The 144,179-nt window shown below is 46.6% G+C and overlaps 1 protein-coding gene, 1 long non-coding RNA gene and 1 pseudogene across 3 annotated transcripts; 2 read left to right on the top strand and 1 right to left on the bottom strand.

Annotated features, from left to right (window-relative positions):
- The first annotated feature begins 81,049 nt into the window (after positions 1-81,049).
- LOC134961250 (5S ribosomal RNA) lies at positions 81,050-81,168 on the top strand (annotated as a pseudogene).
- Positions 81,169-95,068: 13,900 nt separating this feature from the next.
- Positions 95,069-111,795, bottom strand: LOC134958124 (uncharacterized). Its single transcript, XR_010186883.1, has 3 exons — positions 111,645-111,795; positions 95,888-95,972; positions 95,069-95,231 (listed from the first exon to the last, which is right to left on the bottom strand). It is a non-coding gene; the product is annotated as an uncharacterized LOC134958124 (long non-coding RNA).
- PDGFB (platelet derived growth factor subunit B) lies at positions 110,834-136,311 on the top strand. Of its 2 annotated transcripts, none has more exons than XM_063940495.1 (7): positions 110,834-111,232; positions 121,628-121,724; positions 128,074-128,166; positions 129,424-129,617; positions 131,145-131,292; positions 131,404-131,579; positions 135,345-136,311. In XM_063940495.1, exons 1-6 carry the CDS (start codon positions 111,176-111,178, stop codon positions 131,538-131,540), a joined length of 726 nt encoding a protein of 241 aa, XP_063796565.1. In that variant the 5' UTR covers positions 110,834-111,175; the 3' UTR covers positions 131,541-131,579; positions 135,345-136,311. The 2 variants fall into 2 exon arrangements, with proteins under 2 accessions (XP_063796565.1, XP_063796566.1); XM_063940496.1 differs by lacking the exon at positions 110,834-111,232 and adding an exon at positions 111,774-111,984.
- Positions 136,312-144,179: the final 7,868 nt, after the last annotated feature.

Below are 144,179 nucleotides of genomic sequence, written 5' to 3'. Positions count from 1 at the left end.
AAATGGCCCAGTCAGTAGATAAAAGGGGCAAAACTTTTTTTTAAGTATATAAATGAAAGGAGAAAATCAAATGGAGGAATAATAAGACTTAAGACAAGAGAGTGAGAATTTGGTGGAGGGAGACAAGGCAATAGCAGATCACCTAAATAATTATTTTTACTCAGTATTTACTACAGAAGGAGAAGTGAAGGGGCCACAGTTAAGTTGCAAGGACATTCGTAAAAATAAGGTAGATGAAACTACATTTACAGAGGAGAAGGTCCTAACAGAACTTTCAAAACAAAAAGTGGATAAATCAATAGGCCCAGATGGGATACACCCAAGGATACTAAAAGAGCTAAAAGATGTGCTGGTGGCACCATTAACAGAATTATGTAACTAGTCACTAAATACAGGTGCCATTCCAGAGGACTAGAAAAGAGTGAATGTAGTTCCACTGTACAAAAGTGGAAGCAAGGAAGAAGCAAGTAACTACAGACCAGTAAGCCTTACATCAGTAGTAAGGAAAGTAATAGAAAAACTATTAAAAGAAAGAGTTGTGGAATATCTTAAATCAAACAACTTACAGGATCCAAAACAGCATGGATTTACTGGTGGGAGATCATGCCAGACAAATCTTACTGACTTTTGTGACTCTGTGATGAAAATAATAGATCAAGGGGGAGCTGTAGATGTAGCATATCTAGACTTTAGTAAGGCATTTGACACTGTTCCACATTGCAGACTGCTAAATAAACTTGAAAGTGTGGGGGTGGATTATAAAACAGTTAAATAGATAAGAACTTGGTTGCAGGATAGGAAAGAGACAGTCATAGTAAATGGAGTGCAATCTTTGGAGGGAAATGTTACCAGTGGAGTACCTCAGGGATCTGTACTTGGACCAGTTCTCTTTAATATCTTTGTTGGTGACATTGCAAATGGTATTGAAGGGAAAGTATGCCTTTTTGCAGATGATACAAAGATTTGCAACAGGGTAGACATACCGGGAGGGGTAAAACAAATGATTGATGACCTAGCTAGGCTTGAGAAATGGTCAAGAATGTGGCAACTACAGTTTAATACTAAAAAATGCAAAATCATGCACTTGGGTCACAAAAACCCAAAGGCTAAATATAGTATCAAGGGTACTATAATGGAAACTACAGAGGAAGAAAGGGATTTAGGAGTCACTATTTCAAGTGACTTAAAGGCAGGAAAGCAATGCAACAAAGCAATGAGAAAGGCAAGTCAGATGCTTGGTTGCATAGCGAGAGGAATCAGTAGCAGGAAAAAAGAAGTAATAATGCCACTGTATAGGTCATTAGTACGGCCTTATCTGGAATACTGTGTCCAGTTCTGGAGACCATATCTTCAGAAGGATATAAATACATTAGAGAGTGTACAAAGAAGGGCAACTAAAATGGTGCATGGCCTACATCACAAAACTTACCCGGAAAGGCTAAAAGATCTTAACATGTATAGTATGGAGGAGAGAAGGGAAAGAGGGGACATGATAGAAATTTTCAAATATACCAAGGGCTTTAACAAAGTTCAGGAGGGAAACATCCCTCAAAGGAAGAGAAGTATTAGAACTCGGGGACATACACTGAAACTGGAGGGAGGCAGGTTCAGGGGAAATGTAGGGGAAAATTACTTCACAGAAAGGGTAGAGAATAAGTGGAATAGCCTCCCATCAGAGGTGGTAGAGGCTAAGACTGTAGAGCAATTTAAACATGCTTGAGCTAGGCATATGAATATCCTTACAAAGAATTAAGGTGCAAAAAGGGTTGAGATTACCTAAAGGATAAAAAAGGGGCAGACTAGATGGGCCAAGTGGTTCTTATTTGTCGACAAATTCTATGTTTCCATGTTTCTATGATATTGAGACAGATTGAATGTAGGGAACAAAGGACAGTTCAGAGTCAAAAATTATACCTAGGCAGCTTGTGGAATAGGGTTGATTGTTGAGTTATCAGCAGTGATAGAGATATCAGTTTGGGAACTATTATTGCCCAGTGGAAATAAAATTAATTCTGTTTTGGATATATTAAGTTTGAGGTGGCGAGATGACATCCAAGATGAAATGGAAGAAAAGCATTCAGTGACACAGCCCAATAGACGTGGTGACAAATCTGGGGAGGATAGGTAGAATCGACTATCATCTGCACTCAGATGATACTGAAATCAGAAAGAGCTGATTAGTTTGCCAGGAGATGTGGTATAGATTGAGAAAAACAGAGGACCTAAGACTGAGCCTTGCGGTACTCCAACTAATAGAGGTAGCGAAAAGGAGGTGAATTCAGAGAAATGAACACTGAAAGATTAGATAGGTAGGTTTTGAACCAAGAAAAGGCTGTGCCTGACTGAATTGTGTCCAATAATTTGCGTGAGTTAAGAAAGTGTGTGAGGCAAGTGTAGACAAGTCTCTCAAGTAGCTTTGAGGGGCATGGGAACTGAGAAATGGGACGGTAATTTGTGAGAGAGGGTCAGAATTTAGTTTTTTCAGAATGGGAGTAAAATCACTGCATATTTAAACAAGGATGGAAAGATATCAGTAGATAGAGATTACAAATTTTAGTTAAGGTTGGGATGATCACAGGAGACAGAGCTTTACTTATTTGTGAGGGTATAGGATCAAGAGGAGAGGAAGTAGATTATACAGATGGGAAGACCATAGATACTTCATCTTCATTTGTGGGTTCAAATGAAGAGAAGGTGTCAGAGGGTTCAGGAAGTGAATTCAGTAGGTCCCTGGCTGTGGAAGAGCATACCATTTAATTTCGTATTTTATCAATCTTGTCCTTGAAATAGGAAGTTAGATCTTGTGCACTGATAGTAGCTGGTGGGATTGGTGAGGGAAGGTTGAGAAGTTATTTAAATGGTTTAAAAAGTTGTTTGGGGTTAGAAGCTTGAGCAGAGATGAGAGATTAGAAATGTGATTGTTTGGCAGTGTCCAGAGCATTACAATAAAAGTGGTAAATTGTCTTATTTGTGAGGAGGTCACTTGAACTACAAGATTTATGCCACTGACATTCTACTTTACATGAAAGTTTTTCTAGGTGTCTTGTAAATTTAGAGTGTCATGGTTCACATCTAAGTCTATGTGGAGTGTGATAGGTATCCGGATTCACAGCATTGAGTGCTATTTGCAAAGTTTGGTTCAGGTGTGATACATCAATCTCAGGAGAAGTGAGGCCCTCATTCCGAGTTGTTCGCTCGTTCTTTTTCATCGCATCGCAGTGAAAATCCGCTTAGTACGCATGCGCAAAGTTCGCACTGCGACTGCGCCAAGTAACTTTACTATGAAGAAAGTATTTTTACTCACGGCTTTTTCATCGCTCCGGCGATCGTAATGTGATTGACAGGAAATGGGTGTTACTGGGCGGAAACACGGCGTTTCAGGGGCGTGTGGCTGAAAACGCTACCGTTTCCGGGAAAAACGCAGGAGTGGCCGGAGAAACGGTGGGAGTGCCTGGGCGAACGCTGGGTGTGTTTGTGACGTCAACCAGGAACGACAAGCACTGAACTGATCGCACAGGCAGAGTAAGTCTGAAGCTACTCTGAAACTGCTAAGTAGTTAGTAATCGCAATATTGCGAATACATCGGTCGCAATTTTAAGAAGCTAAGATTCACTCCCAGTAGGCGGCGGCTTAGCGTGTGTAACTCTGCTAAATTCGCCTTGCGACCGATCAACTCGGAATGAGGGCCTGAATGTAGAAATTGGTGAGAATGGTTGTTGCAGAGAGGTGAATAGTTGTTGAAAAAGAATATTTCTGTGGGTTTGAGGAGGTTTGGTAGACTTTAGTGACATGAGCCTGAAGTAATGGAGAAGAGCATGCATGTGATAAGATTTTGATCTGAGAGAGGGAAAGCAGTGTTGGTGAATTCAGAAACTAAGCATATTCTGGTGAATACTAGATAAAGGCAGTGACCCTCCTGATGAGTAGAAGAGTCAGTCCAATTGGAGAGGCCAAGAGAGGAGGTTAGAGAGAGTAGTTTGGAGGCATGGGGAAGATGTGGACTGTCAATAGTGATAATAATGGCGGAGATGTCAGAGGATAAGAAGCGAAGGAGTCAATCAGAAAAATCTTCCAGAAATTGTTTGGGTTGCCCAGGTAGATAATAGATAGCAGCAACATGGAGAGAGAAAGGAATGAAAATTCTAATAGAATGTATTTCAAATGATGTGAATGTGAGTGATGCAAACAGTGGTAGAACTGTGTATTTGAAAAATTGGGACAGTAATATACCAACCCCACCTCCTTTTATGTTTCCAGGTCTGGAGGTGTGTGTCAAGTGGAGCCCACTATGTGACAGTGCTGCAGGCAGGGGCGTCGGAATGGGGGGGGGGCAAGGGGGCAGCTCGCCCCCCCGCAAAAATGAGAGAGGCGCCTATCAACTAGAGGAGCGGAAATACCGCTGCTGCACTTTACAGCTGAGGTGCGTGCAGCAGCAGCAGCAGCACCTCCTGATTCCTCATCTGACTGTGTCTGTGTGGTCCTGGACTCCTCCATGGCGCCACCTCCTCCCCCGTAGTGGCTCCGCCCCCTCCCGCAGTGGCTCCACTTCCTCCTCCCAGCCAGGAAACCACCCTGCAGTAAACGGAGGATGTAGCAGGAGGTGGGATATATCAAGCCTGGCTCGGCCTGCTCTGCTCCTACCCTGCTTGACCTGGCCGGCTCCCGGTGAAAGTGCTGCGATTTTCGGTTATTTAGGGGGCGGGGCCAAATGCCGTGAAGTGCCCGCCCCCATAAAATACCTCTGCTCTGTTGTACTATGGAAGTGTGTTTCCGGCTGGCTTAATCTCTCCCTCTCTCTCTCCCCTGTCTACCTCCAGGCCCTGTGAGAGGGAGGGGGCAACTATATCAGACCTCAGGGGCGTATCTACCTATTGGCCAGGATGGCACTCGCCAGGGGCGCCAGCTGTGGAGGGGCACCGCCCGGCGGTGCCACCCATGGCCAGGGGGTAGATTCACTGTGTCCCCAGACCCCCACCCACAGGGATGCCCGGCAACGACCACAGAAGGCAGCAGCGGCAACCACTGTTCTTGTCTCCAGGGTCCGGCACCGCTCCGCAGTGCGCACTACAATCAAGTAATTCTGCAAAACTACAGCTCCCAGCAGCCATTGCTGCTGAGAGCTCACAGCAGCAATGGCTGCTGGGAGCTGTAGTTTTGCAGAATTACTTGATTATAGTGCGGACTGCGGAGCGTTGCCGGACCCTGGAGACAAGATCAGTGGTTGCCGCTGCTGCCTTCTGTGGTCGTTGTCGGGCATCCACGCTGGGATGCCGGGTTGGTCCCTGTTTGGCCGGCTCCGAGGTCCCCTCAGTGGCAACTTGGCACCCCAATACTAGGCCGGCAATCAATCGGAGATGCACAGTGACGCGGCCGCCTGCTGTCCCGCGAGGCTCCGTGACTCGGAAGTCTTGCACAATACGGAGGACTGAAGACCTGCGCCGAATACTGTTAAGCATGCCGCCCTGGATGAAGAAGCAAGCCACCAGGGTTATGCGCTTGCTCTTCCGCCACCACGCTGCACTACCAACACGGGATTTGTGTATGCTAGGTGATGCATGCAGCTGCTGAGGGAACGCGGCGGATGGTGCTCAAAGCCGGGGAAAGGAGCAGCAGGCGGCTCCCAGGAGCAGGTAACCCGAGGGTAGAGCTCGGACTGTGCATGTGTGGTGGCGGGTGGGGGTCTGGGTCACTATTATACCCGGAATACAGAAAAGATGCACTGAGGAGAGGGCCACTAGAGAGTTAACAAGGGACTAGTGGCACTACATTCCTAAGCATGTCTTCTGTGTGACAGACATCTGGGTACCTGCCCTGTAGGCACTGTACTGTTCTCACAGGTAACCACACTATAATATAGGGTTAGTTTCCTGCTTTGTATGCTAGTGTGTTATTACATACCTGTAGGAGATAAGTACGAGATCCAGGCGGTCAGGAGACCGACGCCGGGAGCCCGACAGCCGGGATTCCAGCGGCGAGCGCAGCGTGTCCCCTCGTGGGCTCGCAGTGTTTGCCACGCTTTAGGCCCGATGGCGTTCTTTGGTCGCCACAGGTTTCTATTCCCCTCCAGGTGGTGGCGTGAACCACCACCCAAGAGGGGTAACCAGCCGGCGGTCAGAACTCCAAACGCTGGTATTTCAGGTGCTGTCGGGATTCCGGCGTTGGGATCCTGACCGCCGGGATCCCGGCAGGCGGTCAATTGACTGCCTCCCACCTGTAGCTCTAGATGAATTGGAGATATATATTGAATACTATAACCGTGAGTAGTATAATTGTGTTTGGGTTCAGTATGTAATGCCGAGGTACGGGATGCCGATGGCCAGAATACCGACATCGGCATCCCGTCCTTTAAAATCCCGACAGACCCGTAGTTAGCACCCTAAACTACCCCTGTCCCCTACCCTAACCCTCCCCGCTTGGTGCCTAACCCGAATCCCCCCTCCTCAGTACCTAACCCTAAACTTCCCGTCCCTACACCCTAACGCCCTTCTCCTGCCTAAAGCTAACCTCCCTAATTGGGGTTACTATTGTGTGGTCATGCACCTTTTTGGCACACGTGACTTCCATATTTTAAATATGGGGGGAGGGAGGGGCGCCAGTCCCTTACTTTGCCAAGGGTGCTCGGACCCCTAAATACACCCCTGCCAGGCCCCACAGTTCAGAGGGGCCCTGAGGAATAGGGGCACAAAAAACGAGGGCCCGAGTGCTTAGTCCTTCTTTTTTATCTAAGCCAATTAAGTTTAACATAAAAAAAAACATTTAGTTGCGCCTCACTGGCCACTTCTTCCTCGTTACACTGTCACCTGGTCTGGTCCTGCTCCAGCCCTTCCATGCTGTTTCTTCTACACCACGCAGCAGATCATCCTTGAGCCCAGCAGGAAAATCACCTCCTGACATGACAGCAGTGTGTGTTGATGCTACCTGCATGAGAGGGCACATCACGTCAGGACACTTGCCGGCCACCGCAGCTCACCCAGCGGCAATGCAGAGGCCGGACAGTTTAAATCCACCGCACAAGAGCGATCTGTCTGCTTTCCCGCCACCCTCCCACTACAATTACAGAGATAGGGAGAAGAACAGGAGGAACCCATCCTCCTGCACCAAGGTATAGCCTCAAAGTCACGCTGCCCTGAGACATGACTGACAGCATCCAGCCCACAGGCAGCAAGCTGACAGCAGTGACCTTCCCCTACCACTACCACTTCACTAAAGGACTTGTCCATGTCTGCTCAACCTCTCATACCCCCACCCTTTTTTCTCTGTGTGTGGTCTCATGCTGATTGTTACACACAATGTCATCTAGTGCTCGAAGTGGGCCGGTATACACTGGTATGGCATACCGCCACATCAAGCACTGACCGAGACCACCGCCACCGCAGTATTTAAAATTCAGCGCTATTGAATCGGCCACGACCGGCAGCCAATCAGCCGCGGCCGCTCCTGATTGGCTGCCGGTTCGTGGCAGATTTGATTTAGCCCTCTGTCTGTTTCGCACTCATGACCACAGCCTCCTGCTCGGCACCGCTGCTTCCCACAGCACAGCCTCCTCCGCACCGCCGCCCACTGCTTCCACATCGCTGCCTACAGCCTCCGCACCGCTGACCACAGCCTCCTCATATGCCGCCAACCACAGCCAGCTCTGCACCGCTGCTGACCACAACCTCCTCATCCTCTACGCCGCAAATCACAGCCTCCTCCACACCGCCGCTGCTGATTAGGTAATTTTACACTGCTGCCTTTCTCCCTTCTGTATGTCATTGCTGTCCCTCTCTCTGTCACTCTCCGTGTCCCTATGTCCCTGCTGTATGTCTCCCTAGCCCCGTGTCCCTGCTGTCAATCACCCTGTCCCTGTGTCGCTGCTGTCAATCTCCCTGTCCCTGCTGTCACTCTCCCTGTCCCTATGTTCCTGCTGTCAATCTCCCTGTCCCTATGTCCATGCTGTCACTCTCCCTGTCCCTCGGTCACTCTCCCTGTCCCTTCTGTCACTCTTCCTGTCCCTATGTCCCTCGGTCACTCTCCCTGTCCCTAAATTGCAGCTCATACTGTGTGGCATAATGTGCATTTTGGCTCATTCCGTGTGAATTTTGGTTCATACTGTGTGGAAAAATGTGAATTTTGTCTCATTCCATGTGGCATAATGTGAATTTGGCTCATTCTGTGTGAATTTTGGCTCATTCTATGTTGCATAATGTGAATTTTGGCTCATTCTGTGTGAATTTCGCAGGGCCGTAACTACGTGTGTGCCAAGTGGGCTTGGCACACAGCGCAGTTGCCCTGAGGCGCACGGCCAGCGGCATGTAATGAGTCAAATTGACTCATTACATGCCGCCTCTGCTGTGTGCGCCGTGCTGTGGAGGGAGAAGAGGACCAGCGCCGGGCAGCGGAGAAGGAGGAGGAGGGAGTGGGAGCAGGGAGCCGCAGCAGCGCTATGTCATTGGTAGTAAGCGCCGCTGCAGCATCCCCCTCTCCTTCTGTATTGGCTGCCCGGCGCTGCTGTGGATGCTGGGATGCGGTTCCTCCATCCCAGCATCCACAGCAGCGCCAGGCAGCCAATACGGAAGGAGAGGGGGATGCTGCAGCGGCGCTTACTACCAATGACATAGCGCTGCTGCGGCTCCCTGCTCCCCCTCCCTCCTCCTCCTTCTCACCTCACTGCCTGCACCGAGGGAGCTGCACGAGGAGCCTGACTGCCAGCAGGGAGATGGTAAGTATATCTCTCTTTCTCTCTCTCTCTCTCTCAGGGGGTCACCATCTGCCGCAATGTATAAAAAGGGGGATGGCTGCCGCAATGTGTAAAAAGGGGGAGTGGCTGTAAAAAGGGGGATTGGCTGCCGCAATGTGTAAAAAGGGGCCTGGCTGCCGCAATGTGTAAAAAGGGGTCCTGGCTGCCGCAATGTGTCAAAAGGGGGACTGGCTGCCGCAATGTGTAAAAAGGGGGCCTGGCTGCCGCAATGTGTAAAAAGGGGGATGGCTGCCGCAATGTGTAAAAAGGGGGACTGGCTGTAAAAAGGGGGCCTGGCTGCCGCAATGTGTAAAAAGGGGGCCTGGCTGCCGCAATGTGTAAAAAGGGGTCCTGGCTGCCGCAATGTGTAAAAAGGGGGCCTGGCTGCCGCAATGTGTAAAAAGGGGTCCTGGCTGCCGCAATGTGTAAAAAGGGGGACTGGCTGCCGCAATGTGTAAAAAGGGGGCCTGGCTGCCGCAATGTGTAAAAAGGGGGATGGCTGCCGCAATGTGTAAAAAGGGGGACTGGCTGTAAAAAGGGGGCCTGGCTGCCGCAATGTGTAAAAAGGGGGCCTGGCTGCCGCAATGTGTTAAAAGGGGTCCTGGCTGCCGCAATGTGTAAAAAGGGGGCCTGGCTGCCGCAATGTGTAAAAAGGGGGCCTGGCTGCCGCAATGTGTAAAAAGGGGGACTGGCTGCCGCAATGTGTAAAAAGGGGGACTGGCTGCCGCAATGTGTAAAGAGGGGGCCTGGCTGCCGCAATGTGTAAAAAGGGGGACTGGCTGCCGCAATGTGTAAAAAGGGGTCCTGGCTGCCGCAATGTGTAAAAAGGGGGACTGGCTGCCGCAATGTGTAAAAAGGGGGCATGACTGCCGCAATGTGTGAAAAGGGGGATGGCTGCCGCAATGTGTAAAAAGGGGGATTGGCTGTAAAAAGGGGGACTGGCTGCCGCAATGTGTAAAAAGGGGGCCTGGCTGCCGCAATGTGTAAAAAGGGGTCCTGGCTGCCGCAATGTGTAAAAAGGGGGACTGGCTGCCGCAATGTGTAAAAAGGGGTCCTGGCTGCCGCAATGTGTAAAAAGGGGGACTGGCTGCCGCAATGTGTGAAAAGGGGGATGGCTGCCGCAATGTGTAAAAAGGGGGACTGGCTGTAAAAAGGGGGACTGGCTGCCGCAATGTGTAAAAAGGGGGACTGGCTGCCGCAATGTGTAAAGAGGGGGCCTGGCTGCCGCAATGTGTAAAAAGGAGGACTGGCTGCCGCAATGTGTAAAAAGGGGGCCTGGCTGCCGCAATGTGTAAAAAGGGGGACTGGCTGCCGCAATGTGTAAAAAGGGGGACTGTCTGCTGTAATGTGTAAAAAGGGGGACGCTGTCTGCTGTAATGTATAAAAGGGGCTCTACCTGGTGTAGTGGCGCTACTGTGCAGCGTAATTTGAATAATGTAGACTACTGTGCACCGTAGTATGAATTGCTATTATTTTGTGGCCACGCCCCTTCCCCGTGAAGCCACGCCCCTATAATTTTTTCACTCGCCTATGGCGCGCACTGCCCCTATCTTACAAGGGGGGGGCGCCACTGTCGTTTCTTGCACACAGCGCTAAAATGCCTCGTTACGGCACTGGAATTTCGTATTATTCCATGTGGCATAATGTGTATTTTGGCTCATTCCGTGTGAATTTTGGCTCTTTCCATGTGGCATAATGTGGATTTTGGCTCATTCCATGTGGCATAATGTGAATTTTGGCTCATTCCGTGTGAATTTTGACTCATTCCATGTGGCATAATGTGTAAGGAGCACCAGTACTAGTTAGTTTAAGGGGTCCTACTATTGTGGTGAATAATGTGTATAAGGAGTATATGGTGTGGTACACTACACTTAGGGCACACCCCCTTTTCAGGAGCGCGCGCTTAATAACAGTCTTCACTTTTCCATACCCACACTTCAAAATTTCCACTTCGACTACTGGTGTCATAAAGATTTAGTGCAGCTGCAGTTCTATCTTGCCCTGCTGGAAAATGTAGTGCACATAATTCTATCAGCAGAGACCAACTCTTAGGGGCCCATTTATCCTGTATTGCATGTTGAATGCGATCTGGGAGGGATCTTACATCCCTGAATGTATAATGCAGCATACGCAGGGACAGGGGCTCCGAAAGGAGTCCATGCATGCGATGTGCTATGGTGTCTGCCGAGACATCTGCGCATGCACGGTCAGCTTAGACCACACACGCACAGAGGTTACTTCGGGGGAGTGTTCCAGAGCCAGCAATACGATGTGTAGCCCATAGGCTACAATGGGCTGAATTGCAGTAGCTGTGGGGAATAATATCGGGAATGCTTTGCATTCCGGATATTGGTAAATCAGGCAGTATCACATCCCCCATAGAAACCTGTGAGGGATGCTGGTGCGGGCGACAATGGAGGGATAGCAGCAGGTATCACTGATACGTGCTGAGATCCCGCCTTCATACATTCAGTAGATCCCTAATATTTGCGGGCAACCCCCAAAAACGTGTGTGTGTGTGTATATGTATATGTATATATATATATATATATATATATGTGTGTATATATATATGTATATATATATATGTGTGTGTGTATGTATATATATATATATATATATATAGCTGTAAATATACTTTGATAAATAGGTCCTTTAACCCCATGCTACACATGGCCATGGACAACTTCCTAACAGATTTATATTTATTAAGTAAGCTAGCCCCTCTCCCCTAACCCTTCCTTCCCGCAGCCTAACCCTAAACTCCCCCTTAGTGCCTAACCCTTACCTCCCTCTGGTTTTCCCTAATCCTAACCCCCTGTCCCCACAGTCTAACCCTTCACCCTTAGAGCCCGGCTGGCTCTTAAACTAACCCGCCCGCTATACTTGTGTTCGGGATATCGGTGTCGGTATCCCATATAGTGTGTGTGTATATACACACACACTATATATATATTTGCGCAAGTGTATTGATACTGTTTCTCCCTCTCTCCCTTATGCTGTGTATATCTCTTTCCCTAACACTGTCTGTCTCTCTCCCCCTCTGTTTGACATTATCTCTTTCTCCCTCTCTCACTCCCTGACACTGTATCTCCCTCTCTCTCTCCCCCTAACAGTCTCTCTCGCTCTCTCTCTCCCTGACACCATCTCTCTTTTCCCCTGACATTGGCCCTCATTCCGAGTTGTTCGCTCGTTCTTTTTCATCGCATCGCAGTGAAAATCCGCTTAGTACGCATGCGCAAAGTTCGCACTGCGACTGCGCCAAGTAACTTTACTATGAAGAAAGTATTTTTACTCACGGCTTTTTCTTCGCTCCGGCGATCGTAATGTGATTGACAGGAAATGGGTGTTACTGGGCGGAAACACGGCGTTTCAGGGGCGTGTGGCTGAAAACGCTACCGTTTCCGGAAAAAACGCAGGAGTGGCCGGGGAAACGGTGGGAGTGCCTGGGCGAACGCTGGGTGTGTTTGTGACGTCAACCAGGAACGACAAGCACTGAACTGATCGCACAGGCAGAGTAAGTCTGGAGCTACTCTGAAACTGCTAAGTAGTTAGTAATCGCAATATTGCGAATACATCGGTCGCAATTTTAAGAAGCTAAGATTCACTCCCAGTAGGCGGCGGCTTAGCGTGTGTAACTCTGCTAAATTCGCCTTGCGACCGATCAACTCGGAATGAGGGCCATTGTCTCTATCTCTCTCTCTCTGATACTGTCTCTCCCTCACCCACTGACACTCACTCTCTCTCTCCCTGAATCTCTCTCTTTACCTGACATGCTGCCTCTCATCTTTCTCTCTCTCTCTCCCTGACCTCCCTCTCCCTCTCTTTCTTGCTTCTCTCTCTCTCTCTCTCTCTCTCTCTCTCTCTCTATCTCTCTCTCCCCCAGATACCTGCTTTGTCTTTCTCTCTCCTGCTTCCCTAAGGGGTATTGTAGTGACAACGGCGTGGGTAGGGGGGCCCTTTCAAGATCTTTTTACCACAAAGTTCTACTTACGCCCCTGCCTCACACCGTCCTGCATCAGCCACCTTGTCATTTCCTATCCTCCCATCCGTCTCCCAAACCTCCCCCACTCACCCCAATGGCCACAACATTTTTGCCGGACCACTGCCCACAGCCTGGGAGCCCACCAGAGCCCCTGCAGAACCTCTGCCTAGCCGGAGAAACAATACAGCCTCCTCCTGGAGACCTCCATGTAACTGCTCTCCTGGGCACCTCACTTTCTGCTGCTGATGATATACCCCCCTCTCTCTATGTCTCCATGTTGCTCTACATGTATCTCTCCTTGTCTCTCTCCATGTCTCTCTCTCTCCATCTGTCTTCTTGTCTCTCTCTCTCCATTTTTGTTATGAGGTATAACACAGAGGAGGCGAGATTTAGAGATATAGGGGCGCCAAACTGAAATTATATCTTGCCCCCCCACCACCAAAAAATGTTCTGACACCCCTGGCTGCAGGGGAGGCCGTGTAAGAGCTTTGTTTCTGTTATAGCCAGCAGGTTGAGTTTTTATAAAATAAAAAGATCAAGGATTGATGCTAATTTGTTGCAAACAGAGGGGGTCATTCCGAGTTGCTCGCTCGGTATTTTTCTTCGCATCGCATCGATTTTCCGCTAACTGCGCATGCACAATGTTCGCACTGCGACTGCGCCAAGTAAATTTGCTATGCAGTTAGGTATTTTACTCACGGCATTACGAGGTTTTTTCTTCGTTCTGGTGATCGTAATGTGATTGACAGGAAGTGGGTGTTTCTGGGTGGAAACAGGCCGTTTTATGGGAGTGTGTGAAAAAACGCTACCGTTTCTGGGAAAAACGCGGGAGTGGCTGGAGAAACGGAGGAGTGTCTGGGCGAACGCTGGGTGTGTTTATGACGTCAAACCAGGAACGACAAGCACTGAACTGATCGCAGATGCCGAGTAAGTGTGGAGCTACTCAGAAACTGCTAAGAAGTGTCTTTTCGCAATTTTGCTAATCTTTTGTTCGCAATTTTGATAAGCTAAGATTCACTCCCAGTAGGCGGCGGCTTAGCGTGTGCAAAGCTGCTAAAAGCAGCTTGCGAGCGAACAACTCGGAATGACCACCAGAGTGTGCATTCCAAAGGCACATCTTAGTGACTTGGAGAGAGATGGGAGACATGTGATGTTTATAAGGTTTGTTTGATTTACATTCCATTGTGAATCAACTGAATGTGAGAGGGGTATGTGGATGGGACCCATTTTGGGGATATGTCACCTGCTAGTAGAAGCAGAATGAGAGAGAGATAGGTATAGTTGTGGGAGGTGTGTAATAATTTTGTACCTTGACAGGTTGAGGATGTTACAGTGTATATAGATAAGAAAACAGCTCATGAATGTTAATAAGAGGGGAGTGGATTAATGAGGCTGCAATGTGCACAGAGAGATGAGTTGCAGTGAAACTGAAGCATGTTACCGCTTTAGAGAGAATACCATGAAGCGTTATTAGAAAAAGTAGTTTGTGGTACACAGAGTAGTGTTCTTTGAATAAAAGTCTAGATATTTAGGTTAGAACATAAGGTGAAATTACCTGGTTCAACTGTTAAGGCCCATACACACTTGACGATGCACACATCGTTAACGACCGTCGTTAACGACTTCCCTTGAACAGCTGAGCAAACGACATAAGCATACACACTACCAACGACCAAAGACGAAAGACGAAAGACCAAAGACCATAGACCATTCATCGTTGAAGCATCCAAGCTGAACAGTTTATTAAAATAATGAGCTGGGAACAGGGCTGGTGAACAGTGGCTTGGTCGTTGGTCGTTGGTCTTTCACACCATACACATTCAACGACGTCTCTGGTCGGTAACGACCATAGTGGAAATTGAGCATACATGCTCCACAGATAAGCGAGGGTCGTTAACGTCCCGCGGGGCCGCGCATCGGTGGTCGTCGGATGCATACACACTTGACGATATAATGAGCGACGTCGTTGATGAGGGCTGAAATGAACGACGTCGTTCATTTTATCGTCAAGTGTGTATGGGCCTTTAGTTTATCTGTTAAAAGTTTTTCACACTTTGTAATTTCCACACTTTGGATATTTCCCCCTCAGACAACTGCCTCTTTAACTGAATGCAGAGATATAGTAGATCTGATTAAAAAAGGTTACTGCTGAAGCCAAATGGACATCTAATCAAATTAAATTACCCTGTGTTAAATAAACACTAGGCCATGTATGCTCCATAAACTCCACTCCACTGAATATCTTCAAAACAGACAATACCAACTACAATTAAGTACTAATATTGGCCCTCATTCCGAGTTGATCGGTCGCAAGGCGAATTTAGCAGAGTTACACACGCTAAGCCTACGTCTACTGGGAGTGAATCTTAGCTTCTTAAAATTGCGACCGATGTATTCGCAATATTGCGATTACTAACTACTTAGCAGTTTCAGAGTAGCTTCAGACTTACTCTGCCTGTGCGATCAGTTCAGTGCTTGTCGTTCCCGTTTGACGTCACAAACACACCCAGCGTTCGCCCAGGCACTCCCACCGTTTCTCCGGCCACTCCTGCGTTTTTTCCGGAAACGGTAGCGTTTTCAGCCACACGCCCCTGAAACGCCGTGTTTCCGCCCAGTAACACCCATTTCCTGTCAATCACATTACGATCGCCGGAGCGATGAAAAAGCCGTGAGTAAAATTACTTTCTACATAGCAAAGTTACTTGGCGCAGTCGCAGTGCGAACATTGCGCATGCGTACTAAGCGGATTTTCATTGCGATGCGATGAAAAATACCGAGCGAACAACTCGGAATGAGGGCCATTATACACTACTTTAATTACGTAGCTGATCATGCATTAGTGTGAATAAAGATTAGTAGATGTAGTTGTTTGCAGGATGTAAATGAAAATCACGTACACTGGCTATACAGCTGGGGATGCTTGTGGGTTAATGCAGACTGAGACTTATAGTGAATAGCAATGAAAATCACATACCTGTGAGATGAAAAGATACAGAAAGATGATCAGTCCATATTCAGTGAGATTCATGCAGGATACGCTCCGCTTCATGCTCATCCTCTAACAGTGTAACAGTAAGTAGGGCTGAATACGCGCCATGCACATGCTCTGCTTCATGCTCTTCCTCTAACAGTGTAACAGTGAGTAAGGCTGAAAACACGCCATGCACATGCTCCACTTCAGTCTCTTCCTCTAACAGTGTAACAGTGAGTAGGGCTGAATGCGCGCCATGCATATGCTCCGCTTCATGCTCTTCCTCTAACAGTGTAACAGTGAGTAGGGCTGAATGTGCGCCATGCATATGCTCCGCTTCATGATCTTCCTCTAACAGTGAGTAGGGCTGAATGCACGCAATGCATATGCTCCGCTTCATGATCTTCCTCTAACAGTGAGTAGGGCTGAATGCACGCAATGCATATGCTCCGCTTCATGCTCTTCCTCTAACAGTGTAACAGTGAGTAGGGCTGAATGTGCGCCATGCATATGCTCCGCTTCATGATCTTCCTCTAACAGTGAGTAGGGCTGAATGCACGCAATGCATATGCTCCGCTTCATGATCTTCCTCTAACAGTGAGTAGGGCTGAATGCACGCAATGCATATGCTCCGCTTCATGCTCTTCCTCTAACAGTGTAACAGTGAGTAGGGCTGAATGTGCGCCATGCATATGCTCCGCTTCATGCTCTTCCTCTAACAGTGAGTAGGGCTGAATGCACGCAATGCATATGCTCCGCTTCATGCTCTTCCTCTAACAGTGTAACAGTGAGTAGGACTGAATGCGCGCCATGCATATGCTCCGCTTCATGATCTTCCTCTAACAGTGAGTAGGGCTGAATGCACGCAATGCATATGCTCCGCTTCATGCTCTTCCTCTAACAGTGTAACAGTGAGTAGGGCTGAATGTGCGCCATGCATATGCTCCGCTTCATGCTCTTCCTCTAACAGTGTAACAGTGAGTAGGGCTAAATGCGCGCCATGCATATGCTCCGCTTCATGCTCTTCCTCTAACAGTGTAACAGTGAGTAGGGCTGAATGTGCGCCATGCATAGGCTCCGCTTCATGCTCTTCCTCTAACAGTGTAACAGTGAGTAGGGCAAAATGCGCGCCATGCACATGCTCCGCTTTATGCTCATACTCTAACAGTGTAACAGTGAGTAGGGCTAAATGCGCGCCATGCATATGCTCCGCTTCATGCTCTTCCTCTAACAGTGTAACAGTGAGTAGGGCTGAATGTGCGCCATGCATATGCTCCGCTTCATGCTCTTCCTCTAACAGTGAGTAGGGCTGAATGCACGCCATGCATATGCTCCGCTTCATGCTCTTCCTCTAACAGTGTAACAGTGAGTAGGGCTAAATGCGCGCCATGCATATGCTCCGCTTCATGCTCTTCCTCTAACAGTGTAACAGTGAGTAGGGCTGAATGTGCGCCATGCATATGCTCCGCTTCATGCTCATACTCTAACAGTGTAACAGTGAGTTGGACTGAATGCATGCCATGCATATGCTCCGCTTCATGCTCTTCCTCCAGAGCTCCTGTCATCTTTCAAACATATTCTGTAAGATGTCAGTTAGAAGGTGATTGGTTGGTACTTTCTCTCTCTCCAAGCTTTGATAAATCTCCTCCTTTGTGAATGGTCATATCTGCACCTGTTCTATTTTTTTGGTTGTAAAATTCTAACTATTAGATCAATATTTAAACAAAACATTTCATTTAAATGATAACATAGTTACAGTATGAAGATGGCACATGGCTCACAAATGCTTTTATGCTGTATAGTCTACATACTGTACAACAGGGGTGGATTGGGACGCCGGGACACCAGGACAGTTCCTGATTGGACGGTCCCTTTGTCCCATCAGTGGTCCCCCCAATACCGGCCAGCTGCTGTGATCGGAGCACAGCTCTGATCGGGCAGCTTTAGCTGACAGAGCCTGCCAGCCATACTGAGCTGGACACTGCATGGAGCCGGACACTGCATATCCATTTCATAAGTGCCGGCTGGCGCCAGGACCGTTGCGGCTCTAATAACCATGCGGACTCGACATTCACTCTGTTGGGAGAGCAGGGTTGCCCATAAAACGTGGAGTAGACAATGCTGGGAACCTGCTCCAAAGTCATCCCCGGCTCCTTCAGTGAGGCCCTTCTGCTCCCCGCTCATTCCCTGCACTGACCTCTGCTGCAGGCAGCCTCCCCTGCTCCCATAATTTCCACACTCCACACTGAGTGAGAAGCTGTGGCAGCAGACACACCAGGTGAGTGTTGAGGCTGCATATGGGTTGATAGGGAGGGAGAGGGAGGCAGTGACAGGGCAATGACCTTACTACTGTGTGGCACAGTGGCAGTGCTGCTTATTGTGTATGGGGTGTTACTACTGTGTGGGCAATGTGTGTACGGGGTATTATTACTACTGTATGGGCAATATGTGTATGGGGATTATTACAACTGTGTGGGCAATATGTGTATGGTGCATTATTAATACTGTGTGGGCAATATTTGTACAGGGCACTACTACTGTGTGGGCAATACAGTGTGGTGTAATGTGAGCAAGGAGCAATACAGTGCAGTGTAATTTGAATAAGGAGCAACACGGTGCGGGGTAATGTGAATTATGGGGGGTAATTCAGATCTGATCACTGGGCAGTGATTTTTGAAGTCCTGCGATCCGATAGTCGCTGCCTACAGTGGGAGTGTTTTTTCACTGATTTTATGCAGTCTCTGCGCAGCCCAGGACTTACTCTTCTGGCTTGGAAGCCGGCCCCCTCATAGCCCAATGCTTTTCAGTCTTACCAGACTTGTCAGATTGAGACTGTTTGACATAACCCTTTCCTTTTCCTTGAGTCTGAAAAGCTGGAAATCTAGGCTTGGATTTGTGCGTGGAAGGAAACTTCTCGTTTTTGGAGTCTGCTTCTGAGTTCTGACTCCAAAATACTGTATAATTTGTTACCAAAAAGAATATCTCCAGTAAAAGGCAAAGACTACAGAACCTTCTTGGATTCTGAGTCAGCTTTACATGTACGTAGCCAACCCGCTCCGCGAGCTGCTACAACTTAGGCTGTTACTTGAGAGGCAACTGTACCCATATCCAAGGCTGCTTCTTCCATAAAAATAGCCGCCTGTTTGATATGTACAATATGGGATTTTTGCTCTCTAGATGCCAATGAAAGATCATCCTCTAATTCATCAGCCAAAGCTGCCAAAGCTTTTGCCATCCAGGCTGAAGCCATGTCTGGTCTTATGATTGCCCCAGACAAGGAGAAAATGTTTTTTTAAAAAACATCTATTTTCCTATCCGTGACATCATTTAATGATGTTTAAAGCAGAGGTAATGTAGATTTGCACACCAATCAAATGACATGCGTATCTACTTTGGGAGCCACCTCCCATTTTAAACAGTCCCCAGCCGGAAGAGGATAATGGGAATTCCATTTCTTTGGAATTTTAACATAGATCTAGATGGAGGGGTTGAGTACGGGATGCCAGCAATACCGACACTGCCATCCTGACCACAATAATCCCAACACTTTTATCTAACTTAACTAACCTTACTCCTTACCCTACACCTAACCTTCCCCTTCTGCAGCCTAACCCTCACCCTAGTGCCTTACCCTAACCGTCTCCACCCACAGCCTACACCTAGCCCTCCTTCCCGCAGCCTATCCCTCCCCCTAGTGCCTTACCCTAACCTCCCCTCCCGCAGTCTAACCCTAATCTCCCCTCCCGCAGCCTAACCCTAACCTCCCCTTCTTGCAGCCTAACCCACCCCCTACTGCCTAACCCTAACCCTTCTTCCCACAGCCATACCCTAACCTCCCCCCGCAGCCTAAGCTCCTCTTTTTGCAGCCTAACCTTCTTTCTCGCATCCTAACCCTAGTTCCTTACCCTAGCCATTCCCACCCACAGTCTAACCCTAACAATCCTTTCCGCAGCCTACCACTAACCCTCCCTCTAATGCCTTTATCTACCCTCCCCTTCCGCAGCCAAACCCTAACCTTCCCTTCCTGCAGCCTAATCCTCCCCCTAACCCTCCTCCCACAGCCTAACCCTAACCCCCCTCCCGCAGCCTAACGCTAACCTCCACCTGCAGCTTAACCCTGACCTTTCCTTCACGCAGACTAACTAGTAGAGATAGATGCATTGGTATGAGTGATAATGTGACCGAGCAATGTTTTTATTTTTTTCCCTGCCAAAGTGCATTATTATATAGTTTTTTGTCTGTACATGCCTCTGAGTTTCACCGTGCATGCGTCCTGATGGCGTTTGTGCAGAGTTGTAGTACAGATTCAGAAGCATGCAGTAGTGTAATACAAATGTGTGAGAATTCCTAAGTGGCTACAGAAGGTTGGCTAATAACAAGCAGATGTATCACAGTGCAGGTGTGATGCTAAACGTGGTTGCGTACAGAGATGACACTGGAGTCCATACTCAGACGGATGATCTGCACCTAGCATAGGGCTGATGAAAGATTCAATGGTGTGACTGATGGTGGCATCAAAAGATGCACAAAGCATGATTGGAGCATCTGTACACACTGACAGTGGGTGTGTCATTCCTTGCACATTTGGTACATGAATGTACACCAGGAAAGTGTATTATAGCTGCATTAGCGTGTTGCGGCAAAAGATGCAAGCAATGCCGCAACTGCGCCCAATTTAGAATCAGGGCCTATGAGGAGGGATCCCGCCCCCCTTGGAAGGACACACCCTTCAGCAGACCCTTCCCCCACTAGGGCTGCTTTTCATAAATTTGCCGAGCTGGTTCCCATCCCAATCTGTCCCTGCTGTACACCATCCTCTTAAACAAGAGACTTCCCTTAACATTTCATTCATTGGACAATTTACACTATTCACTTTTGCACTGAGCTACTGTCGCTTGTTATAACAATCCCCGCCCCAAAACATAACGCATTCATTCAATATACAGCCACATTTATTTATCACACTGTTGTAGGCCTTCCACTGATTATGGGGGTCATTCTGACCCGTTCGCACGCAGCAGTTCTTTGCTGCTGTGCGAACGGGTCGGAACTGCGCATGCGCGGCGTATGCATTGCGCACACGCATCGTTAGCTAGCGACGCCGGTCACCAGGCAACGACACGCACAATGAAAAAAGAAGACGCAGCGCCAATCACATGAAGATTGACAGCGGAGAGGCGTTCCGGGGCGGATACTCACCGTTGGATGCCGTTTTCGGGGTGTGGTCGTCCGAACGCAGGAGTGTCCAGGCAAACGGAGGGTGGATGTCTGACGTCAAAGCCGGGAGGAACGTCGCTGGATCCGTCGCACAGGGTAAGTAGCTCCAGCCTTGCTCCTAGGTTGCTGAAAACTTTTTTTTGCTTAGCAGAGCTGCACAAGCGTTCGCAGCCCTGCTAAGCAAAAATACACTCGCCCATAGGTGGGGATTAGTTGATCACACCAGCAGCAAAAAGTTGCTGGCTGCGATCAACTCGGAATCACTCCCTATGTGCCATGTTATTACAATGTGACTGACATAGTAACATCCACTTCTTCATGTGTTTGAACTTTACAAGTGCAGATGATCATTAAAAAAGTCTTTTTTTCCTAACACACACCTATGGGAGACTAGATATTTATCCTTTTTCACACTTAACTGCACCAAGAAAAGAAAATACATTTTGAAAAATGTAACTTTAAATAAATCCATTTGTTTTCTTACTATCTCATATTAACTTTTCACTCCTAACCTAGAAAAAATGACCTACGCTACTATATATACACATGTAGACTAAATTAAAGTGAACTAATGGAAAGGACACGCGAGAATTGCATTGTCTCTGAATTATCTGCATGCTGGTGACAGGAAACAAAGGCCTTTCCAAGCATAATTATAGAAAATGAACTAGACAGAGGCAGAGACATACATTAACCTCTCCGTGCCAAGTCTACTATCTGTGATTGTGCTACTGGGAGGCCTGCAGTGAGAGATACTTGGGAGAGACACTGACCAAACGGGAAGCAGTGACACCAATGTGTAATTTATATCCATAGGCACAATGTATATGGAATTCTTCTATTGTTTCTAGAGGTGAAAGGTCAGATGCTCTATTGTAGAGAGGCGCTCAGCTGACAGATGGTTCTGGTCATTTGCAGACAAGCTTTCAAGAGCAATTTCTGTCATTTTACTTCTCTTAACCCCTCATTCATACTGTGACATTTTGGTAACCTCACTTTTTCTTGAACAATGTATAGATTGATAGCCAATTGCTATGGCCAGAGTGCCCTACAGCCCCTTAGCCCAAAATATGTTCCACACCGGAGGCACAAAAAGTTGGCCTGATACGTGATGCACTGGTGAAGGGTCTAACACGCTACATCTTCTGCTCATGGAAGCTAATGCAAATGGACTACAAACTTGTTCCCTTGCTTACAGCCATGTGGCCAGAGTGAGCAAGGTCTAAGAACCCTGTTTTTAGCACCTATGCATGCTTTTATACCAATTGGTGTATACTTATACGCCGCCATCGGGCTATGGCAGGCGCAGTTTTCATATATGATAACGGTATGGGTGTAATTTTATACCAGGAGCCGTGAGGCGAGATAGTTGCCGGTGTCACCACCGCCATCCGCTTGCATTGATTTTCAACATCCCAATCCCAGCAGCACTAAGACGCACACTCCCCCTAACCTATATTCACTACCAACAAACACTACAGCAGCACGCAGTCACTCACCCTTACATTCACTTCCAACATGCCAGCAGCAACCAGACACACATTTTTCCCCCAATTAGCTGCACTACAGCACACAAACACTATCTATTGCTGATCATGGTCTTCTGTTCATGCTTTATGCCATACCTCACAACTCTCCAGTGTGGGACAACGGGACACCTGCCTGAAATTAAGGGCGTGGCCTGAAATTCTGAGCCCATGTGACATGCTCCTGTTTTTGTCACGTATTGGTCTGTCCAGCACACTAAGAATTAGTGGACATGCACCCAGTCCCCCTCTACTGTGAATAGATGCCATGCACATGTGCCTGCCATCTATTCAGTGCTTGCTTGCTTGCTAAGCAGATTAACCCCCAACCTAACCCCACCTCAGGAAACTGTGGCCTGTGCATGGGATGATGGGACGGTGCTTGAAAAAAAGCAGAGGCAGCAGGTCCCTCATGTGTGAGATGGAAGTGCCAACAAAGGAGGGAGGGACCATGCACTCCAATCTGTGCCTGTGCGGAGTTTGTATATTCTCCCCGTACTTCCGTGGGTTGGTTTTCTTCGGGTGCTCCGGTTTCCTCCCACAATCCAAAATTATACTGGTAAGTTAACTAGATTCCCCCCAAAAAATTAACCCTAGCATGAATGTGTGTGCATGTACATGTGATAGGGAATATAGATTGTAACACATCCTAGATCTGAATGAATTAAATATTCTTATTAAATACTTTGTTCTTTACATAATTGAATGTGCTGACAACAAAGTCACACAAAAATTATCAATGGAAATCAAATTTATTAACCCATGGAGGTCCGGATTTGGAGTCACACTCAAAATTAAAGTGAAAAACACACTACAGGCTGATCCAACTTTGATGTAATGTTTTTAAAACAAGTCAAAATGAGGCTCAGTAGTGTGTGTGGCCTCCACGTGCCTGTATGACCTCCCTACAATGCCTGGGCATGCTCCTGATGAGGTGGCGGATGGTCTCCTGAGGGATCTCCTCCCAGACCTGGACTAAAGCATCCGCCAACTCCTGGACAGTCTGTGGTGCAACGTGGCGTTGGTGGATGGAGCGAGACATGATGTCCCAGATGTGCTCAATTGGATTCAGGTCTGGGGAACGGGCGGGCCAGTCCATAGCATCAATGCCTTCGTCTTGCAGGAACAGCTGACACACTCCAGCCACATGAGGTCTAGCATTGTCTTGCATTAGGAGGAACCCAGAGCCAACCGCACCAGCATATGGTCTCACAAGGGGTCTGAGGATCTCATCTCGGTACCTAATGGCAGTCAGGCTACCTCTGGCGAGCACATGGAGGGCTGTGCGGCCCCCCAAAGAAATGCCACCCCACACCATTACTGACCCACTGCCAAACCGGTCATGCTGGAGGATGTTGCAGGCAGCAGAACGTTCTCCTTGGCGTCTCCAGACTCTGTCACGTCTGTCACATGTGCTCAGTGAGAACCTGCCTTCATCTGTAAAGAGCACAGGGCGCCAGTGGCGAATTTGCCAATCTTGGGTTCTCTGTCAAATGCCAAACATCCTGCACGGTGTTCGGCTGTAAGCACAACCCCCACCTGTGGACGTCGGACCCTCATACCACCCTCATGGAGTCTGTTTCTGATCGTTTGAGTAGACACATGCACATTTGTGGCTTGCTGGAGGTCATTTTGCAGGGCTCTGGGAGTGCTCCTCCTGTTCTTCCTTGCACAAAGGCGGAGGTAGCGGTCCTGCTGCTGGGTTGTTGCCCACCTACGGCCTCCTCCACGTCTCCTGATGTACTGGCCTGTCTCCTGGTAGCGCCTCCATGTTCTGGACACTACGCTGACAGACACAGCAAACCTTGTTGCCACAGCTCGCATTGATGTGCCATCCTGGATGAGCTGCACTACCTGAGCCACTTGTGTGGGTTGTAGACTCTGTCTCATGCTACCACTAGAGTGAAAGCACCGCCAGCTTTCAAAAGTGACCAAAACATCAGCCAGAAAGCATAGGAGCTGAGAAGTGGTCTGTGGTCACCACCTGCAGAAGAACTCCTTTATTGGGGGTGTCTTGCTAATTGCCTATAATTCCCACCTGTTGTCTATTCCATTTGCACAACAGCATGTGAAATTGATTGTCAATCAGTGTTGCTTCCTAAGTGGACAGTTTGATTTCACAGAACTGTGATTGACTTGGAGTTACATTGTGTTGTTTAAGTGTTCCCTTTATTTTTTTGAGCAGTGCATATATATCTGTATAGACAGTGATATACATACACACATACTGTGGGTGGGATGATGGGACAGTGCCCGAAAAACAGCAGAGGCAGCAGGTCCCTCATGTGTGAGATGGAAGTGCCAACAAAGGAGGAAGGGACCATGCACTCCAATCTCTGCCTGGCCCCTTTAGAATGTAAGCTATCACGAGCAGGGCTTTCAACCCTCATGTGCTTATCCTTCTGTTAAACATCCTCAACGGCACCTAATCCCACGGTTTCTGTCACCGTGATACTTATGTCAGTGTCATCTGCTGATGCAGCTATGTTTATTTACCCTGTACTTGTCCTATATTGTCTTCAACTGTAAGTCACTATTGTCCTGTTTTGATTTTTCATTTATGTACTCTGTAATTTGGCGCTGTGGATCCCTTGTGGTGCAATATAAATAAAGGATAATAATAATAATAATAATAATAATATATATATAGATATGTATATGTGTGTGTGTATATATATATATATATATATATATATAGCCTGACGACAGTCGCATCGACGACTGAAATGTTGCAAAGCACTTTTGGGAGTGCCAAACCATTTTGCATATATATATATATATATATATATATATATAGAGAGAGATTTATGGTATACTTACCATTGTTAAATCTTTCATCTAGGTACACTGGAATAACTTCGGGGTGTAGAGTTGGATCTTGACCCGTGGCACCAACAGGCTAAAAACTTTGACTGTTCCTAGGATGCACTGCACCGCCTCCTCTATATAACCCCTCCTCCGTGCACAGGAGCTCATTTTTGTTAACCAGTCCAATGCAGTAGCAGGTAAAGAGACAGTAGATGTTAGTCACATAGAACCTCGTTCTCACGACAGGAGAAGAAACCAGCGGCTAATGCCATACAAACCCAAATAAGCTAAGTGTGTCAGGGTGGGCGCCCTGTGGAATCCAGTGTACCTGGCAGAAAGAGATTTAACAATGGTAAGTCTACCATAAAGCTCCTTTTCTGCAGTGGGGTACACTGGTATTCCACAGGGAATAACATCAGGGATGTCCTAGAGCAGTTCCTCATGAGAGGGGACGCACTGTAGCGGCCACAAGAACTCGGCGTCCAAAGGAGGCATCCTGGGAGGTGGAAGTATCAAAGGCATAGAACCTGATGAACGTGTTCACAGAGGACCACGTAGCCGCCTTGTACAATTGTTCTGCGGACGCGCCACGGCGAGCCGCCCAAGAAGGTCCAACAGACCGAGTAGAATGGGCCTTGATAGCAGCAGGAGCTGGTAGACCAGCCTGCGTATAAGCTTGTGCAATCACCATTCTAATCCATCTGGCCAAAGTTTGCTTGTTTGCAGACCAGCCACGTTTGTGAAAACCAAACAGTACGAAGAGGGAATCAGACCTCCGAATGAAGACAGTCCTCTCCACATATATACGGAGAGCCCGTACCACATCCAAAGACCTTTCTTTGGAAGACAAACCAAAAAGAGATAAAGGCCGGAACCACATTCTCTTGGTGAAGGTGGAAAGAGGACACCACCTTAGGCAGTGTCACAACTGAGGGCTGGTGTTGGTAGCGGGAAGCCTCAGTTGTAGAGGCTGATGGGTACTTGAACTTAGGAGGTGAGATGAGACTCCTAGACATGCGCAGGAACTGCAACACCAATGCCCAAAGGCGGGACCACAACAACTGGAGGTGACTTAACGGTTTTTATTAAATAATAAAAGTCATAGAAGGTGCAACAAAACAATAACCATCAAAGAGAATCTCTGGATTCTTACTGGTTTGAGACCAGTAACTTAGGAATAAGTTCAAGGAGTGTTATGATGCTTGAGATCGTAGGTGAGGGGTTAAAGTGATGCTAGAGTTCGCAGGGACAGCACTTAGCTGTAATAGTAGATATTTGAGAATGGTGAGAACAGAATACCGCTGGAGAAAGGCTACTGGAACCCAAGGCATATACTCTGCCAACGCAGGGTGCAATAGCGAGAGAGTTCGACTACACCACAAGGGTTATTCACAGGAGAAGCAGGCTGTAACGCAGAGTATATCCTCAGGAGAATCAGGCTGCACTGCAGAGTATATTCACAGGAGAGTCAGGCTGCACTGCAGAGTATAGTCACAGCAGAGTCTCTAGTGAAGCTGAAGACTGGAATCACTGAAAAGACAATTGAAGCACTGACAATTTCCTGGGCGCTGGGACAGGATAGTTATACCTGCTGGTGAGCAGGCATTGGCTGACAATTAGACACAGGCACCAGCAGCACTGCAGATTGGTGAGAAGAATGACATGTGACTTTATCCAACATGGCTGTGCCCATGACAGAGTTTGAAGGGGAAAGAACCATGTGCCAAACAACAATGGCGGCGGAGGCCGCAGCAGCAGCAGACTCCATGCTCTCCCACATATGTACAGCGGCCACAGGGATGACGGTAGCGGCCACGGCACACAGAGGACGCCACACTCAGCTTCCATGCGGCAAGATCGCGGGTGCGGCTGTGACGGCTGCGATGGGGCTGAGAGCGCCACACTAAGCTAAGTGAAAACGCTACGAAGGCCGCTGAACCACCGCTGCTGATAACACAAAAATGAAATGTAAGATAAAATATAGTTGTGACCCGGCCCTGGCACGCTGAGCCAATCTCAGGAGACACCTAACTGGTAGAAAAAGTTACCCGGATTGTGACAGGTAGATAATCAGGGCGAGTATGGAGAACTGCCCGGTCCCAATGAAATATCAGGAAGGGTGGACGACAGGACAAAGCGCCTAAGTCCGACACTCTTCTAGCAGAGGCAATAGCCAACAGGAACAGGACCTTAATAGTAAGCCATTTCAGGTCCACCGAATCAAGAGGCTCAAAGGAAGACCCTTGCAGGGCATTAAGGACAACAGACAGATCCCATGGAGCCACAGGAGGGACATAGGGAGGTTGTATCCGGAAGACACCCTGAGTGAAGGTATGAACGTCAGGAATAGACGCAAGTTTCCTCTGAAACCACACCGACAAGGCCGAAATATGAACCTTGAGGGAGGCCAGATGAAGGCCTAAGTCCAGGCCTTTTTGCAGAAAAGCCAGAAGCCATGGGGTTCTGAACTTGTAAACATCGTAGTGCTTAGCAGCACACCAGGTGAAGTAAGAGTTCCAGACCCTGTAGTAAATCCGAGCCGAAGCCGGTTTACGGGTCTTCAACATAGTTTGGATGACCGCCTCAGAGAAACCTTTTGCCCTCAAGAGCCACGCCGTCAAAGCCAGTCTGGCCAGGTCTGGGTAGACACAAGGGCCCTGAACGAGGAGGTCTGGGCGTTGAGGAAGTAGTATAGGTCGTTCCATTGATAGACCCTGCAGGTCTGAGAACCAATGCCGTCTGGGCCACGCTGGAGCGACTAGAAGTAGCATTCCTCCTTCTGGTTTGAACTTCCACAGAACCCTGGGCAGGAGTGACACCGGAGGGAACACGTATGGCAGTCGAAATTTCCATGGAATTGCCAGTGCGTCCACGAACACTGCTTAAGGATCCCTTGCCCGTATCCGAAGACCGGAACTTTGTGATTGTGTCGAGACACCATCAGGTCTACGTCTGGTAGGCCTCACTTGTCCACTAGGAGTTGAAACACCTCTGGATGAAGGCTCCACTCTCCGGCGTGTACGTCCTGACGACTGGGGAAATCCGCTTCTCAGTTGAGGACACCGGGAAAGCACATTGCCGACATTGCTGGCAGTTGGCGTTCCGGCCATTGAAGAATTCTGGACACTTCCATCATTGCTTTTCGGCTTCGAGTGCTGCCTTGATGATTTATGTACACCACCATGGTGGTGTTGTCCGACTGTACTTGAACAGGCCTGTTCCTTAACAGAGGCAAGGCTAGTGTCAAGGCATTGAACACTGCCCGCAGTTCCAGAATGCTGATGGGGAGGAGAGACTCCTTCTTGGTCCAGCGACCCTGGAGAGTGTGTTGCTCGAACACCGCGCCCCATCCCCGCAGATTGGCATCCGTCATCAGGAGGACCCAGTGGGGAATCCAGAAGGGACGGCCTCTGCTCAAATATTGATCCTAGAGCCAGCCACCAGGACAGGGGTAAACAGACCTCCGGAGTCAGGACCATCATTTGAGACCTGAGCCGCTGAGGCAGACTGTCCCACTTGGATAGGATTAACTGTTGGAGAGGGCGAGAATGGAACTAAGCATTCTCCACCATGTCAAAAGTCGACACCATCAGGCCTAGTACTTGCATTGCCAAGTGAATAGACACTTTTGGGCGAGAAAGGAAGTATCTGATCCTGTCCTGAAGCCTCAGGACCTTCTCTGGAGATGGAAACAGCCTCTGGCTGTGCGTATCCAGCAGGGGCCTTAGGTGCACAATGCACCGCACAGGGACCAGGGAGGACTTTTTTCAACTGATCAGCCATCCGTGGGCTGTGAGGAATTGCACCGTCATCTCCAGCTGACTCAGGAGGACATCTTGGGGGCTTGTCAGGATCAGCAGGTCGTCCAGATACGGCAGGATCCTGATTCCCTGTTGACGGAGATGAGCTGTCCTCATGGCCATGACCTTGGTGAAAATGCGAGGGGCCGTAGTCAGTCCAAACGGCAGAGCCCTGAATTGATAATGGAGGTTGCCAATAGCAAACCGCAGATATTGCTGATCCGAAATGGCACTAGGTATATGCAGGTAAGCATCCTGTATATCCAGAGATACCATGTAGTCCCCAGGTTCCATGGCCAGTACAATGGAGCGCAGTGTTTCCATACGGAACTTGGAAACTCTCACAAACTTGTTCAGTGACTTGAGGTTGAGAATAGTCCGGAAAGACCCATTGGGTTTCGGTACTAGAAACAAGGTCGAGTAGTAGCCCCTCCCTGTTTGGGAGATAGGCACCGGCACCACCACTCCTGTCTCCAGGAGGGATTGGACAACCAAGTGTAAAGCTTGCGCCTTCAACGGGTCCAAGGGGATGACCGTTGCGCAGATCTGGCGAGGGGGACGGCTCTTGAAAAAGACAGCGTACCCGTGAGAGACAACATCCTGCACCCACGTGTCTGAAGTGGTCCTTAACCAGACCTGGGTGAACTGCAGTAGTCAGCCTCCCACCCTGGGGTCCCCCAGGGGGAGGCCCGCCCCGTCATGCTGCAGGCTTGTCCTGTTTGGAAGCAGGCTGACGAGCAGCCCAGGATTATTTAGATTTGGACTTACCGGTCTTGGAAGTACGAGGCTTGCTTGAGTACCCCTGACCCTTTGATTTACCTGAGGTCTGAAAGGAACGCAAAGTAGTACTTTTAGCTTTCGGAGCAGAAGGAGCAGTATTAGGAAGGCACGCAGTCTTAGCAGAGGCTAAGTCAGTCACAATCTTATTAAGATCTTCTCCAAAAAGGATGTCTCCCTTAAAAGGGAGCACCTCCAGAGTCTTCTTACAATCTAGGTCCACCTTCCAGGACCGCAACCATAGAATCAGGCGAGCCAAAATAGACGTAGTGGACGCTTTGGACGCCAGAATACCTGCCTCAGAGGACGCCTCTTCAATATAATGGTAGGTGGTGGTAAAATGAGACAGACACTGTTTGGCAATGTCAGAAATATCCTGAGGTAGCTCTTCCTCCAGTACCTGGACCCACGCATCAATAGCTTTTGCAGCCCAGGAGGCTGTAATAGTGGGCCTGTGAATTGCTCCAGTTAGGGAATAAATACATTTCAGGCATCCCTCCACACGCTTATCTGTCAGCTCCTTAAGGGAGGTGGTGACAGGCAGAGAAGAGGAAACCACGATCCGTGCGACATGCGAGTCGACCGGCGATGGAGTTTCCCACTTGTTAGTTAACTCCTCAGGGATAGGAAAATGAGCCAACATCTTCTTGGATAGGGCAAACTTCTTTCCTGGGGAGACCAAAGCCTCTTTACGTATGTCAATTAAAATGTCAGAGTGAGGAAAAACTACCTTTGCCACCTTCTGACGCTAGAATTTATCAGGCTTTTTTTGATGCAGTAGTGGGATCAGCTTCATCATCAATCTGGAGAACCATTTTGATAGCTTCCATAAATTCAGGGACATCAATCTGAGGTACATGCTCCCCATCAGAGTCCACTGAGTCAGAATCAGTCAGATCAGTATAGGCCCCATCTTCATCAGAGGTATCTGAAACATGAGTGGATTGAGAGGAGGAAATCAGACGCTTAGAGGACCCCTTAGCCCCAGAGGGCTGTTTAACCAAGGATTTATTCAAAACCTGTATCTGGTTAGATAGTGTGTCCGCCCAAGTCGGGTCAGCTACAGGGACAATTTGTGGCTGCAATGGCACAGGTAGTTCCACAGGGGGCATAAGATGTGTCACCAAAGTATTTAACATACAAGAAAAGGCGGCCCACGGTGTGCACAGGTGGAATGGGAGATGTAAGTGACCCAGTACCACATCCCCAGCAGCAGGTTCCCCTCTCTGTAAATCTGTGCAAGCAGCACTGCCTGATGCAGGAGCCTCCAAGGAATTCCCGCCCTGTGTGGCAGACATTATGAGGGATGTAGCCTTGGGGCCCACAGTACAATATAGCCAAACAATGGTAATACCGCAATCCCCTGATTTATGTGCTAATAAAAGCAGGACACAAACAGAGAAATGAATCGGTATGGGGTGACTGAAAATACACAGAAAAAATACACTGAGATGTATAGACTGTGTAGCACTGTGGGGGTAATTCCAAGTTGATCGCAGCACGAAATTTTTTAGCAGTTGGGCAAAACTATGGCCCTCATTCCGAGTTGTTCGCTCGCAAGCGGATTTTAGCAGATTTGCTCATGCTAAGCCGCCGCCTACTGGGAGTGAATCTTAGCATCTTAAAATTGCGAACGATGTATTCGCAATATTGCGATTACACACCTCGTAGCAGTTTCTGAGTAGCTCCAGACTTACTCGGCATCTGCGATCAGTTCAGTGCTTGTCGTTCCTGGTTTGACATCACAAACACACCCAGCGTTCGCCCAGACACTCCTCCGTTTCTCCAGCCACTCCTGCATTTTTTCCGGAAACGGTAGCGTTTTTACCCACACGCCCATAAAACGGCCTGTTTCCGCCCAGTAACACCCATTTCCTGTCAATCACATTACGATCTCCAGAACGATGAAAAAGCCGTGAGTAAAATTCCTAACTGCATAGCAAATTTACTTGGCGCAGTCGCAGTGCGAACATTGCGCATGCGCATTAAGCGGAAAATCGCTGCGATGCGAAGATTTTTACCGAGCGAACAACTCGGAATGAGGGCCTATGTGCACTGCAGGTGGGGCAGATGTAACATGTGCAGAGAGAGTTAGATTTGGGTGGGTTATTGTGTTTCTGTGCAGGGTAAATACTGGCTGCTTTATTTTTACACTGCAATTTAGATTGCAGATTGAACTCACCACACCCAAATATATCTCTCTCTGCACGTTATATCTGCCTCCCCTGCAGTCAGAGCCGGCCATAGGCATAGGCTAACTAGGCAATTGCCTGGGGCATTTGATATGCCTAGGGGCATCAGCAGCTTCTGCTGATTAAAATGATATGCGGCATGCCTATATTCTGTGTGTAGCATTTCATATGCAGATACAGCCAGTCTCACACAGTATATAGGCATGCTGCATATCATTTTAATCGGCAGAAGCTGCTTGTGCATCCTAGCCACATAGCAATGCAAATAAGATGCATTTTCATTTTTAAAAAAAGGTGCCCGTCGTTAGCATTGAGGCAAGATTTATGAGGACACATCTGTATCCAAGCAGAGGCAGAGGTTACAGTGTTAGTGGCAGTGTGATTGCTGTGTGCATGTGAGTGGGTTGGTTGTGCAGTAGTGTTTGGAATATGTGTAAGGAGCATTATGTGTGTAAAAATGCACTAATAATGTGCAGCAAATGTGTAGGGGCACTATGTGTGTCATTATGTGTATAAGGGCATTAATAATGTGCGGCATCTGTGTAAGGGACAATATGTGTAAAAGGGCATTTATAAAGGTTGTCATAATGTGTAAGGTGCATTTTGTTTATAAGGACATTAATAATGTGTGTCATATGTGTAAGGGGCATTACTGTGTGGATTTATGTGTATAAATGCATTACTAATGTGTGGCATTATGTGTAGAAGGTGCTCTACTATGTGACATTGCATATAGAAAGGGCACTACTGTGTCGTCTAATGTGAATAAAGAGCAATAGGGTGTGGTGTAATGTGAATAAGGAGCAATTCAGTGTGATGTAATGTGAATAAGGGGCTCTACTGTGAGGAGTAACGTTTATAAAGTAAAGTGATACTACTGTGGGATGTAATATGAATTATGGACACTATCACATGATCCAATGTGAATAAAGTTGCAGTACTGGTTGGCGTAATTGGAAATGGGGTTACTATTGTGTGGCCATGCCCCTTGCCAGCAAAAACACACCCATTTTTGGGCTGTGCGCCAAATGTGCGAACTGTTCCTTTTTAAAATATAGGGGGTACAAACACCAAAATAAGGACTGCTATGGGTGAGGGGTGATGGTGCTGGGAAAGAGGTGCAAGGTCAGAGGCAGAACCAGCTGTGGTGCTAGGGGGCACCAGCCAAAATCTTGCCTGGGGCATCATATTGGTTAGGGCCGGCTCTGCCTGCAGTGCACATGGTTTTGCCCAACTGCTAAAAAATTTCCTGCTGCGATCAACTTGGAATTACCCCCTATATATGTATATTTATATTCAAATAATTGTGGACCCTGAAAGACTTATCCTCACAGGGTTCAGAATATGGTGATAGCAAGGGTGTGATACACTTGAAAAGGAAAGCACACACAGTAGCTATATGGCACACTCAGTCACAAACACAATGCAGGAATAATGTACACAACAATAATACTGCACTGGACAGGCAATTTACATACAATAGCAGATATGTATAAGAAAAGAGATATAACAATGCATAACAGTACTGGATGTATATCACAGGATAATTGTACCACCTATTCTGTCAGCAGCACACTTATTTCTTAACTAACACAGTCAAATGACAGGTAGAATACTCAAGTGTCCTGTATAAGCACGGCACTGGAACAGGCGGCTATACAGAGGAGACAGCACCCAGCAATCCTATAGAGAGAGGCCCTTAGCTAAAAATGGCGCCAGGTCTCAACAGGGAGTGAGGGGAAAGTGAAAGCAGCTACAGGGCGGGAACATCTGCAGTAGATGGCGCCCGGAGCCGGGCAGAGGGGCTACAGGCAGCGCTCTATCCCCACAGTGCTGGACTTTACCACCGGTTCTTAGTGGAGCATAAAATATATGCCTGTGCTCCGTTTACTGCCCTGGTCGATATAGTGGGGTCCCTGAGCAGTACAGTGTCCAGGCCAGCCGCGCGGTCCATCTCCCATGGGCCGCGTGCAAATCGCGATTTGTACCCGGTGGGTCCCCCTGGGGGACCCTCTTACCTTCTCCCCAAGTCCTGCATCCATACGATCCTGGAGATGATGCAGTAGTGGAGTGCCAAAATACCGGTGCGTCTCCGCTGTAAGTACCCGGGAACCAGGCCGCGGGAGTATACAGCAGTGGCGTGCGGTGAGGTCACTGGCTGGGGAGGCACATTATATATATATATATATATATATATATATATATATACCCATTACATTTGCGAGCACCGTGGCAGATGTACAAATAAGAGTGCCAGACAGTCGCTATATATATATATATATATATATCTCCTCCCTGTCCCTGCCCTGCAGCCCAAGTGATCTGGGGTTGAGTTGCCCAGTCACTTCCCACCCAGCCCAACTGCCCCCCTCTCTCACCTTGGCCCTGGTCCGGGAAAGTATAAATGCCGGTGATGCTGCTGGCTAGGACAGGAGGACAGAGGAGAAGGAAGGAGCGGTAAGCGCTGGCCGCCGCTGCCACACGCTCTCCAGCTCAAGGGTTCCTCTGAAGCTGACGCTGCGCTAGTGACAGGCAGCTTCATTACTAATGCCGGCTCCCGCTGCCTCTTCATCCCGCCGCGCTACTGTAGTCACAGTTCCACAGTAGCGCCGGGACCCGCCGTTGTTTCACCCCGCTGCGTATGGGTGATTGGACAGCGGATCCAGCGCTGGATCCGCTGTCCAATCACATTTTCCTCGCTGACAGGGGCGGGTTTTCCCTGTCAACGAGGCACTTGTATAAGTGCCGCTTCCCCTGTGGTTTTTAATGGGCTTTTACAGCCCAGTGCTTGCCCCCCCTCTCCCCGCTTTAACCTGTTCCTATTGATAACGGGAGGCACTGCTAGCAGTGCCTCCCAAACTACAATACAGTATTAAAATGGTCAGAATAATATAAAGAAATTACTTATGACACATAATATGTGTCATAAGTGTCTTCTTTATATTATTTGAATCATTAATGACAGGGGAGGCACTGCCTCCCCTGCCTCCCCTGACTGCACGTCCCTGGTATACAGTGCCGCAAAGGGGCGGTGATGGAGCCGCAGCACGGCATGTCTCCCAGACATAGAAGTGCTGCGGCTCAGTCAGCATAGTAAAAGCTTTCTTCATTTTTCAAAGTCTTCAGGGCTGCCTCAGGCATAGGGAGAGTTGTGCTTTTGGTGTAGCTGCGCAAGGCCAAAGGGGAGGCACCATCGCTGCCACACAGTACCTGTATTTGGCAAGCAGGGTGCATAGAAAAGATTGAACCTTGCAGCTTGTGAACAACTGCAAATCCACCTGGAGCATCCTTAGGAGGCCCTGGTCCAGGTCGCCCCGCTCATTCATCGTAACATCGTTACTACAGGCTCAGCTACATCCCTGTCTGTAAGTGTAATAGATGTATGAGATTGTGGCTTTTTTAATAAATGCATATAGGGGCTGCTCCTCAGCTGGGAGCAAAGCGAAAAAAAGCGAGCAACTTTGATACTTGGCAAAAAAACATGTTGCACTGCAGGTGGGGTAGATTTAAAACGTGCAAAGACATTAAGGTATGAGAGGGGTGTGTCCAAACTCAATTCTAAATTGCAGTGTAAACATAAAGCTATCTAGTATTTGTGAGCTACATGCAAAAGCAGCCGGTATTTACACTGCATGCAAAAAATAAATGTATTTATATCACATTTATTGCAACATGGTGGTTGACCCAGATGCAAAGTTACTTGCTTCTTCTGCTTTGCTCCCACCAGAGGTGCAGAGAGGGGGGGGGGGGGCTACTTTGCAGTGGAAGTGGTCACACCTCTTGGATTTGACCACACCCCATCAGTATTAGCCGCCTCCTGCAGATGTCTTAATGCATACCTCCCAACTGTCCCGATTTTCGCGGGACAGTCCCGTTTTTTGGGGACTGTCCCGCTGTCCCACCCGCGGGCCACAGTGTCCCGCAGTGGGGGTGGGTCAGTTGGGAGGCTCTGTCAATCGCTGCTCTGCTTAGCAGAGCAGCGGTGAATAGACGCTGTGCGCATGCGCACAGCGTCTATTCAGTGGAGTCAGAGGGAGAGGGAGCATGCCAGCTGCTCACAGAGCGCTGGGCATGCCCCCTCAGTGACGAAAACGGGTGCGTGGCTCGCGACCGCGGGCCCTCCCGCGAAGCCACGCCCCCTTTTCTATAGGCCACGCCCCCTTTTCGGGAGTGTCCCGCTCCACAACAACAGAAAGTTGGGAGGTATGCTTAATGGCCCTTGCTCCCAACTCAGAATCTGACCCAAATACCAGGGATGTGCAGTTAGGGGAGGCAGTGCCTCCCCTGTGATTAATTATTAAAATCATACAAAGAAGATACTCATGACACATGGTCTGTGTCATAAGTAGTGATGTGCACCGGAAATTTTTCGGGTTTTGGTTTTGGGTTCGGTTCCGCGGCCGTGTTTTGGGTTCGGACGCGTTTTGGCAAAACCTCACCGGAAATTTTTTGTCGGATTCGGGTGTGTTTTGGATTCGGGTGTTTTTTTCAAAAAAACACTAAAAAACAGCTTAAATAATAGAATTTGGGGGTCATTTTGATCCCATAGTATTATTAACCTCAATAACCATAATTTACACTCATTTTCAGTCTATTCTGAACACCTCACAATATTATTTTTAGTCCTAAAATTTGCACCGAGGTCGCGGGATGGCTAAGCTAAGCGACACAAGTGGCCGACACAAACACCTGGCCCATCTAGGAGTGGCACTGCAGTGTCAGGCAGGATGGCACTTGAAAAAAATAGTCCCCAAACAGCACATGATGCAAAGAAAAAAAGAGGCGCAATGAGGTAGCTGTGTGACTAAGCTAAGCGACCCAAGTGGCCGACACAAACACCTGGCCCATCTAGGAGTGACACTGCAGTGTCAGGCAGCATGGCCCTTCAAAAAAATACTCCCCAAACAGCACATGATGCAAAGAAAAAAAGAGGCGCAATGAGGTAGCTGTGTGACTTAGCTAAGCGACCCAAGTGGCCGACACAAACACCTGGCCCATCTAGGAGTGGCACTGCAGTGTCAGACAGGATGGCACTTGAAAAAAATAGTCCCCAAACAGCACATGATGCAAAGAAAAAAAGAGGCGCAATGAGGTAGCTGTGTGACTAAGCTAAGCGACCCAAGTGGCCGACACAAACACCTGGCCCATCTAGGAGTGACACTGCAGTGTCAGGCAGGATGGCCCTTCAAAAAAATACTCCCCAAACAGCACATGATGCAAAGAAAAATGAAAGAAAAAAGAGGTGCAAGATGGAATTGTCCTTGGGCCCTCCCACCCACCCTTATGTTGTATAAACAGGACATGCACACTTTAACGAACCCATCATTTCAGCGACAGGGTCTGCCACACGACTGTGACTGAAATGACTGGTTGGTTTAGGCCCCCACCAAAAAAGAAGCAATCAATCTCTTCTTGCACAAACTGGCTCTACAGAGGCAAGATGTCCACCTCATCATCATCGTCCGATTCATCACCCCTTTCACTGTGTACATCCCCCTCCTCACAGATTATTAATTCGTCCCCACTGGAATCCACCATCTCAGGTCCCCGTGTACTTTCTGGAGGCAATTGCTGCTGGTGAATGTCTCCACGGAGGAATTGATTATAATTCATTTTAATGAACATCATCTTCTCCACATTTTCTGGAAGTAACCTCGTACGCCGATTGCTGACAAGGTGAGCGGCTGCACTAAACACTCTTTCGGAGTACACACTGGAGGGAGGGCAACTTAGGTAGAATAAAGCCAGTTTCTGCAAGGGCCTCCAAATTGCCTCTTTTTCCTGCCAGTATAAGTACGGACTGTCTGACGTGCCTACTTGGATGCGGTCACTCATATAATCCTCCACCATTCTTTCAATGGTGAGAGAATCATATGCAGTGACAGTAGACGACATGTCAGTAATCGTTGGCAGGTCCTACAGTCCGGACCAGATGTCAGCACTCGCTCCAGACTGCCCTGCATCACCGCCAGCGGGTGGGCTCGGAATTCTTAGCCTTTTCCTTGTACCCCCAGTTGCGGGAGAATGTGAAGGAGGAGCTGTTGACGGGTCACGTTCCGCTTGACTTGACAATTTTCTCACCAGCAGGTCTTTGAACCCCTGCAGACTTGTGTCTGCCGGAAAGAGAGATACAATGTAGGTTTTAAATCTAGGATCGAGCACGGTGGCCAAAATGTAGTGCTCTGATTTCAACAGATTGACCACCCGTGAATCCTGGTTAAGCGAATGAAGGGTTCCATCCACAAGTCCCACATGCCTAGCGGAATCGCTCTGTTTTAGATCCTCCTTCAATGTCTCCAGCTTCTTCTGCAAAAGCCTGATGAGGGGAATGACCTGACTCAGGCTGGCAGTGTCTGAACTGACTTCACGTGTGGCAAGTTCAAAGGGTTGCAGAACCTTGCACAACGTTGAAATCATTCTCCACTGCGCTTGAGACAGGTGCATTCCACCTCCTTTGCCTATATCGTGGCCAGATGTATAGGCTTGAATGGCCTTTTGCTGCTCCTCCATCCTCTGAAGCATATAGAGGGTTGAATTCCACCTCGTTACCACCTCTTGCTTCAGATGATGGCAGGGCAGGTTCAGGTATTTTTGGTGGTGCTCCAGTCTTCTGTACGCTGTGCCTGAACGCCGAAAGTGGCCCGCAATTCTTCTGGCCACCGACAGCATCTCTTGCACGCCCGTCGTTTTTTAAATAATTCTGCACCACCAAATTCAAGGTATGTGCAAAACATGGGACGTGCTGGAATTTGCCCAGATGTAATGCACGCACAATATTGCTGGCGTTGTCCGATGTCACAAATCCCCAGGAGAGTCCAATTGGGGTAAGCCATTCTGCGATGATCTTCCTCAGTTGCCGTAAGAGGTTTTCAGCTGTGTGCGTATTCTGGAAAGCGGTGATACAAAGCGTAGCCTGCCTAGGAACGAGTTGGCGTTTGCGAGATGCTGCTACTGGTGCCGCCACTGCTGTTCTTGCTGCGGGAGGCAATACATCTACCCAGTGGGCTGTCACAGTCATATAGTCCTGAGTCTGCCCTGCTCCACTTGTCCACATGTCCGTGGTTAAGTGGACATTGGGTACAACTGCATTTTTTAGGACACTGGTGAGTCTTTTTCTGAGGTCTGTGTACATTTTCGGTATCGCCTGCCTAGAGAAATGGAACCTAGATGGTATTTGGTACCAGGGACACAGTACCTCAATCAAGTCTCTAGTTGGCTCTGAATTAACGATGGATACCGGAACCACGTTTCTCACCGCCCAGGCTGCCAAGGCCTCAGTTATCCGCTTTGCAGCAGGATGACTGCTGTGATATTTCATCTTCCTCGCACAGGACTGTTGGACAGTCAATTGCTTACTGGAAATAGTACAAGTGGTCTTCCGACTTCCCCTCTGGGATGACGATTGACTCCCAGCAGCAACAACAGCAGCGCCAGCAGCAGTAGGCGTTACACTCAAGGATGCATCGGAGGAATCCCAGGCAGGAGAGGACTCGTCAGACTTGCCAGTGACATGGCCTGCAGGACTATTGGCTTTCCTGGGTAAGGAGGAAATTGACACTGAGGGAGTTGGTGGTGTGGTTTGCAGGAGCTTGGTTACAAGAGGAAGGGATTTAGTGGTCAGTGGACTGCTTCCGCTGTCACCCAAAGTTTTTGAACTTGTCACTGACTTATGATGAATGCGCTGCAGGTGACGTATAAGGGAGGATGTTCCGAGGTGGTTAACGTCCTTACCCCTACTTATTACAGCTTGACAAAGGCAACACACGGCTTGACACCTGTTGGCCGCATTTGTGTTGAAATAATTCCACACCGAAGAGGTGATTTTTTTTGTATTTTGACCAGGCATGTCAAGGGCCATATTCCTCCCACGGACAACAGGTGTCTCCCCGGGTGCCTGACTTAAACAAACCACCTCACCATCAGAATCCTCCTTGTCAATTTCCTCCCCAGCGCCAGCAACACCCATATCCTCATCCTGGTGTACTTCAACAGTGACATCGTCAATTTGACTATCAGGAACTGGACTGTGGGTGCTCCTTCCAGCACTTGCAGGGGGCGTGCAAATGGTGGAAGGCGCAAACTCTTCCCGTCCAGTGTCGGGAAGGTCAGGCATCGCAACCGACACAAGTGGACTCTCCTTGGGGATTTGTGATTTTGAAGAACGCACAGTTCTTTGCTGTGCTTTTGCCAGCTTAAGTCTTCTTTTTTCTAGCGAGAGGATGAGTGCTTCCATCCTCATGTGAAGCTGAACCACTAGCCATGAACATAGGCCAGGGCCTCAGCCGTTCCTTGCCACTCCGTGTCGTAAATGGCATATTGGCAAGTTTACGCTTCTCCTCCGACGCTTTTAATTTTGATTTTTGAGGCATTTTACTGATCTTTTGTGTTTTGGATTTTACATGCTCTGTACTGACATTGGGCATCGGCCTTGGCAGATGACAATGATGGCATTTCATCGTCTCGGCCATGACTAGTGGCAGCAGCTTCAGCACGAGGTGGAAGTGGATCTTGATCTTTCCCTATTTTTTTAACCTCCACATTTTTGTTCTCCATATTTTAATGCGCACAACTAAAAGCCACCACAGGTATACAATGTAGATGGATGGATAGTATACTTGATGGATGACGAGTGACGACACAGAGGTAGGTACAGCAGTGGCCTACCGTACTGCTATATACAGTATAATGGACCTGGTGGACACTGTCAGCAGACTGCTAAACTACTAGTATAAAAAAAAGCCACCACAGGTATACAATGTAGATGGATGGATAGTATACTATTACTTTATGGATGACGAGTGACGACACAGAGGTAGGTACAGCAGTGGCCTACCGTACTGCTATATACAGTATAATGGACCTGGTGGACACTGTCAGCAGACTGCTAAACTACTAGTATAAAAAAAAAAGCCACCACAGGTATACAATGTAGATGGATGGATAGTATACTTTATGGATGACGAGTGACGACACAGAGGTAGGTACAGCAGTGGCCTACTGTACTGCTATATACAGTATAATGGACCTGGTGGACACTGTCAGCAGACTGCTAAACTACTAGTATAAAAAAAAAGCCACCACAGGTATACAATGTAGATGGATGGATAGTATACTTTATGGATGACGAGTGATGACACAGAGGTAGGTACAGCAGTGGCCTACCGTACTGCTATATACAGTATAATGGACCTGGTGGACACTGTCAGCAGACTGCTAAACTACTAGTGTAAAAAAAAAGCCACCACAGGTATACAATGTAGATGGATGGATAGTATACTTTATGGATGACGAGTGACGACACAGAGGTAGGTACAGCAGTGGCCTACCGTACTGCTATATACAGTATAATGGACCTGGTGGACACTGTCAGCAGACTGCTAAACTACTAGTATAAAAAAAAAAGCCACCACAGGTATACAATGTAGATGGATGGATAGTATACTATTACTTTATGGATGACGAGTGACGACACAGAGGTAGATACAGCAGTGGCCTACCGTACTGCTATATACAGTATAATGGACCTGGTGGACACTGTCAGCAGACTGCTAAACTACTAGTATAAAAAAAAAAGCCACCACAGGTATACAATGTAGATGGATGGATAGTATACTTTATGGATGACGAGTGACGACACAGAGGTAGGTACAGCAGTGGCCTACCATACTGCTATATACAGTATAATGGACCTGGTGGACACTGTCAGCAAACTGCTAAACTACTAGTATAAAAAAAAAAGCCACAGGAGTGTTTTTCAGGCAGACAAACGTATACTGGTGGTCACTGTCAGCAAAACTCTGCACTGTACTCCTGCTATAGCTGCTCCCCAGTCCCCACAATTAAGCAATGTGAGCACTCAGCACAGATATATCATGCAGCACACTGAGCACAGATATGGTATGGAGCAGTTTTTTCAGGCAGAGAAGAGAACGGATAAAAAACTGGTGGTCACTATCAGTAGTCCGCTGGATCAGTAGACATATCGCTTAATGTGTACCCTCTTTAAGATTATCAAGACAATGTTGCTTTTATCCATAACCAAAGAATTACAGATTTTTTTAACGTAATTTTTTAAAATCCATATGAACTCAGTTTAATCTATGGGGTAATCCAATTGTCCGCGATGCTCAAGTCATGGCGGCAGCAGCTGCATTTTACGCCGGGCCGGATTCACTCAAAAGTGCTCCCCACCCAATAAAGGTCCAAGCAATTTTATGCAAATTCAGTTTGAAACCAGCCCGTGAAGGGTGCGAGATCGGGTGCCATTACCGGCATTGGAACACTGCGGCAACAACACATCGCACCTTTTGCGGCTAATTGAATAGACTCCTATGTTTGGGTTTACATGTATATGGAAAATGCTAGAAATACAAATCCAGTGTCCACACAAATTAGTCCCATCATATTTAAACAGGAATCTAATCTGTGACGCATACTGCCCAGTTCATTAAGATGCAGATTGTCGTGTTTTGAGTATTTGTCTGATCACTGTATATATTTGTCTGATTACTGTATTATTGTACAAGCTCTTGTTTGCCTTTAGTCTGATTCTTAACTCTACAGATATGTTATCTTTTAAGTAGAGATGAGCGGGTTCGGTTTCTTTGAATCCGAACCCGCACGAACTTCACTTTTTTTTTCACGGGTCCGAGCGACTCGGATCTTCCCGCCTTGCTCGGTTAACCCGAGCGCGCCCGAACGTCATCATGACGCTGTCGGATTCTCGCGAGGCTCGGATTCTATCGCGAGACTCGGATTCTATATAAGGAGCCGCGCGTCGCCGCCATTTTCACACGTGCATTGAGATTGATAGGGAGAGGACGTGGCTGGCGTCCTCTCCATTTAGATTAGATTTAGAAGAGAGAGAGAGAGAGATTGCTGTGATACTGTAGATTAGAAGAGAGTGCAGAGTGCAGACAGAGTTTAGTGACTGACGACCACAGTGACCAGTGACCACCAGAGACAGTGCAGTTGTTTGTTTTATTTAATATATCCGTTCTCTGCCTGAAAAAAACGATACACAGTCACACAGTGACTCAGTCTGTGTGCACTGCTCAGCCCAGTGTGCTGCACATCAATGTATTGTATATAAAGCTTATAATTGTGGGGGAGACTGGGGAGCACTGCAGGTTGTTATAGCAGGAGCCAGGAGTACATGATAAATAATATTATATTAAAATTAAACAGTGCACACTTTTGCTGCAGGAGTGCCACTGCCAGTGTGACTAGTGGTGACCAGTGCCTGACCACCAGTATATTAGTAGTATTGTATACTATCTCTTTATCAACCAGTCTATATTAGCAGCAGACACAGTACAGTGCGGTAGTTCACGGCTGTGGCTACCTCTGTGTCGGCACTCGGCAGGCAGTCCGTCCATCCATAATTGTATTATATACCACCTAACCGTGGTTTTTTTTTTCTTTCTTTATACCGTCGTCATAGTCATACTAGTTGTTACGAGTATACTACTATCTCTTTATCAACCAGTGTACAGTGCGGTAGTTCACGGCTGTGGCTACCTCTGTGTCGGAACTCGGCAGGCAGTCCGTCCATCCATAATTGTATTATAATATATACCACCTAACCGTGTTTTTTTTTTCGTTCTTTATACCGTCGTCATACTAGTTGTTACGAGTATACTACTATCTCTTTATCAACCAGTGTACAGTGCGGTAGTTCACGGCTGTGGCTACCTCTGTGTCGGAACTCGGCAGGCAGTCCGTCCATCCATAATTGTATTATAATATATACCACCTAACCGTGGTTTTTTTTTCGTTCTTTATACCGTCGTCATACTAGTTGTTACGAGTATACTACTATCTCTTTATCAACCAGTGTACAGTGCGGTAGTTCACGGCTGTGGCTACCTCTGTGTCGGCACTCGGCAGGCAGTCCGTCCAACCATAATTGTATTATATACCACCTAACCATGGTTTTTTTTTCATTCTTTATACCGTCGTCATACTAGTTGTTACGAGTATACTACTATCTCTTTATCAACCAGTGTACAGTGCGGTAGTTCACGGCTGTGGCTACCTCTGTGTCGGCACTCGGCAGGCAGTCCGTCCAACCATAATTGTATTATATACCACCTAACCGTGGTTTTTTTTTCATTCTTTATACCGTCGTCATACTAGTTGTTACGAGTATACTACTATCTCTTTATCAACCAGTGTACAGTGCGGTAGTTCACGGCTGTGGCTACCTCTGTGTCGGCACTCGGCAGCCCGTCCATAATTGTATATACCAGTGACCTAACCGTGGTTTTTTTTTCTTTCTTTATACATACATACTAGTTACGAGTATACTATCTCTTTATCAACCAGTCTATATATTAGCAGCAGACACAGTACAGTGCGGTAGTTCACGGCTGTGGCTACCTCTGTGTCGGCACTCGGCAGCCCGTCCATAATTGTATATACCACCTAACCGTGGTTTTTTTTTCTTTCTTTATACATACATACTAGTTACGAGTATACTATCTCTTTATCAACCAGTCTACATATTAGCAGCAGACACAGTACAGTGCGGTAGTTCACGGCTGTGGCTACCTCTGTGTCGGCACTCGGCAGCCCGTCCATAATTGTATATACCAGTGACCTAACCGTGGTTTTTTTTTCTTTCTTTATACATACACACTAGTTACGAGTATACTATCTCTTTATCAACCAGTCTATATATTAGCAGCAGACACAGTACAGTGCGGTAGTTCACGGCTGTGGCTACCTCTGTGTCGGCACTCGGCAGCCCGTCCATAATTGTATATACCAGTGACCTAACCGTGGTTTTTTTTTCTTTCTTTATACATACATACTAGTTACGAGTATACTATCTCTTTATCAACCAGTCTATATATTAGCAGCAGACACAGTACAGTGCGGTAGTTCACGGCTGTGGCTACCTCTGTGTCGGCACTCGGCAGCCCGTCCATAATTGTATATACCAGTGACCTAACCGTGGTTTTTTTTTCTTTCTTTATACATACATACTAGTTACGAGTATACTATCTCTTTATCAACCAGTCTATATATTAGCAGCAGACACAGTACAGTGCGGTAGTTCACGGCTGTGGCTACCTCTGTGTCGGCACTCGGCAGCCCGTCCATAATTGTATACTAGTATCCAATCCATCCATCTGCATTGTTTACCTGAGGTGCCTTTTAGTTGTGCCTATTAAAATATGGAGAACAAAAATGTTGAGGTTCCAAAATTAGGGAAAGATCAAGATCCACTTCCACCTCGTGCTGAAGCTGCTGCCACTAGTCATGGCCGAGACGATGAAATGCCAGCAACGTCGTCTGCCAAGGCCGATGCCCAATGTCATAGTACAGAGCATGTCAAATCCAAAACACCAAATATCAGTAAAAAGCCTCTTTTTTTCTTTGCGTCATGTGCTGTTTGGGGAGGGTTTTTTGGAAGGGACATCCTGCGTGACACTGCAGTGCCACTCCTAGATGGGCCCGGTGTTTGTGTCGGCCACTAGGGTCGCTTATCTTACTCACACAGCGACCTCGGTGCAAATTTTAGGACTAAAAATAATATTGTGAGGTGTGAGGTATTCAGAATAGACTGAAAATGAGTGTAAATTATGGTTTTTGAGGTTAATAATACTTTGGGATCAAAATGACCCCCAAATTCTATGATTTAAGCTGTTTTTTAGTGTTTTTGGAAAAAAACACCCGAATCCAAAACACACCCGAATCCGACAAAAATAATTCGGTGAGGTTTTGCCAAAACGCGTTCGAACCCAAAACACGGCCGCGGAACCGAACCCAAAACCAAAACACAAAACCCGAAAAATTTCAGGCGCTCATCTCTACTTTTAAGATGAATCAAGTCTGCTGTTTTCACACTATGAAATTAATTGACTTAAAAATTGGCAATAATACCGAGACGTGAGAATCTGGGAAGGGCACTGAACGTGTTGGCGGTAGCTGCAGTCTGACTGAGAATCCCAGGAGCAGCTGCTTGCAGAGGTAGCCCTTTTCCAAAGAATCCTGTGGCATTTGCAGTGAAAGTGATGATAGACTTACAAGTCCTGGGAATGCAGACCCCCCACTGTGTGTGTGCTGTCCCCACGCCTAGAGGGATGAGGGGAATTCCTTGTTATTGCTGCATTTTTCAGATACCTGGAGAAGTACCAGACAGTGATTAATAGGGCAGAGAAGTCAGACATTAACACAGCACAGCCGGCACTTGAGGGCAGATCCTGAACACAGAAGGTCACAATGTAACATGGAAAGGGAGGTGAGCAAAATTCTGTGGGAGGGTTATGGCAAAAAGCACAAGAAAAAAAAACTAAGGGGGGAAGAGGGATAAAACGTAAAGAAAGGGAAAGGGAAACAGAGCTGTAAAGAGGAGAAAAAGAGATAATTGGAAAAAGATTAAGAAAAGAATGGGAGGTAATCGTATGTGAAGATATGTTTGATGAGCCATAAAAGAGCTCACGAAAACAAAGAATAGTAATAGTATGTCATAATAAAGGCTACTGATAGGAGATGCTTCAGAGCTGGCAGGAGGAGAGGAAAGGTGTAGTGTGCCTAAAATAGGACAATGGGACAATGGAGATCTGTTACAAAGCGTACTCACAAAATGCCTCACACAGAAGCACCGTAAATTTCCACAGGGCACGGCTCCAAGTGTACATCTACTCCCAGGAGATGTAAGTGCAAGGTGAGTAGTCCGCGATGAGGAGGTCTAACCACAGCAGATTCCAAGTTTGCAGAGTAGACATTTTGTGCATTGTAAATAGCCACTTAGTGTGTTACTGTCTGAAACAAACTTGTCTAGTATAAGTAATTTAGGCAGTGGGCAGCACCTGCTGGGGCAGAACAGTAGTTCCCCCCACCCCAAACCAGAGGAGCAGCACAGCAGTCCTCCCCCCTGCTCGTGGCGGTTCTAAGTGCGGCGGAGTAGCAGGGCGAGTAGTCACCCCGCCAGCACTATTTCCGCTGCCTGCATTTGAGCGTTTTTTTCTAAAATGTGCATGTGCCACGGCCACTGCGCGCATTCACAAGTATTCACGTTGCGGATGCATCCAGGCAGAGCCGGCCCTAACCAATATGATGCCCTAGGCAAGATTTTGGCTGGTGCCCCCTAGCACCGCCACTAGTTCTGCAGGAGATGCCTGGCATGAGTCATCTGGCAGCTCTGCTAAAGTTTGGCGCCTTTTGTTTATGAAAATGCATCTTATTTTTTGCATTGCTATCTGGCTAGGATGCACATACAGCTTCTGCTGATTAAAATAATATGCAGCATGCCTATATTCTGTGTGCGACTGCGGCTGTATCGAAATGCTACATTACAGTGATTTCCAGGAATACACTGCAATGTAGTATTTCATATGCAGATACAGCCGCAGGCACACACAGAATATAGGTATGCCGCATATCATTTTAATCAGCAGAAGCTGCTGGTGCCCCTAAGTATACCAAATGCCCTAGGCATTTGCCTAGTTTGCCTATGCCTAAGGCCGGCTCTGCATCCAGGAAGGATGTGACCATAATATGATTGACAGTGGGGGGCCGCCATTGTGGGGGGCAGTGGCCACAAAAATGGGGACGGACTGTTTTTGGGGCGGATGCGTGACGTCACACGCAGCCACTACAACAAAAAACATTTCAGCCTGCATGCAAAGGCAGGGGTCATCAACATTTGCTGCGATCACAATTAGATTGTGGTTGCAGTGGCTGGGTGGTGGTTAGTATGCTGGACGACCTTGCCCTGTGCTGGGCGGTCCCCAGCATGCAATCTCCAGCAGTTGCAGATTCTGCTTTTTAGGAAATAGCCTTTGTTTAACTATCAAAGCTGTAAGACTGCTGTTACCCATGCAGGTCAGTGTCGCCAGGAGCAGAAATTCACTCAGCTGCCTCAGTGAATTCTCTTTGCTACATTGGTCCTCATACCGAGTTGTTCGCTCGCTAGCTGCTTTTAGCAGCCGTGCAAAAGCTAAGCCGCCGCCCTCTGGGAGTGTATCTTAGCTTAGCGAAGTGCGAACGAAAGGATCGCACAGTGGCTACAAAATAATTTTGTGCAGCTTCAGAGTAGCTCCAGACCTACTCCTAGCTTGCGATCCCTGCAGACTATTTAGTTCCTGTTTTGACGTCACGAACACGCCCTGCGTTCGGCCAGCCACGCCTACTTTTCACCAGCCACGCCTATGTTTTTATCTTGCACGCCTGCGTTTTTTCATTCACTCCCTGAAAATGGTCAGTTGACACCCAGAAACACCCACTTCCTGTCAGTCACTCTGCGGTCAGCAGTGCGACTGAAAAGCTTCGCTAGACCTTGTGTGAAACGACATCGTTCGTTGTAATACTATGACGCGTGTGCGTATTGCGCCGCATACGCATGCGCAGAACTGCCATTTTTTTGCCTGATCGCTGCGCTGCGAACAAAAGCAGCTAGCGATCAACTCGGAATGACCACCATTATCCCAAAAAAACATTTGCAGCGATGAGTGGCGATAGAAAATCTGTTTTTGGTTCAATTTGATAAATAGAACCCTAAGTCCCTGTTTAAGTCCAATAAGGGCTTAGATATTAAGATGGTATACAAGGCAATTATACTACTGTTCAGAGGCAACCCTTATTTGCTGAAGGGCTCCAATCTTTTTATTTCTAGTAAAATGATTGTATGGCACCAATGAGGTACTGGATAAAAGTTTGCACATTCCACTTACACTTCTGTAGGGAAAGTCCTTTCCAGACAAGTGTTGCTCAATATAAAAAAACTTCACAGCTACTACACATGTAATAAAGGCAGTCTCATAATGTCTCTTCACTCTCATAATGAGTAACCCTAGTGTAGGAGTAGGTTAATGTTTGCACCACATAAAATGTCCAGAAAGCTGAGTGGGTGTGATATATTGTGTTGTGTTGACATTGAGTGTTGACAGCATCATATCTACATGCACAGATTCAGAATATCGACATGTGAAATATTGACATTCACAATGTTGACAGTGACATAATGTCCACATTGACAGAATGTCAACAGTTGGCATGTCAACAATTTGATTTCCCATTCAACAATTTAATTTTCCATTCTCTTTTAGTCTGAGCCTAACCTTATCACTAACCCTAACCACATCCTAACTCTAACCCTGAACTTAATTGCACTCCAGAGGTTCCCAGACGTGGTCCTCAAGGCACCCTAATGGTCCAGGTTTTAAGGATAACCAAGCTAGGGCGCAGGTGACTTAATTAGTACCTCAGTCAATTTGATTTTTCACATCTGTGCTGTACCATGGCTATCCTTAAAACTTTGACCGTTAGGGTGCCTTGAGGACCGCCTTTGGGAACCTCTGCTGTATCCTAACACTAATCTAACCCTATCCCTTAAATCGGGTGTCGATGTCAACATTCTGGCAATATTAAGTCAGTGTTGAGACTGTGACTATTGACCTTCTGCACATATCAGCATTCTCAATGCCATTTTGTTCATTTTTAACATCCTAGGGGTATATTTACTAAGGTCCCGATTTTGACCGAGATGGTGTTTTTTCTTCAAAGTGTCATCTCGGGAATTTACTAAACTCAAATCACGGCAGTGATGAGGGCATTCGTATTTTTTGGGAAGTCCAAGGAAAAAATTACGAATGAATACACCATCGGTCAAATACGCATGGAATTTGGTAGAACTCGGTCATTTACTAAAAAGTGCAATTCACAAACACTGCCGACAATAGCCAAACACTGCCATGAAAAAATACAAATCGTGAAAAAGTGCTAAAATAAAACAGACCTGCTTTTTTTTTACCGTGTTCTGAGTGGCATGCACGGATCCATGAGATCCGTGCATGTTTATCAGTGGGAAGGGGTGGGAAAGTGTTAAATTGGAAAAAAAAATGCGTAGGGTCCCCCCTCCTAAGCAAAACCAGCCTCGGGCTCTTTGAGCCGGTCCTGTTTGAAAAAATATTGGGAAAAAATTGACCGGGGTTCCCCCATATTTAAACAACCAGCACCGGGCTCTGCGCCTGGTCCTGGTTCCAAAAATACGGGGGACAAAAAGCGTAGGGGTCCCCCGTATTTCTGAAACCAGCACCGGGCTCCACTAGCCAGATACATAATGCCACAGCCGGGGGACACTTTTATATTGGTCCCTGCGGCCCTGGCATTACATACCCAACTAGTCACCCCTGGCCGGGGTACCCTGGAGGAGTGGGGACCCCTTCAATCAAGGGGTCCCCCCCCTCCAGCCACCCAAGGGCCAGGGGTGAAGCCCGAGGCTGTCCCCCCCATCCAAGGGCGGCGGATGGGGGGCTGATAGCCTTTTTGTCAAAATTTGAATATTGTTTTTAGTAGCAGTACTACAAGTCCCAGCAAGCCTCCCCCGCAAGCTGGTACTTGGAAAACCACAAGTACCAGCATGCGGTGGAAAACCCGGGCCCGCTGGTACCTGTAGTACTACTACTAAAAAAAGACCCCAATAAAAACAGAAGACACACACCTTGAAAGTAAAAGTTTAATACATACATCCACACCTCCAAACATACATACTTACCTATGTTCACACGAGGGTCGGTCCTCTTCTCCATGTAGAATCCATGGGGTACCTGTTGGATAAATTATACTCTCATAATCCAGTGTAGTTTGGTCCTCTTCTGTTCTATTTGTAATCCACGTACTTTGCAAAATAAAAAAACGGATACACGACCACGCACTGAAAGGGGCCCCATGTTTTCACATGGGACCCCTTTCCCCGACTGCCAGGAACCCCCCCTGACTTCTGTCTAAGAGGGTTCCTTCAGCCAATCAGGGAGCGCCACGTTGTGGCACCCTCCTGATTGGCTGTGTGCTCCTGTAGTGTATGTCAGGTAGCACACGGCAGTGATACAATGTAGCGCCTATGCGCTCCATTGTAACCAATGGTGGGAACTTTGTGGTCAGCGGTGAGGTTACTTTCGGTCAACCGCTGACCACAAAGTTCCCACCATTGGTTACAATGGAGCGCATAGGCGCTACATTCTATCACTGCCGTGTGCTACCTGACATACACTACAGGAGCACACAGCCAATCAGGAGGGTGCCACAACGTGGCGCACCCTGATTGGCTGAAGGAACCCTCTTAGACAGAAGTCAGGGGGGGTTCCTGGCAGTCGGGGAAAGGGGTCACATGTGAAAACATGGGGCCCCTTTCAGTGCGTGGTCGTGTATCCGTTTTTTTATTTTGCAAAGTACGTGGATTACAAAGAGAACAGAAGAGGACCGAACTACACTGGATTATGTGAGTATAATTTATCCAACAGGTACCCCATGGATTCTACATGGAGAAGAGGACCGACCCTCGTGTGAACATAGGTAAGTATGTATGTTTGGAGGTGTGGATGTATGTATTAAACTTTTACTTTCAAGGTGTGTGTCTTCTGTTTTTATTGGGGTATTTTTTTAGTAGTAGTACTACAGGTACCAGCGGGCCCGGTTTTCCACCGCATGCTGGTACTTGTGGTTCTCCAAGTACCAGCTTGCGGGGGAGGCTTGCTGGGACTTGTAGTACTGCTACTAAAAACAATATTCAAATTTTGACAAAAAGGCTATCAGCCCCCCATCCGCCGCCCTTGGATGGGGGGGACAGCCTCGGGCTTCACCCCTGGCCCTTGGGTGGCTGGAGGGGGGGGACCCCTTGATTGAAGGGGTCCCCACTCCTCCAGGGTACCCCGGCCAGGGGTGACTAGTTGGGTATGTAATGCCAGGGCCGCAGGGACCAATATAAAAGTGTCCCCCGGCTGTGGCATTATGTATCTGGCTAGTGGCACTGGAGCCCGGTGCTGGTTCCAGAAATACGGGGGACCCCTACGCTTTTTGTCCCCCGTATTTTTGGAACCAGGACCAGGCGCAGAGCCCGGTGCTGGTTGATTAAATATGGGGGAACCCCGGTCACTTTTCCCCCCATATTTTTTCAACCAGGACCGGCTCAAAGAGCCCGAGGCTGGTTTTGCTTAGGAGGGGGGACCCCACGCATTTTTTTTTTTAATTTTAACAATGTACTATTTTTTACGAAAGGTGCACAATGAAGCCCAGCATGGATCTCACAGATCCGGCCGAGATTCATTGTGTTAAAGTCGGCAGTATTTTACAATTCACTCACATAAAACACTGCCAAAAAATACGAATGACATCGGTAAATACGAAAATGCAGAATACGACAGCTTAGTTAATTAGTCGTAATAAATTCAAAAAGTTGCAATTTTACACTTTCGATGTCATTCGTGATTGAACTTTAACCTCATTTGGAAAAATACGAATTTTTGTAAATATACCCCCTAGTGTCAACATTATGAATGTAGGTAAACTGATTACATACCAGATAAGCACACGGGGGTCTATTCTTGAAGCAGTGAAAAGCGTGGAGAAAAGGACCAGTGGAAAAGTTGCCCATGGCAACCAATCAGCTTTGAAGGAAGCCTTTATCAAGTACAGTCTATAAAATGTAAGGTATCTGCTGCTTGGTTGCTATGGGCAACTTCTCCACAGGTCTGTTTCTCCACTGTTTTCACTGCTTCATGAATAGACCCCAGAATCACGATATGAGCACTCACCTTGAACTGTACTAGTCAGATAACTCCATCACGCTGCAGCTGATAAATGGCACTTACTGTTATAATTGTATAAAACTTTTTTTTAATTAAAAATACAGCTGTGTTGAATGACTTATTAAGCTCAATTGTTAAGAGAGGAACCACAAGTTTGGCAGAGGTAAAAAGATAGTAGATGTGAAGGAGCATAGCTGCAGCACTTTACAGATAGAAATGGTAGACATTTGTGAAGGGAGAAGACTAAATTGTAGCTGGCACAAGTTCATACTGTTGTTTGATGAGACAGAATTATAATCAGAATCAGCTTTATTGGCCAGGTATACTTGTGTATACTAGGAATTTGTCTTCGGTTTGCTATACAACAGCCAAGTAGGTAACAGGTAAGCAGGTGTGTGTGTGTGTGTGTGTGTGTGTGGGGGGGGGGGCAAGTAAAGTTACACAGATAGGTATACCGTAGGGACACAAGTTAGTTACATGTACGTCTAGTCAGTCAATGTTCAGGAGTTCAGCAGGCGGACCGCTTGGGGAAAGAAACTTTTGAGGCTTCTGGTGGATCTGGCGGGGACAGCCCTGTAACGCCTGCCTGAAGGAAGCAAGTAAAACATGCTGTGGCTGGGGTGTAGCTGGTCTTTTACTATCTTCATTGCCCACTTTTTAGCTCTGGACAAGTACAGGTCCTGGGAAGGTCGGCCCCGATGAACTTCTCTGCGGTTCTGACCACCTTTTGGAGCCTGCATCTGTCCCTCGCGCTGGCGGAGCTGTACCATACGAGTATCGAGGAGCACAGTACCGACTCCACAATCGCGGAGTAGAAGAGGAGCAGAACCTTCTGTGGGATGTTGAACTTCCTTAGTTGCCTGAGGAAGAACAACCTCTGCTGTGCTTTCCCAACAGTGGCGTCAGCGTTGGACCCCCATTTAAGGTCCCTGGAGATTGTGGTCCCTAGAAACTTGAAGGAGTCCACTAGCGATACCACACTGTCAGCAATCGTTAGCGGAGGTGCACTAGATGACTTCTTCCTGAAGTCCACTATCATCTCGACAGTTTTGAGGGGGTTGAGCTCAAGGTTGTTGTGGATGCACCACTGGGCCAGCCAGTCTACTTCCCGTCTATAGGCCGATTCGTCCCCATCCTTGATGAGGCCGATGACGGTGGTGTCATCGGCAAATTGGATGATCCTTACTGATTGCGCCTCTGAGGTACAGTCATTTGTGTACAGGGAGAAGAGCAGGGGTGAGAGGACACAGCCCTGAGGGGCCCCTGTACTAATGGACCGCGCTTGAGAGGTGAATTCCCCCGCTTTCACCACCTGTGTCCTATCTGTCAGGAAGTCTATTATCCAGGAACAGGTAGCTTCTGGGACCCCTAGGCAAAGTAATTTGGGGTGGAGGATGCTGGGGACGATTGTATTGAAGGCCGAGCTGAAATCGACAAACAGGACCCTCGCGTAGGTACCGGGAATGTCTAGGTGCTGTAGAATGTAGTGCAGGCCCAGGTTGACTGCATCCTCGATACACCGATTCCAGCGATAGGCGAACTGCAGGGGGTCCAGTTGGGGGCCAGTCACAGTTTTCAGGTGATTCAAAACCAGACGCTCGAACGTTTTCATGACCACAGACGTCAGTGCTATCGGCCTGTAGTCGTTCAGGTTCGTGATAGTGGGTTTCTTGGGGACCGGGACTATAGTAGACCTTTTGAGGCAGGAAGGGACTTTCTGTAGCTCCAGCGATTTATTGAAGATCTTGGTGAATATGGGGGCGAGCTGACCCGCACATGCTCTTAGGGCAGATGGTGACACTCCGTCAGGACCCGGAGCTTTCCTGGTTTTGGCCCTTTTGAACAATGCCTCCACCTCTTCTTGGGTGACTTGCAGTGCTTGGGGTTGGCCGTCGGTGTTCGGGGCATCTAACTACAGTGATCTCCTTGGGTTTCAATTAAACTTCTGAACGATGTGATTTCTATGACAAATACTGGCTCATGCCCTTAATACAACGTTATTGTATGTGACACAGACAGGCCAGTATAATATGGCAGCATCCCCTCTTGATTACTTCAGAATAATAAACCAGCAGTTACCTCACTGACATCATAATTGTGTACTATTTATGTGAATAAGCATCAGCCTAATAATAAACACTACAGTATAATGTCTGAGCAAGTCTATGCCTTTGTAACCCAACACAGTGTTATGAGTCATGGGTCTCTCAGTGACCTAACACAATGCTGTGAGTCAGTGATCACTGTGTGACACAAGAATGTTCATTGAGTCAGTGGGTCCTTCAGTCACAGATGCTGCTGCCTGTCTCACTGAGCAGTATATGAAGCATGAACTTACACTTGTGACAGAAAAGTGTTGAATATTTAAGTGTTGTATATTTATTAAACTTACAATTGTGAGAGAATTAAACTTAATATGTTATATGTGATACACAGTGGCGTAAGTTCGTTACAGTTGCCCGGAGGCAAGATAAATATTGGTGCCCCCTATTTCCCATATTAAGATAAATATATGTATGTATGTATGTATGTATGTATGTATGTATGTATGTATGTGTGTGTGCGTGCGTGCGTGCGTGCGTGTGTGTGTGTGTGTGTGTGTGTGTGTGTATATATGGAGTGTTCTGAAAAATTTTTATATACTGTATTTATACATTTAATTGTCTTTTATTTTAAATCACACATTTCTTAGCAGTCATACCCAGGATTAGAACCCATGACCTGTTACACTAACAGCAGACACTTTACTGATATAGATATTTGCTCCTGTAGAGGAAGCATGAGAATTCTAACTATGTGAACTTACGTGTAATTGTCAGAGAAGTATCTTCATATAGTTAAAATTCTCATATTTCCTATACAGGAGCAAACAGCTACAAAAGTAAGGTGTCTGCTTCCAGTGTAATAGGTTGTGGTTTCTAACCCTGAGTGTGACACTTGTAAAATGTGTATATTCAGTATAATAAAGAGGGTGTGATTTGTAAGGTGCAGGGACCAGTGAGGACGTCGGCCACTGAAAAAACAGCGACAGCTATCAATTAACTTAATTCAATGGTGTCACAGAATGGGAGGATAGGTGCCCCCTTCAGAGCAGGAGCCCGGCGGCAGATGACTCCGTTGCCTCCCAGAGTTCTGCCTCTGGTGATACAGTATATTGGAGAAGCCTTCAAAGCAGAGCATTTAGTTTAGTACAGAAGGTGTCATGAACACCAGTTAATGGCTCCCTTTCTTGTAAGCAATTTCGACCGGGTCATCTGGGGAATGGGACCCACTTGATATCAAGGAACCCATGTATGGGGAAATCTGACTTTGCTGTAATATATAAACAGGTCATGGCCACTAAATTGTGTGGTACTCAAGGGCGGGTTTAAGGGGGGTACACACCTAGAGATGTGTGCTGAGCGATCTGTCACAGACTGCTCAGCACACATCTCTCGCCCCACTCAGCGCGATATGTGCTGAGCGAGGGGGAAGACACGGGGGGACGCTCACTTCACACAGCGCTGAAGTGAGCGACCTGCTAGATTGAGCCTGCATGCAGGGGTCGCGCATTGCTATTGCTGGGGGCATACAGAGATCCGTGCTTAACTTCTAGTCAGATTGCTTAGATTTTAAGCACGGATCTCTCCATGTGTACCCCCTTAAGAGAGGAGGGGGTCTATATGCAGCCTCCGTGCAGATCCCCTCACCCCAGCGACACAGTAGCCGCTGTCATTGTGCCAGAGTCTACTGCACAGCTACTTCTCTCCAGGGACAGCTCACTACAGGTGACTTCTTTACTGCGCATTCTCACTTCTCCAGGAAAATGTACATAACACCATTTCCCAGTGATTTCTGCTGCGGCTGCAGCACCAATGCAGGATTCCAAAGAGGGGAATATAATTTTATGGGTGCAGGGTGTACAATGTGGGCCCACCTGGAGAAACCCTGTACCCATTATAGATATGCCCAGGTGGTACTTCTGGTATAATCTGTAGCAGTAGTATATAATGTGTAGTGGTATTCAAGGCATACAGTACAGTATGTTAAGGGAACTGCTAGATTAATGTATTAGGCATCTCTTCAATAGTGTGTTTGGCAGTGGCGTGCGGTGAGGTTAGTGGCTGGTGAGGCACTACAGCCATAATGTAAGCCGAATCTGCCGATGACCCCTACCACAGCCACAGCCGGGGACACATTTATGTAGGTCCCTGCAACCGTGGCATTACCCCCCCAACTAGTCACTCCTGGCTGGGGTTTCCTGAAGGAGTGGGGACCCCTTAAATCAAGGGGTCCCCCCCTCCAGGCACCCAAGAGCCAGGTGTGAAGCCCGAGGCTGTCCCCAGCACCCCTGGGCGGTGGGTGCAGGGCTGATAGCCATAAGAGTGTTAAAAAAAGAATATTGTTTTTTGTTGTGGAACTACAAAGCCCAGCTAGCCTCCTCCGCTAGCTGGTACTTGGAGAACCTCAAGTACCAGCATGCAGGGAAATAACGGGCCCGCTGGTACCTGTAGTTCTACAACAAAAAAATACCCAAATAAAAACACAACACACACACCTTGAAAGTAAATATATATTAGAACACACTTACACACTCACACATACTTACCTACATCCCACGCCGGTCCACTTGTCCAGTAGAATCCAATAGGGTTACCTGTAAAAATGAGAGAGAGATTATTTGCCTACATCCCATGCCGGTCACGTCCAGTAGAATCCAATAGGGGCACCCAGCACCTGTAAAAATGAAAATAAATACTTACAGAGGGGAGAAAAACAGGAGAGAGAGAGAGAGAGAGAGAGATCAGGGTGTGGGGCTGCCCTTTACCAGGAACACACCGGCTCGCTTACTCACAGACAGCAGAGCTCCCGGTCCGTTGCTTAGTAACGGGACGCCTGGCAACATAAGTCTGAGCGCCGCAGCCAGGAAGGGCAACAGGCGGCAGTGGAGGCTGCAGATCCGGGATCTGGAGGCGGAGGGCCAGGTGGAGAGGTGAGCACTGCGGGGACTTAGCTGCGTGACATTTTGAGACAAGAGAAAGAGAGAACTCACCCCTCACTCCTGCTTCAGGCCCGTCGCTCCAACACCAGTCACAGCCGCCGGGTCCCGCCGCCTCCAGTGTCGCGTGGGTGATTGGACAGCGGATCCAGCACTGGATCCGCTGTCCAATCATAGATGTCTCGATGACATGGGGGTGGTGTCCCTGTCAGCGAGGCACTTGTTGAAGTGACGCTTTCCTCAGCTTTTTTCATGGGCTTTTACAGCCCAGTGCTTGGCCCCGCCCCTCACTCTGCCCCCGTTCCCATTATCTATGGGAGGCACTGTTATCAGTGCCTCCCAAATGCATTTAAACGCATCAAATTATTACAATTAAATAAAAAAGATACTTATGACTAGTGATGAGCGGGTTCGGTTTCCGAGAAACCGAACCCACCCGAGCTTTACCTTTTTTTACACGGGTCCGAGCAGACTCGGATCCTCCCGCCTTGCTCGGCTAACCCGAGCGCGCCCGAACGTCATCATCCCGCTGTCGGATTCTCGCGAGATTCGGATTCTATAAGCAGCCGCGCGTCGCCGCCATTTTCACACGTGCATTGAGATTGATAGGGAGAGGATGTGGCTGGCGTCCTCTCCGTTTGTACGAGACACTACAGTTGATCTGATTGCTTTGCATTGCTTGTTTATTTTACTATTGTGTGGAGGATTGGGGAGCAGCTGTGTACCGTACTGTAAAGCTCTTGGAAAATGGCACAGCGGCCATTTTCCAGGCAATTAGCGCATGTGCAGTAGAGATATCCCTAGGAGTAAAGTGCAGGAGCCATTTTCCCAGAGACCTGCACATGGGCAGTAGACTCTGTCACAAAGCCAGAGTCTACTTCACTGCAGCTGCTAACAGTAAAGAGAGGGCCTACACAGAGCCTGTGAACAGACCCCCTCCTCTCTTAATCGCCCCTGGATTAAAGCCATACTTACTTACTCCCTCGGAACGGTCTTACATTTATTTATACAGAATTTGTGGGTAATATTCTGTGCTATGTAGGAAATCGTACTTCTTCAACTTTTTTCTTAAAATAACACCAGTCAACAAGTTTTTGGTAACTTTTATGGTATCCGGTCTCTAGGTCGACCACACTTAGGTCGACAGTCATTAGGTCATCCACTATTGGTTGACATGCATTAGATCGACAGGGTTTCTAGGTGGACATGGTCACTAGGTCGACATGTTCTAGGTCAACATGACAAAAGGTCGACATGACTTTTTCACAGGTTTTTTTTTATTATTATTTTTTACTTTTTCATACTTTACGATTCACGTGGACTACAATTGGGAACAGTAACTTGTGTCAAGCGCAGCGAGGCACCTTGCCCGAAGCATGGCGAGCACAGCGAGGGGACACGGTGCACTAATTGGGGTTCTCGGTCACTCTACGAAAAAAAATACTTAAAAAAACACCTCATGTCAACCTTTTGTCATGTCGACATTGCTTGTGTCAACCTATTTTGGGGGTCGACTTAGTTACTGTCGACTAATAGTGGTCAACCTAGACACTGTCGACCCTATAAACCACACCCAACTTTTATATGCTTATATGCTTATTTAGAATATGACACTACAAATGTTCTATCATGTCACATTAGATACAAGCAAAAATATCTTAAAAACTACTTAAAAATTTATGATGACATCTGGAATTGATCAATGTCCCTTTTTATCTTGAACTTATTTATAAAAATGGACTATCTTTCTGGCTTACATGTGGAAAAAAAGCGATTGCAAATATCTATTGTTAAAATCCTAATACAAAAACACATAATATTTCTGACCAACTACAGTATCTGAGTTAAGTGGCTGTCAGGATGGCAATAATCAATAAAGTTTGTCTACAGTTGATCCATATACAATACAAATGTGTGTTTCAGGAGATAGTTTTGGTGTATAAGCTGCAGCGGCAGGTTGCCTAATTTAAGTGCGGGTTTGTTTGGTAAAATATTTTAAAATGGATTGAAAGTGTTGTGCATGTATAAATTTGCCAAATGTTTTTGCTATATTTGTGAACATTTTACAGTGAAGTCATAACGTCGGTCAATCGCACAGATGCTAATGCAAACTGTCGTGTGGGTGATCAGTGCTGGACTGGGACTAAAAATAAGCCCTGACATTTAAAGCACACAGGCCCACCTCGGTGTTAGCATCTGTTCATTGTAGGAATTTTTTAGAGCAGGGTACTGAAAACAGAGGACACATCTGTGCACACCAAAGCACCATAACGACACATTTTGGTGCCCTGCGTACATAAAGAGCATTGGTAAGTGTCCCCCACCCCACCCCATATGTTAAGTAGCAAGAGCGTGAGCCCCCCAGAAAAGGCCTGGTCTTGCTGGGAAGAGGTGCAGCCACACAACAGTACCCACAATTTAATTATGTCACACAGTTGTGCAACGATAGTTACATTGATTACACCACACAGTAGTGTTCCTTGTTCAAGTTCTGCCACACAGTAGTGCCCCTTATTCACATTACACCACATAGTAGTGCCCCTTATTCACATTATGCCACACAGTAGTGCCCCTTATTCACATTATGTCACACAGTAGTGCCTCTTATTCACATTATGCCACACAGTAAAGCCCATTCACATCATGTCACACAGTAGTGCCCCTTGTAATATATTATGCCATGCAGTAGTAATATCCTTCATAACACATTATGCCACGCAGTAGCAATGCCTTATAACACATTGTGCCATGCATTAGTAGTACCCCAAACACAGGAAACCAGATAGTAGTAGTAGTGTCCCTTACACATTATGCCACACGCAGTAGTGCCACTTACACAATATGCCACACACAGTAATGCCCCTTACACATTACACCACATACGGTAATGCTCCATTATACCACAGGCAGACAGTCTGTTACTGGACTGTCTGCCTGTGCTGTGGCTGCCTCCTCTCTCACCACACTTTCCTGGGCCAGCTCCCTGCTTCTCAGGGCAAGAGGAAGAAACAAGAAAGCCAGGATAACCAAGAACATTATTATGGGGCTGTTAGTTTTGTAGATTTGATTATTTTTTATATTCAAACCAAAGACACTGAGTTCGGTTCACCTGTGACTCCATTGGTTGCAATATATCTACAAAGGGAACCTTTAATCCTTACAGAGGCTGGAAGGAGGTACTGAGGACCATATATCTCCATTTCCTATGTTATTAAGTTGGACTGGTTTAGGCCATAAAAGGGTACGAAGTACATATCACTACTGGATCAATTATATATTTGTGAGAGGTGCGGTTGGACTGCGGTGCGTGTGGTGGTGCCTGCTGCCGTGCAGGTGTAGACTCGGTACTCACCAGGCGCCGCTCGCTCTCACCTTCAGGTACCGGAACCCTCAACGGACCTGGAAATCTTCACTCGGATCCGGACACGGCGATTCCCTCTCGGAGCTGACCGACGACCGAGCTGAGGAGAGAATGGTCTACATTAAAGGGGGTATCGACCCTGCTTCCGGTGGAACAGGGGATACCCCAGGGGTGGCTGCGACCTTCACCGGCTGGGTGAATGGTCATCACCGGCACAAAGCCTCAGCTACCCAGCTTTCACACACTCGCGCTTTTGCACGTAGTGTGATGAAAGGGATTCTCACGTCCGTGAGCAATCCTAACTCCGGCGCTCGGGGACAAACAAGGGACAGACGTACACGGATGCTACTCACCGTCACAAGTCTTGCACTCCGATCTTCTCCACTTACAGGTCCCTGTAAGGAGGCAAAGAGAAACAGCCGTGCAGGGCCTAACTCTGACCTAGTGTCACACCCTATACTATCTACAACAGCAGAGCCCTCAAACTAGCTCTGTGGGTGTGGTGCAACACAACTATGCACAACTTACACAACACATACACTTTGACCTGCACGTTAACAACATATATCACACTATCGGAGTTACAACATAAAACGGTGCTGTCCCTTTATCTACCCGACTCAGAACACCCAGCAGTGGGGACCGCACAGCTCACCCACCTACCGTACTCTCAGGGTGGCCTGAGCCTAACGCCCAGTGTCACCTTTACTCACCTCGGGGAAAACACTGCTTCGATGGGCCTAGCGCCCCCTAACTGTCCACAGGCCGGAGGCCTGACTTTGCCCACGGGCCTAGCGCCCGCCTACCTTGCTGCCCGTTGGGTGACCTGGGCCTTGTGCCCAAGGTCACCTTATCGTACCTATTTGGCCAAAATCCACTAGGGCCTAATGCCCTCTAATGCTCCCACAGGCCTAGTGCCTGACCGTGCCCCTCGGGCCTAATGCCCGCCTAACTGCGCCCACAGGCCGGTGGCCTGACTATACTTATGGGCCTAGTGCCCAACCTGCGCCCAGGCCTAGTGCCTGCCTATGTGCCCCCACGGGCCGAGAGGCCCGACCAAATGCCCACGGGCCGGGAGGGCCCGACTACATGCCCACAGGCCGGGAGGGCCTGACTGTGCCCACGGGCCTATTGCCCGAACACCCGGTGGTCTAGGGAGGGGCGGGTACAGGGGCGCCTGATAAGGGCCTACCTGACCCGCTGGGAGAGGCACCAGGGGGGAGCTTCGGCAGCCCTTTGCTTCCCACCCCTGGTGACCCCTCCGGCGCTATTCTTTAATCTTCGGCCGCTGGCCCGTCCTGGCCAGCGGCGCCGCCAGCGGCGCCGCCGTCGTCGCGCCGCGTCCAGCCGCCGCTGGACATCTTCTTCTCCGAGCCCGTCTTCTTTCTTCTTGCCGCCGGGATCTTCTTTCCTCTTCGCGCTCTTCTGCGCGCGCGCCCTCTTCGGCTCCCGCCCGGCGTCTCTTCTGTCTTCGCCGCTCTTCGGCGCGGCCTCCTGCCCCCCGTCCCGCCCGGCGTCTGACGTCAGACGCCGGGGGCGGGGCCTATGACGCGGCGAGCGCCGATTGGATCGCCGCGTCTCTCTACGATTGGCTGCCGCTCCGGGAGCCGCGATTGGCTCCCGGAGGGCGCCAAGATTCAAACGCTGCGGGCAGCGCTTCTGATTGGCGGCCCGAGCGGCGCCAAGTTCAAAGCGCCGCCGCACCGCTCCCCGCCGCCGCACACTCCGCGCTGGGGACAGACAAGCTGCCCCAGCGCGGCCCCCAGTTAGGGACAGCAGCATGGATGTGCCCACAGGGCACATCCTTACATTTCCCCCCCCTTTTTCCTTTGTAGTCCCTACAAAGTTCCTCACGACTTCCATTGTCCGCGGGTCAGGGAATTCAGAGGTCCCTCCGGCGAAGGTACATTCGGGGGCCCAGCCTGGACCAGCTGTGACCCCACATCCTTCCTCCTCCAGCTCCGGGTTCCTCTTACGTCCTGACCTCCATCGGCGGATCCTCTGGGGGAGTGGCATCTCCTCACGGTCGCTTGACGTTGGCCACCAAGGGGAATCTTCCTCCACGGGGACAACAGTCACCCACTCTTGGCCTCCGATACCGTCTGTGGCTTCGTCCCTGTCGTCCGGGTGTGGTATCGACCACCACCCAACAGCGGAATCCTCCGGGGCATCCGTTTCCTCCCGGGCAACAGCCACCACATGTCGCATTTCCTCGTGGGGCATCTCCAAAGGTCCTATCTCTTCCTCTGGAACGGGTCCTCCCACGGCATCGCAGTCCTGTCCTCGTACGTCGGTCCATTTCGGCACTCCTGGCAGGTATTCTTGCTCCAGGACTATCTCCTCCTCTTTCCGGAGGGCATTCAACTGGGAGCATGACTCCACCCGATCCTGCCAGTCACTCTCGTCGGCGCTTCCGATGCCAGAGTCGTCCTCCATCTGTTCTGGGAGGGATTCGTCGGCGGACAGCTCACCGTAGTCCGAGTCCTCCTCCGATATCTGGACTGGGGTATTACTTTCCTCCTCAGCGTACTTCTTCGCTTCCGCTGGCACCTCTGCTTCCTCAGCGTACTCTTGCGCTTCCGCTGGCATCGTTACTTCCTCAGCGTACTCCTTCGCTTCCGCTGGCATCGTTACTTCCTCAGCGTACTCCTTTGCTTCCGCTGGCATTTCTTGGTACCCAGGACACTCCTGTTCCGCACGTCCTGGTCGTGGACGGTTCCATCGCGGGGAGATTCCGGACGTCTCAGTCACTGGGTCTTCACGCTTTTCTTCGCAGCGTGGCCTCTTCACCTCCCAGTCGTCCACCTCCGCCTCATGCGGGAAAGGATTCTGCCTTACTGGGGTCACTTTCTTGGGACAGAGTAGGTCCTCGGCATCTTCCCAAGGGCACTCACTGGCCGCATGTCCTGGTCGCCGACACTTCCAACAAGGGAGGGCCACTGCCACCTTCTCCAAGACGGGTTCCTGGTCCGCCTCCTTCACTGGGGAATCTTCACCCGTTGGTTCCGGCTCCGAGGAAATGGGCACCTGCGAATTAACTTCAAGCAAGGCCTTCCGCTCCATTTCCCTGGTTTCCTCCTCCCATCTCTGGGCGCGACCATCCGCAATCATCCGGTCTTCATTCCACGGACAATCGGGAAGCGCATGTCCTCTCGCCTCGCAGAGCGCACACACAGGCTCTGCAGCCACCCGGTCCCAAAGCTGCTGACGAGATTCCGTCAGCTGCTTCACCGTGGCCTCGTAGTCCGTCCTGTCTTCCGTCCATGGACATTCCAGGAGCCGATGTCGGGGATCTCCACAGCTTTCACACCGGGAATCAACCTCGTCTTCGCTCAACTCTTCGTCCCAAGGACAACTGTTGTGCTCATGCCCGTAGTTTCCGCAGAGCAAACACCAGGACTCGTTCTTCGCTTGGCCCTTCTGACGTCTTCGGTCCGCTTCCTGGACCACCTTCTGATAAGGGCCTACCTGACCCGCTGGGAGAGGCACCAGGGGGGAGCTTCGGCAGCCCTTTGCTTCCCACCCCTGGTGACCCCTCCGGCGCTATTCTTTAATCTTCGGCCGCTGGCCCGTCCTGGCCAGCGGCGCCGCCGTCGTCGCGCCGTGTCCAGCCGCCGCTGGACATCTTCTTCTCCGAGCCCGTCTTCTTTCTTCTTGCCGCCGGGATCTTCTTTCCTCTTCGCGCTCTTCTGCGCGCGCGCCCTCTTCGGCTCCCGCCCGGCGTCTCTTCTGTCTTCGCCGCTCTTCGGCGCGGCCTCCTGCTCCCCGTCCCGCCCGGCGTCTGACGTCAGACGCCGGGGGCGGGGCCTATGACGCGGCGAGCGCCGATTGGCTCGCCGCGTCTCTCTACGGAGGGCGCCAAGATTCAAACGCTGCGGGCGGCGCTTCTGATTGGCGGCCCGAGCGGCGCCAAGTTCAAAGCGCCGCCGCACCGCTCCCCGCCGCCGCACACTCCGCGCTGGGGACAGACAAGCTGCCCCAGCGCGGCCCCCAGTTAGGGACAGCAGCATGGATGTGCCCACAGGGCACATCCTTACATATTGATATTTGTTTTTACCCACTGATTTGCACCATGAGAAGTGGTTTATTTATGTTTTTGAGGTAATCAGGATATTGAATGATTCTGCAGAGAGGTTACTGATTAGAAGAGGAATACATGAAAACCTTTCTGCTTTCTGGACAGTTTTTCTTGAATTTCACATGTATATTAAGTCCATGATATGTGCATCATGAAATTTCCAAGATAGATTTCTTTGGTTGATATAATTATTCCAATTGGGAGCACAAGTTCTATATTTTCTTATTAAGCAATTGGTGATAATTCCTGAGAATTGAGTTGCACCTATTTGAAGCAAAGGGAATCATGACTTTCTTTTTTATAAAACTGTAAGTAATACCCTGGGGCCGATTCAATTGTGGTGCATGCCACCTGCTGGCAGTCTAAAGGAATGGTCATCTATCGGAGCTATTTCATTGTTTCTCCAATAGATGCCTATTACCTACGGCACACACATTTTTTCTTGCAAGCTCCTGGGGTACAATAAAAAAGTGAGTTTAAAGTACGTAGTTTAGGCGCCCAAACCAAGACTTTAGACACCCAAACGGCAACTTTAGATGGGTTTAGCCAATTTGCACGGCTAAACCCAGAGCTGTCAGGCGCACAAAATGCTAAAGGGCATCAGATCGGAGCAACAATTGAATAGCTCCAATAGACGCACATTACCATAGATGCTCAGCTGGTGGGGGCGCGACAATTGAATCAGCATCCCCTGTCTCACCAGAGATGCTGTCCAGTGTGTACGGCACCGGCGCCTGAAACTGGCATCCATCCCAGGTCATCAGCCGCCTCAGCATCCCTCCCACGCATTTCATTTATACACTATGTGGCAGTGTCATGGCGCAGCTGCACATTGATTTCAGAATCTCCACATGCTATTTGTACTCTATGTGGGTTGACACCCTGAGTGACTGTATAAAAATGTAGACTCAAGAGTGCCAGGGTATAATGAAGGGTGCCAGGGAAAAGTAGTTATGACAAGCCCCTATGAGTACCATAGTCATTGCTGGGGGAAGACATCAGGATCTGGCCCACAGATTTAAAATGGGAGAGTACTCCAGTTTAGCGTACTTCACCAAATGGCCTCTAGGTCCACAGATGCAGACCGAGTCCACTGGGGAGCAGAGGCGGCCCAACCACAAGGGAGCCAACAGAGAGCCATTACCGGGGCCAGCTAGTTGTAGGTGAGTAGGCCACAGAGCGGCGAACCATTCCGGATACTTGATATTAAATGGGCAGACAGATAAGAGCTTCCCCCAGGAAGGCTTCAGAAGCATGTGGAGGGAGGTTAGCTTGTGGAGGCGTCCCCAGGAGAGTTCTATTCCACAAACAGGCACGGAGCTCCACAAAAGCGTGTCTGTCTGCAATGTCCACCAAGCTATGCCTCCCAGAATCTCCACATGAAATTCTCAGCATACTGCTCGGAGGAAGTGCTGCTTGGGCTGTCCTGAGGATGGCCAGACTAGCCCATTTGGCCATCGACCTTTGGGTGACCAAGATGAAAGTTGTGTACCACATATGTGCTGTATAAACTGCCATGTCAGTCTGATGAAATGGATAAAGGAAAACAAGAAAAATATGGCTTTTGCGGTTCCAATGGTCTGGCGAAATCCAACCAGTCACTTAGAAGATTATTTCTGTCTAACAAAAGCTGTGGGATTTTCAAGGAAACGTTAACATTACATAGAAACATAGAATTTGGTGGCAGATAAGAACCACTTGGCCCATCTAGTCTGCCATAACACATGTACACATACAAACACACACTAGGGTTAATTTTTTATTGGGAGCCAATTAACCTACCAGTATATTTTTGGACTGTGGGTGGAAAGTGGAAACCCACGCAAGCACGGGGATAATTTACAAACTCCACACAGTTAGGGCCATAAACATTGAATATTCTAATCTCAATTTTAAGCTCAGCACACATTATTGGGAGATCGGCCTGATTAATTGTATATTGTGTATGAACAATCATTTTGGTGTTTCCCCAACAATTCAGACAAATTTTGCCCACAAACATGACAGTGGGATCAGATCTGTTAAACAGAACTGAAAATCTCAGCCACAATCTACTGATATAGACCAGTGTGTGTGCATTCTCAATCTCACCATACTGTATGTGCAGGTGTAAAAACTGGGTAACGTGTGGGCAAACCCGATCTTTCCCATCGGATGATTTTTCAAGAAATCAGACAAATTTTCAAAAACATTTTCGAGCATGACAAAAAAAACACACTTATTTCAGCAAAGTGAGCTAAATGAGTTAGGTGGGGATTTAAAACATTCAAAGCAACAGGCCAACATATTAGCACCCAGGTTGCTCCAATGGAATTTGTTTGATAATGACACAAGGATTTCTGTGTTTAGAAAATAACATGAAAGCTATGAAATGCAAGGTTCCCTTTTAGCTGGCAAAGATGTAAATGGATTGATGGATGAACTAGGGTTTCAGTATAACCCTGAAGAATGGAGATTATTCTTTAATTGTTCTAAACTGAGTGTAAAAGCCATGTTATTACATAATGGGAACACCAAACCAATGGTACAAGTGGCTCATTGGGAAGCTATGAAAGAAACTTACGATGCTATGTCAATGTTATTCAATGTCATCAACTATAATATATTTTGCTGCCAAAACTATGTGGATTTCAAAGTTATTGATTTGTTGTTGTCAGGGAATGTGACTTGTCTGGATTTGAGGCAGTAGCCAAGGATATTGTGCCGGAGGCTGTGTAACAGAAACTTGGAGGTTTGAGTAAATCTCTCTGCATAGGTATTAGATACAATGATATTGAATAGTTATTAATCAAGGCAGACATACCCCCTTGTGTATTACATTTTGTTGTCCGCATGTCAAGCCCCTGTTTTGTCATGCTGGGGTTTGCCCAGCATTTTTGGAGCCTCTCCCTGGTATTGCTGCTATTTTGATGACACCATCTGAGCGGGTGACACCAAAATAACAGAGCAGTTTTGTTATTTCTCTTACATCCTAGAGGATACTGGGAATCCATTTAGTACCATGTGGTATAGACGGTCCACTAGGAGCCTTGGGCACTTTAAGAATTTGATAGTGTGCGCTGACTCCTCCCTCTATGCCCCTCCTACCAGACTCAGTTTAGAAAATGTGCCTGGAGGAGCCGGTCACGTCGCTGGAAGCTCCTGAAGAGTTTTCTACATTTATTTTATCTGTTTGTTATTTTCAGGCAGGACTGGATGGCACCAGCCTGCCTGATTTGTGGGACTTAGGGGGGAGAACGGCCCAACCTCTTGAAGGGTTAATGGTCCCGTTCCCCGCTGACAGCACACTATCTCCTGAGGGAACTATTCGCAAGCCCCATCACGGCGAGCGTACATTCCCGCAGCACGCCGCCATCCATAACAGAGCCAGAAGATAGAAGAGTGGTGAGTACTAAGCTGGGGTCCCGGTTAGCGGGTCGCCGGCAATTATGGTTGCATGAGGGTACGGAGACGCACGGCTTCTATGGGGGCGGTGGGGTCTCCAGACTCAGTACACAGCGCAGACGCACTGCTTCTGAGGGAGCGAACTGAATCTAAGTACACTACGGGTGTACACAGTACCCAGACTGGCATTACAGACTTAAAAGGCGACTGACTCCACTTTAAGCACTAAAATTACCTCAGCCAGTATAAAAAAAGCGGGAAGACCGCGCACCATTGAAGGGGCGGGGCTTCACTATGAGCAGATCCAGCAGCTCACCAGCGCCATTTTCCCTCTGCAGTGGAACGTTGACTGACAGGGATGCGCAGCTCCTCAGGAGAGACTCCAGATTACCTCAGCGGTACCAAGGGGTCATAGCACGGGGGGAGCACTTATTAGTGTACTAAGTCCCGAGTCTGCGTACTTAGTCTGCAACCGAGCTAAGCTTGGCATTAGCAGTAAGGGCGCAGTGTGCTGGTTCCAGGCTATCTCTGTGTCTCTCATGAAGGGCTCATTGTGGGTTAATTGTGCATGTAAACTTTTCCTGTGTGTGTGTGCTGTCACTGTCACAGTATGTCAGACAAGGAGTGTGTTTCATGTAAGGCACAGTGTTCCACTTCTCCAGGGGGTTCACTATAGTGTACTCAGTGCAGTGTACCTTCTCAGGCTAGAGGGACAGAGCCAGCTTGGAGGGATTCCATTAGGGGAATAATTTCCAATATTTTTACGAAATTGTCCCGCAATGAGAAAGAGAGCAAATATTAAAGAAAATTGATGATTGAGTTTATGAACAGAGACTCAGTACCCAAACCAGCATCTCAGTCCCCTACCATTTGTCCACAAAAACATCCTTTGGCCTATATCCTGCAGTCTGACTCTGATTATGAGGGGTCAGACATGGAGGAGGGGGAGGTGGACTCAGAGGTGGGGGAGGCTACTCTGTCACAGGGAATAGAGGCTCTAATAGAAGCTATCAGAGAAGTTCTACATATCCCTAAGGTAACAGAGGAGACTGAGGAATCTTATTTTAATATAAAAATGAAATCCTCAGCCACTTTACCTGTGTCAAAGGAACTAAATACCCTGCTTGAAGAACCGTGGGTTAATCCTGATAGGAAATTTCAAATCCCTAAAAGGTTTATATCATCTTTTCCCTTTTCTCCTGAGGATAGGAAAAAATTAGAAAATCCACCGATAGTGGATGCATCAGTATCTAGGCTGTCATGGAAAATTGTATTGCCTATCCCGGGTGCAGCCTCCCTAAAACACACGGCTGATGGTAGAATTGAGAATACACTCAAATCCTTGTATACAGCTGCTGGGGTGGCCCAGAGACCCACTATAGCATGTCGGTGAATTACTAAGGCCATCGCCAAATGGTCGGGTAACCTAATTGAGGGGTTAGGTACCTTGCCTCAGGGTGAAATTATTTTACTCCTGCAACATATACAGGACAAATTTTATGGTGGAAGCCATAAAAGAAATAGGATTGCTTAATGCACACACCACTGCTATGGTAGTGGCAGCACGCAGGGGCTTATGGCTACGCCAATGGACTGCTGACGCAGAGTCCAGGAAAGGTGTGGAAGGCCTACCCGTCACAGGAGAGGCCTAATTCTGAGATGAACTAGACAAATGGATCTCCAAAGCTACTGCGAGTAAGTCTACGTATTTTCCTTCTGCAGCTCCCCCAGCCAGGAAGGCCTACTCAGGACCTAATCTACAGTCCTTTTGGACTGCCAAGTTTAAGGGCAAAACCAGAGGTACTTCTACAGCTACCAGAGGTGCTAGAGGTAAACCACGAAAACCAGCAACTGCCGGTTCACAGGAGCAGAGCACAGGAGCAGAGGTCAAACTCTGCTTCCTCAAAGCCTTAAGCATGACGGTGGGCCGCGATGCCTGGAGGACTGGCAGGTGGGAGCCCGGCTAAAATTTTTCAGTCACATCTGGACAACATCATGCCAGGATCCCTGGGTCATAGATCTTATTTCCCAGGGTTACAGACTGGAGTTTCAGGAGCTCCCCCTCACAGATTCACAGGAAGCAAGTATAACCTTACAGGACGCCATTGAAAAACTGGTACAGACTCAGGTCATTGTTCCAGTTCCACCTCATCTGCAAAACAAGGGATATTGGCCCTCATTCCGAGTTGTTCGCTCGCTAGCTGCTTTTAGCAGCATTGCACACGCTAGGCCGCCGCCCTCTTAGCTTAGCAGAATAGCGAACGAAAGAGTAGCAGAATTGCTACTAAATAATTCTTTGCAGTTTCTGAGTAGCTCCAGACCTACTCACAGATTGCGATCAGCTCAGTCCGTTTAGTTCCTGGTTTGACGTCACAAACACGCCCTGCGTTCAGCCAGACGCTCCCCCATTTCTCCAGACACTCCCGCGTTTTTCCCTGACACGCATGCGTTTTTTAGCACACTCCCGGAAAACGCTCAGTTACCTACCAGAAACGCCCCTTTCCTGTCAATCATTCACCAATCAGCAGTGCGACTGAAAAGCGCTGCAGAATCCACAGCAAATCTGCTACGTTTTCAGTTAAATAACTAAGCGCATGTGCCCTGCGTGCCTTGCGCATGCGCAGTTTGCAACAAATCGCAACATAGTGAAAATCGGCAATGAGCGAACAACTCGGAATGACCCCTATTATTTCAACTTGTTTGTAGTACCGAAACCGGACGGTTCGGTAAGACCGATTTTGAACCTCAAGTCGTTGAACCTGTACTTTTGAGTGTTCACATTCAAGATGGAGCCACTGAGAGCGATGATATCAGGTCTGGAGGAGGGGGAATTCCTAGTGTCTCTGGATATCATGGATGCGTACCTTCACATTCCGATCTGGCCACCTCATCAGGCTTATCTATGGTTTGCACTGCAGGACTGCCACTACCAGTTCCAGGCCCTGCCATTTGGTCTCTCCTCGGCACGAGAGTGTTCACCAAGGTGATGCCAGAGATGATGTTTCTACTCCGCAAACAGGGAATAAACATAATTCCGTACCTGGACAATCTTCTGATAAAGGCACCAACCAGGGAGCGGTTGTTGGACAGCATTGGCCTCTCAACCAAACTACTCCTGGATAACGGGTAGATTCTGAACTTACCAAAATCTCACCTGGAACCAACGCAGAGGCTTTCCTTCCTGGGAATGATATTGGACACAGAGTCTCAGAGAGTGTTCCTTCCCTTGGAGAAGGCTATGGAAATCGAGTCGATGGTTTGGGCTGTCCTGAAGCCAACGCGGATCTCGCTGCATCTGTGCATTCACCTTCTGGGGAAAATGGTGGCCTCTTACGAGGCACTTCAGTATGGAAGGTTTCATGTGAGGCCTTCCAGCTGGATCTGTTGGACAAATGGTCCGGATCGCATCTTTACATGCACCAGAGGATTTGTCTGTCGCCAAAAGCCAGAATCTCCCTTCTGTGGTGGCTACAGATTTCTCACCTTGTCAAAGGTCGGAGGTTTCATGATTCAGAATGGCACAGAAACCTCCCTGCTCCACGGGAGGTTTCTGTCCTCCCTGAGCTCACCTTAGGACACCTGCGTTACAGTTTGACAGGTGTACCGCCCCAGTCAAACTCCCCACCTGCCACTGCTAGCCACAGACGCAAGCCTCAGAGGTTGGGAAGCAGTCACCCAGGGGGTGCAGTTTCAAGGAAGATGGTCAAGTCGAGAAGTCGTCCTTTCAATAAACATCTTGGAACTAAGGGAAATCTATAACGCCCTTCTGCAGGCCTCATCTCTACTTCAGAATCAGGTCATTCAGGTCCAGTCGGACAATGTAACAACGGTAACGTACATAAACCGACAGGGTGGAACAAAAAGCAGAGCAGCAGTGTCAGAGGTGTCAAGAATTCTTTTCTGGCCAGAAAAACACGCCATGGCGTTGTCGGCGATATTCATTCCGGGAGTAGACAACTGGGAAGCAGACATGACCTGCACCCGGAGGTGTTCCGGTGGTTGACACGTCACTCGGGATATCCACAGATCGACATGATGGCCTCTCGACTCAGTAAGAAGCTCAAGCGGTATTGTTCCAGGTCGAGATACCCACAAGCAGTGGCGGTAGATGCTCTGACAACTCCATGGGTCTACCAACTGGTGTACGTGTTTCCTCCACTTCCTCTGATCCCAAGAATTCTAAAAAGAATAAAAAGGGAAAAGGTTCAAGCAATCCTCATTGCTCCGGTCTGGCCTCGAAGGGCCTGGTATGCGGATGTTCTCGAGATGCTGATAGAAGATCCGTGGCCTCTACCTCTTTGCGAGGATCTTCTGCAACAGCGCCCGTTCGTCTATCAAGACTTACCGTGGCTATGTTTAACGGTATGGAATTTGAACGGCTGTTTCTAGCCAGGAGAGGGATTCCTGACAAGGTCATCCCGACTATGATCCAAGCCAGGAAGGGGGTAACGTCTAAACATTACCACCGTATATGGAAGAAGTATGTCTCTTGGTGTGAGAGCAGCCAATATTCCGCGCTGGAATTTCACCTGGGACATTTCCTGCTTTTTCTGCAGTTGGGAGTGGATCTGGGCCTATGCCTAGGCTCTATTAAAGTCCAGATTTCGGCTTTGTCTATTTTCTTTCAGAAACAATTGGCTTCTCTCCCTGAGGTCCAGACGTTCTTGAAAGGTGTTCTGCACATCCAGCCTCCCTTTGTGCCTCCCACGGCACCTTGGGATCTCAATTTGGTGCTGCAGTTCCTCCAATTGGATTGGTTTGAACCGTTACAGGAGGTTGATGTAAAGTACCTTACGTGTAAGACCGTCACACTGTTGGAGTTGGCCTCAGCAAGACGTGTTTCGGATCTAGGGGCATTGTCTCACATGAGTCCCTACTTAATTTTCCATGACAACAGAGCTGAACTCAGAACTCATCAGCAATTTCTTCCTAAGGTGGTGTCCACCTTTCAAATCAACCAACCTATTGTGTGTGACTGTGACGGACATCTCTGCTACTTCAAAGTCCTTGGATGTTGTGAGGGCTTTGAAGTTGTATGTAAAGAGAACAGCTCGCCACAGAAAATCCGACTCGCTGTTCGTTCTCTATGATCCCAATTAAATTGGGTGTCCTGCTTCAAAGCAGTCTATCGCACGCTGGATCAGGCTCACTATTCAGCATTCTTATTCCACGGCAGGATTGCCGGTTCCAAAATCTGTACAAGCCCACTCTACTAGGTCGGGGTGTCTCTGCTTTACAGTTCTGCCAAGCAGCTACTTGGTTGGGGTCGAACACGTTTGCAAAGTTTTACAAGTTCGACACTTTGGCCTCTGAGGACCTTCAGTATGGTTAATCAGTTCTGCAGGAACCTCAGCACTCTCCCACCCGGTTTGGGAGCTTTGGTACTTCCCCATGGTACTAAATGGATTCCCAATATCCTCTAGGACGTAAGAGAAAAAGGAGATTTATGGTAAGAACTTACCCTTGTTAAATCTCTTTCTATGAGGTACTCTGGATTCCACAGGGAATAACATCGGGGGTGTAGAGTAGGATCTTGATCCGAGGAACCAACAGGCTAAAAGCTTTGACTGTTCCCAAGATGCTCAGGGCCGCCTCCTCTATAACCCCGCTCAGTTTTGTCAACCAGTCCAATGCAGTAGCAGGTAAAAGAGAAGACAACAGTTGGTAGCCACAGACACCACATTCTCACGACAGGAGAAGGTATCAGCGGCTAATGCCATACAAACCCAAAGAAGCTAAGTAAGTCAGGGTGGGCACCCTGTGGAATCCAGTGTACCTCGCAGAAAGAATTTTAACAAGGGTAAGTTCTTACCATAAATAACAGGGAATAACATAAGCAGTTCCTTATGGGAGGGGACGCACTGTAGTGGGCACAAGAACCCGGCGTCCAAAGGAAGCATCCTGGGAGGGGGAAGTATCGAAGGCATAGAACCTTATGAATGTGTTCACTAAGGACCACGTAGCCGCCATGCACAATTGTTCAAGGGTCGCACCACGGCGGGCCGCCCAAGAAGGTCCAACAGACCAAGTAGAATGGGCTTTGATGGTAGCAGGAGCTGGAAGGCCAGCCTGTACATAAGCATGTGCAATCGCCATTCTAATCCATCTGGCCAAGGTCTGCTTGTTAGCAGGCCAGCCACGTTTGTGAAAACCTGTGAAAACCAAACAGTACAAAGAGAGAATTAGACTTCCTAATGGAGGCTGTCCTCTTCACATAGATATGGAGAGCCCGTACCACATCCAAAGACCGCTCTTTGGAGGATAAATCCGGAGAGACAAAGGCCGGAAACACAATCTCCTGGTTAAGGTGGAAAGATAACCAGGGCGCGTTGAAAAATCAGATAGGGGGACCTACAGGACAAGGTGTCCAAATCTGATACCCATCTAGCAGAGGCAATAGCCAGCAGAAACAAGACCTTGAGGGAAAGCCACTTAAGGTCCGCAGATTCAAGTGGTTGAAACGGAGACTCTTGCAAAGCCTCCAGAACCACCGACAAATCCTAAGGAGCCACAGGTGGGACATAGGGAGGTTGAATCCGTAAAACACCCTGAGTGTTTGAACATCAGGCAGAGTCGCAATTTTTCTCTGAAACCATACCGACAGGCAGAAATATGAACCTTGAGGGAGGCCAGCCGAAGGCCCAAGTCCAGGCCCTGTTGTAGGAAGGCCAAAAGTTTGGCCGTACTAAACTTCTAAACGTCATGATTGTTAGATGCGCACCAAGCAAAGTAAGAATTCCAGACCCTATGGTAAATCCGAGCAGAAGCCGACTTACGGGCCTTCAACATAGTTTGAATGACCGCCTTAGAAAATCCTTTGGCCCTCAGTACGGAAGCTTCAAGAGCCACGCCGTCAAAGCCAGTCGGGCCAAATCCTGGTAAACACAAGGGCCCTGAACGAGGAGGTCTGGTCATTGCGGAAGCAGGAGAAGACGCTCTAGCGAGAGACCCTGTAGGTATGCAAACCAATGCCGTCTGGGCCACGCTGGAGCTATTAGAAGAAGGATTCCTCTTTCTTGCTTGAACGTCCTCACTACTCTGGGCAGGAGTGACACCGGAGGGAACACGCACGGCAGCCGAAAGTTCCATGGAATTGCCAGTGCATCCATGTATGCTGCTTGAGGATCCCTTGTTATTGTTCCGAAGACCGGAACCTTGTGATTGTGTCGAGACGCCATCAGGTCTACATCTGGAAGGCCCCACTTATCCACTAAGAGTTGAAACACTTCTGGATGAAGGCTCCACTCTCCAGCGTGTACGTCCTGACGACTGAGGAAGTCCGCTTCCCAGTTGAGGACCCCCGGAATGAACACTGTCGATATGGCTGGCAGATGGCGTTCCGCCAATTGAAGAATCTTTGACACTTTCATCATTGCCATGCGGCTTCGAGTGCTACCTTGATGATTTATGTACTTGACTGTACTTGAACAGTCCTGACTGTACTTGAACAGTCCTGTTCAGTACCAGGCCAGTTTCAGAGCATTGAACACTGCCCGCAATTCCAGAATGTTTATCGGGAGGAGAGACTCCTCCCTGGTCCACCGACCCTGAAGAGAGTGTTGCTCCAACACCACGCCCCAACCCCTCAGACTGGCATCCGTCGTCAGAAGGACCCAGTTGGAGATCCAGAAGGGACGACCCCTGCTCAATCGTTGGTCCTGCAGCCACCAGCTCAGTGATAGACGGACCTCCGGACACAAGGAAATCATTTGAGACCTGATCCGGTGAGGCAGGCTGTCCCACTTGGCAAGAATCAGTTTCTGCAGAGGGCGGGAATGAAATTGAGCATACTCCACCATGTCGAACGCCAACATCATGAGGCCTAGTACTTGCATCGCCGAGTGTATAGACACGCGCGGATGAGAGAGGAAGCAATGTATCTTGTCCTGAAGCTTCAGGACTTTCTCCTGTGACAAAAACAACCTCTGGTTGTGTGTGTCCAACAACGCTCCCAGATGCACCATGCTCTGGGCAGGGACCAGGGATGATATCTTCCAGTTGATGAGCCACCTGTGGGCTTGCAGAAACTGGACCATCAGATCCAAATGACAGAGAAGAACTTTTGGGGAATTGGCCAGGATCACCAGGTCGTCCAGAGACGGCAGTGAAGCCGTCATAACTGCCATGACCTTGGTGAAAATTTGCGGAGCCGTGGTCAGACCAAACGGTAAGGCCCGGAATTGGTAATGGAGATTGCCAATAGCAAACCGCAGGTATTGCTGATGTGACATGGCAATAGGGATATGCAGGTAAGCATCCTGTATATCCAGGGATACCATATAGTCTCCATGTTCCAAAACCAGGACAACAGAGCGAAGGGTCTCCATGCGAAACTTGGAGACCCTCACAAACTTGTTCAAAGATTTGAGGTTGAGAATGCACCGGGAGGAACCATTCGGTTTCGGGGACTAGGAACAGCGTCGAATAGTACCCCCTGGCCCTCTGATCCAGAGGCACCGGCACTACCACTCTGGTGTCCAGCAGGGATTGTGCCACTAAACGAAGAGTTGTTGCCTTCACCTGATCCGAAGGAATGTCCGTCAGGCAACAGCGACGAGGGGGACGTGTCTTGAAGGATATAGCGTATCCGTGACGACTTTCCGTACCCAAGCGTCTGAAGTGGTCTTCAACCATACCTGGGTGAACTGTAGAAGTCGGCCTCCCACCCTGGGATTGCCCTGGGGAAGGCACGCCCCGTCATGCCGCAGGCTTGTCAGATTTGGAAGCCGGCTGACGGGCAGCCCAGGCACGTTTAGGCTTGGTGGTTTTGGGAAGTGCGAGACTGTTTCAAGTACGCCTAACCCTTTGCTTTACCCGGAGGGCGAGAGGAACGAAAGGAAGTGCTCTTAGCCTTCGGGGCCGAAGGAGTAGTACTAGGTAAACATGCAGTCTTAGCAGACGCCAAGTCAGCGACAATCTTGTTGAGATCCTCACCTAAGAGGATGTTTCCTTTAAACGGGAGCACCTCCAGGGTTTTCTTAGAGTCCAAATCCACCGACCAGGACCGCAATCAGAGAATACGGCGAGCCAAAATGACACTGTATGGCATGTTCAGAAAAATTGGATGGAAACTCAGCCTCTATTTCCTGAGCCCACGCCTCAATAGCTTCTGCGGCCCAAGTAGCCGCAATGGTGGGCCTATGCGCAGCCCCTGCAAGGGTATAGATAGCTTTTAAGCAGCCCTCCACACGCTTATCCGTCAGCTCCTTGAGAGAAGTGACGGTAGTGACAGGCAGAGCAGATGACACCACCAGCCGAGCGATTTGCGAGTCCACCGGCATTGGCGTTTCCCAATTTTTACTCAATTTTGCCGCAAGGGGATAGCGGGCTAGCATCTTCTTGTGCAGGGTGAATTTCTTTCCTGGGTTCTCCCAGGATTCCCGACGTATGTCAACCAAGTGGTCAGAATGAGGTAAAACCAATTTAGTAACCTTCTGATGTTTGAACCTGTCCGGTTTCTTAGATGTAGTAGCAGGCTAAGGATCATCATCAATCTGAAGAATGAGCCTGATATCCTCTAAGAGATCAGAAATATCCACCTGTGAAACAGATTCCCCATCAGAAACGTCATGATCAGAGTCTGTGGGGTCAGTATACACGCCATCTTCATCGGAAGAGGTATCCGGAACATGTGTGGATTGAGAGAAAGTAACAGCCCGCTTAGAGAACTTCTTAGGTTTAGTCTTAGGCGGGCGAGGGTCAGGAATACGTTTATCCAAAGAGTTATTCAAGTGCTGTAACTGAGTGGACAGAGCATCTGTCCATGGCAGATTAACCGCAGGGACCATATAAGGCTGATAAGACACAGGAGGTCCCATAGGGGTGCAAGTCTAGTTACCAGCGTAGTCAGTAAATTAGAAAAGGCAGACCAAGGCAGGCACTGATGTGCCCCCGTTGTTACAAACTGACTGGGGGGTACAGAACCCCAAAACCTGAACCCTCCGCAGACATGTTATCCTCAAATGAATCTGGGACATCATAACCGCGCACAGCGGAATCAGCCCCAGACCCATCGCCCCCTGTAGCTGACATGATATGAAAGCGTAAACCACGGGCGACACAGTACAATATCAGCAGATATAATACCTAACACAACCCCCCTGTGCAGTGTGACACCACAAACAGAGGATTTCTGAGGTAAAATGTGACTGAAAAACACAGAGAAAAATACAAAATTCGTATATCCTGTGAAATACCTATATTATCTAATAACCCTGACACACGGAGCCCCCTCAGATTACAGAATATAGGGATAGCAGTAGGAGTGAGATACACAGAGTAAAGATCACCCAGCAGCTATATGCACACACACACACACACACACACACACACACACACACACACACACACACACACACACACACACACACACACACACAGTCACATGTACAATGCGAATTATGACAAACAAAACTGCACTGGACTAGCAATACTATTACTGAGTAAAGCTATGTATATAAACAGATATATCAATGCACAGTAAAAACTGGATGAATATCACAGGGTACTTGTACTAAAGAACCCTGATGTATGCACTTGTTCTTAACTAACACTGTCTAAACGACATGCAGAATACTTAAGTGTCCTGTAAATGCACAGCACTGATGATGCAGGCGGCTTTACAGAGGAGGCATCACCCAGCAGTCACAGAATCAGTGCAGCTGTACGTAATGGCACCCAAACGCTGACAGGGAGTGAGGGAGACAGAGAGATGCAGCTCCAGGGCGGGAACATTTACTCTAAATGGCTCCTGGGGCTGGGGGAGGGGCTACAGGCCAGAGCCTTATGCCCTTGCTGGACTTCACCACCGGGTGCTGCGGGCCTTAATAAAAAGGATTATAGCCTAATCCGACCTGTGCCCTTGCCCTGGTGGTCTAGTGGGGTCCCTGTACGGCCACAGTGTCCATGCCAGCGCGCACGGCCCGCCTCCTTATGGCCGCGCCGGATCGCAATTTCCAGTGGGTCCCGCCTTGGGGACCCTCTTCCCTCCTCCATGAGTGCCTGGGTCAAGAATCGGAGCCTCCACTGTAAGTACCCGGCAACCAGGGACGCGGGAGTATACAGCGCCGCTGGGGGAGGTGATAGAGCTGCAGCAGGAGATATCAGAATGATATCTAGCACCAGAGTGCCTCTGCTGCAGCCCTTGAAGTCATCTATCTTCTTTAAAACAGCTCTTACGGCTGCTGGAGCAGCCCTGCCTGTTAGCTGCCTGCACTGCAGGCACCAACTTACAAACTGAGCTCCTGTGCACGGAGGTGGGGTTATAGAGGAGGCGGTGCTGAGCATCTTGGGAACAGTCAAAGCTTTTAGCCTGGCAATGGGAGAAAGAGAAAGCTCTTGTGTGGGCGCACTCTTGGAAAAAAAAAAAAGGAAGAATTCTTAAATTGGAAAAAGATTATGTTAAAACATATATTTATTCATTAATTATGAATTAAAACAAATACCCTTCTACGATCCAAAAAATGCAAAAGAAATTAAATATGCAAAAAAGTATTAAGAATGTTCTGGTCTATAAATCATGAGAGAAAGATTAGAAAGGTTGCAGACACTGAATAGTCTGACACCCGTTTCTCCTGACCAGTACAGATATTCTGTGTTAGTGGGACTCAAGGAGGAGGTCAGTGTACATATTTTGGCATAGAGAGACCACTTAAATTAGGTCAATACTATACACTTTACTGATTACCCATAACGCCATATGACATAGATTCAGAATGTATGTCAAAATGTCCTTATAGAAAGAAAGATAGAAAATGAAAGACAGAAATAGATACAATTAGTGGTGATACTGCTGTTGGTGTCCACCCAGCCTGTATCAACAGGGTTTTTAAACCGCTTATGCACAACATGCTGTGAGATCCAGAAGTGAACAAGCCCACGGGCGAAACGCGTTTTCTACGGACTCTACAGCGGGACCTTCCCATGGAGGCTTCACTGGTTACCACCCACTTGCTGCATTCGACTCTTTAAGTATATTGGCACGTATTTTAACATAAGTAACCATTGTATTTGACTCTATATGTATATGGGTTCCTATTTCCAACATACGTTACCACTGTGTTAATTCTTTGTCATAGGCACTTATATATTTTTCTTGCTGCATGAACAATATATGTCAGAGGAGGCAGTCACACACACAAAAACAGTTTTTTGTGCATAACCTAGTTCATTTATTTGAGTGACTAGAGGGTGATTTCACTTCCTGTACATTGCATGATCATATCTGCTTTAGGCAGTATGCCTTAGTATACGTGCTTATTCGGCCATCTGTTATCACCTACCCTCTGAATTCGACCCATATCTGCTGTATACAGTATTTTCTATCAGATGCACTTATTTCCTCCTACAATTACGTAAGGTTTGTTTTTTCTGCCATATATTTAGATTTTCTATATGCAAAGAATGTACAGTCAGTTTGCCTCTTGCTCATGAACTTATCTGACCTTTTACCTTTTTATTGGACATTTGTTCCTTAAATATTAAAATGGTCATTCAACTCTAAAAGTTCTAATCTTTATATATATTATTATTTTTTTTCTTTTTTCTTAACTGACTACTATCTAGTGGACTCTCATCCCCGATCCAGGGTACACGGCGCCACTGAGTGACAGTTGTTCTACCCTGCCTAACGTGGAAAGTAGATCCACGTACTATACGTTCTATCTTTTCTGTAATTCTTAATTTTCTTATATAGGTGCACTCTCATTGGTAGATATCCTCCCTACTATCATACCACGCTGCTCATGCCCGATCTCGTCCGATCTTGGAAGCTAAACAGCGTCGGGCTGGGTCAGTACCTTGAGAGGAGACTTCCTGGGAATACCCGGTGTTGTAGGGCAGGAACTATTCCCCTTCCTCTGAAGGGTGGACACCAACAGCAGTATCACCACTAATTGTATCTATTTCTGTCTTTCATTTTCTATCTTTCTTTCTATAAGGACATTTTGACATACATTCTGAATCTATGTCATATGGCGTTATGGGTAATCAGTAAAGTGTATAGTATTGACCTAATTTAAGTGGTCTCTCTATGCCAAAATATGTACACTGACCTCCTCCTTGGGTCCCACTAACACAGAATATCTGTACTGGTCAGGAGAAACGGGTGTCAGACTATTCAGTGTGTGCAACCTTTCTAATCTTTCTCTCATGATTTATAGACCAGAACATTCTTAATACTTTTTTGCATATTTAATTTCTTTTGCATTTTTTGGATCGTAGAAGGGTATTTGTTTTAATTCATAATTAATGAATAAATATATGTTTTAACATAATCTTTTTCCAATTTAAGAATTCTTCCTTTTTTTTTTTTTTTTTCCAAGAGTGCGCCCACACAAGAGCTTTCTCTTTCTCCCATTGCCAGTAGTTGTACTCTCTAGCTCTGGGCGCACCACCAATAAGGACTACTATCGAAAGATTGTATCTCCCTTTCTTATAGTTTAATTGTCCGCCTTTGGTTTTTTTCAATATTAGCTACAACCTATTACACACCAGTGCCCAGTCGCTCTTTTTTCTGTATAAAGCTTTTAGCCTGTTGGTGCCTCGGATCAAGATCCTACTATACACCCCTGATGTTATTCCCTGTGGAATACCAGTGTACCCCGCTGCAGATATAGGATTTTAATTACCTAACGGTAAATCCTTCTCTCGTAGTCCGTAGAGGATACTGGGCGCCTGCCCGATGCTTCATTCTTCCTGCACTGTTACTTGGTTAAGTATTCTGGTTTGTTCAGCTGTTGCTGTTCATGTTTCAAGTTTGGTTAGCATGGCTTTCCTATTGTTCTGTGTGCTGGTTCGTAATCTCACCACTTTCCTTCTCCATACCTCCCAACTGTCCCGATTTTCGCGGGACAGTCCCGTTTTTTGGGGACTGTCCCGCTGTCCCACCCGCGGGCCGCAGTGTCCCGCGGTGGGGGGGGGGGGGCAGTTGGGAGGCTCCGTCTCTCGCTGCCCTGCTTAGCAGAGCAGCGGTGAATAGACGCTGTGCGCATGCGCACAGCGTCTATTCAGTGGAGTCAGAGGGAGAGGGAGCATGCCAGCGGCTCACAGAGCGCTGGGCATGCCCCCTCAGTGACGAAAATGGGGGCGTGACTCGCGATCGCGGGTCCTCCGTGAAGCCACGCCCCTTGTCGTAGACCACGCCCCCTTTTCGGGAGCGTCCCGCTCCACAGGAAAAGAAAGTTGGGAGGTATGCCTTATCTATCCTTCTCTCAAAGTATGTTGGTCTCCTCGGGCATAGTTTCCTAGACTGAGTCTGGTAGGAGGGGCATAGAGGGAGGAGCCAGCACACACTATCAAATTCTTAAAGTGCCCAAGGCTCCTAGTGGACCAGTCTATACCCCATGGTACTAAATGGATTCCCAGTATCCTCTACGGACTATGAGAAAAGGATTACTGGTAGCTAATTAAAATCCTATTTTTGGTGTCACCCCTTAGATGGCGTCAACTGGTACAGCCCGCACCCCTAATGTTACCACTGTTACTGAGTAAGTACACAAAGTTAGTTACTGTCATTGAAGATACATTTCGTACATGAGCACCTGGATTTCTTTCCAGAAACTTTGGGAGCTGTGAGCGATAAGCTGTGGGAATGATTCCATCAAGAAAGTCACGTAATGGAACTGTATTAAGAGAGAGATTGGATCCATCGATAATGGGTGATTGTTGCTGGTTTTAATAAGGAAGGACCACACTACTCATAAGCGCAAACAATAAGTAGTCGGGCCGCATCTGGGGGGAGGGGCTAAGGGGGCAAGCACCACGGGTGCCGGACTTGAGGGGGCGTCGGGATCTCTGTCCTGCTTCCTCAGCCAGCTGCTCTTCTGCCCCCACCCGGTGCTGGACTTGGGGTCAGTGACGGATCCATAGGAGGGTAATAACCTCCCACAGCACACAGTGCCTGCAAGCACTTTGTCCTTCCGCAGCACTTTACTCCATTCATCCTGACTGTGGTAGACTTTACAACTAATCTAAAATCCTCACAGCAAAGCACTACTTGACAATCCGGATTTTAGGTTGATTGTAAAGTCTGTCACAGCCTGAATGAATCAAGTGCTGAACAAAGCACGTGAGCCTGTAGGGGCAGTGGGTTTTTGTTTGCGGAGACCTTCTCCCGGATACTGCCTACTACTGTTGGCGTCAGCGGGACCGTGACTGGTGCAGCCTGCATTTTCATAAGTGACTCAGAGTTTGGTAATTGGTAAGTATATTTTTAGTTTAATTGCCATTTTAAGCCTGGTCTCTCTCTCTCTCTGTCTCCCATCTACCCCCCACCCCCCCCCCCTCTCTCCCCCCTTCCATTCTCCTATGGTCCCATGTTTTGAACTTGAGTCAAAAGGAATTACTACCAGGGCCATCTTAACAGCAGTGTAGGCCCCTGGGCACAGCAATGCGCTGGAGGCCCTACCCATACTCCAGTGGTAGGGGTAGGGGGTGCTATCAGCGGCAGATTTGATGTCCCACAGGCGGTAGGGGGTGTTCTATCTTCCGCTCAGCATGTAGGACCTGGAGCAGTAATTTCTGCTCATTACTCCTTTACTGCACAGATGAGGTTAAACTGTAGAAGGGGACATTGGGCTGAATGAAGGGGCCCTGGTACATGACTTCCAGAGCGGCAGGGGGTGTTTAATACGTAAGGTAGGGGTGGATAGTGGAGTGGGCTTAATATTCAGAATTTTCTGGTAGGAGGGCAGCTTGCTTGACTGCAGATATCTCAAGTTCCTGAAAATAGATTTCTTAGCTTTTAATGGGTTAACAAACTAGAGAGTCCCACCTTTCAGGAGGTACTGGGGACTGATCAGAGTTCAGGAGCCAGAACAATCCACCAACGAAAATATAAAACTGCATACCAGGCGTGTGGAGCTGGAGCAGGGACCAGCTGCTGAAAGGCTGATATCTCTGGTTCTGGGCATAGCAGAGACAAGCTGCCAGTGTCAACCAAAAGGGGAGAGTCACAGCTTTTGAAATATAGCCTCAGAAGATCTCTAAATCAGACAGAACCCGAGATATCTGGCTGGGAAGAGCAAATAAAAGGCTTTGATGGGGACCACTACTTTCAAGTCAGATATCTCTGGTTCCCCAGGGCCGATTTTAAAAAATCTGGTACCCCCTGGAAAGAGGGGACCCTCAGCTATCAGCCTAGGGCCCTTATACTCCTGGGGCCAATGGGCAAGAGCCCATTGAGCCCATACGAAAAGACGGCCCTGATTACTTCTGTGCAGTATTATGTACAGTATATAAGGTGCATTACTACTGTGTAGCGTAAGAAGTATAAGGGATACTAATGTGTGGAATACTGTTATGTGCTAGAAAGGGTATTACTACTGTGTAGCATATTGTGAATAAGAGGCTCTATTGTGCGACATAACATGTGGTGTAATTTGATTTTTTTTTTTGGAGGGGGGGGGGGTTTGCAGGGCTGTGTACAAAAATCCACAAATCTGTGGCGAGATAGTGCCATCATCATTGTGTTTACATGCTATTTTTCCAACTAATCCCCGTTTCATGCAGGGGCGAGTTAATTGGAAAGACCCCTATTTGTGGTAACACTGAGCAGTAACAATATTACTCTATGTTGTGTTTTAACCTTTTGTTTTTTTGTGTGCATCATAAAATTATATGAAGAAATAAGTTAAAAAAGAAGGATTTTCTACTACGTGCTGAATGTAACTCACAAATCTTTATTCATATCAAATTTAAAGTGTTTTAAGGTGACAAGGAAAAACTGAATTGAAAGCGCTGTCCACAATAAAGGATAAATAAAATTGTATTTATTTTCTATTAATAACCATTAATATAAACACTTAAAAATCTAAAACATGTTATGCATATCTGCAAAGCCTATTTCTTCAGTGATTCTTATCAGAGGTACCTTGTGATTACATTGACAATGGGGGGTCATTCCGAGTTGTTCGCTCTGTAAATTTCTTCGCATCGCAGCAATTTTCCGCTTAGTGCGCATGCGCAATGTTCACACTGTGACTGCACCAAGTAAATTTGCTATGCAGTTAGGAATTTTACTCACGGTTTTTTCTTCGTTCTGGTGATCGTACTGTGATTGACAGGAAGTGGGTGTTTCTGGGCGGAAACTGGCCGTTTTATGGGTGTGTGTGAAAAAACGCTACCGTTTCTGGAAAAAACGCGGGAGTGGCTGGAGAAACGGAGGAGTGTCTGGGCGAACGCTGGGTGTGTTTGTGACGTCAAACCAGGAACGACAAGCACTGAACTGATCGCAGATGCCGAGTAAGTTTCAAGTTACTCAGAAACTGCACAGAGATGTCTTATCGCAACATTGAGAATCTTTCGTTCGCAATTTTAAGAAGCTAAGATTCACTCCCAGTAGGCGGCGGCTTAGCGTGTGCAAAGCTGCTAAAAGCAGCTTGCGAGCGAACAACTTGGAATGAGGGCCAATGAGTACTAGATTGCTAATTAAAACAATATAGCATGCATTAAGTAGTCTAATTAGCTCCACAGTGAACAATTCTTAGTGATGCAATTGTATTATTCAGCCTCCTAAACACTTATGTAAACTTATCTAGAACAATTTTATTTATCCTTTATTGTGGACAGCGCTTTTTCAATTCAGTTTTTCCTTGTTACAATAAATATATTGGGAATCAACAACCCAATAATTTCAGAGCGGCAGTCCTTAATAAGGAGAGGAGTATTAATGAATTGATAAAGCATTTTAGCACTCTGAGTTGGGACAGCTGACACACATTGAAGTTTAGCGCTTTTGTTGTTTGGAGTTTGGATTGTTTTAAGGTGACACATGGATAGGTTGTTTTTAACTGTAGTGTGGTGTGGTGCTATTTTTTTTATTCATATTTACCTAAGGATTCTTGAGATATCGGCAAGTATGCCCAAAGCGGAGACTGTCAATCACAATAACATAGAAGGGTTAAAGCTGAAACCCTAGCCATGGCTCTAGTAGTCGTATGTGACGGACAGCTATACAGCAATGTAAATCACATGCATAGGCAATCAGACTACATCCCAGTGCATAAGAGTAGAATTATACTTTAGTTCTATGAAGAATGTCTTCACAATGTCTGTCCAAAGTGTACATCTTTATTAATCTTGCACTACTTATGAAGATATTGCATTATATAAAACTAAATCCAAAACACTATATATAAAGTAGCAACAAATAATGTTTTGTCCAACTTATCTGCCCTCTATCTTAATGGTTTCTACTTGAAGTTGCAGATGCTGCAGAATTGACAAAATTATTATTTAAAATAGGATTTTAATTACCTACCGGTAAATCCTTTTCTCGTAGTCCGTAGAGGATGCTGGGGTCCACATTAGTACCATGGGGTATAGACGGGTCCACTAGGAGCCACTGGCACTTTAAGAGTTTGAGCGTGTGGGCTGCCTCCTCCCTCTATGCCCCTCCTACCAGACTCAGTCTAGAAACTGTGCCCGAGGAGACGGACATCTTCGAGAGAAGGATTTTACACAGATAGTTGCGAGATTCATACCAGCTCACACATACAAGGCGAACCAATCTAACTAGCTTGAAACTCAGCAACTGCTGAAACATTACTTACCAAGTAACAAAGCAGTACTCCACTAAAAACAAAGTTGTACTGAACCAGATAACCACTGCAGGAAAACGAAGTGCTGGGCGGGCGCCCAGCATCCTCTAAGGTCCTCAGAGGCTAAAGTATCGAACTTGTAGAACTTTGCGAACGTGTTCGACCCCGACCAAGTAGCTGCTCGACATCCCGGGCAGCCACCCAGGAAGAACCCACCTTACGAGTAGAGCGGGCCTTAACACACTTAGGACACGGCAAGCCTGCCATAGAATACGCATGCTGGATAGTGAACCTGATCCAGCGAGAGATCGTCTGCTTAGACGCAGGACACCCAATTTTCTTGGGATCATACAGGAACAACAGAGAGTCCGATTTTCTGTGACGAGCAGTCCTCTTCACATAGTTTTTCAGAGCCCTTACAACATCTAAGGACTTTGATTAAATTGAGGAGTCAGTCGCATCTGGCACCACAATAGGTTGGTTGATATGAAATGCCGACACAACCTTCGGAAGAAACTGCTGACGTGTCCGATGCTCAGCTTTATCTTCATGGAAGATCAAGTAAGGGCTTTTACATGACAAAGCCCCCAACTCCGACACACGTGACAGCCTTCCACGTGAGAAACTTGACCTCAACCTCCTGTAGAGGCTCAAACCAGTCCAACTGGAGGAACTACAACACCACGTTAAGATCCCAGGGCGCCGTAGGCAGTACAAAGGGAGGTTGGATGTGCAGAACTCCCTTTAAAAAAGTCTGAACCTCAGGGAGGGCAGACAACTTTTCTGGAAGAAAATGGAAAGGGCCGAAATTTGGACCTTTACGGATCCTAACCTCAGGCCCATATCCACACCTGCTTGCAGGAAGAGGAGAAAACTTTCCAGTTGAAACTCCACCGTAGGAAACTTCTTGGACTCACACCAAGATACATATTATACATATATACGTTGGTAATGTTTAGACGTAACTCCTTTCCTAGCCTGTATCAGGGTAGGAATAACCTTGTTCGGAATGCCCTAACGAGCTAGTATCTGGCGTTCAACCTCCATGCTGTCAAACGTAGCCATGGTAAGTCTTGATAGGCGAATGGTCCCTGCTACAGCAGGTCCTCCCGAAGAGGAAGATCTTCTTGGCCAGTCTGGATCAATGAGGATCGCTTGAACCCTTGTTCTCCTTATGAGCTTTACCACTCTTGGAATGAGTGGGAGTGGTGGAAACACGTACACTGACTGGAAAACCCACGGAGTAACTAGGGCATCCACCGCCACTGCTTGCGGGTCCCTCGACCTGGAACAATATCACCGAAGCTTCTTGTTGAGACGAGAGGCCATCATGTCTATTTGAGGTACACCCCAAAGATCTGTTACCTCTTTGAACAGAGACCCCACTCCCCTGGATGGAGATCGTGTCTGCTGAGGAAGTCCGCTTCCCAGTTGTCTACTCCCGGAATGAATTGCTGACAGCGCCAACACTTGTTTTTCTGCCCAGAGGATGATTCTTATTACCTCTGACATGGCAGCTCTGCTCTTCATTCCGCCCTGTCGGTTTATGTAAGCCACTGTTGTTACATTGTCCGACTTCACTTGAATGGCCCGATTTCTTAGAAGATGGGCCGCTTGAAGAAGACCATTGTAGACGGCTCTTAATTCCAGAAAGTTTATCGGAAGGCCGGCTTCCAGACTTGACCACCTTCCTTGGAAGATTTCCCCTTGAGTGACTGTACCCCTGCCCCGAAGGCTTGCATCCGTGGTTAGAAGGATCCAGTCCTGAATCCCGAACCTGTGGCCCTCCAGAAGGTGAGGTAATTGCAGCCACCAGAGGAGTGAAATCCTGGCCTTTGGCGACAGACGTATTCTCTGGTGCATATGTAGATGGGATCCCGACAGCTTGTCCAAGAGATCCAGTTGGAAGGACCGAGCATGAAACCTCCCATAATGTAGAGCCTCGTAAGAGGCCACCATCTTCCCCAGAAGGCAAATGCACTGATGAACCGACACCCGGGCTGGCTTCAGGACATCCCGGACCATTGTTTGTATCACTTTTTCCTCTGGAAGAAACACCCTCTGCACTTCCGTGTCGAGGATCATTCCCAGAAAGGACAACCTCCTGGTTGGTTCCAAATGTGATTTTGGAAGATTCAGGATCCAACCGTGTTACCTGAGCAGGTGGGTCGTGAGAAGAATGGACTGTAACAGCCTCTCCTTTGACGATGCCTTTATCAGCAGATAGTCCAGATATGGAATTATGTTCACCCCCTGTCTGCGGAAGAGAACCATAATTTCCGCCATTACCTTGGTGAACACCCTCGGTGCTGTGGAGAGGCCGAATGGCAGGGCCTGGAACTGAAAATGACAGTCCAACAGTGCGAATCGGAGATAAGCTTGATGCGACAGCCAAATCGGAATGTGGAGGTACGCATCCTTGATATCCAGGGATGCCAGGAATTCCCCCTCCTCCAGACCTGATATCACCACCCTTAGAGACTCCATTTTGATCTTGAACTCCCTCAGAAAGGGGTTTAGTGATTTTTAATTCAGAATGGGCCTGGCCGAACCATCCGGTTTCGGTACCACGAAAAGGTTCGAATAGTAACCCTTGTTGTGCGTCTGGGGAGGAACTGGTACAATGACCTGTGTCTCCACCAACTTCTGAACGGCTCCCTGTAGGATAGCCCTGTCTGCCGGCAAAACTGGCAAGCCTGATTTGAAGAACCGGTGAGGAGGGAGATCTTGAAATTCCATCCGATACCCCTGGGACACAATATCTTGTACCCAGGGATCCAGGCCAGACGACACCCAGATGTGACTGAAATATCTGAGTCTCACCCCCACCGGCCCTACCTCCAGGCCGCGCAGTCCACCGTCATGCTGAGGACTTTGGCGTACCTGAAGCGGGTTTCTGTTCCTGGGAACCTGCAGCAGCAGGTTTCTTGGATTTTGGTCGACCTCCTCTAAAGAAGGTGTTGGACGGTTTGGCCTTTCTGGTTTTAGCAACCCGAAAAGACTGTGATGCAGCTGAAGAAAAAGGTTTCTTCGTAGCCGGTGCAGCTGAGGGAAGAAAAGGTGACTTACCCGCTGTAGCCGTGGAGATGCACACATCCAACGCTTCCCCAAAGAGAGCCTGACCTGTGTAGGGTAGGGTCTCCACACCTCTCCTGGATTCCGCGTTGGCAGACCACTGGCGCAGCCACAGTCCTCCACGAGCTGAGCTAGACATGGAAGAAATTCCTGCAGCCATTGAACCCAGGTCTTTCATGGATTCCACCATAAATCCTGCAGAATCCTGAATGTTACGTAAAAACAATTCAACGTCACTTTTACCCATTGTATCCAAATCCTCAAGTAATGTGCCTGACCACTTTACTATAGCTTTGGAAATCCATGCACAGGCAATAGTAGGACGTAGTATCGCCCCTGAAGCCGTGTATATGGATTTGAGCGTAGTAATAACTTTGCATCAGCCGGTTCCTTTAAGGCGGTTGATCCTGGAACCGGTAAAACCACCTTTTTCGAGAGTCTGGATACAGATGCGTCCACTATGGGTGGGTTTTCCCATTTTTTTTTATCCTCCTCAGGTAAGGGGAAAGCAACCAGAACCCTTTTAGGGATATGGAATTTTTTCTCCGGGTTTTCCCATGCTTTTTCAAAAATAGCATTTAATTCTTTGGACGCAGGGAAGGTTAGCTAGGCTTTCTTACTGTCAGTGAAGTAAGCCTCCTCAACCTACTCAGGTGTTGTATCAGCAATATTCAACACATCCCTAATAGCCTCTATTATCAACTGCACCCCTTTAGCAAGAGATGCGGCCCTCCTGAGCACATCCCCATCACCGTCTGCGGAGTCAGAATTGGTTTCCGTGTCACCTTGCATAAGCTGGGCAAGAGCACGTTTGTGGGAACCTACAGAGGGGGGTCCTGAGGTAAAAGAATCGGACCAGACTGCCATAGAATTCTGTAAAACCTGAGTTGCAGATTTATTCTGTGCAACCCTAGTAGAAATCTGAGAAATCATAGACTTGATAGAGGATAACCATTCAGGCTCCCTTGCTGGTATCTGTGCTAAAACAGTGCAATCCTGATTACATGGAATGAGATCATCCTGAGAGGACATATCCTCTGCAGCATATGACACAGAGTCCCTGGACATAGCTAAATGGAGACCCCAAACACTCCACACACACACAGGGGAGGCTAGACAGAGTTTCACCCCCAAGAGTGACAAGAGAGACACAGAGATTGGAGCCAACCCACACACAGCGCTTTCCAGGTAAAGGGAGACCCCAACTAGTGCTGACTGTGTACCTTAATAGGTTACACAGAATGTATACAGCTTCCCCTTCCCCCCCTTCTACAACCCCCTGGTACCGTAAGAGATAGCTGGAGTTGATCTGGAGGGACTGCTCTTCACTGACAGCGTTTCTGCAGGCAGTAAAATGGCGCTGAACGCTGCTGGGTCTGCTCTGAGCAGAAGCTCCGCCCCCTTAATGGCGCTGTCTTCCCGCTCATCTGGAGATTATACTGGTCTGAGGAACATGCTGGCAGAGATCCTGGGACCCTGACAGGCTTAGAGGTCAGTGTAGGGTGTAGGTGCTGGCTCAGGGCGCCCCTCATAGTGCCGCACTATGTACCGTTGAGCCCCCGCTTGCAGAGGGGGCCCGGTGACTTACTCGCCACTGATCTTCTGGCTCTGTAAGGGGGTGGTGGCATGATGCCGGGGTGAGCGATCCCCTGTGGCAGGGAACGTTCGATTCTCTCAGGAGCTCAGTGTCCTGTCAGCGGAGATAGTGGCTCAGACCCCGCAGGGTGGACACTACTCCCCCCCTTAGCCCCTCGAAGCAGGGAGGCTGTTGCCAGCAGCCTCCCTGTAAAATAAAAAAACTCTAAAATAAACTTTTCCAGAGAAGCTTTGTAGAGCTCCCCTAGCTGTGACCGGCTCCTACGGGCACATTTTCTAAACTGAGTCTGGTAGGAGGGGCATAGAGGGAGGAGTCAGTGCACACTATTGATTTCTTAAAGTGCCCAAGCTAGTTAGATTGGTTTGCCTTGTATCTGTGAGCTGGTATGAATCTCGCAACTATCTGTGTAAAATCCTTCTCTCGAAGATGTCCGTCTCCTCGGGCACAGTTTCTAGACTGAGTCTGGTAGGAGGGGCATAGAGGGAGGAGCCAGCCCACACAGTCAAACTCTTAAAGTGCCAATGGCTCCTACTGGACCCGTCTATACTCCATACTATACGATACTAATGTGGACCCCAGCATCCTCTAGGACGTAAGAGAAAAATATTTTTTTAAATCCATTATTGTCCCTAAGTGTGACCTGTCACAGCCATGAGCACCAAAGTGCTTCATCATTTCAGTTGGCTTATCCAATTGTAGGCTAAAGAGGGTTGTGGTCAGGATCTCGGCAGTTGGGTTAGGCACTATGGGGGGGTGTTAGGGTTATGCTGCGGGGTGGGGGTGGGGCTAAGGTTAGGTATAGGGGTAGGCAGCGGTGCAAGTTGACAAAATCTCTTAGAGATACTTTGTGCACATAAAATTGGTATGACCACATGCCACAAAGGGCATTCTCACTCAAAACATGACACTCCACCCATTTCTTGTCACTCTGGGAGCATTCCTTTCCATTTCATTCCAACCGCACCTTACCTATATGGTGGTATGGTGGTTTCTTGCAACAGGGAACCTCCATTGCCCAGGGTATCCTCCCTGGGCAAACAGTGTCTTCAGTCGGTATTCACTGAATTCACCTATTGATGTAGGAGATCAGTCTGGAAGATGCCTGTTTGTGTAGGAATATAACCAAATGTCATCATCTTACAACAGAGGTTCAGCCAGACTCGTGCCATCTGTGTCACCTCCTCCCCCAAGTCTCTAAGGAATACCATCATCTCCCCCGAGTCTCTCAGCTGGGATGGTATCAGGACCCTGCGCTTGGGATGCCAACAGTAAGAATACCGACAGCGGCATCCCAGCGCTCAGGATCCTGACACCTATTTGGTGCGCAAACTACTCCTGACCCCCCTTACACTAACCCTCCTTTTCTGCAGCCTGACCTTAACCCCCCCACCACAGCATAACCCTAACCCTACCCCCACAGCCTAAACCCCGCCCCCCACCCTGCAGCTTACCACTGAGGACTCCCAGCAGATTTCGATCGGGATCCCGGTACCAGCATTCTGAGCAGTTTCGGGATTCCAGCGTCAGTATTCTGCTGGGATCCCGAACGGATCCCTCTCAGCCACACCATCACCTTCCTCCTGTGTCCACACCATCATTTTTCCCCTGAGTCTCTCAGCCACACCATCTCCCCCATGCATTTTTCAGACACCACATCATCTACCCCCTGTATCTCCCAGTCACACCATTGTTACCCCTCTGCGTCTCTTCAATCTCTCATTCCCCCTCCTTCACTCTGTGTCTTTCAGCCCCCTCTTCCTCACAGCCTTACCTCTGCCATCTTAGTCTGTCTGAGGCGGATGGTGAGTCCAGGTAGACAGCATAAAAAAAGCACAGCAGGGCAGGCTCTACTTCGCACCAGGACAGGGAGTGCGACGTGACGTTGACTTCAGGCTCCTGGCAGCCCTGGCTAAATGGGATGTGATGTCACACCACCAAGCACTATGTATTTGCTTGGCAGTGTAGTTTATAACTAATAGCAGCTGCAAGGTGCTCAGGCGGTACGGTGTACCAGCTGCCAATTTCTTAACGGTGCGCCGTACTGACCATACCACTATACTTGCTCCATTGAGGGTAGTGTTAAAATACTTACCAGGAACAATTGGGATTTTGACCATCGGAATGCCGCTGTAAGCCTCCTGACTGTCAGCATTTTGACTGCAAGAATTTTGTACCCGGCTAAAGGAATTTTACCTATGTGAAATATACTTTTTGAGGCTTGATCCAGCTGCAGTTTATAATTAAAAATAAAACACTCTGAAATGCAGTAGGGTTCAGTGTTTAGTGTTGTTCTAAAATTATTTTGACTAAAATATTTAACAGTAAGATAAGATTTTACTTTAGGCAATAACACTGCCTTGTTCAATGTAGCAAACCCCTCTCCCCCCAATCCAGTTACTGATGCGTTATATGGCTGATTCAGAGATGTACTCATCTTTGTACGCAGTGCTTGTGTAATAATATGCTAATGCAACAGGAAGCGTCTTGTGTAAGTAAACTCCTCATGCCAGGATGCAGCATCGGATCATTTGCATCAAATCAGTCGTCTGAGTAACCCTCAGGTCACTAAGGCTATCCAGAAAATTCCCAATGCTGAAACCAATGAAGTTGCGTCCAGGTTTCCATAATGATACCTGTTGCCACCCAAATGCCAGCAGCATATCAATCATGCTGCAGCGTTGCAGGAACTGCAAGCAACATTGCAGCCCCGGCTCTGCACATGTGCAGTGAGGCTTCTGTGCATGCAAGATCCGGCAACATCAGAGATATATAGTAAGTATTGGGTTTATGTACATTAGGAATTAGGCCCTATGATTGGTATTCCAACTGGTGGCATCCCACATTTACTTGTTTTAGGAGCAGGAAATAATCATGGGCCACCACTGTTCAACATATTTATCAATGACCTAGAAATAGGCCTGGAAAGCACAGTGTCAATCTTTGCAGATGATACTAAACTGTGTAGGGTAATTAATTCGGAAATAGATGTGGACTCCCTGCAGAATGATTTATCTAAACTTGAAACCTTGGCGTGTAAATGGAAAATGAGGTTCAATATAGAAAAATGCAAGGTTATGCATTTCGGGACTAAAAACAAACTTGCATCCTACATATTAAATGGGGAAAGTCTAGGGGTAACAGTATTGGAAAAAGATTTTGGGGTACTCATTGATAATAGGCTTAATAACCTTACACAATGTCAAAGCGCAGTAAAGAAGGCAAGTAAGGTGCTAGCACGCATAAAACGGGGAATGGAGACAAGGGATGAGGATGTAATCCTGCCACTGTACAAATCATTGGTACGTCCGCACCTGGATTATTGTGTTCAGTTTTAGGCACCACTGTATAAAAAAGATATCGGTGAACTCGAAAGGGTTCAAAGGCGAGCTACTAAATTGATTAAAGGGCTAGAGGGACTGGATTACGAGGAAAGGCTTACTAGGTTGAATATGTATACACTGGAAAAGAGGTGTCTAAGAGGAGACATTATTAATATCTTCAAATATGTAAAGGGACATTACAAAGAGTTATCAGAAGAATTATTTATTAAAAGAACACTGTTTAGTACACGTGGGCACTCGGTGACGCAGGAGGAGAGAAAATCCTGTACGCAACAGAGGAAAGGGTTCTTCACTGTTAGGGCAATAAGGATTTGGAATTCCCTGCCAGGAAAGGTGGTAATGGCGGACTCTGTAAATGCATTTAAAAAAGGATTAGATAAATTCCTGATTGAAAAGGATATCCAAGGTTATAACATTTAAAATATTGACGTTGTTAATCCGGGTGCAGCATGATTTATAGTTGTTAACTAGTCATAAAACATTACTTCAATTTAATACATGTTGAACACGATGGGTATTTTGCCTCTATTCAACCTCAATTACTATGTTACTATGATATTAATAGATCATCTATTAACCTTGTCCCCATGACCCACTCCCAATCCAGACATAAGGGACATACTTGCTTCATCACAGGTGGTTAAATCCAACTGACTGAGGTAATAATCCACCTGTGGTCAAGCATGGATATCCTTAGTACCTGGACTGCGAGTGAGCCACGAGGACTGAGTTTGGGAAACACTGATCTAAGCTATATTTTGTTACATACTGCTTTCTCTTCTGCATAGCATATAACCACATATATATATATATATATATATATATATATATATATATATATACTGTATATCCTGTATAGTTTATACATCACCTGAAAACTGAATCTCTATCAACAAACTTTGGGGACTTACCGTGACCTAACTCTGACACTTCTCTAACACAATAATCTGTTATGTATACCAGTAATTTCATTCTAAAGTTTACCGGCAAGTGTCCCTTACTTACCTTTCCTTCTCCGTCACAGTTACTGATGGTCATTCCTTGTAGATACCAACCTGTCCTCATATTTCCTTCTGCCTGCACACTCCAGCTTTAGAAAATTACATCATGTTCAGGCATTTAAGTATCTTTAATAAAAGTATGCATGCAAACATTCCATACTGTATGTTTTCTATCTTTGTTATATAGAATGTATGTTTGTTTATTTCATTGTCAAATATTTGGTACAAGTGTCATCCACATCTTTCTACACACAAAACTATTTTAAGAAAATATTTTTATTTATTGATATGTGGATAGATCATTTATAATACCTGTACTTGATCTTCCCTGGGCAGGCATAACAGCCTACTAATCAAGTACTGGAATATTTTAGAATATAAACATAGGTAGTCATGTACAAAGGACAAAATGTTGGTAGTACAGCACAAATCATTGGACCTGCCTTGTCCCTCAGTCTGCACTAGGGTTTTAAGATTTTTGACGAGGTACATTAGTGTACGGGGCATGATGACCCTGTTTGTTAAGGAGGAGATGTTTGAATACACAGGTGGGAGGCACTGGGCATAATTAGGGCATTCCTTGCAGAGTATGGAGTAGATGCATCAGTGCACGTACATTTGTCAATCACTGAAAATGCCCATTTTAACTCCTCAAAAAGAATAATGATGTGAAATGTTTTTATACTATAGCTGTTGATACCATTTTTGTGCATGTCTATTCATCCACTACGCTTTTGGTAGTAGCCCAGGAAAAATTTATTTCAGTAAAGATGTCTGACAACGTGTAATGTTCATACTGGGGCTGTGTAATTGATGTCCCTGTAACATCATAGACGCTTGTGTTTGAAAAAGCATGATCACTATCAGTAGTACAGAGAACTGCCTTTATATATAGTTACATGGTGATATCATTCTCTATATAGAGACCCAGGCCATCTAGATAGTTGCAGAGATACTGTACAAAACACAATAAGATGGAAGCATATTTACTTTCTCTCAAATGCAATATTAAAATTAGCTTGGAATAATTGAAACAAACTGCTAAAATTAGCAGAAACGTGTGTGTACTTCACAACTGTGACTAATCTAGATATGATTCCCCTGCCCTGTCTTCATCCCACGCCAAGATTCTATATATGATTTATAGTATACGGACTGAACAGATGAGCTCTTGTTAACAGCCTTAAAAGCACAAAAAAATAAAAAAATGACGCCTTTGCACTTTGTGCAGTACATATGTGAATTTGTTGATATTTATTTTGCTTGTTTTTGATGACATCTTATATTCTTCCTTTTCTCCTTATTTTAATAACAGGCACTTATACCCCTTCCAGACTTACAGAGCCGAATCGCACCCAGGAATTTGTACATGGATGCTTCTCGGGTGCGACCCAGCTTCAGACCCCTTTCAGACTTTCAGACCGATCCAGCATAATGCTGGGTTGGTGACGTCACCGCTGACGCTACAGAAGGCGGCACTTGGAGATGATCATCTCCAAGTGTGGCCTCCTCCTATGCAGAGAATGGGTGCCGGGTCGCCTTGACCAGGCTTACCCGTTCACACTGCACGCATCCCGGGTCGATTCCGGCTTCAACTCAGGTCACGACCTTGGATAAAATCCCTGGGAGCTCGACCCGGGATATTGCTTTAGGACCCTTTCAGACTAGGCAAAATCCCAGGTTGATGCACATTTACGTGCAATAACCTGGGACCTTTTTGCTAGCCTGAAAAGGAGATCTCTTAAATCTCTTTCTGCGAGGTACACTGGGTTCCACAGGGAATACATCGGGTGTAGAGTTGGATCTTGATCCGAAAGGACCAACAGGCTAAAGCTTTTACTGTTCCCAGGATGCATTACACCGCCTCCTCTATAACCCCGCCTCCGGACACTGCAGCTCAGTTTCGTTAACCAGTCCAATGCAGTAGCAGGTAAAAGAGACAACAGATGTTAGTCACATAGAACCACATTACCACGACAGGAGAAGGGACCATTGGCTAATGCCATACAAACCCAAAGAAGCTAAGTGCGTCAAGTCTACCATAAATCTCCTTTTCTGCAGCGGGGTACACTGTGTTCTACAGGGAATACATCGGGGAAGTCCTAAAGCAGTTACTCATGTAGAGGGCACAGGAACCCGGTGTCCAAAGGAAGCATCCTGGGAGGCGGAAGTATCAAAGGCATAGAACCTAATGAACGTGTTCACTGAGGACCACGTAGCCGCTTTGCACAATTGTTCTGCGGATGCGCCACGTCGGGCTGTCCAAGAAGGTCCAACAGACCGAGTAGAATGGGCCTTAATAGCAGCAGGAGCTGGGAGTCCAGCCTGCGCATAAGCTTGTGCAATCACAATTCTAATCCATCTGGCCAAGGTTTGTTTATTCGCAGGCCAGCCACGTTTGTGAAAATCAAAAAGTACAAAAAGGGTATCTGACCTCCGGAGAGAGGCAGTCCTCTCCACATAAATACGGAGAGCCCGTATCACATCCAAAGACCGCTCTTTGGGGGACAAACCAGAAGTGATAAAGGCCGGAACCACAATCTCTTGGTTAAGATGGAAAGATGACACCTCCTTAGGTAGATAACCAGGGCGAGTTCTATGAACTGCCCGGTCACAGTGAAAAATCAGGAAGGGTGGACGACAGGACAAAGCACCTAAGTCCGACAGCCTCCTAGCAGAGGCAATAGCCAGCAGAAACACGACCTTAAGCATAAGGCATTTAAGATCCACAGATTCAAGAGGTTCAAATGGAGACTCTTGCAGGGCATTCAAGACAACAGACAGGTCCCATGGGGCCACAAGAGGGACATAGGGAGGCTGAATCTGTAAAATATCCTGAGTGAACTCTTTAGGAAGTAGGGCCGTTCTCCCCCTAAGTCCCAAAGAGTTAATGGTCCCATTTCTCCGCTGTCAGGATACTGAGCTCCTGAGGGAGTCATTCGCAAGCCCCACACGGCGAGCATACCCTCCCGCAGCATGCCGCCACCCCTAACAGAGCCAGAAGATAGAAGAGTGGTGAGTACTGCGCCGACGTCCCAGTTAGCGACACAAGGGTAGGAGCGCAGCACTGATGCAGGCTGCGCTCCAGGGTTCTCAGGAGGACATACACATAAGTGTGTCCCGCTGTGAGGGGCGCACTGACCCACCAATGATTACCCACTCTGGCCAACAGACCTAACAAGGGTTTTAACCCTCTGTTATGCACACTAATACCTCAGGCCAGTATAAAAAAAAGGGAAGCCGCGTGCCATTAAGGGGGCGAGGCTTCACTATGAGCGGATCCAGCAGCTCACCAGTACCATTTTCCCTCTGCAGCTTACACTGACAGGAATCACAGGGAAGCGCAGCTCCTCCACAAAGATTTCACGTCTCCTCAGTGGTACCAGGGGGTCTTAGAAGGGAGGGGGGGTGTTGTAGTAAACTAAGCCCTATTAGAAGAGTTTGTGTGGCAACCCAGATGAGTTTTTACTTGGCTACAAGGGCGCTGTGTGGCTGGCTCCATTTTCTGTGTCTCCGTGCGGGCTCTGTGTGGGTTAAACTGTGTTTTCACCTACTGTGAGTGTGTGTGTTTCCCTTCACGTTACCATGTCCAGGGACTGTTTCCTGCACAGCAGAGTGTCTGTCCTCCCCCGGAGACTCACTACCCTGTACTCAGGATAATGCACATTCTTAGGCTAGTGGGGCTGAACCCCCATGGTTAGCTTCCATTAAAGGGATGATATCCAGTATTTCTACTAAATTATCCCATTGCTTGTGTTTGGATCACTAAGGCCATTGCTAAGTGGTCAAGTAACCTAATTGACGGATTTGATTCCTTACCCAGGGGGGAGATAATTTTACTCCTACAGCATATTCAAGACTCTGCTAACTTTATGGTGGAGGTCATAAAGGAAATTGGTTTGCTCAATGCACGCACCAGTGTCAGCACGCAGAAGCTTGTGGCTACGCCAGTGGACTGCGGATGTGGATTCCAGAAAAGGCGTTTAAAGCCTACCATTCACAGGTGAGGCCCTTTTTGGAGATGAACTACATAAGTGGATATCCAAGGCTACGGCAGGTAAGTCTACATACCTTCCTTCCGCAGCACCCCCAGCTAGGAAAACCTACTCTGCTCCAACTCTGCAGTCCTTTCGGAAAGCAGAATTTAAAGGCAAACCCAAAGGTTCTTCTATAGCCTTCAAAGGCAATAAAAGTAAACCCAGAAAACCAGCAGCTGCAGAGTCTCAGGAACAGACCTCCGGATCTGCTTCCTCAAAGCCTTCAGCATGACGGTGGACCGCACTGCCTGGAAGTCAGGCAGGTGGGAGCCCGGTTACGTTGTTTCAGTCACATTTGGGTAACATCTTGCCAGGATCCCTGGGTAAAAGACCTTATCACCCAGGGATGCAGACTGGAGTTTCAGGAACTCCCACCTCACAGATTCTTCAAATCAGGCTTACCAGCTTCTCCAGAAGCAAGTATGACCTTACAGGCAGCCATTCAAAAACTGGTACAGACTCAGGTCATTGTCCCAGTTCCACCTCAGCTACAAAACAGGCGTTATTACTCCAACCTGCTTGTGATACTGAAACCGGACGGTTCGGTAAGGCCCATTTTGAACCTCAAATCACTGAACCCGTGCTTGCGGGTGTTCAAGTTGAAGATGGAGTCTCTGAGAGCAGTGATCTCAGGTCTGGAGGAAGGGGAATTTCTGGTGTCTCTGGACATCAAGGATGCATACCTTCATATTCTGATTTGGCCACCTCCTCAGGCTTATCTAAGGTTTGCACTACAGGACTGTCACTACCAGCTCCTGGCCCTGTCATTTGGTCTCTCCACGGCTACGAGGGTATTCACCAAGCTAATGGCAGAGATATGTCTCCTCCGCAAGCAGGGAGTGAACAAAATACCGTATCTGGACAACCTGCTGATAAAAGCACCATCCAGAGAGAGGTTGTTGGACAGCATTGTCCTCTCAACCCGACGACTTCAGGATCACGGGTGGATTCTGAACCTACCAAAATCCCACCTGGAACCGACACAGAGGCTTCCATTCCTGGGGATGATACTGGATATGGAGGAACAGAAGGTATTCCTTTCGTTGGAAAAGGCATTGGTAATCCAGTCGATGGTGCGGGTTGTTCTAAAACCAGCCCAGATAACAATGCATCTATGCATTCGCCTTCTGGGGAAGATGGTCGCCTCTTACGAGGCTCTGCAGTACAGAAGATTTCATGCAAGGCCCTTCCAGCTGGATCTGTTGGACAAATAGTCCGGATCGCATCTTCACATGCACCAGAGGGTACGTCTGTCGCCAAAAGCTAGGATTTCTCTTCTGTGGTGGCTTCAGACTTCTCACCTGACCGAGGGTTGAAGGTTCGGGATTCAGAATTGGATTCTGCTAACCACAGACGCAAGCCTCAGAGGTTGGGGAGCAGTCACCCAGGGGGAACAGTTCCAAGGAAAATGGTCAAGTCAGGAAACCATTCTTCCGATCAATGTTCTAGAGCTAAGGGCCATATACAATGTCCTTCTACAGGCATCACATCTTCTTGAAGATCATGTAATTCAAGTTCAGTCGGACAATGTGATGGCAGTTTCGTACATAAACCGACAGGGCGGAACGAAGAGCAGAGCAGCAATGTCAGAGGTAACAAGAATTCTCCTCTGGGCAGAAATACATACGGTGGCGCTGTTGGCAATCTTCACTCCGGGAGTAGACAACTGGGAATTGGACTTCCTCAGCAGACACGACCTCCACCCAGGAGAGTGGGGCCTTCACCCGCAGGTGTTCGAGTCCTTAACACGTCGGTGGGGAATTCCACAGATAGACATGATGGCCTCTCATCTCAATAAGAAGCTAAAGCAGTATTGTTCCAGGTCGGGGGACCCAAAAGCAGTGGCGGTGGATGCTCTGGTGACTCCATGGGTCTACCAGATGGTTTACGTGTTTCCACCTCTTCCATTGATCCCAAGAATTCTCAAAAGAATAAAAAAGGAAAAGGTTCAAGCAATTCTCATTGCTCCGGAATGGCCAAGAAGGGCCTGGTACGGATCTACTGGAGATGTTCCTAGAGGACCCGTGGCCTCTGCCTCTTCGAAAGGATCTTCTGCAACAGGGGCCGTTCATCTATCAAGACTTACCATGGCTACGTTTGATGGCATGGAAGTTGAGCGTCAATTTCTAGCCCGGAAAGGCATTCCGGACAAGGTTATTCCAACCTTGATCCAAGCCAGGAAAGGGGTAACGTCTAAACATTACCACCGTATTTGGAAAAAATATGTCCCGTGGTGTGGAAACAGGAAATTTCCTGCAGTGGAATTTCAACTGGGATGTCTTCTCCTTTTTCTGCAGTCAGGTGTGGATGCGGGCCTACGTTTGGGCTCTTTGAAAGTCCAGATTTCGGCCTTATCCATTTTTTTCCAGAAACAATTGGCTTCCCTCCCTGTAGTTCAGATGTTCTTGAAGGGTGTTTGGCACATCCAACTGCCCTTTGTGCCTCCCACGGCACCTTGGGATCTTAACGTGGTGTTGCAGTTTCTACAATCGGAATGGTTTGAGCCTCTACAGGAGGATGACGTAAAGTTTCTTACGTGGAAGAATGTTACACTGTTGGCCTTAACTTCGGCAAGGTGTGTGTTGGAACTGGGGGCGTTATCTCACAAAAGCCCCTATTTGATTTTTCATGAAGATAGAGCTAAACTCAGAACTCGTCAGCAATTTCCTCCGAAGGTGATATCTGCGTTTCATACAGTATCAACCAACCTATTGTGGTTCCGGTGCTTACTGATACGTCTGCTACCTCAAAGTCCTTGGATGTTGTGAGGGCTTTGAAGATCTATGTGAAGCAGACAGCTCGTCACAGAGAAACTGTCCCACTGTTTGTTCTCTATGATCCCAAGAAAATTGGGTGTCCTGCTTCAAAGCAGTCTATTGCCCGCTGGATCAGGCTTACTATACAGCAGGCTTATTCTATGGCAGGATTGCCGGTTCCTAAAGTACAGGCCCACTCTACTAGGTCGGTGGGTTCTTCCTGGGCGGCTGCCCGGGGTGTCTCGGCTTTACAGTTCTGCCGAACAGCTACTTGGTCGGGTTCGAACATGTTTGCTAAGTTCTACAAGTTTGATACTTTGCCTTCAGTTTGGTCAATCAGTTCTGCAGGAACCTTAGCACTCTCCCACACGGTTTGGGTGCTTTTGTACATCCCCATGGTACTAATGTGGACCCCAGTATCCTCTAGGACGTAAGAGAAAATAGGATTTTAATTACCTACTGGTAAATCCTTTTGTCGTAGTCCATAGAGGATACAGGGCGCCCGCGCAGTGCTTAGTTTTTCCTGCACTGTTACTTTGTTAAGTAATGTTGTTAGTTCAGCTGTTGCTGTTCCTGTTCATGTTTGGTTAGCATGGCTTTCCTCTTGTTTGTGTGTGCTGGTTCGAATCTCACCACTGTTCTGTTACATCCTTCCTCAGTATATGTCCGTCTCCTCGGGCACAGTTTCTAGACTGAGTCTGGTAGGAGGGGCATAGAGGGAGGAGCCAGTGCACACTATTGATTTCTTAAAGTGCCCAAGGCTCCTAGTGGACCAGTCTATACCCCATGGTACTAATGTGGACCCCAGTATCCTCTACGGACGAGAAAAGGATTTACCGGTAGGTAATTAAAATCCTATTTTCTCCTCACATAGGAGCATCTTTATCAAAGATTATTTGTGGAATCTTCCATTTTCTGGGGGTACCCGCAAATATTAAATACCACCATTTTATTCAATTTGCAATTGCAAAAGCAACCCCCCTAGTGAAGAAATCTGGAGCTTACCTAGTAGCTTATGCCACCTGAAACCCATAGGCTACACACCCTTCAAAAAAAAAGTTCAAAAGTTCCCGGGGAGGGGGATCCATAGAATCCCTTCCTGGCAATGGCTGCCCACATATGCATGGTCGCTGACCGTGCACGTGCAATACTGCAGCTGGTCCCTGAACCAGAAAGTACAGTGATCACATTTATTTTTACACATCGCAGGGGTGGGCTCCTATAATAGCTCCTGTATGTGTTTTTTAATACATCATTGCAAACCTTAATTTCTTATTGCTGCGATAAGCAATGATAAATCAGGTCTAAAATGCTATAATAAATATTTCCTCATATGCAACCCCTATAGCTTTCTAGGAGGTCTACGAAAATGGGCATTATATACTAAGCTCCGACAAGCTTAGCGTATCGGAATTGGCAATCAGTAGCTAACGCCAATTTGAATTTACATTTTTGTATTTCCTGTGGCAATAAGAAATCATAGTTTATTAGGATTTTAATTAAAATGTAAACATGCTAATAAAAGAAGGACAACGAAAAGAAATGCTTCACTTCCAAACTCAGGCCATAGATGCTTATGATTGGGATACCTTATTTAGGTCAAAATTAAAAGATAATCCTAGACGGAAAATCAATACAGGCGCTTTAGATATAAGACCACTCTATTAATAATTAATAAATAAACAAATGCTGCTCTCAAAAGGTATTCTGTTATACCTAAATACACAAATACTATAAATAACTATAATAGAGAGCGCAAATAATAAGAATTTACTTACCGATAATTCTATTTCTCGTAGTCCGTAGTGGATGCTGGGGACTCCGTCAGGACCATGGGGAATAGCGGGCTCCGCAGGAGACAGGGCACATCTAAAAAGCTTTTTAGGTCACATGGTGTGTACTGGCTCCTCCCCCTATGACCCTCCTCCAAGCCTCAGTTAGGTACTGTGCCCGGACGAGCGTACACAATAAGGAAGGATCTTGAATCCCGGGTAAGACTCATACCAGCCACACCAATCACACCGTACAACTTGTGATCTGAACCCAGTTAACAGTATGATAACAAAACGAAGTAGCCTCCGAAAAGATGGCTCACAACAATAGTAATAACCCGATTTTTGTAACAATAACTATGTACAAGCATTGCAGACAATCCGCACTTGGGATGGGCGCCCAGCATCCACTACGGACTACGAGAAATAGAATTATCGGTAAGTAAATTCTTATTTTCTCTAACGTCCTAGTGGATGCTGGGGACTCCGTCAGGACCATGGGGATTATACCAAAGCTCCCAAACGGGCGGGAGAGTGCGGATGACTCTGCAGCACCGAATGAGAGAACTCCAGGTCCTCCTTAGCCAGAGTATCAAAATTTGTAAAATTTTACAAACGTGTTCTCCCCTGACCACGTAGCTGCTCGGCAAAGTTGTAATGCCGAGACTCCTCGGGCAGCCGCCCAGGATGAGCCCACCTTCCTTGTGGAATGGGCATCTACATATTTCGTCTGTGGCAGGCCTGCCACAGAATGTGCAAGCTGAATTGTACTACAAATCCAGCGTGCAATAGACTGCTTAGAAGCATGAGCACCCAGCTTGTTGGGTGTATACAGTATAAACAGCAAGTCAGACTTTCTGACTCCAGCCGTCCTAACTATATATATATATATATATTTTTAGGGCCCTGACCACGTCTAGTAACTTGGAGTCCTCCAAGTCCCTAGTAGCCGCAGGCACCACAAGAGGTTGTTTCAGGTGAAAACGCTGACACCCCTTCATGAAGAAACTGGAGACGAGTCCCAGTTCTGTCTCGTTCAAATGGAAAATTTTAATATGGGCTTTTGTAAGACAAAGCCGCCCATTCTGACAATCGCCTGGCCGAGGCCAGGGCTAACAACATGGTCACTTCCCATGTGAGATATTTGTCAACAGCATGGTCACTTTCCATGTGAGATATTTCAAATCCACAGATTTGAGCGGTTCAAACCAATATGATTTTAAGAAATCCCAACACTATGTTGAGATCTCACGGTGCCCCTAGGGGCACAAAAAAGCTGTATATGCAATACATCCTTTACAATCTGGACTTCAGGAACTGAAGTCAATTCTTTCTGGAAGAAAATCTACAGGGCCGAAATTTAAATGTTAATGAACCCCAATTTGAGGTCCAAAACACTCCTGTTTTCAGGAAGTGTAGAAATCGACCTAGTTGAATTTCCGTCATGGAGCCTTCCTGGCCTCACCCACGCAACATATTTTCACCACATGTGGTGATGACGTTGTGCGGTCACCTCCTTCCTGGCTTTGACCAGGGTAGGTATGACCTCTTATGGAATGCCTTTTCCCCTCAGGATCCGGCATTCAACCGCCATGCCGTCAAACGCAGCCGCGGTAAGTCTTGGAATAGACCTGGTACTTGCTGAATCAAGTCCCTTCTTAGCTCCCCAGGCCCTTAGTCCTCTGTGAGCATTTCTTGAAGTTCCGGGTACCAAGTCCCTCTTGGCCAATCCGGAGCCACTAGTATAGTTCATACTCCTCTATGTCTTATAATTCTCAATACCCTGGTTATGAGAAACAGAGGAGGGAACACATACACAGACTGGTACACCCACGGTGTTACCAGAACATCCACAGCTATCGCCTGAAGGTCTCATGACCTGGCGGAATACCTGTCCCGTTTTTGTTCGGGCGGGACGCCATCATGTCCACCTTTGGTCTTTGCCAACGGTCCACAATCATGTTGAAAAAACTTCCCTATGAAGTTTCCACTCTCCCGGGTGGAGGTCATGCCTGCTGAGGAAGTCTGCTTCCCAGTCGTCCACTCCCGGAAAGAACACTGCTGACAGTGCTATCACATGATTTTCCGCCTAGCGAAAAATCCTTGCAGTTTTCACTGCCCTCCTGCTTCTTGTGCCGCCCTTCTGTTTACGTGGGCGACTGCCGTGATGTTATCCCACTGGATCAATACCGGCTGACCTTGAAGCAGAGGTCTAGCTAAGTTTAGAGCATTATAAATTTGCTCTAAGCTTATTTATGCGGAGAGAATTCTCCAGACTTAATCACACTTCCCTGGAAATTTTTTCCCTGTGTGACTGTTCCCCAGCCTCCGTGGTCACCGGCATCCAATCCTGAATGCCGAATCTGCGGCCCTCTAGAAGATGAGCACTCTGTAATCACCACAGGAGAGACACCCTTTTCCTTGGATATAGGGTTATCCGCTGATGCATCTGAGGATGCGATCCGGACCATTTGTCCAGCAGATCCCACTGAAGAGTTCTTGCGGGAAATCTGCCGAATGGAATTGCTTCGTAATAAGCCACCATTTTTACCAGGACTCTTGTGCAATGATGCACTGACACTTTTCCTGGTTTTAGGAGGATCCCGATTAGCTCGGATAACTCCCTGGTTTTCTCCACTGGGAGAAACACGTTTTTCTGGACTGTGTCCAGAATCTTCCCTAGGAACAGTAGACGTGTCGTCGGAAAAAGCTGCGATTTTGGAATATTTAGAATCCACTCGTGCTGTCGTAGAACTACTTAAGATAGTGCTACTCCGACCTCCAACTGTTCTCTGGACCTTGCCCTTATCAGGAAAGCGTCCATGTTTCTTTTAAGAAAAATCATCATTCCGGCCATTACCTTGGTAAAGACCCGGGGCGCCGTGGACCATCCAAACGGCAGCGTCTGAACTGATAGTGACAGTTCTGTACCAGGAACCTGAAGTACCCTTGGTGAGAAGGGCAAATTTGGACCTGTAGGTAAACGTCCCTGATATCCAGTGACATCATATCGTCCCCTTCTTCCTGGTTCGCTATCACTGCTCCGAGTGACTCCATCTTGATTTGAACGCTTGTATGTAAGTGTTCAAATATTTCAGATCTCACCGAGCCGGTTGGCTTCAGTACCACAATATAGCGTGGAATACTACCCCCTTCCTTGTTGTAAGAAGGGTACTTTGATTATCACCTGCTGGGAATACAGCCTGTGAATTGTGTGAGGGGGAGACGTCTCGAATTTCCAATGTACACCTGGGATATTACATGTAGGATCCCGGAGTTCCCTTGCGAGTGTTGCTGAAACTCTTGAGATGACCCCCTACCGCACCTGAGTCCGCTTGTACGGCCCCAGCGTTATGCTGCGGACTTGGCAGAAGCCGTGAGGAGCTTCTGTTCCTGGAAATGAGCTGCTTGCTGCAGTCTTCTTCCCTTTCCTCTCCCCCTGGGCAGATATGACTGGCCTTCGCCCGCCTGCCCGTATGGGGACGAAAGGACTGAGACTGAAAAGACTGTGTCCTTTTCTGCCAATATGTGACTCGGGGTAACAAAAGGTGGATTTTTCAGCTGTTGCCATGGCCACCAGGTCCAATGGACCGCCCCTTTATACGGCAATACTTCCATATGCCGTCTGGAATCTGCCTCACCTGACCACTGTCGTGTCTTCGTCTGGCAGATATGTACATCACATTTACTCTTTGATGCCAGAATGCAAATATGCCTCTGCGCATCACACATATATAGAAATGCATCCCTAAAATGCTCTATAGACAATAAAATCCTGTCCCTGTCAAGGGTATCAAAATTTTCAGTCAGGAAATCCGACCAAGCCCCCTCAGCGCTGCACATCCAGGCTGAGGCGATTGCTGGTCGTAGTATAACACCAGTATGTGTGTATATACTGTTATGATATTTTTCAGCTTCCTATCAGCTGGCTCCTTGAGGGCGGCCGTATCTGGAAACGGTAACGCCATGTTTTTTATATGCGTGTGAGCGCCTTGTCCACCCTAAGGTGTGTTTTCCAACTCGCCCTTACTACTGGCGGGAAAAAGGGTATACCGCCCATAACTTTCTGTCGGAGGAACCCCACGTATCATCACACACTTCATTTAATTTATCTGATTCAGGCAAAACTACAAGTAGTTTATTCCCACCCTACAAAATACCCTTATTTGTGGTACTTGTGGTATCAGAAATACGTAACACCTCCTTCATTGCCCTTAACATGTAACTTGTGGCCCTAAAGGAAAAATACGTTTGTTTCTTCACCGTCGACACTGGGGTCAGTGTCCGTGTCAGTGTCTGTCGACCGACTGAGGTAAATGGGCGTTTTTACAAGCCCCTGACGGTGTCTGAGACGCCTGGACCGATACTAATTTGTCCGCCGGCTGTCTCATGTCGTCAACCGGCTTGCAGCGTGTTGACATTATCACGTAATTCCATAAGTAAGCCATCCATTCTGGTGTCGACTCCCTAGAGAGTGACATCACCATTACAGGCAATTTTCTCCGTCTCCTCACCAACATTTTCCTCATACATGTCGACACACACGTACCGACCTACAGCACACACATACAGGGAATGCTCTGATAGAGGACAGGACCCACTAGCCCTTTGGGGAGACAGAGGGAGAGTTTGCCAGCACACACCAAAAGCGCCATAATGTATATAACAACCCTAGAAGGTGTTGTTTCTATATATGGGCTCTTAATATATAATTATATCGCCAATTTATGCCCCCCTTCTCTTTAACCCTGTTTCTGTAGTGCAGGGGAGAGTGGGAGCCTTCCTCACCAGCGGAGCTGGTCAGGAAAATGGCGCTGAGTGCTGAGGAGAATAAGCTCCGCCCCTTTCACGGCGGGCTTTTCTCCCGGTTATTAGGAAAACTGGCCTGGGTTAAATACATACATATAGCCTTAATGGCTATATGTGATGTATTTATTTGCCAAATAGGTATTTATATTGCTGCCCAGGGCGCCCCCAGCAGCGCCCTGCACCCTCCGTGACCGTGTCAGTGAGCCGTGTAGCAACAATGGCGCACAGCTGCAGTGCTGTGCGCTACCTCTCTGAAGACTGTGAAGTCTTCTGCCGCCTGTTTCCGGACCTCCGTTCCGCCGTCTTTCTTCAGCGTCTGTAAGGGGGATCGGCGGCGCGGCTCCGGGACGAACCCCAGGCTGACCTGTGTTCCGACTCCCTCTGGAGCTCAGTGTCCAGTAGCCTAAAACTTCAATCCTCCTGCACGCAGGTGAGTTGCAAGTCTCTCCCCTAAGTCCCTCGTTGCAGTGATCCTGTCGCCAGCAGGAATCACTGATTAGAAACCTAAAAAAAAACTTTACTAAACAGCTCCTTAAGAGAGCCATCCAGTTTGCACCCTTCTCGGACGGGCACAAAAACCTAACTGAGGCTTGGAGGAGGGTCATAGGGGGAGGAGCCAGTACACACCATGTGACCTAAAAAGCTTTTTAGATGTGCCCTGTCTCCTGCGGAGCCCGCTATTCCCCATGGTCCTGACGGAGTCCCCAGCATCCACTAGGACGTTAGAGAAACTATAAATAACCTTATTTAGGTCAACGCTCAATAGGTCGACCACTATTGGTCAACATGCATTAGGTCGACACCTGGAAAAGGTCGGCATGAGCATTAGGTCGACATGGTAAAGGTCAACACATGAAAAGGTGGACATGAGTTTTTAACATTTTTTTTTCTTTTCATTTTTTGAACTTTTTCATACTTTACAATCCACGTGGACTATGATCGGGAATAGTAACCTGTGTCGAGTGCAGCGGCAGCGGAACGAGGCATCTTGCCCGAAGTTCGCTTGCCATGCAAGGGGACATGATGCACTAATTGGGGTTCCCGGTCACTTTACGAACAAAATGACACCCAAAACCGCAAAAAACTCATGTTGATGGTTTTCCATGTCGACCTTTTCAAGGTGTCGACCTACTGCCTGTCGACCTTAATAGGGTCGATCCAACAAATCCATTCCTTATGGTTATGGACAAACACCCACATCGGTTCAGAATTGTGTGGCTGATTTATGCATTCACATTGCAATGTATATCATTATATAATTATATCTGCGGAGATGAATGTGTCCAGACCCCATATATGGCTTTGTGCTCATTGGTCAAGAGTCTGACAGAACACCAGGTGAGCTCTCTGCTTTGATGATAAGTAGTGCATCAGTCACTAGATGAAACATCTGTAACTAATGTTACAGTACCTTATCACTCATATACCTGTTGTGTCTGCAGCGGGTGCGGCGTCTCCCACACACTTCCCCGCACACCTTTGCAAACAGTCCTGTGTGTAGCAGCCAGACACCCGCCTCCTGTACGCCTGCCCCGCACAGCACACGCCCCTTAGCACGGACAGCTAAAGAAAACTGCAGACACTTTGATACTGGAGTCAGTGGCTGTGGATCAGCTCATCTGCTCTGGAAGGGAACTCTAGACTTGCTGCTCCAGGATCTCGCATGACAGTCTGGGTCACTGCTGGAATATTGATGCCACCTATCTGCTTTCCATGTTCTTTGCTCCCTGCTCCATAACACCTTGGCATTTTATCTAACACAGCATCCACCCTACAGACTTTGGATTAAGGAGTCCTCTTTTCTTTTGGGGAGGGGTATCCCCTGCTTGAAGGGTGCCAGCCTCCCTCCCATTCACTGCCTGCGCAGACCTGACAGCTGCTATATACATGTTCCACACACTGTACCGTGGACTACAGGATGAATTTTGGGGGTTTGCTAATGTCTGTGTGGTTCCTGCAGGCAATTCGTGCTGAGGTAAGGGCTCTGGGACATTGAATGTTATGTACTAATAAATCGCTTGTGTAAAAGTGCGAATAGCATCATAACATTTATTATGCCATGAATAACATAATGTCTACCACAGTACAGTCCCTATAGTAATGTAATTAGCTGCTCACCTTTATAGCTAATAGCCAGCACCATCCAGGCGGCAGATGGCATATACTATAGTCACAGGTCTTGTACATTAACATTCCAAAGTAAAATTAATTTTGCAACGATATTTTTGTACATTTGGATTTGCAGGTTGTTGTCTAACATGAATGCAACTTGTAGCGGTTGCGATGTGATATATGTCCATTTAGTAGATGTATGTGTATATAAAAATGAGAATCTGCTATTTATCACCCTGGCATTGCATGTAGAATGGATCGCTGTCTATTTTTACCTCACAACGGAAATGCTGGCATGCGAGCGTGGATGATACATGGGGAAGACTTGTGCTGAGCGTGCTGCAAGTGACCTGTACGGTCCTGGGCTCAGAGGCGCTGCACCTGCCTGCAGGGACTGTGTGTGCACGCGGAAGTGCTCGGCCGGCAGCTGCCTGGAACCCGCTGAATGTGCAGCCTCAGGGAGAGAGTGTGCCGAGATGCCTGAGGAGGGCAGGTTACATTACAGCACGCACACACGCCCGGGAGGCAGGGAGAGAGCAGCAACGGAGGAGGAGAAACGTTTATGGAAGAGGCCTGCTCCTGTAACAGAGAAGCAGGGACGGAAAGAGTGATGAAGTCAGGGAAGAAGGGCTCAGGGATGGTAGACTGTAAAATGAGAGGGAGCATTGTGGGGAAATCTATTGTACCTATTCTAACATACTATACAATATTTTTCAAGGAATCACCTCCATCCCAGATGTTCTAGAACTTACAAATATGCCAAACTATATTGTAATCCGCTCACAATGTGTAAAGTATGGGTTTATTAAATGGGAATTAGCAATGTATTTTTCCATCTCTGGTGCCAGTGAGTGAACCCCACAGCTAATATTTTAGTGCCCCTAGCTGCCCATGGCTCACACAGCCGCAGATACCCATGTGGAGTCAGGATTGGGTTATCCAGTGGTTAGCCAGGAATTACAGTTCAATAAATACAGGAGAGCCACTAGACTCTTGGCTCTGAACATGGGTAGCAATGATTGATGTTCTCTGGATAACTTCCAGTACAGGTGCTTTATGTCAGGCTGACTGGACCTCCTGACTGCTTAAGCCTTCTGCTTAGTTTACTGTATATTACTGACTAATGTTCTGTTAAATTGCTGTTTTTATCTTTCATAATGTAGTTTATTAGTAGTTTCATTTTCTTAGCATTCTACAAAACTCTTATCAGCTTATCTACATCCATTTTCATGTATTTTTCCATTTCTTAACCATATAGTTTACCAGCCTATTGCAGGACAGTGCTTCACTGATAGCAAACTGGTTACTCTGAACTGAATCTCTTTATTTCCTGCAGTACTTCCATCTCTCAGTCCATTCCTATTACTGTAGCAAGGCTTCCCAGAGCTCCTCACTTTCTCCGTTCAGCCCTCTCACCTCTCTGCACCAGGGCACTTTCTTTGAAGAACAATAGCTGGCACATTTCCCTGTGATCCTAGTATTTCTTTCCTAGAAGGGCTGCCTGCCAAAATTGTCTTTGCCCTGGCTTGTGCAGCCTGTGGGTTGTGATTTTCAGTGTGTGAGAATGCTATGCACATCTTAATAAAGTGAAGAATTTAGCTTGAAAAATGAAATAATGGTGTGTGTGTTTGTGTGTCTGTATCAATCATCAGTCTTGTAGTGGTGTTTGTGTTAAAGCTCATGCACAATTGTGCTATATCTTCTGAATATTGTTTTTGTGTATGTGAGACTTACTTGAATGTACCATTAGCTTGCCTTGCCTCACAAATGGAAGTATGGTGGTTAAAAAAAGCTTTGGAGACATTTTATATTGATTTGGAATATCTTCTTTACAGCTTTTATTTGCAAGTTGTTACAAAGAGTCTGTACTGCTTCACAGATTTGTTGATGCCGATGACATATGGTTAATTTAGCAGAACCGGTGTGATTCTTTTTCAACCTTAAATGTAACAGTGCTTTGTATGATGAGCTCATTATGGGGGGTATTAATCAAGGCTTGGAGAAAGATAAACTTTTGAGAGATAAAGTACCAACCAAACAACTCCTATCGGCCCCTACACACTTGCCGATTCCATTAATGAACGACGTATTGTTCATATCGCTCAGTGTGTAGGCACCAACCGTGAATGATGTGCTGCCCCGCTGTCGTTCATCGATGGTGCCGGCTCGTTTATACATGCAGGCCAATATGGACAATCTCGTCCATATTAGCATGCAGGGCTATGGGGCTGAGTGACGTCACAGAGTGAAAAAACATCACCCCCCCCCCGCCGCCGTATTTTTCAAACACAGCCTGTAAAATGTTAGGTTAGCTGATTGGCTAGTACTTTATCTCTCACAATTTTTATCTCCAAGCTTTGATAATTACCCCCCTAAATAATATAATCATATTAGTACACTCTATTAGTTGTTGTTAAACCATTGGCAACTGGAATTTGTGGTGCAGTCCTTCTCAAAGTCTTCTCTTGATGATTTGGTTAAAGTGATTTGCTAGTATTTACTGATTGCTCTGGCCAGGTATATCTTTGCAATAATTAACATTCTGTGTTTAGGGCAGTGATAAAGAATATTGTACTACTGCTATTTATCATGCTGGGACTGCTCTGGGAACCAAAGTGAATGCCCACCTGCACAATTTTCCTATTGACTGGCAGCCTAACATTACCAGTGAAAGGGAAAGTTATATGCATATGCAAGCCAAACATCAGTGCATGAGAATACTTATTTGACCTGGCGTGGATCCAACAAAATAAATCTGGCTATGCTGGTCACATTGTTGGGTAAGGTATTGCCACAGTGAGGTGGGATTAGCCTGAAGTAAAAGCTAGACTGTTTGCCATTTACTAAATTGACTCAGGCCACCATCCCCATAGAGGTCTATGAGGTTGGAGGTAAGTGGTGGAAAATGAGGTAGTACAGGAGAAATCAGTTATTTCTCTATGGTTAACCTCCTATTCAATAATGAGAAGCAGAGACGGAGCCTTACCTCAAAGTTTTCATAAACAGACCTCTTGGCTCGCGATGTATCAAAATGACTTGATACCAAACCACAAATGTAAATTTGCTATTTGTGTGGTTTTCAATACGTGCAACTTATCAAAGATAAAACTGCAGATCAATGTGCAGTTTTTCAAAGTGGCTGAGCACAATGTGCAAGGAAAATTTTGAAACATAATCCCCGTGTCCAGCACCAGTGTGCACATGCAGGTCCCGTTCTGCATGTGCGTAGTCTGGACAATGCGATCGCTTTGACTGCGAATGCCTGTACCTGGTCGCTGGGCACAGAGCGGGCCTGGAAGGAGAGCTGGGCACTTGACGCTTGACACAGTCCCCACCCCTCCCTTTTGTTTCCTTTTCTGTGACCTCATCTTTGTGGGCCGGAATGAAAGCCATTTTTAATGACATCCCCAGGTTTTGCTGTGCTTACCTGGGTTCAGTGGAAACGAAGGTGACCCGTGAAAAACCCGCGACAATAGTGCAGTGGAAACAGAGTGTATACTTCAGATGGGTGTGGTATTATTATTATTATTATTGTTATTATTATTATCCTTTATTTATATGGCGCCACAAGGGTTCCGCAGCGCCCAATTACAGAGTACATAAACAAATAATCAAAACAGGAAAACAGCAACTTACAGTTGAAGACAATATAGGACAAGTACAGGGTAAATAAACATAGCTACATCAGCAGATGACACTGGAATAAGTATCAGGTGGCAGAAGACTGCTGGATTTGGTGCAGTTGAAGACTATTAAAGAAAAAGGATAAGCACATGAGGGAAGAGGGCCCTGCTCGTGAGAGCTTACATTCTAAAGGATGCGTGACCGGTGGTCAGCATACCGATGCCGGGATCCTGGCAGGGGGTGGCGAGTGCAGCAAGCCCCATGCGGGCTCGTTGGTGACTTATGGTCACCACGGGTTCTATTCCCACTCTATGGGTGTCGTGGACACCCACGAGTGGGAATAGTCCCTGTTGGTCAGCATTGTGAGTGGGTGGGATGTAGGGGGAGGTTATGTGACCGTCGGACTCCTGACCGCCGGTCACATAACTACATCCCCTTCAGATATATGCACGGTGAGCTATCAGTTGCAGCATAAAGCCAGCCCACCGGAGCTTAATATTTTTCCCTGATGGGGCCAACAGGGTGTCGTATTGAAAGTCGACAGTAACTAGGTCGACAATGTCTAGGTCGACCACTATTGGTCGACAGTAACTAGGTCGACAGGGTGTCTAGGTCGACAGGGTCTTTAGGTCGACATGTTCTAGGTCGACAGGTCAAAAGGTCGACATGAGTTTTTAATGTTATTTTGGTGTCGTTTTCTTCGTAGAGTGACCGGGAACCCCAATTAGTGCACCGCGTCCGCTCGCCATGCTTCAGGCATGGTGCCTTCGCTCCACTACCGCTTAGCTCGGCACAGATTACCGTTCCAATCGTAGTCCACGTGGATCATTAAGTATGAAAAGGTTCAAAAAAAGAAAAAAATTGTGAAAAACTCATGTCGACCTTTTGACCTGTCGACCTAGAACATGTCGACCTAAAGACCCTGTCGACCTAGACACCCTGTCGACCTAGTTACTGTCGACCAATAGTGGTTGACCTAGACATTGTCGACCTAGTTACTGTCGACTTTCAGTCTGGATCCCGGGCCAACAATCTACAATCCAAGTCCCCTGCTCATGGAGCTTGCTTAGGAGTCTTGGGGAAGGCACAGTATTAATAATTAAGATTATGGCTGGTCTAGAGCAGTGTTTCCCAAACTCAGTCTTCAGGGAACCCACAGCGCATGCTTTCAAGATATCCTAGTCAGTACATAGGAGCATTCATTACTAGCTGACACATTTTAAAAGATCTACAAGTGGTGCTAATTATTTCAGTTGTGATACTGAGATCTGTAAAACATGCACTGCTAGGAGTTCCTGAAGCGAAATACACTGACCTGTATGCGCCTCAGCCAGTACCAATCCTCAGTGCCAGTCTCCCCATTCAAGCGCCACCTGAGACCTACCTCCTCCCTGCCCGTCAGCACACCACTCTAGACATGAGTGAAAGACAGCTCTGACCAACAGCAGCAGGCTCCGGGCTGTGTTGTGTGACGGTGGCTGCCTCCCTGCACACTAGTCAGCGCAATCACTGTAAGTCTATTAAAACCTTATCTGCCCAGGGACAGTGCACAGGTCTTGGTACTGTATGTATAAAAGTGTGTTTCCTCTAGTCTCTGTATGAGTCCATTATCGTATTAACAGCTCATTTGCCAATATGGGTCACATGCAAAGCAAATATTGGTATTGGTAGTACATGACAATTACTACTACTACTACTACTAATTGCTACTATTCTCCATGCAAGGGTACAAAATTGTGAATATTTACCAATTCACACCAATAGTGTTGCCTCTTAATAAAGGTATACTCACAATGTTTGCACTAGAAAACCAATTGGACTAAATGTATCCCAGAAAATCAGGGTGACAGTGTCTACTGGGTTCATACTGTAGCTCTCATCTCTCCTTCTTTATGACCCAAATCCTCTTCAGCTCTTTATCTTTCCACATGAGATCTTTTGTCTCATGCTTGTATGCTTGTATATTACAATATGGAGAATAAAAGCAACTAGCTTTCCTAATTATGTATCCAGGTGAAAGTTGATGCATGTTGCCTGGAAACTAGGTTCTGTGTCCTGCCGTAGTGCAATGACACAGAACCCACACAGGATAACTGACAGTACAGAAGTGCCTCTGTGGACACCCCACAGAGGCACTTCTGTACTGTCAGTTATCCTGTGTGGGTAATGGTGTGCTCTCTAATACCTGTAATGCTGGAGGAGTAATATTGTGCAGTGCAAAACACTAGTCTCCAGTGTGACCCGTCTCTTAGAGAGCTGCCATGCTAGTACCTCAGGTCTAACTGAAGGTAGTGCATTGTTCACAGTACTTAGTTTATGCAAGGTGTAAATTAATAAAGACCTAGGGGTCTATTTACTAAAAGACAAAGATAAAGTATCAGCCAATCAGCTCTTAACTGCCAAGTTACAGGCTGTGTTTGAAAAATGACAGGGAGTGATTGGCTGGTACTTTATCTCTCTCTCTACTTTATCTCTATCCAAAGTTTAGTAAATAGACACTTATATCTGTTCTCTGTTTTCCAGTACTGCCCAACTGCTGTCTACTCTTCCCACCTCCCTATCCCTAGCACTGCCCCAGTACTTCCTAACCCTAACACCATACTTGCCCTGCTGCTATTTACCCTTACCCCCACCCTACCCCCAGCACTGCCTGCCCCTAACACCATACTTGCCCTCAGTACTGGCCCAGCTGGTATTTACCCTTACCCCCACCCTACCCTCAGCACTGCCTGCCCCTAACCCCCTAGCACTGTCCCAACTGCTGCCTGCCCTCCCCCATATTATGTAATTGGACCCAGAAATAGTGGAGTAGGACCCCACGTTTTTAAAGTGAAGGGTCCCTGAGGCCCACAAACACATACAATAGACTTGGAGACACTGGGCCTGCACAGAAGCTCCAATCGGTCCCTAATGCTGCATGTTCTGGCTAGGCTGGGGATGGGGGGTTTCTGGACAACTGGAAACCCCCACCTGCATTTGCCTATTTAAGATATAATCAGTTCACATTCCATGGACAAGTTGCTTTCATAGGAAGTGTGCCAAAATTGACAAGGTCTGTATTTATATGCAGCATAAATGGACTTGCTATTAACTTCAACAGCAGATACTAAGGGGCCCTACACACTCGGCGATGCGCCGCCGGGGTGACCGATGGCCGATACGGCCGACGAGCAACCCGGCGGCGGGGGGGCAGTGACGGGGGGAGTGAAGTTTCTTCACTCCCCCCGTCACGCGGCTGCATTGAAGTGCAGGCAAATATGGACGAGATCGTCCATATTGGCCTGCATGCACAGCCGACGGGAGATCAGCGATGAACGAGCGCGGGGCCGCGCATCGTTCATCGCTGGAGTCTCCACACTGAAAGATATGAACGAGTTCTCGTTCATTTATGAACGAGATCGTTCATATCTTTCAGAATATCGGCATGTGTGTAGGGCCTATAACAGTCTTTGCTTGATATTTGGTTTGCAAACAAATAGTTTATTATTTATCATATTAAGTTTTTCCCTCTTAAAACTGATTCACTTTATGCAATCTCCATTTAATAAATATGAGGTTGATAAATAAAAAATGTGGTTTGTGTTTTAAAGATGCAGCCAATTAAAGTTTATTTTACTACTGCCTATAAAGCTGCATATCAGTACACCCATTTGGCTCTAATGCACTGGAGACGATATACACGGATCCACCTGCCAAACAACCAAGTGTCAAATTGTGCACAACTATGATGATACTATATTAAATGTATTGACAGTACAAGAGTATTGGCATTAGACTGAAATTACACACAAGGGGGAGGGGGGGGGGGGGGAGCGCATGACCGAAAAACAAGCCACAGGCCTCAACATCATTCAGTACTTGCTTACGCTCCGGGAATGTCTCTGAGACATTTTTATCTTACAAAAAAAAATTAGTTACAGCTGCACCAAAAAGTATCACATCCAGATGTAACCATTGATATGAGACCTGGATCAAATTTTTCTAACTGGGCCAAGGTTATACCCCTTTTCCACTAACGAGCACGGGTCGCAGCCGGGAGCCTGACACGGGAGCTGCCCCCTGCTGCGACCCGTGCTCGGTCCCTTTCCCATTAGCAGTCACAACCCGGCAAATGCCGGGTTGGTGACGCTTCTAGTGACACGGCAGGGGCGGCGCAGGGAGATCACATGATCTCCCAGCGCCGCCTTCCCTATGCACTGTGAACGGGAGCCGTGTCACCTCGACACGGCTCCCGTTCACACTAGACAGCTAGCCGGGTTGAACACGTGTTCAACCCGGCTAGCTACCAGGGTAGGATTCCCGGATCACTTGATCCGGGTTTACCCTTTTCCACTAGCAAAAAACACGGGTAAATGCGCGCCCCCGTGCATTTACCCGTGTTTTTTGAGCTAGTGGAAAAGGGGTATTAGTAATAAGCCTTCCATGCTCTCTCAACTTCATCAGTTAAAACAATATGGGATTTAAATTACTAACAAACCAGCTCCAGAACCAGTTTCACCTATAAAATGGGGGCCTATTAACATGCCTTAAAATGGACTTTGACTACATGGTCATCATCAAGGTACCGCCGGGATCCCATCTGCCGGGATAGTAACGACATCACCATCATATACTATGTGCAAACATCTAGCAAGGAGATGCTAGCTGATAACTGAAAACTAATGGGTGACATTTTTACATCCAACTACATGAGGTGATTCAATAGCAAGTTAAGGCAGGTAGGGAATTAAACAAGCCCCTGAAAAGCAACAGAATTGTTTGGGAAAGATTGTGGATTAAAATCTATGTTGACTGGGTATAGTAGATCATGCTATATCAACTTTAGAGTATCCAGTTATTTTGTCAATTTATGTAATACATGTCTGTATGGAAGCCGGTTCTCTCCTATTCTTAAAAAACCTACCCTTGATCCAAACACTCTCTCCAACTACCGACCCATCTCTCTCCTCCCTGTTGCCTCCAAACTCCTTGAGCGTATTGTCTACAACCGCCTTACTTCCTTTCTTTCCTCACACTCACTGCTTGACACATTCCAGTCTGGCTTCCGTCCTCTCCACTCCACTGAAACTGCCCTTACAAAAGTATGCAATGACCTCCATGCTGCTAAATCTAAGGGACACTACTCTCTACTTATTCTACTGGATCTCTCTGCTGCTATTGACACTATGGACCATCTTCTCCTACTGCAAATCCTTCACTCCATTGGTCTGCGTGACACTGCCCTTTCTTGGCTGTCCTCCTACCTTTCTGACCATTCATTCTCTGTCTCCTATTATGACTCTACCTCCCCCTCACTTCCACTAACTGTAGGGGTACCCCAAGGTTCTGTATTTGGTCCTCTTCTCTTCTCTCTCTATACGTCCTCACTAGGGAAGCTCATTAGTTCTTTTGGTTTCCAATATCATCTCTATGCTGATGACACTCAAATCTATCTTTCCTCTCCAGACCTCTCCCCTGCTCTCCTCACTCGTATCTCCAACTGTCTCTCTGCTACCTCTTCCTGGATGTCCCAGCGCTTCCTTAAACTTAACATGTCTAAGACCGAGCTGATCATCTTCCCTCCCTCCTTATCTATTGATGGCAGTACTATCTCCTCTAGCCCCCAAGTGCGCTGTCTTGGAGTAATCCTTGACTCCTCCCTGTCCTTCAAACCACACATTCAGCACCTCTCACAAACCTGCCGTTTTTCATCTAAAAAATATTTCTAGGATCAGACCCTTTCTGACCCAGGATGCTACTAAGACTCTTATCCACTCACTGGTCATCTCCAGACTGGACTACTGTAATCTTCTCCTAACTGGCATTCCTGACAAATACCTCTCTCCACTCCAATCTATCCTCAATGCTGCTGCCCAGCTCATCTTCCTCACCAAACGCACTACGTCCACCTCTCCTCTCTTACTAGACCTTCACTGGCTCCCCTTCCCTTTCAGAATCCATTTCAAGCTTTTCACACTTGCTTACAAAGCCCTCACCCACTCCTCTCCCATCTACATCTCTGACCTTATCTCCCTTTACATTCCCACCCGTCCTCTTCGCTCTGCTAATGCACGCCGACTCTCCTGCCTACGGATTACTTCCTCCCACTCCTACCTCCAAGATTTTTCACGTGCTGCACCACTTCTCTGGAATTCCCTACCTCTCCCCCTCAGACTCTCCACCTCTCTACAAAACTTCAAACGGGCTCTCAAGACCCACTTCTTCACCAAACCCAGCCAAATCTCATCCTATCCCTCTGTTCCACGCTCTCTATGTACCCCATCTGTGTCACCCCTGTCTGTCTACCCCTCCCCTTTAGAATGTAAGCTCTCACGAGCAGGGCTCTCTTCCCTCATGTGCTTATCCTTTTCTTACTTTAATAATATTCAACTGCACCAAATCCAGCAGTCTTCTGCCACCTGATACTTATTCCAGTGTCATCTGCTGATGTTGCTATGTTTATTTACCCTGTACTTGTCCTATATTGTCCTCAACTGTAAGTTGCTGTTTTCCTGCTTGATTATTTGTTTATGTACTCTGTAATTGGGCGCTGCGGAACCCTTGTGGCGCCATATAAATAAAGGATAATAATAATAAATAATAATATCAGCTGTTTTTACATCAAAGTAATGGTCCATGTATGTGTCTTTGGCAGGGGGACCCCATTCCAGAGGAGATGTACAAGAAACTCACAGCAGGATCTGTGAAGTCTGTGGCAGATATACGAAGGTTGCTGCAGATAGATTCCGTAGGTAAATCTCTACAGAATTGCATCCTCACACTGTCCTTATTTATCCCTGGTCCTACATTTCCAATACATTGGGAATACATGCTGATTATTTAAAGTACTGTACAATCATCATGGTTTCAGTGCAGATATTGACATGCAAAATCCATGTAGAGTCATGTCCATTAGTCTTTAAATGGCACACATCAGCCAGCTAATGTTGACATTAGCCATAATTCAGTCAGTAGATACATTATGTGTTTATCTGCATGTCAGTGCATGAATATTTCTCAGAACTAGGCGCCTACAATTATTTGCAAAAATATGCAGCAAATGTCTTAAATATACAGGAATGTGCGAACCTGAAATCCTTGTATTTGTAAATATATTTGAAAGTGTGGGAAATAGTTTTGACCTTAGCCCATGGGTTATAAGTGTGACCCATAGAGCAGACCCATGTGTGCAGGAACTCATGCCAGGAGCACAGTGCTTGCAGTACATTAGAGTTTGCTGTGCTCTGCTGCGACCTCCCTCTTTGCTATTGTCTTTGTGCGCACGTCAGACCCTGCACTCTGCTATCTGTGTCTGGACACAACTTCCCCTCTTTGTCTGCTGTGCCAGTCTCCAACTCTGGCTTGTGCTTGAAAAGAATTCCTCGCACTAACCCCCCCCCCCTTCCCCTTCGCACTACACGCCCTCTCACTTCCAGACTTCGTCCAGCTGTAGCAGCTGTCTGTGCTATTAATGCCCATGGGCACATGCATTAATGTTAAACCTGGCAGTGCCACTGATAATACTGCTGTATGGGTGAGAGGTACAGTACATTGCATTTGTACTACAGCACTTTTTTCAGCTTTATAAATTGTCTGAGTCTTTATTTTAAATGTATTTTTGATGTAAGGTACGAAGACATGAAACCAAAGACTTTCACATGGAAACAGGCAGATGCATTATATCTTTGTGCCCGCCTTACTAATTAACCAAATTGACGAAATCCTCAATTTATATTTGTGCCGGGCATGCTTATCACATATAAAATTACTATCCCTTAAACTAATTACTGTATCTGTCTCATCATTTCCTTCCAATACAAACAGATATTATTTCACATTGAGATGGGGACCATCAATTTACCAAATGCTATTTACTATCGCTGTTGCAGTTTTCCAGCCTTTGTTTTTTGTGAAACTGTTATATCATGTCTGGCGTGATAAGAAGAGTGAAATAAAATGCAATTAGTATGCTCTAAGGCACTTGTGTATGGAGAATATACCTTTTGTGCTAAAAATGGGATTATTATTATTATCCTTTAGTTATATAGCACCACAAGGAGTAGGCAACGCCTTACAAAGTACAGAAACAGTATGAACAATAAAATAAAAAAGTGACTTACAGTACAAAACTTAAAAGAACGGGGACAGGGTTTACATACAGGAGTAGCAGTCATAAGACCCAAGTAAGCCTCAGGGTGGTCGATCCCAAAGGTTTGGTTGTGATGTTGCAGGAGGAGTTGATGGTATAAGTGCGGGAACAAAAAGCAGATGAAGGAAAAGGGAGTCTGGGTTACAGTGACATGATTTACAGCGAATTGCGGCATCACAGCCCCGCCCACTTTATGGCAGAGGTGGATGGGTATCAGCAGTTTGCACTCATGCAGTTTATTGCTTTCTGTAGTTATTTTAAATCATCTAACGTTAGTGATGACAGAACATTCACTTGTGAAAGAAAATATAGTTTTGCTAGAACAAATAATAAAATGTGGTAATAGAACGGGATGTAGTTATGTGAGCGGCGGTCAGGAGACACCCATAGAGTGGGAATAAAACCTGTGGTGAGTGCAGCTTGCCAGCGAATCCGCAAGGGGCTTTGTTGCGCTTGCCCCCCCCTTCGCCGGTACTCTGCGGCTGGGATCCCGGATGCTGGTAACACAATACCAACCCAAAAGAACATCTTAGTAATAAAATATACATTTAAAAATGTATTTATACTACTTTTACGTTATTTCCTCAAAAATGTAGGTTCAGGGCCTGATTTAGAGGTGGATGCTAATGCAGCCATGACGGTGTCATTATGCTAATGCCACAGCCAATGGAATTAATACAGAGACTCCCACCAGCTGCTGCACTAATCCACCACTCTGCGTAGTAAGATACACCATTAAACCTTGCACCAGCCCTTTGGACTTTGGAGACGCAGAATATCCGTCTAAACGTAGCCATCGAAGTCTGTGTAACTGACTGAGACATGACCACGACACATGTCTGGTTAGCCAACCCCCAAGAAGGCCCACCAAAATTGCCTCCCTCTACATCCAAATTCATAATGCATACATCGGAGGTAACTATCAGGACACATGGGCCTGCGTCCATCAGCGACACAGCATCCACCTCTGAATCAGGACCTCAGAGAGTAGATAGAAACAATGCCAAATGCAGCCTCAGTTCATCCCTAAATGCCACTTGTTGCCACTTATTAACAAAGGACAAGGAGGACTGTGGCACACACTGCAACCTTCTGAAGGGGCCAGTTTGTTGTTGCAATTCCTGGTGCAACTGGACATTTTGTGATCTGTGACATACAGAACTCAGTCAGTACTGAGACCCTAGCGACTCTTGGCCTGTTCAGTGTTTGCCCTTGGTGTGTTCTCATACAGACAGGGTGTGGTAAGCAGCTGTTTTGGAAACACTGATTTCTAAGTGTTACCTTATATCTACAGTAAATAATAGCCATTGTCTAATGTAATTCCTTTCCCAGCGCACAATAAGACTTTTTAGATATACTGTGACAGCTAAATGCTAGTAATTTGTCTTAAATAATATCTATTTATGGCATATAATTGAGAAGTGTTCGGGTTATTTTGTTGTGTGTAACATTAGTTTACTTAACTTTTGGTACATGGTTACTCTGCATGCACTGTATATCCTCCTCTACCATCATATTTACTGCCTAAAATAATGACATTTATTAGCAAATTCACCAGATCAATGCTGCAGGCAATCCCATTATAGCCAGGTGTTGCGATGACATACAAACTCTTGCTATCGTTTTTATGATCATGTTTTATGTAATGGGTTTAATAAAAAGTTCCATTAAAAGTTTATTCCAAGTTTCCCAGGGTGGCTAGTAAGCAGAATGGCTTGTCAATGTAAATCACCTAAAATATACTTTGAGAAAAGGACCAGCGCACCCTGGAATCTTAATAAAATAAACACTGTGGGAGGGGCGGCAGGCAATTCAGTTGGCAGTTGCACATATCACCACATTACAGTACCCCAAATTGAAGATTCTTACGGGGTAAGAGAAATAAAATCTGCTATATTGGTGGTCGCGAGGTGCCACAGAAAAGGCTGAAGTGCAGTCACTTTGCTGCTAATTGCTAATTGAATTGCTCCTTTTGATTGGCATAAGTTTGGTATGCAATGACATTCTTCAGGGACGGTAATCTTCTTACAGTAGACCAGATAGGTGTTGGCTAGGTGCCGATGCAAATTCCAAAATGAGGGGGTTTAGTAAAGAACACAAGCTTAATAATGAATTAAAATCTCCCGGCCATTATGTTGATCTTGCTGAAAGGAAGCAACAACTTGCTGAGCAACAACTAATTTCACAAATGGACAAATATAAAATGATTACTGATGCAGAAAAATAGAAAAAAATGAGATTTGGATAAATCAACTTAAGTTATATTTACTACTCTTTCTACATTTTCATTATACCAACGTGCTGGACATTTCTTCAATATAACAAATAAAGTCCCTATGACAAGCCCCCCCCCCCCCCCTCCCCCCCCACACACACACACATACACTTTCCCCAGGCTGAGAACTGTGCTACAGGAATACCCCTACTGAAAATTAGTAAAAAAAACAATATGCAAAAATCCTTTGAGCATAAACTTAATTAAGTTTACAATGCACAGTGTCTGTATAGATAGTGGAGATGTATGCTGGTGTTTGGTTATACAATGGAAGATCTCAGCAGGTTACACCTACGCTGGAGCCAGAATCTTTGGGGGGAAAAACTTGGGGGATGTCATTTCTTTTAGTGCCCAAACCCCTCCAAAGAGTTTTCTGTATCAACAGGATAAAACATTAGAATCTGTTTTAGAAGGAAATGTTCTTTTCTTATCAACAAGAAAAATAAAATATGATGTAATATCCATACAATTAATTTTTTTGTCTGTTGTATCACTGCTATAATCATTGATTAGCCCAATAAACTGTAGATTGCCAAATACTACCCTTGCAGCTGTAGGTAATCCAGTTATGTCATAATAGTCAGACAACCGCTGTGCATCATGGGAGATGGGCTTGTGTCTGGGTCACTAAGAATTGCCCATTGAGTCCTAAATTATTATTTAGCAAATTAGGGAGAAAATATCCAATTTTATTTTCAAACGAGAAGCATGTACTATATACACGGTCAGGTCACATTATTATGACCTGCAGATAATAGCCAGAGTAACCGCTTTGTGCAGCACTGACAGCAGCTAGACGGGCTGGGAGTTACTCAATAAGGTGCTGGTAGGTTGGCACAGGTACATCTTGACAGTGAGTGCTCCACTGTAGTGTGTCAGTCAGCCTTCACGCACCTCCTTAGCCGTCCTTCACCTCTCACATCAATGGCATGTGATGCTGCACAGTTTTCATGTCGGTTATTCGCAATGGTGCCATTTGTCCAGTCACGATACACCTTCACCATAGCAGCACACGAACAGTACACAAACTGCGCTGTTTCAGAAATACTGCCACTGTTGGCTCGAAAGACGACAATCATCCCTTTTCGCTACTATGATATATCACCCCTATCAGCAACAAGTAATATGTGTGCAGACGGCCTATCGTACACCTTATATACCCACCAATCCAGTGCGCAACACGTGATGTACTTCATGGGCTACGCGCTGCCGATGTCAGATGTAGGAGGTGGTCATAATAATGTGACTCAACCGTGTATACTTAGCATAAATATGCCCTTATTTATCAATGAGTGATACATTTCACTGTGAGTGATACATTTTACCAGCCAATCCGCTCCTAACTGTCATTTTTTAAACCCACCCTGTGACATGGAAGTTAGGAGCTGATTGGCTGGTGCAATTTATCACTCACAGTTAAATGTATCACTCATTGATAAATAAGGGCAATAGTCTTTCCAAATCAAATAATTCTCTGAGAACAATTTCAAGATGGATTCTTTTGAACTATTAAATTACAAAATTCCTGAATGGAAAATTAAAACAAATGGGACCACATCTTCGTCCTGCCCAAAGCACACACTGATCTGTCCAAGATAAATCCATTTGTCATGAGACCATGGGGCTAATTCAGACCTGATCGCTAGGGTGCGATTTTTGCATCCCTGCGATCAGGTAGTCATCTCCTACAGGGGGAGGGGGAAATCGCTGTGCAGGGGTGCGATCGCATGTGAAGAAGAGCTGCACAAACAGAAGTTTATGCAGTCTCTGCACAGCCCAGGACTTATTCAGCTGCTGTGATGATCGGGGTCGGAGCTGACGTCAGAAACCCTCCCTTCAAACGCCTGGTCCCTCCTGCGTTTTCCTGCACACGCCTCAAAAATGGTCAGTTGCCACCCACAAACGCCCTATTCCTGTCAATCTCCTTGCGTTCGCCGGTGCACCATCCCGCACAGCCGCGATCAGGTCTTAATTGGACCCCATGTCTCTCTTGTGGCTGGCCATGTCTACTCTGACCTCAAAAAATAAAGGTTCAGTATGTTTCCTGTAAATATTGTAGTGACTATTGCTTACTAACAGAGGGTATTACCCCATAGAAATACTACACACTCCTATAACAGCACTGTTGATGCGGTATAGACTTTAAATTTACTTTACTTACCTTTTTCTTTTTAGTCATTTCTTAATACTTGATATTTTACAACCTGGAAGATTTATGCAGAATGAAGTGTTAATTAGAGGTTGTGGGTTAAACACATGTAGGACATATAAACGCACAATGCCTAGGGCAATGTAACTTTGCTCTATCCCATATTATTTTTTATTATAGGTTTTATAGGTTGCTGTGTATAGTACAAGCTCCTACTTCCGATAAGTTTAGTATGCACGAGTCTTATCTACGCAAAACAAGATAAGTTAATTTTAGATTCTAATTTCTCTAACTACAAAGTGACTTTTTCAGAAACTTACAGGAAAGAAAAGTGTGACTTTGTAAGTGTGAAAATGAAATCTAACTGAGCCGTACCATATCAAGTGCTAGAATCACATATAACCACAGCTGCTGTTTACTCTAAAATGCAATGTTTCTTTCCAATCTGACCTTGATCATTCATGACTTTCTACAGTAGATGGACATTTTATTATACAACTGAAATGTAACATGTGTTTCCCCTAATAGATGAAGAGGAGAATGTGTACGAATCAGCTAAAAATGGAACACGAAGGCCACTTGGTGGCAATTCCAGCCACTCCCGGGTCATACGCAGCATAGGTGAGTTCCCTGCTCAAAACTATTTTACAGTTACAAGAACATAACTTTTGGATACCCACTCATATCAAATGTAGGCAAGTGGTCAGCATGTCTATGGTCACAGTTGACATTGATAAGGTCGGTACAATGTTGACTGGTATGATGTTTAATCTGCAAATAGTCAACGTAGTAAATTTCAACACGTGAAATGTCAACATTTTGCAAAATGCTGGCAGCAGGGTTCTGGTTAGAGATAGCGTCATGTTTACCAGCTTGCAGATCTAGTGACAGGTTGCAGCTAGCATTAGCTAGTGAGCATTAGCTGCAGCTGCAGGGTTAGGATCTACCACACTACTTACCACATCTCCACACTGCTGATTGTCAACATTGTTGGAATGCTCAACGCATAGCATGTTATCATATCGACATTATGACCATGTCAACATGATGATTGTCATCACCCTACCTGTCTACTGAATCCCAAAGTGTACTCTTATTGTATAGTTGCACTTGTACATGTTTTAAAAGCTACTCATTATATTTACAACACAGAACTTTATACAGTGGATCACTGTGGGGGTCTTTCAGACCCAGCCGCGTCGTCTGTAATGGCGGCAAACTGTACATGAGCTACTGGCGCACAGTGGCTGCACAGCCATACACATTGCGGTCACATCCCCGATAGATGCGCCCTCAATGTGATTGACAGTGGCAGGCATTGCGGGGGCGGTGCCGGGAAAACGGGGTCTGGGTGGCTGCGTTTTCTGGGCAGCAGCACCGATAAAAAAAAATGGCTGCCAACTGCCAGGGGTCAACCTTAGTTCCGATGCGTTCGTAATTAAATTGCGTATGCTTTGGGAAGTCAACCTTAGTTCTGATTTGTCTGCAATTAGATTGCGGATGCATCGGGAGGCGGCCTCACACGTGCTGGGCGGCCCCCAGCATGTGCAGAGATGAACGCAGATCTGGCTGTGTATGCAGTGATCTATGTTCATTTATAAATAACCCCCTAAGTGCTATGTGACTATGAAGCAGATGTACTAAGCCTTAGAGAGAGATAAAATGGACAGAGAGAAAGTACCAAAATAAACCAGCTCCTGTCATTTTTCAAACACAGACTGTAACATGGCAGTTAGGAGCTGATTGGCTGTTACTTTATCGCTCTCCTCTTTATCACTCTCAAAGGCTTAGTACATCTCTCCCCATGTCTTCTATACTCACAGGTCTTCTTATATTTAGAAATTATGTTACTGACTTAAAGCATTTTATTTCTCCCAGATGCTGAAGTAGCGATGATTGCACAGTGCAAAACAAGAACCGAGGTGTTTGAAATCACCCGCCAGCTGGTGGATCCAACCAATGCTAACTTCCTAGTTCAGCCGCCATGCGTAGAGGTGCAGAGGTGCTCTGGGTGTTGCTACTCGCCGAGCATAAAATGTGTTCCAGTTCGCACTCGCATTCGCTACGTCCAGGTACGAGGTAACGCTGGGGAAGCTCGTCCGTCTTACACTTCTCTGACTATCAGTTACATGTACATTTGTTGAATATCATCTACTAATATTCCTACCAGCAAAAGGCCTTGTTAACATTATGAGAGTCTGGCTATACCTAAAAAAGGCAAAGATTGTTACCCTGCCCCGGAAATGTGTCATCCTCATCATTAATGCAGAATTGTTGCCTGCCCCAAACTCCTATTTTTATTAGGTAGTTCACTTCAGAGTTTATGTACCATATTCCTGTTGACCCAGTAGTCCTGGCCTATCCTATTATTATATATGGGGAGCTCAAACAATAACTTATATCATTTTATTTTATTTCTCTCTATTGTGTATCAGTTTTACACTAATCCTTTCAAACACAAGAAACCCTGATCTTTTGCAAAGGGTATACCATGGGTAGTTTAAGGCTCAGGCCATAAGTTCTAGGTTACGGAGTGGTCTATTAATGACACAATGTGGCATTCAGTAAAAGTTATGGGTTTTTCAGGAACGGTACAAAAACAGTTTGTGGATGACACATTGCCATTGAGATGGGCAATTCTTCTTGTTTCCTGTTCAACCCTATATTACACAGCTGTAACATATATCTGGTCACCCTATTTAGCCAGACCGAATCATAGCAACAGGTAACCATAGTTCATTAGCAGATAAAGGACAAGCCTAGAGAATGAATAAAGAATGAATTATTTCTAATTTATTACATCACCTGTAAATTATTCCCTACATTTATTCAAAACATGCACAAGCACTGGAAAATCTCATTGAAAATATCCCACCTGCAATGCAACATCCCTTTTCCCTGATTTCCATAAAATTAAAGTATTGTTATATTTGACAAGCTGCCAGGTGTGCTCACAGAGTAAAGTACACTAATTAGCTGAGCTGCTTAGTTTTATAAGCACAACTTTGGAACCATAAAAAGAAGCATCTAGTACTTAGAGCACATTAAAAACAATATCCAACTTTTCGTTATTCAAATAGTAAAGCAAGCAGTATTAGGATACACGTTGTTACTGACTGCTACATTTTTACAGTGTGGGGATTTTCTCTCGCAGTGCTGTTAATGTATCCCCACTGTTGGGGGCACTTTCCAGGAAATGATTCTGCTTTGGAAAAGTTGAATGTTTTGTATGGAAAATTCCTAGCTGAACATTTGAGTGATGGAATATGTACTGGGAGCGATGGAAAGATGTGCTTCATGCACAGTATGTCTATTGTAGAGGTAATATGTGAACCTCTAGCGGCATGTAAAACACAGCTTGTTTCAAGTTTATTGTTTTTGGGTTTTTTCACAAGATTAAAATTTGTACTGAGTGAATGAGGTAAATGTTTTGTCTGGTAACAAAATATTGATAATTTAGAAGTGGTTTAGCACGGTCAGATCCTCACTGCTTAGGCTTTGTAGCTAAGCAGTGAACTGCTTACTTTTGAAAATATATTAACACTTTTACGAATGTTTTATCTTTGTATCCTTAAACTTATTCTATTTCTCTGATACAGGTGAAGAAAATTGTGATACAGCGATCTAAGAAGACAACTATACTTGTCCCTATTCCTCTAGAAGACCATGTGGAATGCAGCTGTCAGTCTGTCAGTCCCCTGTCTGTAAGAAGTCAGCACCATCACCATGAACACAGGAGGGTTGCAGGTAGTTTTCCTGTTTGTCTTTGTGTCCTGTGCTGTCTTTATACATTCATCTTTCTCATATTTTGACATTCTCTTGCATCCCCCGTGACTCTTTGCTGGTTGTTTTTTACAGATGTAACTGTAACTACGCCACCTCCACCCCCTGTCACTCGGAAAGAGGAGCCTCTACCCCGGCATTTAAAGAGGAAAAATAGAAAGTTCAAACATCTTCCCAGCAAGAAGGAGCAGAGAGATCTCCTGGCCACGTAGTGTATGTGGAAATGGTTCTCGATATCTGCCACTGAGCAGGTGAGAGATTATAAAATGCTCCCAATAATGAACACATTCAATTAATCCCTAAAGCTGCCCGAGGGAATGCCACAGGCACTAATGGAAGTACATTGGAATGAATTACCAATCCTTGAAAATATGTATAAAATGAAGTTATCTACGAATGTCCAAGTATAGTGTATGCACCTTTATTTGACCCATAGTCAAATCTTGGGAAAGTTATATCTTTTATATTTATCAAAATAAGCTACCATTAGTCTTCAACTTTGAAATAGCCAGATAGTAATATTATTAAAGTAATCAAAGTAATTAAAGTAATGTTTTCACCTTTCTGTGTCTATGCAGATGGGCCAAGCTCCAGTATTAAATGCTGAAAACTGAGCATTTAAGCTACACAAGCAGCATGTATTCTCAGATTTCTCTAAAAAGTAGTTTTAAATCTGGGGTCTCATCTGCTTGCCTGTTAATTATTATTTTGACTATACGCTCAGATAATTAACATCATGAAATGGGACTGTCTTCCGGATAATTTAAAAAAATGTACAGATTAAGCCACGGTCACATATGCACAGGTGGTATATATATTAGCTCTAATTACCCAAATGTTTGTTTTCCTATGTGTTCAATTTGTGATTTGTTTACAATATGAATTGGTGTAACAAAATAATAATGAGGGTTTTAACATGTTCACTTGAAGTAAACAATAGATATGATGTCATGGATTTTAAACTATCCTGATGGCATAAATCTGACTTATATTTCCAACTCTGACTTCTTTTTCTCCTTTATCTGGAGATTAAGTCATGGCCCTCATTTGGGCCCATCCCTATCCCCTCCCTCCTCCTCTGCTACACCTCTCCTCCTGCTTATTTCCAGTTGCCCACCTCCACAATCTCTCCCTCTCATCAGACACTGTCCACTCTGCATTGAAGAATGCCCTTGTCTCCCCAATTCTTAAGAAAACTTACCATTGATCCCAACACTCTCTCCAACTACCATGCCGGCAGCAGAGCGAGCGCAAAAGAGACTCTTGCGGGCCCGGTACGCTATTTATTCTCCCTCCAGGGGTGTCGTGGCCATCCAAGAGGGAGAATAGATGTCGGTATGCCGGCTGTCAGGATCCCGGCGCCGGTATGCTGACCACTGGGATCACGGCAGCTAGCATATCAAATGCCTCCTCTATAGACACCATTCAGATCTTTTAATTTTGAAACAATCACTGTGCTGTAAATGGGTCCTGGGTCAGATGAACAGGGCTACCACTTTACTGTCCTACCCATGTTCAACCCTGCAAGCTACGTGGGTTGGATTCCTAGGTAACTGGACACAGGTTTTTTTTTTTTAAGGAGCTTTTTCCCCTAAGCAAATACCCGGGTTCATGTACATAAACCTAGGCTTTTGAAGGCAGTGGAGAAGGGGTTGTACTTAGACTATCTTCTACTCCATATTCCCTACAATGGCATCTAACCCTCAGTTTCTGCCACCCTGATGCTTATTTCAGTGTTATGTCAACTGATGCAATAATGTTTATTTTACCATGTACCTGTCCTGCATTGTCTTTTACTATTTGTCACTGTTTTCTAGTGCTGTTAATTTGTTTATGTACTTTATTAGACACTGCGGAACCCTTGTGGCACCATATACAGTGCATTCGGAAAGTATTCACAGCTCTTCACTTTTTCCACATTTTGTAATGTTACAGCTTTATTCCAAAATGGAATAAATTCATTTTTTCCTCAAAATTCTACACACAATACCCCATAATGACAATGTTAAAAAAGTTTTTTTGAGACTTTTGCAAATTTATTAAAAATAAAAAACTAAGAAATCACATGTACATTAGTATTCACAGCCTTTGCTCAATACTTTGTTGACGCACCTTTGGCAGCAATTACAGCCTCAAGTCTTTTTGAATATGATGCCCCAAGCTTGGCACACCTATCTTTGGGCACCTATCAAGCTCCATCAGGTTGGATGGGAAGCGTCGGTGCACAGCCACTTTCAGATCTCTCCAGAGATGTTCAGTCGGATTCAAGTCTGGGCTCTGGCTGGGCCACTCAAGGACATTCACAGAGTTGTCCTGAAGCTACTCCTTTGATATCTTGGCTGTGTGCCAGGGTCGTTATCCTGCTGAAAGATGAACCGTCACCTCAGTCTGAGGTCAAGAGCGCTCTGGAGCAGGTTTTCATCCAGGATGTCTCTGTACATTGCTGCATTCATCTTTCCCTCTATCTCCCAGTTCCTGCCACTGAAAAACATTCCCACAGCATGATGCTGCCACCACCATGCTTCACTGTAGGGATGGTATTGGCCTGGTGATGAGCAGTGCCTGGTTTCCGCCAAACATGACACCTGGCATTCACACCAAAGAGTTCAATCTTTGTCTCATCAGACCAGAGCATTTTGTTTCTCATGGTCTGAGAGTCCTTCAGGTGCATTTTAGCAAACTCCATATGGGCTGCCATGTGCTTTTTACTAACGAGTGGCTTCCATCTGGCCACGCTACCATACAGGCCTGATTGGTGAATTGCTGTAGAGATAGTTGTCCTTCTGGAAGGTTCTACTTTCTCCACAGAGTAATGCTGTAGCTCTCACAGAGTGACCATCAGGTTCTTGGTCATCTCCCTGACTAGGGCACTTCTCCCCTGATTGCTCAGTTTAGACGGCCAGCCAGCTCGAGGAAGAGTCCTGGTGGTTCCAAACTTCTTCCATTTATGGATGATGGAGGCCACTGTGCTCATTGGGACCGTCAAAGCAGCAGATATTTTTCTGTACCCTTCATAGATTTGTGCCTTGAGACAATCCTGCCTCAGAGCTCTACAGACAATTCCTTTGACTTCATGCTTGGTTTGTGCTCAGACATGTACTATCAAGTGTGGGACCTTATATAGACAGGGGTGTGCCTTTCCAAATCATGTCCAATCAACTGAATTTACCACAGGTGGACTCCAAATTAAGCTGTAGGAACATCTCAAGGATGATTAGTGGAAACAGGATGCACCTGAGCTCAATTTTGAGCTTCATGGCAAAGGCTGTGAATACTTATGTACATGTGATTTCTTAGTTTTTTATTTTTAATAAATTTTGCAAAAATCTAAAAAAAACTTTTTTCACGTAGTCATTATGGGGTATTTTGTCTAGAATTTTGAGGGGAAAAATGAATTTATTTAATTTTGGAATAAGGCTGTAACAACAAAATGTGGAAAAAGTGAAGCTCTGAATACTTTCCGGATGCACTGTAAATAAAGGCTAATACAGGTTGAGTATCCCTTATCCAAAACGCTTGGGACCAGAAGTATTTTGGATATCGGATTTTTCCGTATTTTGGAATTATTGCATACCATAATGAGATATCATGGCGATGGGACCCAAGTCTAAGCACAGAATGCATTTATGTTTCATATACACCTTATACACACAGCCTGAAGGTAATTTTAGCCAATATTTTTAATAACTTTTTGCATTAAACAAAATGTGTGTACATACACACAATTCATTTATGTTTCATATACACCTTGTACACACAGCCTGAAGGTCTTATAATACAATATGTTTAATAACTTTGTGTACAAAGTTTGTGTACATTGAGCCATCAGAAAACAAAGGTTTCACTATCTCACTGTCACTGAAAATGTTCCGTATTTCAGAATATTCCGTATTTCGGAATATTTGGATATGGGATACTCAACCTGTAATAAAAAGTTTATAGTGCGAAATGTATCATAATGGTAGCTCTTCAATATACTTTAAATAAACTTAAATATACTCTCTTTATTTTTCCAGGATACACAGAGAAAGAAGTTTGACCCCTATGGGGTCCTTGGACTCATTCTGACCGCATGCTTCAATTGCCGGACTTGGCGCTGGTGCTTTATAGAGACAATAAAAAACTGTACCCCATCTCTACCTGCTACCCCTCACTGGATATCACCTAACAGACACTGAAATCTGCTTCCTTGGCTGCAACAAGTTTAAAACCACTAACTACCGAATTTTGTCCAAATATTAAGTGTTGGTTTTCAGGGGTAGAGGGAAAGGTAGGGGAAATACAAAGCCCCTCTTGAACTCACTGGATGTATTTTGTCACCTTATTTAATGTAGTTTATTTTGTATTTTTATAAATATATATAAATATATTCCTATTTTTGTACAAAGCTGTTTCCTTTGCTCAGATTGCACGAGGCAGGACAGAGACTGGAAAATGGAAATGGGATTGCATTCTTAGTATTACCCCCCCCCCCCCCCCCCCTCCAGTTGCTATGTACTTTTACAATGTCGTATACACTGAGAAGGAAGATCACAGGCCATATATACTAAGCTTGCTTCTGTTCTAAGCTGATGGACTGTGCCATGGGGAGAAAATGTGTGGTTAACCAACTGTTTGTCAGACCACAACTTCCAGCACAACAGAAGTTGCAGTTCAACAACAGATGGAGAATCACATGTTACCTAATGTTGTCTGAAATATGCAGTGTTCTTACCATTTAGGATGGCAAACATTGGATACATTGAGGCCATCCTTGAACTTGCTTAACCCTTCTCTCCCTTATTGTCCTCCAATAGTCATCAATGAGCTGTTTCACTGTTTCCCATTTCTCTAAATTATTTGCACACAGCTCTGCCTGTCAATAAAAGAAAAACCCTAAAAAATATTGGTCTATTATGTAAAGTAATTTATATGCAGTATTTAAATTGTACAAAGAAAAAAAACAACCAAATCTTCAATTTGTATTAAAACCCAAAAAAACTATTATTGAATCTGCGTTTTTCTGTTCAGTTCTAAATCGAAACAACAATAAGAGAATTTCAGCTATGGGTGGGTAAAATTAGACAAAATAAAGACAGCCATGGACAAGACAGCCACGGACAAGAGAGCCACCTGACTGAGTAGCAAAAAAATTCAAGGTCCTATTTTCCCACATGTGGCTTAGTAGAGTGGCTAGATCTCTTCGGTCTTCGCTGGGGGCAGTTGGTGTAGAAAATGAACCACATACAGGCTCTCTCTTCTATCCATTACCAGTGATAATCCAGCTAGTTTCAATAAGAGTATTATCAGGCTTTGTCCTATATTTGAAGTCGAGTATCAATTCGGACATTACTTTGTTCTTGGGCAGCATTGCAGATTACAAAAAGAGTCTGATGTGCAATTCATGTTTTAAAGAGGTTTGTTAAAAGTTTATTTTTTTTACATACAGTAATATAAGAGGAAAACAATGCAAAACCCACATGAAATAATTGCTGGTCTGCCTGCATTAGACAGTTTATATATTCTAGCTGACTAGTTGTTATGGTCAGGGTTGGATTAAGGGTGGTGGGGGTCCAAGGGCAAGGAAGATGGGGGGCCTTTACTACTATACCCCTGAGTGCGCCCTTCCCTGACACACACATACACACACACACACACCTGGGAGCAGCAGGCTAGTCAGCAGCGGAGCAGTAGACCCGGACGGCTCAGGGTCAGTGTCTTACGGGATTTCACTTCACTTTCCCGCGAGACTGATTCTAGATGGAGTAGCTTCTCTGTTAATGAACAGCTGAGCCTCCGAAGGGAGACTTCTCCTATTCAACTAGCAATGTGGCCAACTAGGGGCCCCTGATGGACGACCGCCCCTGTCCTCCCTCCTTTAATCCGGTCCTGGCTATGGTTATTGCACTCTACAATTCTGTCCATGTTGGCATTTATCCTCCAGTTTACTGACATTTCCTGTGAAAGTTGTCGTGCACACAAATATCCGAAATTGTTTCTCAGATCACATGATCATCATTTAGATGCTTATTTAATAATGTGGTGTGAAGGTCAATTTGTAAATCATAGCAGCCTAACATATGTTTTTAAGCAATCATATGCAGGGTATATTACATGAAAAGGGCGAAAGATTAAATTTATGTGTTTTAGTTCAAGAAAATGTAGACTTTTCTGTTGTGTTTTTTTATGTTTTTTTACTGAATTTCAAGTTGCATGTTTCTTTCTGTGACGCTCTCATTAGAAAGGTGCTTTGCAATGTCTCCCACCCTGGAAGAGTGAATGGACAGAACATTTCGTGACCTAGGTGTCACATTGGTGACCTTTCAACTTCTGCAGCTTAACACATTGTTATGTTACAGATTTTGGGATGGGCTATTTCATATATTAATGTTTGAAAATCTCTCTGTGCTATTTTGATAGCATTGATGTCCATACTGGGAGACAACGCAAAGGGTAGTTTCCATTTTCATGAGCAGCTAAAACTACATTGTACATATATCAATGTCTTCTTAGACTGCATAGCTCTTACATTCAGTTACATGTTGCCATTAAATATAAAATTGCCCCTACCATGGCAGCACACTCCTGCACCCTTTGAAAATTCACTGCAGACTTCAGCAATGGCAATGGAGAGATTACAACCAAGTGACTAGTCATGAGATGTGTGTTGTTTTTTAAATATCTGTACGTGTGGACATCTCCTTCAAGGAATTAAGAAAATACATTTTTAACATTCCCTATGCAGCTGTATTTACATTTTACTAATAAAGGGGCCCATTTACCAACGAGTTTTAGCTGTTTAAGGGGGAGATGTACTAAGCCTTGAAAAGTGATAAATTTCACAGTGATAAAGGGTTCTATTTACTAAGCCTTGGATGGAAAAAAAGGGGGTGATTCACTGCTGCAGCGATCGCAGTCTGAATCTTTTTGTGGAGTGCGCACGCGCAGTGGCCGCTGTGTGAATGCGCACCCCAGGAGCCCAGTGAGATGCTATCAGCATCTCTGGGCTGGGATCTCCTCTGCCTGATTGACAGGCAGAGGTGGTCGCGGGGCAGGAGGGGGCGTGCCAACGGCGTTAGAACGCCATTGGCGTGGTGGGGTCCGGACAACGGAGGCATGTCCTGATCATAGGAGAGGCGGGCCGCAGCGGCTGCGTGACGTCACACACAGCAGCTTCGACCCAGGATGCAGCGAGAAGCTCCCTGCCAGTGCGCAGGAGCTGCGCTGGCAAGGAGCTACTCATTAGGTACAAAAGCATCTCCGCCGTGCTATGCTTTTGTACTTGTGCGGCGGGGCAGAGCCAGACATGTTGTGCGGACTAGCTCTGTGCTGGGCGTCCCCCCGCATGTCTGTGAAAGTGATCGTAGATGTGCTAAATTTAGCACATCTACGATCAACTCTGAATTACCCCCAAAGTGGATGGAGATGTTTATCACAGTGCAATTGATCACTTTTCAATATTTAGTACATCTGGCCCTAAAACGTGTTGCTTATAATAAATGGTGCTCCAGCCAATCAGTTTCCAACTGTCATATGTTTGAAAATGACAGTCAATAGCTGATTGGCTGAAGCACCATTTATCATACGCAACAAGTTTTAAATAGCTAAAACTAGGCTGCAACGTTCTTTTAACACATTCTTGAACCAGGGCAGGCATAAATGGTGATAAAAACCCCTGACTTTATGAAATGAAGTCTCTGAAGAATACTTGCCGTAATATCAGGGAGAGTCCCTGAAGTGTTTAGCAATCTCTGTGAGGCTGGGCCGGGTGGGCGTAATATAGTAATGACATCACTTCCCCACCTACCATGGACAAATATGTAGAGAAGAATAAGACAGATGTGTGCTACAAGAAAATGGTGGCTGCTCTCCAGCACACTGATGGTTACATAAGTGGTAGTGTGGTCAAGGGTGTGTGCTGAACTACAGGTCATTTGTGCATAAGGAAGAGTGCTGAGTTACTGGAGACATACAGTATGCTCCATTACAAGGTTGCATTACAGGGCATGTGTGCTGCATTAGAGAGACTCTGCTCCCAATGCTGTGTGCTGCTTTACTGTAGCATATTTATAAGGCCTCCCAATGCTGTGTGCTGCTTTACTGTAGCATATTTATAAGGCAGAGCCACAACTTTGGTAAAACAGGTAAATACTTTAGTTCTCATTTACAGTTGAACGTAAAGCACAATAATTTCCCTTTTCTTTTTAGAAATAAATAAATTATAGTTACATTAAAGGAAAATAAATGATGCATGATTAATCTCATGTGTCCCACTGACAAGCCACAATACAGTTTTATATGAATTTTTTTGACAATTGGATAGTTTATACTTCCTGAAACTGTTTAATTAAACGGTCATGCATGCCATCAATATACATTATGGGGTTTCTTCATTAGAGTCTGGCTCCAGACTAAAGTGACCAGTATTGTATTCTGCAAGAAGAACTGAATTACTGTACCTTTCCGAAGAAGGAGCTGCCCCCTCCACTGACCGCTGATAGAAAACAGCAGCTGCAAAGGTAACCCCACCCCAGGAGGAAGGATCGGGTAGCTGCCATATCCCTAGGAAACTGAGAAGGGATTTTATAGATGGTAGAGAAGCTGGGCAGGCTGAGAGCAGCTGCTGCAGAAACATAGGAGCCCTGCCAAGATATGGGGTGAGAGAGGATCACCCACCCCTCCTACTGAGACTTTGGGGTCAGGTCTGAGGTGAATATACAGCAATGTACAAAGCTTAACTCCTTCACAGGCTGGCAGTGCGCCTACATATCTCCAGAGCACAACGTCCAATCCATTTTCATTAAAGAATAGTGAATTCCCATTTCTCTATTTTATTTTCCTACTGCAGCCTGGGCTGAATACAAAACTTTTCAAAAAAGGTATTTTATTTATTACAGGTTTTCGTAACATTTCCGTAAGTAAAAAAATAGAACGTTGGGCATAGTATTAAGAGCTGCATGGGCAACATAAATAAAAGAGATTAGAATGTACCTTGTTCAAAACATCTTAAAATCATTTGGATAAATTGTAGTCAGCTTTCACTCTCACCAGCCGTCAGTATTGAGACCTTCTCAGGCTAATCCTTGGATTCCATTCCTGGGTTTACAAAAGAGGGGTTTTCCAGACATATGGCACATGATTCACTCTTGATCCAGATATTTGGGCCTTAGCCTTGGAAGCTGAGGGATAAAAGACAGGAGATGTTATTCACGTAGAGCAATTGAATGCACACCACAAATCACTGATTTTGCACCTCAACGCAATTCAAGGGCCTTCCTACTGTCATCTCTCAGGAGATGCCATCGCAGACTAATGTAGAACTGCCTCCAGATTTAATGAGAGGCAGAAAGATCTGAAGAGATGCAAATGTGTCAATATCACATTAAAGTCCAGCATTGTACACCTTTAGAACCATCCCTTTCATTAAATTAAAATGCACTCTTTAGTTTTAAAACAATATTTTGTTGCACCCTATTTATTGGTTAATAATTGTGGCATTTTTTGTATGATTGAAGCTTTTATTAACATTGAGCAAAGTATAAATAAAAGGAGAAAATAGACATACCTATATAGTGTAGTAGGTATAAGGTAGGTAATTTTAGTCTGCATATAAATATACTATATTGTACAGACAAAATCTAAAAGTATAGGTCGTCTAATAGTAGCAACAGGGAGCTGCTTGGTCTGTTTTCATGTGAATTCCCAGTTCCTTCATTCATTATTATTTATTACCAGTTATTTATATAGCGCACACATATTCCGCAGCACTTTACAGAGAATATTTTGGCCATTCACATCAGTCCCTGCCCCAGTGGAGCTTACAATCTATATTCCCTACCACATGTACACACACACACATTCACGCTAGGGTTAATTTTGTAGGGAACCAATTAACCTACCAGTATATTTTTGGATTGTGGGAGGAAACCGGAGCACCTGGAGGAAACCCACGCAAGTACGGGGAGAATATACAAACTCCACACAGTTAGAGCCATGGTGGGAATCAAACCCATGACCTCAGTGCTGTGAGGCAGTAATGCTAACCATTACACCATCCGTACTGCCATTATGATCTAATCCATCTTTTAGGTTTATATAGGGAACAAGAACAACATACTCGACAATCTACCCTACCCCACAAGCTTGCTGTCTAGGTGTCATCCTTGACTCTGAACTGTCCTTTGTTCCACACATTGAATCCGTCTCAAAATCATGTTACATGCATCTAAAAAGCGGGTGGTCTTCAGTTTGCCGGCTGTCGGGATCCCGGTGCACAGTATACCGGCGCCGGAATCCCGACAGCCGGCATACCGACACTTTTTCTCTCTCTTGGGGGTCCACGACCCACGACCCCCCTGGAGGGAGAATAAATAGCATGGCGCGCGCCACCGTGCCTGCAGCGTGGCGAGTGCAGCGAGCCCGCAAAGGGCTCATTTGCGTTCGCCATGCTGTCAGTATGCCGGCGGTCAGGCTTCCGGCGCCGGTATGCTGGTCGCCGGGAGCCCGTCTGCCAGCATACCCTACTACACCCCTAAAAAGCATATCCAAGATACAACCATACCTTACACAGGGCACTGCAATAATTCTAATCCATGCTCTCATTATCTCCTGCATTGATTATTGCAATAGTCTCCTTACTAGTCTTCTCAAGAAAAGACTCTCACCACTACAATCCATTTTGAATGCAGCTGCGAGGCTGATCTTCCTAGCAAGACACTCATTGTCTGCTGATCCGCTCTGTCAATCCCTCCATTGGTTGCCCATAACTTACCATGTTCAATATAAAATACTTCTGCTCACATAAAAATCTTTTAGCCAAACTACACCAACATATATCTCAAAATATCTCACAACCCGACCTCTCCGCTCTACACATGAGTACTCGCTCCCATTTACAATAGCAGGACTTTGCAGCCCCAACCCTATAGAATCCCCTCCCATGCAAAATTAGCCTCCAAACCTTCAAGTGTTCCCTGAAAACTCACCTCTTTAGGCAAGCCTATTAAATTCCGGAACCACCCACATAACCTTCAGAAGCACTCATATGTAATTACATCCCATCAGGACTGTCTTTGCAATCTGGTGGGACCGTTATGCTATAGATAGCGCCTATCTTTGTTTATCCTTCCTATTTCCCTATAGATTGTAAGATTGCGAGCAGGGTCTTCCTACCACTATGCAGGGTCGGAGCTTCCACTAGGCAGCTTTAGGCAGCTGCCTAGGGGCGCCGGGACCTGAGGGGGCGGCCTGCTACAGCTGCCTAAAAAAGGTAGCATAGTCCTACCTTACACAGCCACTGCAATCCCCCTGAATGCATATCTTACAGTAGCCGTGACTGCTAAGCTCCCGTATTGCAGCTTCCAGCTCCACCTCCACCCGGCACCGGCAGTAACTTTGGCAGCTCCTGGAGTCCTGGCTGGGGGTGACATGCAGCACAGCTCTTCATTCCAGGCTCTTTCACAGACTACTCAGTTCCAACTCTGCACTGCAGACTGCAGGTAAGGTGGCTGCACAGTGCATTCTCTGCATTGATAAGGAAAGAGGGCGAGAGCAGCGGTGTGGTGAGGGGGTGGGGGGGAGGAGATAAGGAACAGGCATGCACACAGTCTGGGGGGATGAGCAGCAGCATGCACACAGATTTTGGGGGGGATAGAACAGCAGACATTTAACAGAGTAGGGCGGAGGGGGTGAGAGCAGCATGCCTTTCATCTGAAGGGTGGGTAGGGGGAAGGGGCAGAAGGCAGAAGTTTTGCCTAGGGTGCCGAGAAACCTTGCACCGGCCCTGCCACTATGACTGTCTGTTATTACCCAGTTTGTCTTATCACTGTTTCCAATTGTAAAGCGAATATGCTGTGCTATATAAGAAACTGTAAATAAATAAATAAATACTGTAAAATAGGTACAGTACCACTGATACTTCAGCATCATTACAAATTCTACAAAATTCAATGGGTTGGATTCAGAGTTGACAAACTCACTGTGACTGTATGTATTATGGTTTTGGTTCTATACTGCAATAAAGAACTGATGGAAAACAGTTCTACGGAAGCAACTGCCCTAAAAATGCTCCCAGGGTGAAAACAATAAACTGGTGGTTTGGTAACTTTGATTTTGAATTGCAGTGCCCTGTGTCCTATTATGATCTGAGTCATTTTATTTACTTTCTTTTTAAGCTGTCTGCATATGGGGGGTCATTCCGAGTTGTTCGCTCTGTATTTTTTTCTCGCAACGGAGCGATCAGTCGCTAATGCGCATGCGCAATGCCCGCAGTGCAACTGCGCCAAGTAAATTTGCTATGCAGTTAGGTATTTTACTCACGGCATTACGAGGTTTTTTCTTTGTTCTGGTGATCGTAATGTGATTGACAGGAAGTGGGTGTTTCTGGGCGGAAACTGGATGTTTTATGGGAGTGTGCGAAAAAACGCTACCGTTTCTGGGAAAAACGCGGGAGTGGCTGGAGAAACGGAGGAGTGTCTGGCCGAATGCTGGGTGTGTTTGTGACGTCAAACCAGGAACGACAAGCACTGAACAGATCGCAGAGGCCGAGTAAGTCTGGAGCTACTCAGAAACTGCTAAGAAGTGTCTATTCGCAATTTTTCTAATCTTTCGTTCGCAATTTTGATAAGCTAAGATTCACTCCCAGTAGGCGGCGGCTTAGCGTGTGCAATGCTGCTAAAAGCAGCTTGCGAGCGAACAACTCGGAATGACCCCCATAGCTCTTGTGACTTGCTGTTTTCACTTATTGCTGGGCTTTTACTGCAATAGATCTTTGCCTACTAACTTGATAAATAAAGAGATTAAAAATAAAATACAGTACTCCCAAAGTACTCATGCTTACCTACTGTTACCAAATTTTCCAGATTTGGTTAATT

The sequence above is a fragment of the Pseudophryne corroboree genome, chromosome 9, assembly GCF_028390025.1.
Source record: "Pseudophryne corroboree isolate aPseCor3 chromosome 9, aPseCor3.hap2, whole genome shotgun sequence".
Classification (NCBI taxonomy): domain Eukaryota; kingdom Metazoa; phylum Chordata; class Amphibia; order Anura; family Myobatrachidae; genus Pseudophryne; species Pseudophryne corroboree.
Note: the sequence above shows the minus strand (reverse complement) of the source record. Positions and strands in the feature narration are given on the sequence as shown.

What these genes read in the sequence shown, in the direction of transcription:
- PDGFB (XM_063940495.1), top strand. Translation starts at nt 111,176, where the DNA reads ATGAATTTTGGGGGTTTGCTAATGTCTGTGTGGTTCCTGCAGGCAATT. An exon ending in TGCAGGCAATTCGTGCTGAG is followed by an intron (nt 111,233 to 121,627) that starts GTAAGGGCTCTG and finishes TGTCTTTGGCAG; the next exon opens with GGGGACCCCATTCCAGAGGA. An exon ending in TGAACACAGGAGGGTTGCAG is followed by an intron (nt 131,293 to 131,403) that starts GTAGTTTTCCTG and finishes TGTTTTTTACAG; the next exon opens with ATGTAACTGTAACTACGCCA.